Below are 111,257 nucleotides of genomic sequence, written 5' to 3'. Positions count from 1 at the left end.
AAGTCACTGATACATTTTTAAACACACCTTCATTAGAAAACACTAAATTCTAAACAAAACATCCTCACCAAAGGTTGCTACTAGACATTCACACTCAAACGCTTACATTTGGTTACAAAATTGGGGCGACTGGAAGCCTAGACTAGCTGAGTTTTGAGCATGGGGAAAAAGAAACTGCTCCAGTGGTTGTCAGCCCCTGGGCTCCAGTGGCCTCCCCCACCCCACCTGTCAAACCAACATTCACATTCTCTTCTTACTAATCCCTCCTTAAAGCTAAATTCAACTCCCCCTTATCCAGGGCAAAGGTTCAGAGTGAGAGGGAAAATAAGGACATGACTAACTCTGACTGGTGAATTGCAACATTATTCCACTGCCTACTACCTGCTCTGCCATCATCTTCAGCACCTCTTCCTCCTCCTCATTCTCTTTCTCAGTCTTCTCCCACCATTGCTATTGAACCTGAACACTTACATGAATGAACAGATCAGTGTGATTGGGGAAACATTCCACTGTGGTGGCAGCAGATAAATGGAAGCATGGCTTGCGTGGCTGCTTTGCCAAAAGTTCTAGAAGCTACCAAAACTCAATACTAATTTTCTTCCATGAAGAAAGCCAATGGCAGACTCAGGTTAGGATTACGATTAGTAGAAATTTTGTATTAGATGTTTGGTGTATCTAATATCTTCTTCTTTTAATGAAGGCGCCTTCCAAGGAAGATATCTACTATGGATAGCAAGAGATAGATTAAGAGATAAATGGCCCTATCTTTTTGGTTCCTCAAACCTCTACATTCTATCCAAACTCGCCCTTTGTCCACCCACCACAGATGGACTAGACATCCATCACAGAAGCCAGACACTTTCTCTGCGCTAGTTTGTTTCAGAAAATCTATCATTTGCAGTGAGAGCTCATTAACAAAAGAAAAAAAAAGTTTCCACTGTGCTTGCAAACAAAAACCTAGCCCTGAAATATTCATATATGGATCGTAACACATACAGGTGTAGATTTAAAAAAAGAAAGAAAAAAAGAAAAACGGAAAGGACAAAGGTTACTTCATGAAAAAAGCCAGCTTAGAAAGAGGAAAAACATGTTGGATTTGAGCAACCACACTGTTTTTCATACCAAATAGAACCCCCAAAATTGATGGCAATGTGTCCATCTACACTAGCTCCTGATCCTGGCGTATCCCATAGTAGAGAAATGGAATTGTGGTTCAGCAGCAAAGACCTGGGCCCTCGTTTCCCCAGTGGCCTAAATCAATCCCTAGTCCAGGACAAGATGCTGAGCAAGATGCGTAATTATTTCAGGCCACTAGGGTAAGCACTATTCCTGGCAACTCTGCAGGCAGTGCCATGGGTGAGGGTTTCTAATTCTCTTTGGTGATTTGGTTCTGTGTAAACGGAGATTTTTCTTTCAGTATTTCAGCCAGAGAAGCAGGAAGGGCCAGTTCCAGTCCTGAGATAGAGCCAATCAAGGTCAATTTCCGTTCCTTTTTCTGCATAGTTGAGTCTATTCTTTCCCTGCTCCCTATCCTGACATCAGATCATTTTTTTTCTGATTATCAAATACCTACTGAGAGAAATTTGGCAGCCTCCGGTGCTCCCCCAATATCCAAAAGCCTCTCAGCCTAAGAAATGTCATGAATAACCCACAAAACAGTGTCCTCCAGAGGCAACCTCAGACCCCGGGACTATGAACCACAGAAAGGTGTCCCCCGTAAGTATTTTGGTGGTTGAGACCAATGCGGAGTCTATATTGATTCAACTTGCCTATTACCAAATCTCTAATTCTTGGCTTTGAACAGTACCACGACATACTCAAGTTAATATCTCACATAGGAAGAGAAAAACAAATCCTGTCGTTCCCATTTGGCGCATGGTGAAATAGAGGTTTTCAAATTTAAAAGAGTTGCCTAAAGTGAATTCAACAAAACAGTGTTGTAGCTGGAAAGTAGATCAGCTGACACCTGTCCCTAGTTTTTTAGGTCACTGGCTTTTTGTAAGTTTAGAGCAGTGTTTTACTTACCATATTCCTCCTTGAGATCTTCTATTTACTTTGTTAAACTGTGGATACCCTGGGAGAGGATACCAGGTGTACATTCCAGACATTTACACAATATCCACGGACTGAGCAGTCTGCCTGTTGGGTACATAGCTCCTGGCTGAAGAATTTCTAAGTTGTCAGAAGAACAAATGAGGCATTAGGGGCTCTGATATGAAAGGAAATTGCACATACCCCTGCAAAGATAGATTAAAACCATCCTGTTCCTTATTACAAATGAAAAGCTGACCGATTTAATCTGTGCTTTTTCAAATTACATTGCTCTCCCCCTGTATCTTCATTAAATAAATGCAAACACATGTGCTTAGAAATGGGTAGGTGTAAAAGAACATTCTGCACAATTCTATCTAGGCTGCCAGAGATTTATATCACACGCACACATATATCTAGGAGATGTTAATTCATGATGACAGCTGAGCATGACAAATGCAAGAGTACACAAGTTGGAATGCCGGAAAAAAAAATGCAACTACAAACCCCATGCAGACAAACACGCATACAGGAGTTTTCCCTCAACACGCACGTGGTCGCACTTACAGGAGCTTAACCACTTTGATAAACCCCAAACACAAACACAGGAGGCTCCGCAGCCCGCGAGCTGCCCCCACACATGCAGCCGCGCCTTCGTCTACCGGCAGGGATTCGCGCGCGTCCCTGGGTACACTCGCCCTCCCACCGGCATCCCACTGCGCGAACACACGCGCGCCAACCGCTCCCCGCGCCCGCCCGCCGGGGAAGCGTTGGCTCCCGGGGCTGGGGGCAGGGCCGGGTGGGGCCGGAGCGCCGCGGGGCCGGGCCTCGGCGCCCGGGGAGGGGACGAGGGGCGGGCGCGGGGTGGCGCCCGGCTCACGTGGGCGGGCGGGAGCAGCTGAAGGTCTGTTCCGGAGCCTGGGCTGTCCTCTCGCGCGCGGCGCTGGCCCGGGCGGCGGCGGGGAAGGAGGCGGAGGAGGAGGAGGAGGAGGAAGGCGGCGGTGGCGGCGGCGAAAGAAGAGGGGAGGACGGGGGCGGCGTCGGACTGGAGCCGAGCGGCGGCGCGAGCTGCCCGGGGCGCTGTAGTGAGCTCGCCCGCCGGGCCCCCATCCCCGAGCTACACCCTGCCGTGCCCAGCTCTGCCCGCGTCCGTGCCCCCGCGGGGAGCGCGCCGGGGCTGCCCCCCGAATGACGGGCGGAAGGTTCGACTTCGACGATGGCGGCACCTACTGCGGCGGCTGGGAGGAGGGCAAGGCGCACGGGCATGGCATCTGCACGGGGCCCAAGGGCCAGGGCGAGTACTCGGGCTCCTGGTCGCACGGCTTCGAGGTGGCTGGAGGCTACACCTGGCCCAGCGGCAACACCTACCAGGGCTACTGGGCGCAGGGCAAGCGGCACGGGCTGGGGGTGGAGACGAAGGGCAAGTGGATGTACCGGGGGGAGTGGTCACATGGTTTCAAGGGGCGCTACGGGGTCCGGCAGAGCCTGTGCACCCCCGCTCGCTACGAGGGTACCTGGAGTAACGGGCTGCAGGACGGGTACGGCGTGGAGACCTACGGGGACGGAGGTGAGCAGCGTCGCAGGCGGCTCGGCTGCTCCGTGAGCTGGTGCGGTGGGCTTTGCCCAGGCTGCGGGGAAGCGGGGAGGACGAGAGGCGCACGTGTCCGGAAACCCGCCAAAACACCTGGGGAAGCCTCCCACCCATCTCCCGCGCCAGCGTGGAGACGCGACTAGTGCGCGGGGGGGCTGGTTCTGACCCGGTTCCTGGAACGGGCAGTGTGTCCACACCCGGGGGAGCAAGGCGTGAATATACCTGGCCGGCGCCAGGACTGCACTGCCACCAGGAGGGAGCGCCGCCCGGGTGGGTTGGGCAGGGGAGAGGACGCTGTCACTTGAGCCCGTCACATTACGTTCCTGATCCCTCCCTCTCCCGGTCGGGTTTGAAAACGCCACTCGGGTGGAGTTAGAGCGAACGCCCTGGGCTTGTGAGGCTGGCGGTCGGTGCTGACCGCTCCCCGGATTGGTTTCACGTGGAGTCGTATTTCGCTTCTGGTCCTCTAGTAGCCTAAAGATAGAAGCCAGAACCCCATAACTGGGATGCAGGGGAATTGTACCTTACTTTGAGTGCATTTGGAAACATCCTAGCTATGGAGGTGGAGAGGCCACCTGATGCAGGTGCGGCCTCAGAGGGTGTGAGTTTCCCTTCCCGGTTTTCATTCGGTTCCCAAAAGTAATAGTTTTCCATCAGAAGAATGGTCGTCATTGCTGACCTGGAGATCTTTGGGCAAGTTACTAGGAAAATGTCTTCGAAATGAACAATGAAGGCCACGTTTTAAGAAATATATTCAAAAGATACATTCCTACAGTTGCTAAGTTAGCAGCCACTTTACTCCAGGGAATGGCAGTATGGAATCACCAAATTGCGCTGAGGTTGTATGACCTTAGCACTCAATGAACAAAACTGTTATATGAACAAATATGAACAAAATTCACCTGATTTTACTATTTAACAACTTTGTGAAATAAATTGTGTATATAATAGGGCAGAGTTCCTTTTTTTTTTTTTTAATTAGGAAAAGTATCCATTACTGAAACAGGTGTCAAAACCTGATGAATTTTCTTGTGTAATAAGCTGAGAAGGATGAATAGCTTATGCTTTGGCAAAATACATTTTCTGATGATAAACATAATCATAGTTAATTGAAAAAGGTTAGGGGAGGCAATGTCAACTTTTGTCGTCACACAGCTCAGAGTTGAAGGGAATTAAAAGGATCCAATTAAAAGTTTCTCCAGCCCACGGCATAAAAGCTTATACAATTTGTACACTTCACTTACTCAGCACACTTGGGCTGTATTTCAAATGCAAAATAGTAGGATTCAATGGTAGAATTTGATAAAAAGACCTCTCTTGGACCTACAGTAAAAATAAAGGATATGGTTCTCATGGATTAAAAGGAGGGGGGGAGCTTTCTCTAATACTTTTATATGGGCTCCAGTCTTGAGTTTCACAGTAGTTAATTAGGGTCCTTAAATATTCTGAATGGGCATATAGTGCCTTGGTTGCCAGCCCTATAAATCTGTTAGCTTGTGATTGGATTTTATTGGAGACTCTAGGTCTGTAATGTAACTAAATTCCATGCCCAAAAGTAGAATGCAAAATTTATTTCTTAAATTTGCATGTTATTTTATAACCTGTTAAGAAGACCAAGGATAATTCTCTTCAGTTTGGGAAGGTTAAAAATAAATTAGTCTTAAATAAAAAAAATAAATCATCTTTTAAAGTTACTACTCATTAAACAAAATCTCTTGGTTTAGAGGATTCATTACACTTAGCAAATACATAGATATAGATATATCTTACCAGTGAAGGTCCTCTATGTATGTGTTGTAGAAGCTCAAATAAGTGACCAGGATGACATTATGGGTAATCTGCCTTCTGATTTAAAACTATTTTATTTATTTGACACACTGAGATCACAAGTAGGCAAAGAGGCAGGCCGGGGCGGGGTGGGGAGGTGGGGTAGCAGGCTCCCTGCAGAGCAGAGAACCTGATGTGGGGCTCGATCACAGGACCCCGGGATCATGACCTAAGCTAAAGGCAGAGGCTTAACCCACTGAGCCACCCAGGCGCCCCTGATTTAAAACTAACTTGAAAAATTTTTTTAAACCCGTAAAATTTGGCATCGTAGTTTTCCTCTTCTACGAAAAGAAAAAAAAAAATTCAAATATGCTCCCAGTTAGGAGAGGGAAAAAAAAAAAAAAAACTAAAAATCTCTTCGAATGTCTGCTCTATGCTAGTTGATTTTCCTGCTTTCTTTCATATGTCACTTCTTTAGAAAGTCCCTAATCATAAAGTGGGGGTCTAAGTAGAAGTGTATTGCTGTAACTTATTTTATGCAAAAGTTTTGGTCAAAATAGGAAATACCACCTTCCTTATTTTTAAGAATGAGTTTATTTTTGTCTCTGCACTACCACCTGTCCATCCCGGTGCACCCTTTGTCAAACTTAGGGAAAATCTGATTCCATGTATTTTGTGACATTTAACTAGAAGATGGAGTATTAATTCCATAAGGAATGTATCACCTGATTATTTTATTAGTGATTTGTGTGTAAAGTGTTGCCAAAACTGCCTGAATATTAATTAAGAATAAAATAGTACGGTACTAATGAAATCCAAAATCTAGATGCCCAGAATTTTTTGCATAAATTCTGATCCGCTGCACCTCATTTTTTTCACCAGTCATAAACTATTGAAAATATCTAGGAAGGCACATTGCTTTATTAATTATGTGCATAGTCACATATACCCATTCATAGCACATGAATATAAATTTGGCATAGTACAATCTACATTTGACTGGGACTCCTTCTGAACTGAGTGACTTATGCTCTAAGATTATATAGTTAAAATGGCTATATCTAGAAAACCAACGCCCAGATGAAAAAGTCATAGAACATAATTTAAAACCTGTAAAAATAATGTTTACACTTGTGAAATATGCATCTTTATTTGAGGGATGGAGACGAACTAATTAGAACTTTATTTGGACAGCAGGGAAAAGTTGGAACCCACCTGCTTCATTAAAAAAAAAAAAAAAAAAAAAAAGAAGCCCTTTTTTTCCCCAAAGTTCATTGACTAAACCCATTTTAAATTTCAGATGAACTACTTACAGTTTGACTATAAATTGGTGTTTAGCAATTCCATGGAAGAAGTCTTCCATATACTGTGATTTAACAAAATAAGATGGGAACATTTCCAATGCAGTTGCCCCCCACCCCGCACCCCTCCCTGTTTGACAGTTAAGCAGAGACCTAAACTTTCTAATTACTGCTGTTGCCTTAAACTGCTTGGATTTTCAAGCAATACTTATTTGGAAATTCTAGTATATGTGCTGCCGAAGCGAGCACCTTATTTGGAAATTCTAAATACTCCTCTTACTTTTGGAGATCCCAGTTTCAGAAACTACTTATTAATTTTCTCTCAGTGTTAAACATTTGCTAAGATGGTATGGTTGTATTTACAAAATATAAAACATATCAAATAGCACCTTTGGAAACTGTTCTTGCAAAATTAACTTGTCATTGTGTAGAAAGGTAGAGATGATTATAGCATTACTTGTTTATTTAAACAAAATATTTTAAAAACAAGGTTGTTTTGGTATGTATAAGTCAGTTTGTAGAACTTTTATCCTAGAACTTGTATTTTACCCATATAGGCAGAGGGAAAGTCAAAGTTGAAATCTCCTAATTTCATTCCCTTCCCTGTTAAGGCGGTGATATTTGGAAATGGCTAATATTCAGTAGGAACCTTTTTAACCTGGAATGTTCTATGTGACTATCTTATCCTTTGGGGTTTAATCCTTTTGAGAAAACTGTGGCCCACCTACCTCCTCAGAAGTTCATAAATGTCAGGTTAAGATACATATTTACTCAAAATAGGACATTCATAGTACCAGACCTACTTAGAATTTCATTGTTGTCCCACTGTTGTCCATTTATACGACATAAGTATATCAAACTAAACAGAAAGAGAAGGTAGTCATGAAATTTGTCAAAACTTTTGACTTTGGAACCATTACAGTTTTAAATGTATTGAAATAATCAGCCCATATTAATACAATGATATAAAACCACTAGCATATATAGCTCAAGTATTTAAAAAGTAAATGGAGGGGCACCTGAAGCCTCTGTCTTCAGCTCAGGTCATGATCTCAGGGTATTGGGATCAAGCCCCACATTGGGCTCTCCACTCAGTGGAAGCCTGCTTCCCCCTTTCTCTCTGCCTGCCTCTCTGCCTACTTCTGATTTCTCTCTGTCAAATAAATAAAGTCTTTAAAAATACTTTAAAAAAAAAAGTAAATGGAAATCTAAAATGAAAAGTGACTGCAAGTTAGATCTATATAATCAGAAACTGCAAGAAGTCAAAAAAGACTAATCATGATTTATTTTCTATTATATTGTGAGTTACTATGATAATACAGAAGTAATTACATCTTAAAATTTCCACATAGCTCCTTTTGGGGGGATACTATAATTTAAAATGTACCTTTAATTAAAGGAAATCTCCCTGATTTTGAAAAGTCTAAGTTCTCTAATTTTAATATTCAGTGTTTCGTGTGATTTAAAAAGTAGTATATTCTTTTGAGCCACCATAGCTATTTACTATAAAGTCATCAAACACCTACAGGTCACAGGGCACATAAGTTATAAGACTCGAAATTTTGTGTTTGCTTTGGAGGTAATTCCTGCCCTCAGAGTGCTTCTAGTCCACATGTTTCATTCTGCTGTGTCAGAGACTAGGGAAATTAATGAAGAGAATGGCAAGGAGAAAGCAGAACTTTGGCAAGTAGTACAGGACAAATCTTGACCGGTTCACCTGGAAGTACAAAATCTTGTAATAAATTGCCCATTTTTTAGTAATGGTTCGCTATGTTCAGAATACATATAGTATTTGTCAAATCAACCTTAGCACCAAAAATTTCTTCCAAATCTAAATAATAAGCCTAAATATTACACACTTCTCCCTACTTTAAAAAAATTAACATGAAAGAAAAAAATGTAAAATAATTTGATGGCCCATGTCCTGAGTACTCAGATCACTAATAATTTTAAGTCTTTGAGCCTGTTGGAATGTTATAGTGACAGACCTAGAGTTTTTAAAGGTTTTCAGCTAAATGAGTAAAATTAGAATAAAATTCACAAATAGAACTCATTTCATCTTCTGTGACACTGCCTTCCTTCCTCTGGGGGATTTTGATGTGTTAATTTCAGGGGAGAAAAGTTGTTTTCTAATGATCACTCTTTTTGTATTAGAAAGTAGTGGTTTCATGTGAAACACTCGGATAAATTTTTTAATGAAAAGCAAAGTTACCAGACTATTGGAAAATGCTATGCAATTACATTAAAACCATAGACACAAAATTACAGGGCAGGAATTCGCAAATGGATGAAAAGTAGCGCTTAGAGTTGACTTGGAAACGTGTGGGATTTGACCAAGGGCCTGCCTGCTCTATGCGCCAGGCTCTTCCGGAGCGCACCCAGGCGCTCCGGGTGCTTGCAGCCCAGACGGTATCCCCATGCCCCCCCCCCGACTCAAGCTGTGCTTTCTCACGGTCTCTCGAAGGTACCTACCAGGGCCAGTGGGCCGGCGGCATGCGGCATGGCTACGGCGTGCGTCAGAGCGTGCCCTACGGCATGGCCACCGTGATCCGCTCGCCGCTGCGCACCTCCATGGCCTCGCTGCGCAGCGAGCAGAGCAATGGCAGCGTGCTCCACGACGCCGCGGCCGCTGCTGACAGCCCCGCCGGCACCCGCGGCGGCTTCGTGCTCAACTTCCATGCCGACGCGGAGCTCACGGGCAAGAAGAAGGGCGGCCTCTTCCGAAGGGGCTCCCTTCTCGGAAGCATGAAACTTCGCAAGTCCGAATCCAAGTCTTCCATCTCCAGTAAGCGCAGCTCGGTCCGCAGCGACGCGGCCATGAGCCGCATCAGTTCCAGCGATGCCAACTCCACGATCAGCTTCGGCGACGTGGATTGTGATTTTTGCCCCGTGGAAGACCACGTCGACGCCACCACCACGGAAACCTACATGGGCGAGTGGAAGAACGACAAGCGCAATGGTTTCGGCATCAGCGAGCGCTCCAACGGCATGAAGTATGAAGGCGAGTGGGCAAATAACAAGAGGCACGGGTATGGCTGCACCGTGTTTCCTGACGGCTCCAAAGAAGAGGGAAAATACAAAAATAATATTCTGGTCCGTGGAATAAGGAAGCAGCTTATACCAATAAGAAATACAAAAACTAGAGAGAAGGTGGACAGAGCCATTGAAGGCGCACAAAGGGCAGCGGCCATGGCGAGAACCAAGGTGGAAATAGCAAATTCAAGGTATGTAAATGCAGGGTGGGTGGTTGTGCCTGGTCCTTCAAAACAGGGGGATATCAAATATTATGTTTGTCATTCTGCTGGTAACGTCACCAAAGAGCTGCCAGAACCAAAGTTAGAGAATGATGGAAGTGCAGGGGAGCGGGTCAGAAAGGTACCTGCCCTGTTCTGAAACGTCATCATCACAAAATGTTGAAGGCACATTGAGATCCCCGTCTTGATGCAGATTACTTCCCTAATACTTAATGGCTGGTCACTGAGACCCTGTGCCCATTTTCAGGAATTCAGAAAGTTACTTCCAGGGGTGGTTTTTTGTTTGTTTTGTTTTATTGAGAAGGCCTCAAAATCTAAATACAGCAGAAATGGAAAATTACAAGACCAAATCTTGCATGGTTCTTTAAGACAAAGCTCCCGTCCAAGTTAAGGAGGGCACTTGTGGTGAGTCCTGGGTGTTGTATGTTAGTGATGAATCACTGAATTCTACTCCAGAAACCAATATTGCACTGTATGTTAACTGCCTAAAATTTTAAAAGTAATAATAATTAATAAGTAAAATATCACTGCAAAAAAAAAATGAAAAAACCAAAAACCTCATCTCTGTGGGAGTGGCAGAGGGATTAAGGCTCATACAAAGCACTGCGTTCTATGCAGGAATGACTAGATCAGTGGCGTATTATAAGGAAAGGGGTGGGGAGGAACCCGACATGGACAGATGGGACTGTCAGTGTGCCAGAGTTGGAAGAAAGTAGAGCAGTAGAGAAGGGATAGAGTGAGTAGGAGAAAGCAGTGAATTATAGATTGAGAAGTGGGGTGGATGTGGGCACAGAAGGACTATGTGTCTGAAGTTTTACCATTAATAGCTGGGTTCAGGGATCCAGCAAGAGGGTTGGAGAAATCTATTGGGAATAGAATTGTCTTCTTGTAGACAAAAGAGATGGTTAGAAATGGGAAATATTATTTTGGAGCTTATTTACTGGCCACCGACTGGCCACAGTTTTGTGTGACTTGAGGCATATGTCTTTTCCTGCTTCAGTCGTATTTTCTCGTAGAAGTAAGCCTTCTTTCAAATCCACAAAATATTAGCATGTCTTCCGTTTTTATTCTTAGGGTTGAATAAATGGACTCTCCTTTGCTTTGGCTGAACCATATGAAATTATTGATAATTGGACCTTTTGATTTTTAAAAAATGGCAATTTCATATGGTTCAACTGAATACTTTCAGACTTCGGAAGTGTCTATTAAAAAAAAAACTCTTATGGCTGCTGTTTACTTCTTAGTATCTGAAGTACCACTTGGTCTTTTTTTTTTTTTTTAATTGAGGTATGTATTAAAAGCCTTCAGGATTTCCATCTTTATCCCAAACTCATCCTGCTTTAAAGTTAATATTGTTTGCTGATCAGCACAGACTTTCAGGAAGGGTCTCACCTCTCTTCTCTGTGGGGCATCCTTTATTTTAGATCACAGTTTTTCCAGATCACCAAGCATTGTATTACTTGCTTTTCAGTTTGCTTGTAGATGGGATTCTTGGCACATCTAATCTTACTGGCCTCTCGGGCTCTCAGCTAAATTTTAGAGCTAGTGGTATACCTTTGGTTATGTCCTGACCTCTCATTTCAAATGTACTTCTGGATTCTTCCATTTGTTTTCCTCTTAGAGCCTGGTGACCTAGTAGAGGCAGTTCGATCTTGGCAGATGGAAAGTGCACCTGCACAGAACACTAGCAAATGACTTTCTTAGACTTGCTTTAATTATTGACTTTTATGGTTTAAATTGGAAGAATCTAAATAATGAAAGTGAAATGCTTGTAATGCAAGGATCTGTGATTATACTAGTATCATAAAACTCTTAACCCAAGTCCTAGCCACATCCCCTCTGTTGAAAGTCTTTCGGGGATAGTAATGTAGTTTGAGAGTACTGTATTGCATGGTTGATAATCAACAAATGCACTTTTAGCCAGTTAACTGCCTCATTAATATTTCACTTCGCTATTTTGCAAACGCTCAATACCTTACACAAAGTGAAATAAACCAGTCACAGGACAAATATTGCATGATTCCACTTAAATGAGGTCTCTAAAATGGTCAGACTCCTAGAAACAGAGTAAAATGGTGGTTGCCAGAGGCTGGAGGGAGGGGAAATGTGGAGCTGCTGTTCAATAGCTCTAAAGTTTCAGTTAAGCAAGGTGATTGTGCCTGTAGCTAATAATACTGTATCGTGTACATAAAAATTCGTTAAGAGGGTAGATCTCATGTGAAGTGTTTTAACCACAGTAAAAAATTTATACTATTTGGATGATGCAATAGACAAAATACTCAATAGACTTTTATGTCTGTCTTTCACTCTGTTACTCCTCTTTCCAGATTCCTTGCTTTAATAAATACTTCAGATACAGAGTTTTGCTACTTCTTTTTGTAGAAAGTAACTGAAGGACCCACCGTCCCCTTTGGTAGCTCTGAGCTTAAAGTTCTGCATTCTCTTAAAAGCTTTTTTGGGTCACCTGGGTGGCTCAGTTGGTGACTCTCGATTTTGGCTCAGGTCATGATCTTGGGGTGGTGAGATTAAGCCTCCCCCACCCCACCCCTCAGCAGGGAGTCAGCTTGAGATTTTCTCTCCCGCACTCTCCCTTCCCCCAACCCTGATCTCATAAATAAATCTTTTAAAAAGTAATAAATTATTAAAACTTTTTTTTTTTTTTAAAGAGAGAAAATCTTCCGTTAAGGTTTTGGAGATTGCTGGCTGGCTGGGGAATGGACTTCTTGCTATATTATCATAAACCGTGACTCTTGATAATACCTGAGGATCTGCTTAGTCCTTCCTGGACCCTCCAGTAGTTACTATTATCATAAACTGTGACTCTTGATAATACCTGAGGATCTGCTTAGTCCTTCCTGGACCCTCCAGTAGTTACCATTAATGTTTTGTTTCTAAAAAATAGCAAAAGTTTAAGAATGTAGGTGACACGCTCCTCTTGGTCCTGCCCCAGTAATGGCAGAATAACAACTATAAAGTCAGGCTCCTGGCGGCTGCAGCTCTCAAAATCACGCATTCACCACTAGCAACAGAGGGAGATGGTAATAGTCACTGACCAGCTCAGTTTGCCACCCAGATAGTTCTAATTATTGTTCTGTTGCTGTTTTTTCTTAGTTTGTGGAGAGTTTTTGTTGCTTAAGTCTCAGGAAAATGGATCCATTTTTGTGCCATAACCCTGTGTTATCTTGAAGCCAAGCTTCAAGTTAGCCCTGAGAGAAAACAATGGTATCCTCCTCAGGGAAATCAAGAGACATGGAAACAACCGCCTTTGGCCCAGAGATTCAAGAAGGTCTGTGGACCTTTCCTTTGCTTTTTGAAGAGAAAGTGGTGTATCTCAGCAGGAAACACACAAGAGGCTTATTTCAGAAGGTGTATTATGGGCCCCGGTTTAATTCTTACCAATAAGGGAATGTGAGGATCGCATAACAGTTAGTAGATAATAGAAATAATGCAGCAGGTAGAGAATTAGTAGATACAGATCATTTACTAGCAGGTTAGCACTTAAAGAGTGAAAACTCTAAGGGAGACTAATAATTTGCTGACTTTTGTAAGTTGTCTTCAGGTTTCTGTTCTAATCAAGTATTATGTCTATTAGATGTAACAAAATGTTTTCTTCCCTTCTTGTCTTGGGCCTGTGGGTAAAAATCATCCCCTGGAATTGCGAAAATGTATCAATCTTGTTTTTAAAAGAAATGTTCAAGAGGTAAGGGAGCAACTCTATTTCAGGCCCCTCACATTCAGAGGCAAAAACCACAGCTCTGCCCGAGACGACCCTACTTTGCCTGTTCCGAGTACATTTCTCGTTTGGTCATTCTTGCTCCATGAACTCATCTCCAGTCATCGCCTAAGAGATGTTCAAAATACTGGTCCTTGAGAAACCTATTTTAAGGAGGAATTTTAAGGTGAGGCATTTGGTTGAGGTGGCCAGTAAGTTGCCCTTAGAGAAGCATACTTTGGTGGAAAAGAATAGATAATTTAGAAAAGGATGTAGACGAAAGAAGAGCTTTGTAGACTCTGAGCCCCAGAGGACATGATTATTGTGCTAAAGGATGGAAGAAGGCTGGTGACAGGGATGGGAGAGAGCTGGCCTCAAGCAGGGCCGGCTTCACTGTATCGCATAGATGAGAAGGAAGAAAGGAAACTGAGAGCGTAGAGTGGACCACCACCACCGTTCTGGCTCTGTGGAGGCCTCACTGAAGCTGGGAGGGTGTATGGCTGGACTGGCTTCAAGACTACTGTGAAGCATCAGTGACTGCTTCTCCCAGTCTTCCCCAGACTTCCGGCTCTGACAGCAGCACTGAGACAGGTAATGTTGAGAGGGAGCCCGGTAGTGTATCCAGCCCAGCCCCCACCCCGCTGGGCCCAGTACAGATGTAGTTGTGCAGGGGGATGGAAACACCAGATCGAATATGGAGGCCTGAAGCTCAAGGGATCTGGGGCACAGGTGAGCTTGCTGCACCTATTTTCAGAACTAGGGATTGGATTCCATGTTGCCAATTTTGGAGTTTAATATTTTAAAAAAAAAAAAAAAGACACTTTTTTCCAAAAACCCCACATATGTACCATAGTTTTCTTCTAAAAAGATAGAATTCCTGGGGTGCCTGGGTGACTCGGTGGGTTAAAGCCTCTGCCTTCAGCTCAGGTCATGATCCCAGGGTCCTGGGATCGAGGCCCGTATCAGGCTCTCTGCTCAGCCCGGAACCTGCTTCCTCCTCTCTCTCTGCCTGCCTGTCTGCCTACTTGTGATTTCTGTCTGTCAAATGAATAAATAAAAAATAAAAAATCTTAAAAAAAAAAAATAGACTTCCTTACCACTCAACCTCTTTCCTCCTGAATGATTCAGCCACAATGGCTTTCCTTCAGTTCTAAGGGAAGTCTTTGCTTGTTCCCTCCCTCTGCCTGGCGCCCTTGCCCCAGCTAGCCCCTCCAGCTAGCTCCATCTTAAGGTTTAGGCATCAAGTCTCTTCAAGGAAGGTTTCCCTAAGCCCACACCCTACCACACCCCACTGGCACCCCCTTCCACCTAAGTGCCCATTTGTCTAAGTTGTCATTGTATTTCAGTATATTTTTTGTTATCTCCAAGTAGATCAGAAAGCTAGACCCTGAAGGCAGCTTTACTCGCTTTTATGCACCCAGCAGCTAGTTTAGATCACGGCGCTTTCGTGAGGGCTCTAGTAAATATTTGATGAATGAGTGAATTAAATTCTTACTACTTAGGCTGTAAACATTCCCAGGGCTTCTAATTCTGTTTTCTTGGACTTTTATAAACCCAGCTTTAAAGGAAGGAAACAGCTCTTGTAAATCATCATGTTATAATCTGGTAATAATCAAGGAAGTAGAGAAAATGCAGAAGTATGTGTTACAGGTATGCTTTTCCTTAGCTACATCAACATCAGTGAAGAGTCATTACCAAGGCATGGCTGGGGAATAAGAACTTGAGGTTAAGCCGAACTCTAATCTCCATTCTTCGTAGGGATGAGCTGGTCAAGTGACACCTGTGAATCCTTCCCTTAAACAGATACAGAAACTCCAGGAAGCCAACTTATACTCACTATAAAAATATTAGCTCGGGGCACCTGAGTGACTCAGTGGGTTAAAGCCTCTGCCTTCAGCTCAGGTCATGATCTCAGGGTCCTGGGATCGAGCCCCACATCAGGCTCTCTGCTCAGCACGGAGCCTGCTTCCCCTTCTCTCTCTCTCTGCCTGCCTCTCTGCCTACTTATGATCTCTCTCAAATAAATAAATAAAATCTTTAAAAAAAATAGCTCATCCTACCTTTTTGACATCACTAAAATATGTGATCAGTCAGAACCTAAGAGCTTGCTGTTTTTTTAAGAATCTGTTTTTTAAGTCTTTAGCTATCTTTATTCCCTTTTGAAGGTTTTTTTTTGCCTTACCCCCGCCCTTTTTTTGGTCATTTTTCTTGAGCTCAAATAACAGTGTTCAATAGAAAGGTTCCTTACAAGATTACTTGACTTGATTCACACTTCACTTATTAGTAATTAAAACCCAGAGTCAACCATGAGTCAGTGCACATTACAGATCCAAATTAAACTTCTACCAATTTTAGGGAAAAATCTCAGTCTCTGCCAAGTTATTGTGAAGGGCCAGAAATTTGAAATTCTTAAATTCATTTGGACAAATGGGTTCTAGTTCTCTTTTGCAAATCAAAATTCTGGTTTATCCTGTTTCTTTAATGTTAGTGTCCTGTCCTCTCTTTAAAAACAATTGTAGATTGTCTTTTCCATTAATTCTTTATTTCTTCTACTGGGGCTCTGGTGAATGTTCAGTTTTTAGCGTAAGTGATTTTTGCAGGGAAGTTGAATTTTTATGTAATATCCTTTAAGCCATTTTAATGAAGAAGCTGTTAAATAGGTAAAGAACTCTGGAGGAAAATCACCTAAAATGCGGGAATTCAGTGTTGAGGAGAGCATTAACGATTTTCTTTAGTTATGCCTCCTGTGCTCTTCCAATATGGGCCTTTGCTGCCTGTCGCACTCTCCCACCCGCCATTGCCAGCCCTTCTGTGAAAGGCTTCCAGGGTTCCGGTTAATAAAGCTCAGGCTGAGGTGCAGAGAAGTTACTGTGAGTGGGGATTGAGAGTTGCCCCTTTCCTCACAGGAGGGTTATCCTAAGGGTTGAATGAAAAAGTGGGTATCCCAGGGTTTTGTGTGTGAACTGTGAATCACCATATCTAGTTCATGTTTTGGAAAATGTGTCCTTCATAGAAGTATCATTCCCAAGACTGACCGTTGATAGATGACCAAGAAGCCAGACTGCGATAGAGGTAAAGATGGAGGGAGGAAGGAAAAAGAAAGGGAAGGAGGCTTGGGAAGTAGAAAGAAGAATAAGCAAAAGGAAGGGAATTAAATCCATCACGTGTGACCACCTGTGTTGAGATGTGAATGTATATCAAGATTCATCCCATTTCCAACCTCAGATCTGTGTGAAGTCGATAGGCTATCAACGGGCAATTATATTTTTTAAGGCTGGAAAGGAACTGAGCAAAGAAATGGCCTATGTGTTTGTATCAAGCTATGCTGGGGTAATGTTCTGAAGACAATGTAGGATAATAATAAAGATTCTTATCTTCCTATTGTGTAGGTACACTAGCATAGGTCACTGTTGTCTTTTTTATATTACAGTTTTTGTATTGCACATAAAAATTTTGAACACGTGTTTCTCCTTTTTACCAAAGAATGCCCATTTCCCACAGGCGAGAGTGAAGCGTCTGCTCTAATTGCCTTGCATTCTTGTCCAGCTGTTTAAGAAGAGCTGTACTTCTCTGTGTTAAGGGCCCAGGATTTCGTGGGCCAAGCAATCACTGAGGCTTTTCTGTGTGGGTGTGCAGAGGGAACAGCTGAAACCAGAAAGATACTGAGGCATCTGCTCTGTCCTGCCCCCAAAGAAGGGGTAAAGCTTGGATGGGTTGGTACTCCAGAGGCATGATGGGAACATGCCCTGCTTCTGTCCTTCAGCTCTGAGGTCACGGCACCTCATGCTTAGCAGGTCATTACACATAACATGGGAACATACTGTGTTATGGAAGCCTTGTAAAATTTTTTTTAGGGTATCTTGTTTCTGAAGACCTTTCTTTAAAAACCCTTCATCCAACCCTCCCAAGTCCAAACCCATTCAGAAACTGAGGCCTTTTGGGCTGAGGGGGTTGTGTTTTAATGATGAACAAGTAGGTTCAAGCAGTACAAATTCAATGAAAATGGGTCTTATGCCATAATAGTGGGAGAGTCACAGTTATCCAGACTTCTGGGCCATTAAAAACATACTTTTTTAAGCCCTCGTTCATGTAGGCATGTCTCTCCACTTTGATTAAGCGGAGAGCATAAGGAGAAGATGCCGTCTGTATATGGTGTGAATGGGATGTGAGGTAATGTTGAATTCTGCAGAAAGCTACTTGGCGAAAACTGGCTGCAAAGACTGGAGGGAAAAAGCAATGTTCCAGGGAGATAATAAGCTAGGTTTTTGGGACACATGTTGGCCTTGTTTTAACTATAGAAATCTGAGTTTGCTTAGGCAGTACAAAGTGCGGCAGGTTCGATCTCATTTATCTCTGAAGCATGACATGTTTCCAGATTCTGTAAATCTGAAGAATTAAAGCAGCAGTTACTTTCCAGTATAACTTCCTTGGTAATGAAAGCCCCCCTACTGTGTTGCCCTGAAAGCTAAAGGTGTGAGATGGCGTTCATGTTCCATCCCGTGTACCCCATACAACTTCTCGCCTTGACCTGGAGATACTCTGTTTTCGGGCAAGTGGCAGAGTTCTGTGGCCTGCTAACATAGCTGGGGGACTTCTCCGAGCCACAGCTGCCAGGCAGCCAAAGCACCCCGCTCACAACTTTCCATTATGGATTAAGCTGACTCTGCCAATCTCACTTTACTCAAGACACCAAACTGGACGCTTGCAAGACTAGTGCCTTGCAAATCTTTGAGATGCTTTTCTTATTATAGATGAAATATGAACATTGTGTTTGGGAACAGGATCCAACAAATGCCAAAGGTATTTATGTAAGTCATTCAGCTTTAGTACAACAGCCTCTTGAGAATAAAACCAAATAAGCTTTTAATAATTTTGCCCCTTCCATTTCAGGTGGTGTTTCACATTTATTTGTATAATATGCTCAATTCAAAATAAGCTTCTTTATCAGGAATTTAATTAATATGTAAGGACTCAAGATCACCTCCATAAGAGTGCAACTCTTTGAAGTCAAATCTTCTTAGGATTTCCCTGTGTGCCAAAAGAAACTTATTCAAGCCAAGTAAAATACATTAATTCACTTTCTAGCATTTTTAAAATAGTTGATTGTGCCAGAGATTAACAGATAACTTCTCTATATTTTTGTTAGTTTTTAAAAACTTCTGAATAAGGTTAAAATTTTGCTGAGTTTTGCTGTCTCGGGTCCATCAAGCTTTGATCTCAACTGGCTTAGTCCGGAGATCCCTCTCTGTTTAATTTTTTACATTGGTGTTGGAACTTTTGGAATTAGTATTTCAGGATTTCCTACATTCACTTCCACCCATTAGGGGAAAGGTTTAATATTCATATGGGGATCCTACTAGTCAAAACGTGTTGAGGAGAAATCCCACAGAAGCTGCAGTTCCAGGTTCAGGAGTAGGATTGGAGGAGCCATGCCTGCTCTCCACCGGCCCTTATTACTCCTTCCCACCTCTCCTGCTCATCCCAGTGATTTGACAAGTGGTTGAGCTTTGACTGATAGATTACCTTACAAAGATGCAAATGCTGTGGAAGGGTCGTTAATTAATACATTGATTAACACCCTGGTCTGGACTTGCAGAAAAGACGCTAGGTTACCAGCCCAATTTATAAGCCCGTGTACTGATGACATACTATGTAAATGTAAAATAATGATCAAGATCCAGTCCTTTCTGTCACATGTTAGGAGAGAGAAGAATGCAGTTACCACTCCCAGCGATTGGCCCCTTTTTCTGAGCGTAGGTAGCACATAGGAGAAGCTTTATCACAGCCTGGGGCTGGAGGCATGATTGTACAGGTGGTATCTAGCTTCAAAACCAGGGACTCCTGGGTGGCTCAGTTGGTTAAGCAGCTGCCTTCAGCTCAGGTCATGATCCCGGCATCCTGGGATCGAGTCCCACATTGGGCTTCTTGCTCGGCAGGGACCTGCTTCTCCCTCTGCCTCTGTCTGCCATTCTGTCTGCCTGTGCTCGCTCTCGCCCTCTCTCTCTCTGACAAATAAATAAAATCTTTAAAAAACAAAAACAAAGGATATGTAAGTGTCTTCCAGAAAAAGAGAAGGGTGCAAAGGATAATGGTCTACTTATATTTGGGGTACTATAAAATGTTTGGTATGGCTGGAGAACATGGCTAGAAAAGACTACTAAATTGCGGGGGGGGGGGGGGGGTTGTGAGATGAGGGGGAGGAGTCCGTAGGGGCTCGCTGACCTTGAAGGGGGAGTTTGGACATTATCACAAAGATAGGGGAGAGCTACTGGTAGGTTTAGGCAGAAGAAGTACATGATCAAATTTAGAAAGCTCACTCTGGGTGCAGGTGGTGTAGGGACTGGGAAGAGTAAGGGGCAGTAAAATTGGAGACTGATTAAGGAGTACTCTGCTAACTAGTAATCTGGGTGAGAACCTATGGGCTGAGCTAAGCAGTGACCGTGGCGATGGAAAGAAGCCCACGTAGGGGTGACAGCCTCCCAAGCAGACTCAGTAGGACCTAATGGCTGGTTGGATAAATGTGGCAAACCTAGAGGAGACAGAGTGAGAGGGACCCCCACATTTCAGGCTCAGGCAACTAGAGGGATGCTAGTTCTATTTATTCAGAAAGGGACCAGAGAAGAAAGTACTGGTTTAGAGAGGAAGATGTTTCGATTTTGACTTCTTGAATTTTGAGATGCTGGCCCCAAAGACAAAAGGGAACGTGGGTCTGGAATTCAGACTTTTACCACACGTAGAACTCAGACCCAAACCCTGAGGAACAAAGACATCAATGAGGCACATGGCAGAAGAGGCATTCTACGTACGTGATGCTAGATGCAGCTCTTTTTAAGAAGTACAAATAAGACAATTCTCACATTCAGTAAGAGGAACCCATTGCTTTAGGACAAAGCAATTGTGTAGGTATCAGAAAGTCTATTCCTGAATTTGTGAAATTATGCTTTCTAAGATTTATGCTCAAAGGACCTACCCAGTGAGCAAGATCTGTTGGCCTGTTTCTTTCTTGGCAATGTACGGGAACAAAATATCACTCTCCCAAATTATTGTGCTAAAGAAACCTTATTTTGGCAAACATTTATTTAGTGCCAGCTCTGTCCAGACATGGCACTAGGCCCTAGGAATACAGTGATGAATAAGAAACAGAACTTGTCATGGAGGGCAAATACCTTGAGGGTTCACAGCACTCCTGTGCTGCTGGGGCTGGGGCTGTGAGCCAGGTGGGGCTGGGAGGTGGAGAGACCCAGCGGGAAGCACCTAAGCCACCTGGGTGAGCTTGTCATTTGCCTGTTCTCTTGCACAAGCAAGCCCTGTCTGCCCAGACCACCCTCACACACAGGCCCCTTTCCTTTGCCTAACCTCTGTTAGTCTTTTGTGACCATGCACAAAGTCTGTATGGCACTGAGTTAGGAAAACCTAACAGAATGTCTCTTCATATATGGACTTTTATCACTGACAGTAGCAATGCTATCAGCAGAATATACATAGATAAGAATTTTATAGTGCTAAGAAGAAGGTGACTGGTGCTTTCTTAAAAAAAAAAATAGTCCATTTTTTTCAACAGCTAAATAAGTTTAATTTAAATCACATTTTAACTTAAAACTATCTCTGCTTAGAGTCTTTGTGATCTGATTTTCGACGGTAGCAAACTCAGCATCATTTGGATACAGAAACATCAAAGTTAGCTATCCTGCTGTAAGTTGATTTTCTGGCCACGTTTCCAAATAGGGAAGCAGCGTAGACAGTGCTGCACATTTCCGCCATGTATGTGACACACTAGTGCAACCTCCCTTCCCGTTTGGGTCTGAGGATAGCAATTCGGGTGATGCCTTTGGGCCATGTACAAACGGAGCTGACATGGTTCAGTGGTTACCTGGTGCCTGAACCCATGCCATGAACTTGGCAACTGTCACCTCACCTAATCCCCATAGCCACCCCATTAGTAGAAACCGAGACATGGAAAGGTCAGAAAACAAGCAGATGACCTATGTAGGGCAGACTCCAGGCAGCATAGCATCAGAGCCCAAACCTTTAATATCCACTAGGTTTTGAGAATTGGGGTAGGGTTTTTTTTCCTTTTACCCAGGCACTTGCCTTAGGCTCATAAAGGAACCTCTCTCTGGGAGCGGTATTATTTCGTCATATGTTTCATTTTGCCATTTCATTTAACCAGTGTTATTCATTCAATAGCCACAAGTCTTGTGGCTGACACAAACATGAACAGATAATATCAGTTTAGCACGGTGAATGCTAAGAAAAACTGAAAATGCAAAGGAAGAAAGAACACTAAACACACGTGGGGCTGAAGGGCTGAGCCTGTCCTCTGGAGAGTGAATCGAGACTTAGTGGAGAGCAAATGGTGGCCAGGGTGGTCCAGACAGAAGGACTCTCCTGAGGAAGGCGAGTGGGATAAAAGTGCATAGGCTGAGTTCCTGGCAGCCGCTGGCTAGAGGGGCTTCCCCATCCATACCCCCTGCAGCAGATCACAAGGGGCACTTGAAATTTCTGGCCCCCACCCCGTGCTGAGTTCTCGTGTTTTGGGGTGAGGCTCAGAAGTCTGCATTTGACCAGCTTCCCCGGTTATTCTGAGGCACACTAAAGATCGGTACGTGTAGCTTAAGATAGGTTGGGAAATGATGTCATGAAGGTTTGGGAGCTAGATCGTCGGTTCCTGTTGGCCTTGGGAAGTCTTTGAAGGAAGTGGAGCCCAGAACCAACCATCTGCCTCTGAGACAGATTTAAGTGGGGCCAGGATTGGAGGCCTGGTCTGTAGCAAGACGGTAAAGACCCAGTCAAGGGCATGGATAGCAGAGAAGCAGGAGACGAAATGTGCAGGAATCGATGGATCGAAGTGTTGGGTGAGAGGAACAGAGGCAAATCTAAGATGTTTGTGTGATATTCTAATGCCCCTAAGTAAGATTAGTGAAAAGGTTCATCATTCCTGGAATGTGGGTCATTTATTTCAGACATACTAAGCAAAGTCATCTTTCTGGATCTCTCATCAATAGATGGGATGAGGAAGAAATTCATCAGTGCGGATGAGGAAGTGGGAGTCAGAGGACCACACTGTCACAGAGAGCCCAGGTCTGGGCCTCCGCTGCTGTTTTGAACTTGACTTCACCTAGCCATACCAACAATATTTCTTACAGAAATTATTTAACTCGTAAACACAGTGAAACATCACTAATGTTTTACTTGCCCATCTCCAGATTCATCATCTATCAGATGGTGGTGGACTGAAAGGGAAAATGTCCCTTTAACAGGACACTTAACAGTGTAAACAGTGTCAACTGTTAAGAACAAGCTTACAGTTAGGGACATATAACCAAAATTAAAGCAATTTTTGAAGTCCCCATAAGCATTCCAGGAGCTCAGCTCACATACCTTTTTTTTTTTTTTTTTTTTTTAAATCATCTCAGGGGTATTGTTAAATGTTGACACACTTAGTACCACAGGAGACCTGAAGTGGGAGAAAGGTAGATGTGCCTGACCCATCCACGAGCTTCGGGTTGGTTGGAGAGAATTGACACCCACAAGGAGTAGTTAAATAATAACACAAAGCGACTCATTCAGTCAACTGTTTCTTAGTGCCCATCGCATTCCATACAGATTTTGAAGTAGTTTATGTAAATGTCTAAATGGTCAGTCTTACGGGAATTAAAAGAAGATTGACTTGTCCATAAAGCACCTCCAAAGACCGTTTTCTTGGCCACTACTACTGTTTTGAGGTCTTTTGTGTGTGTGTGTGTGTGTGTGTGTGTGTGTGTTACCATACAAACTTCACAGTAAAAGCATTTTTCAAAATTGTTATTCTTCTTACTCCTCGCTAAGTCAGAATAACTTTCAACCCATTATTGGAATGATTAAAGCCTAATTTTAGAGCGAGCAGACAATCCCTAATGTTTAAATCTATAAATGAAAACAAGGGAAAGAAGAGCATATGTAAGTCTTCATTTTTTTTCTTCCTTTGGAATTTTCAGTACTGTGTTAATTTTGTGGTGCTAAAGTTCAGTTACTAAACTTTACTCTTGAAAAGTTTTCTTTAAATTACAGCTGCTAAATTTGTAACAGTTAACAGAGCCTCTATTTAGTGCCCGATAATAAGGGAAATTTCAAAGGAGATGGAAGGCGTAAGCCAACAAAGGGAAGAAAATTTTTTAAAAAAGTCTCCAGCATCTCCCCTCCATAAACAGTGTCTGTGTAAACACGTATGCCTATGAATCTATGTAAATCCGTCCGTCTAAGATGCTGGCTCTAAGGGAATGCCGAGTAATGAGAAAGGGGAGAGAAACAAGAGGGGCAGCATGAATAAAGGGGTTCCTGGGATAACTGGCGTGTCTGGTGCCGGGTGGAATTGGTCTAGAGTGATTTCATAAGGAATTTGAGCCTTGAGCAATATTTTGAAGGGAAGCTAAGGCATGGTTTGTCACAGAGGCAACAGAAATTTTGCCAGGCGAGGGAAGAATAGCGTGTCTGATGACTCACAGCCTGAAGAGAATGAAAAATGCTTCAAGGCAGTAAAGATCACCAGTGTTCATTATCTATGGGCGATACTGTCCTTGCGGTTCGTCGGAGTAGCTATTACTTCTGGGCTCAAAGCCTTATTAATCTTCTGATGTTCCGTGTTGGTATTCCCTGCTGACTCCCGTGGCCAACAGAACCTGAAAACAAGGGTCTTTGATAGGCAGACACTTCCCTCACCCTCATCCTATCACCCAGAAAAAAACGATCCGGAAAGCTAGTAAATTGGGGGATAGCAGTAGTGGGGCTGGTCTGAAATTGCTGGAGACTATTGCTATTGGTTTGTAGAAAAGAGTAAAAATAAGACACCGGATCTGACATTTCTGTTAGATTTTCACTCCGGAGCTTTATCCTCTTTTGAGAGGTCTCACAGGGTGCGTACAGAAACGTACTCAAAACCCGTCTGGACTGTGCGCCCCCCTACTGGTGTGGATAATGTAAGACGCACGGTGTTTTGCTTTGCAGCAGGTGGTGTAGAGTACAGCTGAGTCATGGTCAGAGAAGAGGACAATTAGATAAGGGTGCTGACTATTGAAGGATCTTAAAAGCACTAATCAGGCGTTATGCAATACACAAGTGGAAACCGTTTCAGAGTCCTGAGGAAGTTGGTAACATGAGCAAAACAACATCTGAGGAGAATGGTTTTAGCTGTCATGCACACAGTGGATTGGACACAGCAAAAGTTGGGACAGGACCATCAAGGACATGAACATATCAGTCCACACATAAAGAACTGGATTCTTGAGAGTGGCAAAGGAGAACTCATCTTGTCTACCACTGCTTGTGTAGAAAGAGCGTTAAAACCCTAAGGATCTGAGCATAGTCCGCTAAGAGCACACAAGGGCCATAAATAATGGCCGTGACACTTTGCGGAGAAGGAGAATGAATCTTTTGAGTCGTGGATTTTCAGGGAGGAACAGAGCAAAAAGATTCCTATAAGAACGGTAACCAAAAAGCCTTACACATTTAAGTATTTCCAAAGGAACTGAAAACATCAAAATCAAAGATTTATATAGTCGCTTGTAATAGAGTTGTTAGGAAAATAAGAGAAGGCTGCGGTTGAGAAATTCATAAGGAGTCATCAGAGAATTGTAAACCATGTGCAGAAACAAGGGAATTATTTTATACTAAGATAAGCTAAGCTTAGGCAAGATACTGGCCAAGGTTCGATTGTGGTTATAACTAACATCTCTATTTGCATAATTCCATTGTCTGGAATCAAGTCAAATTAGCAAATCCTTTTTATTTCTTATTTACTTTATTAATAGAGTAGCCATCACTGTATCTAGATGGTCAGCCATATAGTAATCAGAGCTTTCATTAACTCTTTAGCTGCCTGGTGTCTTTGGCTAAAGTCCACATAAAAGAGTGAAATTGACATCTGTGATTTTCTTTGCCTTGGAAAAGGCATCTTTCATTTTTGCTTAGTTAGTATATATACAAAATGGATTAAGAGAATAAGCTAAGCACATGGCTTGTATTAAGATGCCTGACTTAATAAAACCAAGTGTAAAAACTCTGCAGAGGCTAGTTTCAGGCCCCAGACCTTATCCCCTAAGACCTACCCCCAAAAGGACATTAGTAGGCGTTTTACATACATGGAGTAGGTAGGACCAAGAACAGTGAGTAGTAAGTTAGCAGTCTTGCAAAGAGCATTTGGGTTCAGCCGAAGATCAAAATCACAGGAGAACCAGAGCTCTGTTTTGTGCTGATGGTGTTCCACAGGGCCATCCATGTTTTTTTCCCCTCCCTGGTCTCTGCTCTAACTCGTTGCAAGTTTATTTTGTTTGACCCCTTTCTGGTTTGTAATAGTCTGCCTAGCCTCCCAGAGCTGGCAGACGCTGGCAGTGGCAAGTCCCAGCTTGAAAAGCAGCCCCCCTACCCCCGCTCAAGCCCCCTCTGACCAGCCCCCTGAGAAATACCCCCTCCTGCTGGAAATCAGACAGGTGCAGGAATACTTGATAAGGTACAGGGGTCTCTGTTGAGCAGTCTGATTTTTCCGTTAAGAAGAAACTGGTCACATGTGTATTCTGGTCTAGTCCGTCACCAGTTTTCCTTATTCTCATGAAATAAGAAAATATGAAAAGAAAAAATGTTTTTACTAAACAATGAACACTCACTAAATAAGTCAAAATACAGAATTTGTAGCTCTTTCGAAAGCATGGATTACATTGAGTCATGCTTTACAATTTTTGTTTAGAAAAGGACTCTGAATTAGCCAGGTACGTAAAAGTTGAAGTGTTCAAGTCATGGAGATTAAGAAGGGATTTCTTTGTAGGAAAAAAAGGTAAAACTTGTGGGCAAATAAGTATATTTACAGTCCCTGTACCAAGCAAGTGTAGTGACTTTTAGGAGCTTAAAATAGGCTGTACATAACTGGTTTTTCTCATGACATTTTCTTTTTTGTTTTTTTTTAAGATTTTTATTTATTTATTTGACAGAGATCACAAGCAGGCAGAGAGGCAGGCAGAGAGAGGGGAAGGGAAGCAGGCTCCCTGCTGAGCAGAGAGCCCAATGCGGGACTCGATCCCAGGACCCTGGGATCACGACCTGATCCGAAGGTAGAGGCTTTAACCCACTGAGCCAGCCAGGCGCTCCTCTCATGACATTTTCAAGATTTTTTTTCTCTTAACTTTTCTGTTCGTCCTTTTCCCCATCCACTGCAGCTCTAGAATTAGTATGAAATTCTGCTCACCTAAATTCTAAATAATTTTTAAAAATCTGAATTAATTGAACTAACAAGCTATAAAGCCACCCAGAGTTACTACAAGTTTTTCCTAATCATTGGGCACAAATCTAAACCTAGCTGGAATCACTTTTAGTAAGAACCACAGGAGTAAAACCCAGAATGAAATGTTTCTTATAACCAGAAAGAAAATGGTAATCATGAATAAGAGGTCATTTTTAAACTTCAGTGGCCTGCTTTATGTTTATGTATACCATATAACTAATAAAAATAATTGTCTTATACATCACATGGGACCCAGCACAGGTATCAAGACCTAATAGGCACTCTAAGTACTTGCTTTTGATTCATTTATCATTTTTGAGTTTGCAATCTTCCTCGGGGACTTAGAATCCATTACAAAACGAAGATCTCATCGGGCTTCTGACAGTTCATTTATCAGCTCAATATGACATTAATATATGCTGAGGTCATTGAATAAAAGTTTTGAAGTTTAGCGAAAATGATCATTCATTACTGAAAGTCCTTTGTAGTTAGTGACGCTGATTTCCTGGGGCTCAGTTATAATACTCACAAAACCCAAGTGATAGGAGACAGTCAGATGAATGTGTTGAAGTTTGAGAGGTCCAATTCACTCATTACCTGGAGACAGTATCCCTTTCCCAGACAGGCTCAGATCAGCGCCCAGGAGCGAGACCCTGAGAGACCTATTCACAGGGGACCTGAAGAATAGGCCGCTCTTTCCCATGGTACTGGCCCTGCCTACATTTGGGGGCCAGGATGCCAGAAAGACTCTCGCAGCTTGCCAGACTAGGCTGAGGGGGGAGATTTTACTCAAATAGTGTCCATGTGACCTTTTACTTACCTTAGATTACTTGTCCACAAAAAGGGGTGGTTTGGCGCCCAGCTCACAGGAGTTGAAAGAATTAAATTTGATTAGTTCTGCATGCCCCTTACACAGTAAGTAGCGTTTCATAGGTACTAAATAAACCAATAATAGCCAGCAGTTGTCGAATACTTCCCTACTGAGTACTGTCTAAAGGCAGCCCTTGCCCTCTGAGAGCTTCTATTTCCAGGGCAGGAGATTGAGGAGAAAAAGCAGCAGGTATTAAATGAGGTGACACAGAAAAGAACAGGATATATAAGAAGCCAGCAGAGGATCCCTAAGCACCTGGAGGGATTGAGAGAGACTTCAAGGGGGAAACTCTTGGGCATTCATGGGGAGACAAGTAGGCATTCCCAGGAACAGAACAAGGAAAAGGGCAAAAGCATGGAGGGTTAACAGCTCTTCTTTGTCCCTTCCCTGCTACGAAGCTATGGTTACTTATCCTCCCTGAGTTCCAGGGCATGGAGAGGCAGTGTGTGCAGTTTGTGGCCAAGAACACATGTACCGTGGCTGCAGTCTGGGTTCCGATCCTGGCGCCATCAGCGCTGGGACTCGGGCCTCATGTGCCTTCATCTGCACAGTGGGAAAAGAACAGTAAGAGCTATTTGCAGGATTATCCTGAGGGTTAAATGAGGTGATAGATTTGAGGCGGAAAGGGGATGCTACATGTTTCATGTTAGAGTAAATTTTGTAATTATTTCAACCAGCGATTCCCAAACACAGTCAGTGTTTGGGGGAGAAACCAAAATGAGATAGATCCCTATGCTCCAGGAAATTTGTAACCTAGTGGCAGAGATGGAAAGGTAAACAATTTGCAGCGCAGCTGGAAATTGAAGTAGAGCTACATGGAGGTTGAAGCAACGTGTGGGAGCATCACTAGGAAAGAAATCTGTTCCAAGGAAGAGGAGGAATTCTTGGGAGAAGTGAGATTGGTGTAGAATTTTCGCCCAGCGCTCATTTTGGCTTGCTTTGGCTCCGCGGTGTGTGACTCCGGGCGGGTCTCTCCAGGAGCACTGTTTGGCCTATTTTCTTCCCTGTGGCTGACTTTGTCTTGGCTCCTCTCCCATTTATTTACCTGTGGCATTCAGACGCTTCCCTTCGAACTGACACAGGAAGGTAAATACGGTAGGTTTCTACCATGGGCCTAAAGGAGATGCGGGAAGAGCAGGAGCTGAGAGCAGGCAGGAACTGGGGACTTTTTCTTTAGTGGGAAGAAGGCAGGTTACAGAGAAGTCCCCAGGCCCTAGGCTTTGGAGCCCTGTCCCAGAATTCCCCTTCCAGCCCCTGCGCTGCTCCTGTTCTGTTGCTGTTGGTTCCCAGGGCTCCACCGACTGCCCTGCCCGCATTCAAAGGAGTTCCCTCTGACTTGCAGAATGCCACCTCCTTTGCTCCCCCAGGGCATTGTGAGTCTTGCACTGTGCCTGGGAAGCCGGATCTGAGAAATTGGAGAAGTGAGAGCAGCACCCTCCCCTGCACCTGCCAGGCTCTACAGGGTCCCCATGTCTTCCAGGGGCTACCAGCTCTCAGGAAGGAGCTGGGTGTCTATTGACCCCCAGTGTCTTTTAGCAGTTGGGTCTAAGCTACCCTGTTTCTGGCAGGACTATCTCATGGAAGCTGGTTTGTGCCTGACTCTGCCCCATGGTTTGAGCTCTGATAACGTGCCAACCCGCCTTTTTAGTCATTCTGATCCTGGGAAGAGAGGCTTGTAAGTCAATGCTAACTCGGTCATCTCTGCCTTTGAAAATCAAGGAAAAGGTGAATGCGGACTGTATCTCAGATTTGTGGAAAGGACAAAAGAGGGACACGGTTCCAATAAATGTTTAACTGACAGCCTGATTTTTGCCCAGCGTAGTTTAGGGAATTCTTTCTGCAATTTGGTATAATAGTTAGGAGTGCAGATGTCCAAGCCAGAGCAACTTCAAGTCTTGTCTCTGTCACATTTTTAGCTGAGTGGCCTCAAGTGAGCAGCTTTACCTCTCTCAGCCTTAACTGCATCGTCTGTGAAATGGGCATGATAATTCACAGTGCCTCCTCACAGGGTTAAAATGAGTCCTTGAGTTGGTATGTGTTTGAGTGTTCGAAACAGTGCCTGACACCAGTCAGCATTGTGTAGGCGTGAGCTCCTACTCTTGTTATGGAGCACACAGAGAAATTTGGGGCGAACTTGCTCTCCTGATGCCTCATTGGGCATATTTGAGGATCTAATGTCTCTTGAGGCCCTATCCAAGGCTTCGATGAAGTTCACGTAATATGCATGTTCAATTACTGGGTTAGTGGAAGTTCATTGGCATTCATAGGCTTCTGAGAAAGATTGCTGTAGAGATTTTCCTCCAAATTCTAGAAGAGCATAAATGATTTTTTTCCTAATACATCACATGCAAACATGAAGACAAATCCCAGCCTGTGGTATGCAGAGCCACACCTCTGTTTGAGGTGGTGTAGGCCGCTCCAGGGTGTGTGCAAACTATGGATATAAAGACAGATTTTTGTGATGCAGGTTTCCTTTTTGAGACTCGGACCAGCCTGATTCATTCACCATTGTGTGCTGGGTGCTGTGAAAATTTAAACAGCTTTGAGCTGAACACCTGTGTCTTTGTCCTGGCTCTTGCCTTGCAAAACAGGATTTGATTGGACTTCTCTTTTCAACCCAGTTACCCACCTCCACGCCTGCATTTCTGCATCCCTACCTCATAGTGCTTCAATCAGCTTTTCAGAAGAAATAGCCAGACTTAAAAGGATGAAAAAATAACCTGAAAATTAGATAGAAAAATCCTCTTTATGCTATGTTTATGTTTGATTAAAAACGACTTGCACTGTAAAATGCCAGTGCTGTAAGACGATGACAACATCTTCATTATGTCCTTTCCGAGGCGTGTCTGTTTAGCCTTTCGGGAAATAACTGAAACCAGCCTTCCACCACCCCCCCACTTGTACTCGGGTAGGTTTGCAATCTGCAAAATACATCAGAAGAATAGAGTAAAAAGTAAGGATCCAGAAGTCCGTACTTACAGACCTGAATGCCGTAGGCCATTGTGACAGACTATGGAAGACCCAGACAACCGTCCTTTCCTACACTGAGTACTTGGTGGTGTTTCTAGGGATAAACACTGCTAGGAGTTCAAAAGTGAGTCTGAGATCATCCTGGCTCTCCAAACGGGTGTCCTCCAAGAGTGCATTGCAACAAATTGCCGTGACGCAAGGGGACGAGCAAGTGCTATGATGGAGTCAGTTGCGTTGCCTGAGTCTTTTTAGTCTTGCATGAAATTCAAAAGAATCGAGGGATTTTTTTTTTTTTTTTTCCATGTGGGAGCATCAGGAATGGCCTCAGGGGAAAGGGGCTAGAGTTGGATCTTGGACCTTGGGAAGGATTTCTGCAAATAGAGACGGGAGAGAGCACGTTCTAAGCAAAGAGCATGAGGAAAAAGCACAAAAGCAGGGGTGGGGGGAACAGAGGCACAATAGGGAACATCCTGCAAGGGACCCAGTTCCTGGTGTGCTCCCAAAGCTCTGCGATTATTTGCATTTTTCAGTTAAATGCCATTGAGGTTATCTCCTTATTTCGAAAAAAAATCAAAGCTTTAGTTACCATTCTATTAGGCCATCTTGTTCTTGCTGAGCAGATCTGTGTTACCGTCTCTCTCTGAAGAGGGCCATGTTGTAGCTGTAGCTGGTGGTATAATTGTGGTAGGTGTCCTCATTTCCATAAAGGCAGGTATATTCACCACAGTAGTCATTTATTTCCTTTTAACCCTGTAAAGAAATGAAAATCAGATATAACTGAACTCTGGCTCCACTCTCTCAGATGAGGTTTCTATAGAAAATGTTATTTTCCCCTTTCTGATGGTTGCTTGGCTTCATGGATCCGATGGCTGGAGTGCAGGTGTATTTCTCGGGACTGGTTGGTTGGTGTCTTTCAGAGTTTACACAGCAGCCTCCTTTCCAGTAGTCCAGCCGCTCCTCTCACATATGGGCGAGCCCATGTTTGCCAAGCAGCAGACTCCAGTAAAATCCTCGCTCCCTGGACAAAAGACATGCATAATTGGAAAGTCACTTTTAAGGCTAAGTAGCTCTGCGCAGCAAAAATATTTACCAGCTTTTAACAGAAATATGTGAACAAAAGATTATTCAAAGAACCTAACCCTGTCATTACAACTATGTAAGACTACGGTTTCATGGTCTCTATTGATTTAGTGTTGACTAAGGATGGTCACCACATTGATCTCTTCCGAGAAGCCGTCCGTGGGCTCTACTTTCTTTTTGTTTCATCTGCCTCCTAAAGCATTTCCGTGAACGCTCACGTGCTCCGTAACTCTCTTTCCTTCTGCCTCTCACTCATGCTTGTCTTCTACCCACATCTGCCCTCCTCCCTGCCGACTTGTCCCACTTCCTCTGGACTTAACCATCCACCCTCCTTCTGGATATCCCGCTCTGCCTGGCGCGTTTTGACCCTGAAGTCATGTGTAGACCCAGCTCATTTAATGGATGTTAATTGAGAGCCTCCTCCCTGCTGCCATGATGCGGTCCAAGAAATGGGTTTTCAAAGGCAGCACTTGCCCTTTGGGTGCTCCTAATGTCATGAGGTGAGACGGACACGTAAACAGCCCATTACGGGACAGAAGTGCTGGTGCAGGTGAAATTCTGCTGCAGAGGGCGGCGGGAGGCTTAACGACCCATAGGCAGACCAAGGAGGATTAGAAGATGAAACCTGCCCCAGCCCAGGCCGTCCTGGGGATGCCTTCTCCAGCCCCCTCCACCTTCCTGTCTGCTCCTTGGCATTCCGTAAAGACCCCTTTTTCGGTACTTCTTAGGCTATAGGTCTGTGCTTATTCTGTCCAGCCAGTTCCTATGAGTAATTATACACCTCGACGTGGATAGCGGGTAGGACACATTCTGTAAATTGTGACTTCCCCGGGCTTGGTCTTTTCATCTGTAAAGTGAGAATGGAGACTTAGAATTCTTGCCATCATTTTTCTGGTTTGAAAAAAAATAAATAGAACCTTATGATTATCAGCTAAAATAAGTACATATTTATATGGAAAACCATATAGATGTTTTTGCCTTTATTCTGTAATGAGGCAGACATGATATAAAAGTGAATTTCTATAGTAGAATTAATTTCTAAGGATAAAGAGAAGAGAAATTGTAGTTTTTTTTTTAATAGTTCTGAATATGAAAGTTTGTTACCAATGCCAAAACAGTAGTCTTGAAGGAAGTATATGGTCAGAGGGAAATTTTACTTCCTTGGATAGACTTCGACTCTAAAAGTCTCTCTTTCTGTCTTTAAAAAAGAGAAGCTGAACTGATTGTTAAATTGAATATGTATACTAATGCAGTTTAGTGAACTTTCCAAAAATCATTTTGAAGTGATTCAAAAGATTCTAAGAAATATAAGGATTTGGGTTGTTTCTAAATTCAGTAGCCCATGATTTTTAAAGATGTTGAGTCTCAGTTTGGGTCCTCAGGATTCATCACCATTAGTAGAAAACTTACTTCTTTAACAGTACAAGGCAATTCATGGTAAGCCTTACCAGACCACTTCTTATGTATGCAAGAGCACCAAAATGTAACTGAGTTTTCTCCACCATCAGTGCACATAGCAGCACTTGGAAGTTTAGAAATTCAGAATCACTTGCTGTCAGGCCAGGCTCTACTGCAAGTTGTCTTTATAGGTGGTATTTGAGTATTCAGAAGTCTGCCTTGATTATTTTTTTTATTTCATTTTCATTGTAAAGCCTTCCTGGGAGATGGTTTTTGTTTTATAAGTTTAGTTCAGCTTAGCTAGTATTTATCATTTATTATTTGGGCAGGCCCTGGAAGGCTCATTAGGAAGATCAAATACACGGTATAATTAACTGCCAATGTAAGAAAAACTGCCAAGTAAAGTGTTTAAAACCAGATTATTTTATCACCCCTTTTATGAATTTCCAGTGTAATAGAGAAGATAGGACAAATGCGGGAGCATGTAGTTAGCCAATACCATGAGTTCTATAGAGGGACAGATAGACCTGAAGTAACCACAGGTGGGTTGGGCAGACAAAAGCCTCATTTAAGAAATGAATTGTAAATGGCATTTTGAAGACAGAGGTGGCAGCCTTATAACGACCTGGGCACGCCTATAGCAAGAGCCAAGAACAGCCCAAGTTCATGGTGACTAAAGAGGACTAGACAAGGGGATCCACTGGCAGTAAACATTGCCTACTGAAGACTCGTTAACAGAATGTCTTTTTAAACAGATCATGCTACTGGCCTATGCTTATGTCAGTGGTGATTTTTTTTAATTTTAATATTCTCTGTTTTTTGGATAAATTATGCGTGTTCGTCGTCCAAAATTTTAAAGTTACAGAATGGAAGACTGAGTGATCAGTCCTCCTCCCATTCCTGACTCCAGCTAATCAGTTCCTTTTCCTAAAGACCACCAATGTTGTTAGTATCTTCATAAAATTTTCCTAACACTTATACATACAGATATACATTTTATCCCCTTTAACATAAATGAAATGGTTACATACCACAAGTCCATAATTGCTTTCAAGATGTTTTGGGTCCAGATATGTTTTAGAATTCAGAATTTATTGGATTTCAGAAAAGCAAAATGACACTTATAGCATAAATTACATAATATCTACGGGGCGTCTGAACAGCATGCCGTAATTGAACATATTAATTGACCAGGGAGCCTGAATAGTCACACCAAATGGGATAAATAAGAAGCATAAATAGCTTCATGTCCGTTGCATTCAGGTGTTACCATCAAATAGGTTTGGGCATTAAACTTGAAATTTGGGGTTTTTAAAGCTTTTTAGATGTTGGAATTGTGCAGATAAAGGATTGTAGCCTAGAATGCAGGCCGTTCTATACCCTGCTGTTGTTTTTTAATTAGTAGTGTATATTGGAAGTCATTCCATATCAGTACATAAAAAGCTTCCTCATCCTATAAGCAATTAGAATTGATTCATATACTAGACTTCTATTAGAAAGTAACTTAAGTACATATGTAGTGCTTCGTGTACTTATACATTTATGTGTATATAGATCTGAGACTCATATGTACTGGTGCAATTTAGAGCAAAAGCAGGTCTTGGTCAATTTTTTCTAAGGCTTTTTACAATAATGCCTTTAAAAAAAAAAAAAGTACAAAGTACACACACACACACACACACACAGACATGCACAGTTGAGCCAAACCAACAGAGCCACAATATACAACATTATAATTTGTTTGGTGTTGGGTTTAAGAAAAAAAAGCCTGGGGAACTAGAATTTAGTTTTCAGTATTCCTTAGGAGAATTCTTTGCCAAGTAAACGTATGCAGGTTTATCTGTAACATCATTACTATTATCCTTTGTAGCCTCCTGGCTACCAGGATAGGCACGGGGCTGTTTCAATAAGGGAGACACTCTTTTTAATTGGTGCGTCAGCACCAATGACTGAAGGAGAGAGACTGGTAATAGCATGCGCTGTTGTCACCGTGCACCGGTGTTTCGGCAGTGATGTCTGACTAAATAAGGCAATGCCCAAGTGAGCCTTATCAGTGCTTGACCGCAGTGACAGACGGGCAGCTGCTGAGCGGTGCCTGTCCGCCCGCTGGCAGTCCCTTCACCTCCTGGCAGAGGTACGCTCATCACCTCCCTCTGGAGTTCCTACCTGCAGAGCCCCGAGTGGTCGCCACCTGCCTTTTATTTTCTATAAAGCTGAATGTGAAACTTAAAAGTCTCGAGAGAGGCTGAAAGAGAGCTCAGCTTACTGTTCCAAAAATGTGTTATGCATGTAAGCATACTTATTTTTAGTGATGTGTCAGGGGAGATTTTGGTGAGGAGTTCATTCACCACTCCTGGCTCCCGACAGCTCTGTCCCCAGCCGCCACAGCGCCGCCCCAGCCCGCCTCCCCAGGCTGGGGTCCCCACCTACCCACCCACCCAGGCAGGAGACTCGCAGCCGCTGCCACCCCTTGGACTCCTTGGGTGCAGGCTGCAGGGCAGGGAAAGGAGAAAGCGAGGAAGTGGAGGAGAAGAAGCGGGGAAAGGAACTTTTAATCCATCTAGTCCATCAGCCTGCCTTTTTGCTTTTCATTGCTCCGGTCTCCGTCCTGCATTGTTTATATTTGCCATTCTGTGTATTTATAAAAAGAAAATGGGGCAGGTTTTTTTTGTGGGAGTCAATCCAAAGGTACAATTCGAATGCCAGCAATGCCAGATTTTCCGTTAATATTAGTATTCCAGCCTCCAAACTGGGCTTCTGATCCAGGCTGGGTTGTGCAGCGTGTGGGGTCTGGGGGGTGGCTGTGCCCACGTGGACGTGTGAAAGAGCTTCCCGGGACATGCGATTGTGTGCTGTCGTGCTCTACGACAGAGCTGAGAGATTACAGTCCATGTGGGGACACCGCGCTGACCTGGCTTCCTCACTGGTGTCCATCTTCTCTGTCTGCAACCCTCAATGGAAGGGCCTTCTCTCCTTTTCCCGGTTTCCCCTTTATCGGTTTCCCCCAGGCCCATTCCCTTCCCCTCCATAACCGCCCAGTGATAAATGTGGATTTTACGCCATTGATTCTGTGTAAATAGAAAAGCATAGTGTTGTTTCTAGATATTTTTAGTTTAAATGAATGGCACTGTGCTACACCGCTCATTTTCTTTTATTTGTAATCATTTAACATACTAATAACTTTTTTTTATTTTTTATATAATGCTAAAGTTTATTTTATTTTATTTTATTTTATTTTATTTTATTTTATTGCCACTCAAGACTATTTTAAGATGTACATCTGGCCTCCGTGCAGGCATAAGTACACCTGGGCTGTTGGCTCTGAGCGCTACACAGTATTCTAAAGTACACATGCATCCAAATTGATGTAGCATTCCCCCAGTGGTGGATGCCTAGTTTGCCTCGAACGCCCACTGTCACAAACACCACTATAATAAACGTTGTGTTCAACTCTCTTTCAAAAGCCAAGATGCAGTTCATTAAAGTGCCTATAGGAAAATCTTGGGGTACCTAGTACCTGTTTAAATGCAAATGTATACATTCTATAGTTCTTTAAAACTTCTTCTGTAGTACGGAATAATGTTGGTACCCACCACAGAATGAGTATTCTTGGCATCTCTGTCCTGATGGCACAGAAAAAAATAAAACTTTCTGATAGAGTATGGAATGCATTCTGTGGTTGGACAGATAGCCTCTGGGTCCTCTGTTTTAGAATTAAAATATTCACACATCTTCCCTAATAATAGTTTGAGTCTTTGATAGGCAGAGCTTGGCAGAACATTCTAGACTAGTATGGGGGACTGATCTTATTCACACTCTGTAATTTAAGGTCATGAAGTGGGGGAAGAACACAGGCTTTGCAGTCAAGGAATGTCTTGAGTCTACTTTGAGCAAGTTATTTCATCTCTCTTAGCCCTCGTTTCTTTGTCAATAAAATTAGGATTATTGAGCTCTCCCCATAGGACCATCAAAAGGATTAAATAAGCTAATAGGTGAAATGGACCTTGTTTAATGCCTGACACATGGTAAGCCTCTCCTAAGGGGTAACTGTGGAACATTAGAAAAGTCTCCTCACCTCAGATTGGATTAGAGAGCCTCTCACACATATTTCCAAGAGCAGGCATTGTCATTTTTCTGTAGCCTCTCCCCATCTTCCATCTGTTGTAATGTCAAAGATGGCTGACGGTTGGCACTCCTGGGAAGGGAGAGGCTGGCGGTGGGCGGCACCAGTGGTTATAAGAAAAGGACAGGGTGTGGGAGGGGGAAATCCAACTGTGTTTAAGATTTATCCCATGACCTAATATCATCAAAGTATGAATGTGAGGAGATAATTGTGGGCTGAGTGAGGTCAGGATTGGGTAGCTCACACTGAGCACAGTGGACAGGTGAGAACGGGTCTGGCACGTCTTGGGGAGCCAGGGCTGGGAACTTGGATTCTGGCGATCAGAACACTGAGCATCCTCTACAAACTCTCATGAAAACAGTGTATGCTCCTCGGGCTTCAGTTAGAAATCTGTCCATCGAGACTTGCTTCCAAAGAAAGTGGCGTTGTTTCAATGTGTTAGATACTAAGACTGGGTCTGTTTGCCCGAAATGATTGGATAAACACATCTGTCCACTTAGTATTTTCAGCTCTCTTAACCAGTTTGGCTCACTGAGGGATCAGTAGGGTTTTTGCTCCTACTATATTAAGGCAAGCCCTAAATGCCCAAGTGACCACTGGTAACATTCTGATCTGGGGAGGACAATGGTAAGCTGAGTGGGTTTAGCAGTGAATTTCCAGCTGATTACTAGTTTAAAGTGTAGCTCACAGGTTTGGTAAGAACCTTTTATCTGAGTGATCAACTTAGTGAAAGTTCATTTTATTGGGATTATATTTGACTTAAATACAAAAACCAGTGTAATAAGCAAACAATTATTACAAGTTGGCAGATTTCCCGCCATAACATTTTAATTATTTCCAGCTGATAGGCAGCATAATGTGGAAGAAAGAGCATGGGCTTTTTCATTAAACATACCTGGGTTCAGTCCTGATTCTGCTGTGTACTTTGGGCAAAATACTATGTATCAGAGCTTGACTCCTTCTACATAATAGAATAATAACCTTGAGGACTACTGCAAGAGTCCAATGCAATAATTTAGTTCACAAAGTGTTTATTAGCAAAGTTCCTGGAATATATATGCCGAGTAATTGCATGGGAGTATATATATATTATCAGTGTGTGTGTTTGTACACACACTTTATAGTAGTTTTATAAATAGGAAAATGTTGATTTTTACATTTCTCTAGGGACTTCAGATCATTTTTCAACGTCAAACTTAGTTCTAGGATATTTATTGCACGGGTACGCTCTGCTTTGTAGAACCTACAGTAGTCAGTAGTCAGTAGTCAGTGCCTTGCCATCTTTCCTCCCCACCTTGCTTTCCCTGCCGCCTTCCTACCTTTTGTGTGGGCTCTTCCTTCCCTGCCTCTCCTCTGTCCCCTTCATTTCAACGCTAAAAAGAAAGGTGAGGCATGCCTGGATGGTTAGGTCAGTTAAACGTCCAGTTCTTGGTTTCGACTCCGGTCATGATCTCAGGGTCCTGGGATTGAGCCCCAAGTCAGGTTCTGCACTTAGCAGCGGGCAGGGTAGGGGGGACAGGGGGCGGAGGAGAGTCTGCTTAGGGTTCTCTCTCTCCCTCTGCCCCCTCCCCTGCTCGTGCATTCACACTCTCTCTCTCTTAAATAAATAAATGTTTTTTTTTTTTAAAGGTGAATGCAATAGTAGTATAGTTAATTGAAAAAAATAAGTGGGAAACATCTGTCTGCTGAAAAGTAGCCCAGTTCTTGGCAGTCACACTTGAAACAGCCGTCTCCACCACATCCTCACATTGTCCCCTAAGGATGACAGGTCCCCTGACTTTCACCACACCGTATGGCTGGTGAAGTGATAGCTTTTCCCAAGCTAGGCAGGAATATGACCACTTTGCATCCTGTATGTCTGTTATAGAACCCCCTACCATGTCATCACCATGGGTGCTGGCCTAGGGAGGCTGGGGTCACATAATACAGACCCCTCCACCCAGTGTGTGTGTGCGTGCAAGTGCGCGCACGCGCGCGCGTGTGTGTGTGTGCGTGCGCGCGCGCACGTGTCATGTAACCATTGCCCCTCTAGGCCTGACCTTCCTGGTCCACATATAAATGAGTTGGAACAAAATGATTTGAGGTCTTTCTCCATTTCCAGATTTTGTAAAATATGTTGATGTAATGATTAATAACTTGAGCTTTAATTAGCAGATTACAGGATATTTAAAGACTGTGGCCAACATTAGAGATCGACTTGTAAAAATAATCCACCATGAATCCTTGAGGACACTTGGATTTTGCTCATAGGTATAAACACCTACTGCTAGATTTTTTTGATCTGTTTGTTATAAAATATATACAATGTGAGTTCTTACTTTCCACAGATGATCTGATTGCTGTGTACAAGCCATTATTTCTTAATCATTCCAGTTGTAGGAAAGTTTTAGTTAGAAGGTACAGCTCCCTCTCCTACTTGAATCTGACTTTATTTACCAAAGCAAAAGAATTCTTCAGATTTAGCAGGAAGACTATTATCACTTTAAAAAAAAAAAAAAGTAAAGAAAAAGAGGTCTAGTTTCTACTTGTATGTAATAAGCAGATTTCTAGAAATAAGTGTAGCTGCACAGTTTCTGAATATTCAAGTTGAAGAGAACTTTAGAATGCCTTACTTTTCCCGGGTAGTCGCATACCTCCGAGTTTCTCAGGTCTTACACAGGAGGCAGGGGAAAGCTGAGGAGGTGGAGATAGGCACCTGTAAGCTGTGACATTAGCACTTTTATCCGGTTTTGTATAGGGTAGGGGAAAGTAGGTTAAGTTTGGTTATAAGAGCAAATTAAATGGACTCAGTGAGGCGTCTACCTTCCGATCAAGTCATGAACCTCAGGTCCTGGGATCCAGCCCCAGGGTGGGCTCCCTGCTCAGCAGGGAGTCTGCTTGTCCCTCTCCCTCTACCCCTCCCTCTCACAAATAACTAAAATCTTAAAAAAAAAAGAAAAAGAAAAAGAAAAACCCGAATTAGAGTTGTTCTCATTCTGACTTCTTCATTTCCTAGATGAGGACGCCATTATGTCAGAGGGAGGTGAGAGGCCTCTGGTCATAAATAGTAAGGAATCAGCAATAGAAGCCAAATCTCTTACACCCCATGCAAAGCTTCTCCTCTACAAGTGCTCAGACCCCTGAAGAAGCAACAGACCCAGCGGCAGCCAGGATCAGGAACACAAAGTGATGAAGCCCATCGGCCATGCCTTCAGAGGACTGAATGCATGCGGCTGTGTCTAAGGAAGTGAAGACCACTAGGGCCTTCAGTATTATCTTCTACTTGCCTTCCAAATTTACCTTGTGGTTTACTTTCAAAACTTAAGCCTCCTGTCAGGTAAAAATTTTTGTTGATGCAATTTTAGATTAGCTCTTAACAAAATTGGAACCATGCTGGAGAAGTTGAAAAAGGTAGATCTAAAATCACAAGTATAGCCCATACCAGCTCTTCATTGCTCAAGGAGAATCAGACCTCTGTGACCTTCGGCAAGAAACCACTTCAGGCTGGCCACATACCCAGTCACAAATAGACACTTTCTGTCTCCATATCCACATACTGGGGCTTCCAGAGTAGAAGAGTGGCCCATGGGTTGTGGTAGCTTCTAACTGGTAACACTTCTAAGGGTGTGTCTGGGCATGTCTTCAGATTTGCAGATCTCATGATATCCCCACAACAAACACACTGACAACCAGTTTGTACCCCCAAGACTTTTAAGTAATCTGCCCATGGTTGCATAGCTTGGACATGGTGGGACCAGGACGCACATGCAGTTCCTGTGACTAGAGCCCTCATCAGCTCTCTGCTGTCCCCGCTTCACTTGCGTAGTCACACTTGCTGTCCTTCTCGTGAAGGTTAAGGATTACGTGAGTTTGGCACAGTCTGATGCCTGATGCTGTCTGATCACTATTTTCTGGTTGCATGTCACAAAGGTACAGAAATAGCATATAGATGGCTTCTTTGTAGAAAAGGAGGAAATAGGAACTCACATTCCAGTCTTGTTATACATTCAAAGAAACTCTGGAAGAGTCCTTAAAAAACAGCAATACTGGTTTAGCTATGGCTGGGTTAATACCAGGATATGAATAAGAGACCAGGATATGAATAAGGGACCCATTATTTTTTCATATTGAACTATTTTTGAATCTATTACTTACTTAGCAACTTAATATATTTTTAAGTTATTCAATTAATTAAGTGGATAAATATTATCTATAATGATGTTGAGTGTTCTATGCCCAGCTTTATCTGTAGTTTCTGTTCTTAGGGTCTAACTCTGCAAAGTAGTGCCTACCACTATTCAGTTACCTATCAAGAGTAGGTAACTTGCTCTGGGTTACAGGCTAGTGAAGGTGAGAGCTAATTTGCATCCAGGCAGTCTGACTCGAGAACTCATGTTCATAACCATTATAGGCAGGGATTAGACAGACAGCAAGAAACTCAGTTTTGACTATGTTCCAGTATGAGGTAAGAGATATTTTTAGTTTGGCACTTTTGAAATCTGTGAATCCTAAATAATGTGTCCGCATCTATAGAGCAAGTCCAGGGATACCGTGAAATCTCCATTATGCTAATCTAATCCAAGGATTACATTTATGCTGTGGTTGTAACAGCGTGCTGTAGATTGAGGTATCAGGTTTTCAATGCCAAGTATTACAAATGCTGAGACACCCAAGGACAGGCTGAGGGCAGTAGGTGGGGAGGGAATAGTGAGAGCCTCCAGATGGCAGGAGACAGCAGGGAGCAGGGTAGATGACAGGGTGGCCTCAGGGTGATCAAGCAGGCAGAAGGCTTCCGCTGCCACTACCACAGGGGTGAAATGACCACTGTAGGGGGTTTGCTGTGTGTTACCCGCTGAAACCCCAGGGAAAGACAGTAACCTCAACATCTTCTAAAGGTCTGAGGGAGGCCCTGTAACCTGGTTCCAAAAAAAACCTGTATCTTAGAGCAAAATCACTTGAGAATCTGGTGTAGCTAATAAACACTTGTTCCTTGATAGCACTGAAATACTCTTATTTAAACTAAAAATTGTCCCTAAAAGTTTATTCTATTTAAGAATCAACTCCTATGAAAAGAAGAAACATACATGCTAATTTAGAGCATAGCTGGAAAAAACTATCTTTTTTAGTCAATTCGGGCAATGAGGAAAAACAAGTATTCACAGAAAGAAAAGATTACCGTGGGGAAAATCTATGGCTTGACTAGGATTTCGGGATACGGAGGGTGCATGCACAATTCTTTTCCTTTCAGATTTGTTCCCACCACTCCCACCACTCCCTAGCTCATAACCCAGGATAGATAAAGCTCTTGGAACAGATCATGCAAGTTAAACCTGGCATATAAAACGCACTTGGGAAATGCTAATGGAAATTATCATTGTCTCCATCATCATAACACTTGCCTGATTAACTTACTACAGCAAATTCATCCCAGGCATTTCTAGTTCTCCAGAGTATATGTCACTGAGCCGACTAGAAAGACTCTGCCTCTGTCCTTCGTGTCTCGCGCCGTCAGTGCTGCCTAATGACCAGAGGCAGGGCTGACCCCCAGGCCACAGTGACCACAGACGACAGCTCGCTGCCCTGCCCACAACTTCATAGCTGAGTGTGGCCTTGTTCAGGTCGCGTGAAGCACGGCCCCGTGGCTGCTGTACACCTCCTGGTCTCGTCCTATCCATTCACCCCTCTCTCCAGTCCCCCAAACCCAGAAGTGTGGCCTGTGCCTCTTTGTTTTCAGCTCCTACCACCTGTAGCTTTATGGATTTGTTTGTCTGTCTAATATCTGTTTCTCTCCCGAGCTCTTCAAGAAATATGATAGAATTTCTCTTTTCCCTTACCCCGTCCTTCCCAGAAACAATGACACATAAGCCCTTTGTTTTAATCTTGGGACATGTGTGATCTGTTATGTGTGTGTTTTAGTTGATAATACCAGAAGCACACAATATAATAAAAGTTGAACTAGTAATTAAGATGTTATTTAAAAATGTCTTTTCAAGTGCTAATAATCATTTAAGGTTTTTTTGGGGGGGGGATGTGTGTGTGTGTGTGTGTGTGTGTGTGTGTGTGTGTGTGTGTTTTAAAGAGTCTATTTATTTATTTGACAGAGATCACAAGTAGGCATAGAGACAGGCAGAGGGAGAAGGGGGGCAGGAGGCAGGCTCCCCACTGATCAGAGAGCCGATGAGGAGCTCCATCTCAGGACCCTGAGATCATGACCTGAGCGGAAGGCAGAGGCTTAACCCACTGAGCCACTCAGATGCCCTGTGTTTTTTGTTGTTGTTGTTGTTGTTGTTTTTTAAGCCACAATTGGTCTCTTTCCTCCCTTGATTCTAACCTAAAAAGGTGACTCTCATAAAGGCCTTTCTGTCCCTGTATTCTCAGAGCAGGAAGTGCAGAAGAGCCCACTTCCTGTCCATCGGTGTTATAGGAGGAAAATCCTGGTGATGGAACTGCAGTTACATTAAGGGATTTGAAGTTCTTTTAGGGACATTATGTTTCCATTATCTGTTGTGCTGTAGCCACAATTATACTCCCATTGGCAGCATTTCCATGGCAGGTTCCTGATCCAGACTTGTAAATACATGATTATCCTAAAGAGTTACATGTGGTTGTGGCAGAAGAGACGCTCACGTTTTTTGGTCATGCTGCCTTTAAGAATGAGCTTGGACCGTATTTTAGGAAAAGAAAAGATAGATTGGGAAAGCCTTAGGTAATTTTCATTCCTAAAAGACTACCAAGGAGGCTGGCAATGCATTTGGGAAAGAAGCTTAAAGAACTAAAGGGTAATTTATTTTGGGTTGTGTTTTCATGATATTCAGAACATAATGATATTCAGTAACACTTGGGTGCCTTCTAGTAAAAACAGGCGTCTCTGTATTGATCCGTTTTCTTCATCTCTGTTTTTGCTACTGTGTAGATGCATTTAAAAGCGGGTAGACCTAACTACATGTAACCAAATAGTCTACTAATGGCCCTTCCTTTGTTAGGGACACTTAAAAGTGGTTTCATATTAATTGACAAGTCTGTGTGAGTGAATGCTTTCTTAACATAGTATTTCTGAAATGGTTTTCCTGCTCATTCCAGAGAACAAAAACCCAGTCTTATTTCCTCCCTGCTTGGATAGTAAAGTTTTTTTCAGCAAAAAAAAAAAAAAAAAAAAAAAAAAAAAAAACCACACAAAAAACAAGTAGCGTTTTAGCTGACAGCCAGACAGTAATCTGGTCATTTCTAAGAGCCCAAGCAGTCAGAGTAAATACCTCTCAAGTAAATAAGGCAGAATTTGATTTTTATCCTTCATCTCCCTAGACTGGCTGGCTAGATGGGATCATATAACCAGTCTGGATTTGAATCCCACTGTCAGCAAAACAAATATGTCAGAGCATTTGTACATTAAGGGCTCGAGGCAAAAGTTCCTGGACTTGTAAAATATTTCCTTAAAAGTTAAGTGCCTTCCGGTTCTTCATCACAGATGCTGATTTTAGGCTAGCTTTGAACTTCCAAAATTTACAAGACCTCAGCAGGCTCTTTCTCTAGAAAGGTGTCTTACATTGTATTTAATTTTTAATGATTAGTGTGAATTTCCGACCTATTTTTCTTCCCTGAAGGAACAGCATAACTCCAAGTAAAAACTTAACCTGCTCTGTGCTAGGTAAAAAGGGTACAAATTGATGACTGCGGAAGAGGGTGGGGGTCTGTTAGGAGAGGCAGGTTAGAACCAAGTGTTCCTTTGGATATCTGTTTATAAAGGCTCAGAAATGAAAAAACTGGCTTTTTAGAAGGGGCATGTAATTTCTCTTAAGTCTCTCTCAATAGATGCACAATATTTTACAAAATTCATATCTGGAAGTTCGTCTTTGAGAAATTATTCTGCAAATATGCCAGCAGCACTCAGCCAGGAGCTGGAGGTGTCTTTATTTTTCCTTTCATCATCGTTGCTGTTTCTCAGTTTGCTTTTGAGTTTTCAGTGGCTGCTCCATGGGTCCCTCCCACCCCACCTCATGGGTGGGAAGCACCTGAGATGTGGAGAGTGGGCGCCAAGCTGACCTGTATGATTCAGAGTCTCACACAGCTTGACTCCAAGCCAGAGCACAATTGGATTACGTCAAAAAGGGAAAAGGTGCCACGTGCATTTGCCGTGTTTCTTCACAGAGCAGGCCAACTTAAATATAGCCCACGACCACAACTTGTCCAGAATTAAAATAGCCCAGAACAAGTGGCAAATGGCAGGCAAGGGTGCTCTTTGCCAAGAGATGGCTGAGGGATTGGGGGGGTGCGGGGGGACATGGGCTTTTGAGATGGATCCTACAGGCTTGAATAACAACAGCAAATAGGACACCCCGGGGTCCTACTTCATAACTTAAATTTCAGGTCAATGTAAATTCCCAGAGCATAAAAGAGAAGACTGGTAAAAACACTCAGAAGCTTGTAAGGCTTCTGACTGATTAAAATGTGCCGTATTCTTCACTTGAAATTAAAATCTGGTTACTGGATTCCAGTTTCATGATTTCTCCTCTAGAGTCAAGGACAATACCATTACAATTAGGTTTTCCAGACATAGGAACATTTTTAAACCGTGAATTGAATTACATCATAACCCTGTAATAAAGCCTTATTTTGACAAAGGAGCCTGGTGTGGGACATAATGAGATTATAATTTAAAAATATAAGCAGCCCTGGCTTAACTAGTTGCCAGGGGGCAGTGTTAGTAGTCAGTATAAGAGTTTCAGCTAGTGTTTTGGTTAAATAATTTATTCCTAAAATTTTTGTTTGGTTGTTTTTAGTTTTTCTTAATTCCAACTCTGTCAGGTTCCCAGGGATCAATAAAACCAAATAAAACAAAAAATGTTTTATTAGAGGACAGTAAGCACAGTTAGATATTTGCGCCAAATGAGAATAACAACAACAAAAAAAAAAGCGGTTCACTCATGATGTTCACCTTTTGTTGGTACAGAGGTACATTTCTGTCAACTATGACATCCACATATTAAAATGTGTGTATATTATATATTTGTGTATTTTTCCCCTAAATCTCACCATCCAGTTAAACCTACCAAGCAAACCTTTACCACTACTTCAGAAATGTTTAGTGATACAAGAGATTCCTGGTATTACAGCATTTAAATCGATAGTTGATAGTTACAATTGCTAGATACTTCTAAGATTAAAAAGCAGATTAAAAAAAATAATAATCCTAGGTCTTTCCATTATGTCTAAAATGAAAAAGATTGGTTCCAAAAGTTAATTTCAGACTTCTAGAACTAAGGTGGATAAGCTGTTTTCTGGAGTTATGCCAGCACCATGGAAAAGCTATTTTAACGTAAATTGCGTGAAATTACTTATGGTATTAAAGCATGTCACTTATGCTAACTTTTTATATAGCATCTCAGAGCTCAGGATATGACAGAAGCCTCTTTCTCAGACCAGCGTCAATCTTTTTTATTTCACTGTGCCAGGCAAGACCGCTCGTTTGAGCCGCTGTTGCTGTGACGGCTCAGAAAAACATTGCAGAGAAACTTCATATTTACAGTTGACTGTTGCCAGCAGTGATCATCTGCCAGAGAGAAATTTAAGGGAAAAGAAGCTTCAGTTTCACCACCAGAATTGCCAGAATGGCAGAAGGGTCAGAGCAGGCTGGTGGGGTATACGCTACAAATATAGTAAGTAAGGAAAGAAAAGTGCGCATGATATTTAGAATTTAGTAGAACTATGCGCACCTGGAGTGGCAAATAATTTAAATGCATTTCTGGACATTTGTACAATATGTTGCGGTCGGAACATATTAGGAGTTGATCATGAAATGAGGATTTGGATTGCCGTGGAAAGATGTCAGGAGAGACAAGCCAGGGGTGATTATCTTCGGGAACCAAATCCAAAAGCGATCTGAAGCCTGGAGACATGTCAGTAGGAAGACAAGGAACAGCAGGACATTCTGAACATTGGGAAGAGCTTCTGAGGGCCTAGATTCTAGCCGCAGGCTGTTCACCAGCCTCAGACGACCATGCACTGCCCTCTCCTTGTCTTAGATGGAAAGAGCTTCTGACACTTCTTCTTACTCCGTGGAACAAATGCCATTCTCCAGGGCATCCTAGTTCCCCCCTGGAAGCAGCCCTGTCTACAGGGCCGTGGAGTCCCCACGTACTCCTAAGAGAACGGAGGTCTCTTGAGGTTGGGCGTGTTTTGTGTATCATGATTGACTCTCGTAGGCATCTCCTTCCTCTGATGTTCTTCATGTTTTCAGGGTAACTGATGGACCCAAAGCCACTGTATACGAAGCAATCAAAGGACTTTCTGTGTCCCCATTTCCGTCCAGAACAAAACAGAGAACATGAAGTATTATACTTCATTTGTGTCTGCTGCGGCATTATTTGGGTCCAAAATTATAAATACGTCGTGCCAGTTTCTCGCAGAATCCTACAGAGCCTGTCAGGGCCACAGGGTTCTCTGCCTTAGGTGCAAGGAGGTTTTACACATTTCCTACTAAAGATTAGGGCAGAGTAGTTCTCAAGCAAGAACACAGTCCTACCGTCTACTCTCACCCACTCTGTTGTCATTTCGGTAGGTACTGTGATTATACTGAAAAGGCAGGAAGGAGTATTTCCAGTACTCCTGCTGTGCCTAAACCTTAGCACAATCAGGAAGTCTCACTTGGAAAGTATAGCCCAGTGCCCTGAGGGAAGCCGGCATCCCGCTGAAGCAGCTGTCAGGAAGTAGTGAAGCAGCAGGTAAAAGTATAGGCCTTTGTGCTAAACCTGGACAGCACTCTGCTAAGGGGTGGGGGTGGGGGGTGGGTGAGCAGGCTGCAAAGTTTGGCAGGTCCCTCTCCCCGTCCCTCCAGAGTTCAGGCTGACTTTCCCCCAGGTGTAAGAGAGCAATTAGTAGATTTCGAATTGGGGGCCTGAAAGGAAATCCTTCATTTCATGCAAATCACTTCCTAAATCTTCCCCTGTTCTTGGGATGTGTGGCATTCCTTCCATGCCTGGAATTCTTCTTGAAATTCTTTGGACTTGATCTGAGTCTTGGATTGGTGAGCAGTAGTTCCATTTGGGTTAATGCATCTGTCTCCTCAGGAATGGAGTTCCGGAAGGAAGGCAGCTCGTGCATTCCCTGGTGGCTGCAGCAGGGGTCCATCCATCCTACTGACAGGCATGGCATCCCAGGCCCCCGAGTCAATTAATTCTGAGGAGAAAAATAAAGGTTAAAAGTTCATCAAAATGTGTCTAGAGTGGGCATAGGCAGACAACTGGCTGTTGGTCCAGAATATTCCAAATATTGTAAGCACCACAGGGATGTCAGGTTGAAGCAGATCACTCTATCAGGAACAGAAAGGAAAGATTCCTATTATTTGAGCTAGAATATAAGGTGATTTTTTTCCCTTTATTTGAATCCTGCCTTGTGTTTCTACCACTAACTCTAATGAAGTGTGCATTTTTATTTTGATACACATAATTCGTCTTCAAAACTCTCTCCACCCCCTCCCCAAACTGTACTGTTACTTTTATTGAAAGGTCCAACACAGAAAACCAGTTACCCTGGTTTAATATATCTGTTTCTGTCTCCATTTTTCTATGTCCTTGGGTAAGCCATTATTTTATCTATCGAATACTGGGATGAAAATTGCTGTTCTCAGTTTAACACATCAAATGCTGAATACAGGTAAAATTACAACAGAAATTTTTTTGAGATTCTCATGAGGATGAAGAAGAAAACTTTTTAAGAATTCCGGAAGAACTGGATGATCTTCTGATATCTCCTTTTAAAGTCGGAGGCGTTAATTACTAATTCCGTGATTTGGGGAAAGGCAACTATGAGTTGGATGAATCTGTAGTATTTTTAACACCACCTAAAAATGTTCCTGCTAAAGAATACCCTTGATGAAAACCAAATCTTTCCTATAGTCTGTAGTGAGATGTTTTCTGAGCTGTGTTATTTTCATTTGAAAGTCAGCCAAAACTGATTTTTAAAAAAATATATTTAAAGAAGAGAACTCAAAATTAGCATTTTTTTTCCAATGGGAGACATAAATCTATTAAGTTTAAAGAATCAGAGGAATAAGGAGGGCAGCAGACTCAAAGAGAAAGCATGAATATAAAAACTATGGATATGAATGAAAATAGCAGAAAGAAAAGTTTATAACTAGAAGACGAAACAAATAACAGAATGTTTGCTACAGCAAAATAAAAAAGGTAGTAATACAGAAACCTTTTTACAACATAGTCACCCACTTTGCCCCAAAGATTAGGAGAGTTAGTGGGTTCCGCCTGGCCACTACCCTCTGGGTACCTTCCAGTTCTCAGAGGCCCTTCGAGTGAACAGTTGTGTTTTTTCATCGGTCTGGTAAAGCAGAGCTCTCAAGAGTCACTTCCTCAAAACCAGAAGGTTAACATAAATCAGAGCAAATCCTTTGTGCTTTTTATATCATTGTCCCCAGTATCTGTTGGAGCAAGCGCTAAAGATTTAAAGTAAAAACAGTCAAGGACTCTCAGTTGAACTATTGAATGATTCCTTGACACGAACCAGGCATGAAATAAATGGACCAACTGAATTACAAATCCTACAAGGTTGGGCCGCTGCCTTCGGCTCAGGTCATGATTCCAGGGTCCTGGGATCGGGTCCCACATCGGGCTCCTTGCTCGGTGGGGAGCCTGCTTCTCTCGCTGCCTCTGCCTGCCTCTCTGCCTGCTTGTGTGTACTCTCTCTCTCTATCTCTGGCAAATAAATAAAATCTTAAAAAAAAGAAAACATGAAGTGACTAAAACCAATATCCTGAGAGTACAACTACAGTTGACCCTTGAACAACACAGCGGACCATTGAACTTATACACAGATTTTTTTTTTTTTTTTTTTTTTACAAATGCAGTGTGCAATACTGTAAATATTTAATGGTTTTCTTATTAACATTTTCTTTCCTCTAGCTTACTTTATTGTAAGAATACAATACATGTACTATTTTTTAAAAATGTGTTGACCATTTATGTAATCAGTAAGGCTTCTGGTCAACAGTGGGCAGTTAGTAGTTAAGTTTTGGGGGAGTCAGATTATACACAGATTTTTGACCATGCAGGGAGTTGGCACCCTTCACCCCTGCGTTGTTCAAGGGTCTGCTGTTTATCCCTACTGTTCCAGCATTCCTCACAAAGCAGGCCTCTCATAAACTGCAGCTTCAAGACATGCACATTTAACATGACAGAACTCAAGATGCAGAACGGTTTTGTGTGGCCAGCCCCAAGCCAGCTCTTGTTGTTCATATGGTTCTGCCTCAGATGTTCAGCAGAGGAATAGATCCCTTATTGTTCACTTTCTAAGCATATCTGAAGAGAACAAAGTGAAATGGAAACTCGGTAGAGTGGGGATATTTAGGGAACCATTTTAGGTCATAGGAAATAGAAAACGGTTATTTTATTACCTAAGGAAATGTGTTTCAACTGTGAGTTCAAGGAATAACTCTGAAGACTTTGTGATTTTTATGAGTGAATGATGTTCACTTTATTTTTTTTAAAGTACACATTTTATCTAATGGAATAGTTTGAGCACCAGGGTGTATGTGTAATGGGCAGTGACATCAGTAAGTGGAGACTAGGTCCACCGGTGAGCCAGTAACTTCGTCAGTCTGTCACTCGGCCAGACACCACAGACTTCTATCATGTGTTTTGACCATTAGATCGTCTTCAGTTGCTCTAATTCTTACTCATACTTTAATTTGTACCCATAATGGACCCCTGGTAAAGGTTAAGAACTATAACAACACTGATGGAGAGAGAAAAACAGTGCTGACATGCCAATTCTTGTCATTGCCCAGGTCTTCATTATTCCAAGGGTTGCAAAGTTCGTACCATGCGCATCCGGATGTTTCTGTTACAGCGCTAAAAAGAAAGTATAGTCGCAATTGTATCTAGTTTTGTTTTATGGAACATGCATCCATTTAAAATAAGTTACCCCACCTGGTGCACCTGGGTGGCTCAGTGAGTTAAGCCTCAGGTCATGATCCCAGAGTCATGGGATCGAGCCCCATGTCGGGCTCCCTGCTCAGGCGGGGAGCCTGCTTTCCCCTCTCTCTCTGCCTGCCTCTCTGACTACTTGTGATCTCTGTCAAATAAATAAAATCTTTTTAAAAAAAAAAAATCTACCCCACCTTTTTTTTTTTAACCAAGAGTTGATAATTTGAATTAAAGATAGACCCTTTAGTAATATGCCAGATTTAGTCAGAATAAGTCAGTTTCTACAAATTTGTCATAGGAAAGACAGATGCCTTACTTCAATCAGTTACAAAAGCACCTACAACTATAGTAAACTGCATTGATAGGACTTCACAGTTATCAAATCACCTTAACATTTTTCACTTGATCCTAACTCAACCCTTGCTGTTTCCCCTGGCCCAAAGTCCACCGCTGACTGTGTACCCTTTCTCCCTACCCGAGATTCCATCCTGGTCTTCCTCACTCACGTCTCTACCCTGCATCCGGGCTACCTTCTGTTTGTGCTTCTCACAGAAGAGAGAGCCCTGGGAGAGGAAGACGTAGCATCATGGAGACCTGAAGTCAGGTCCTCTTGGTCCTATTCAGCAATTCCAATATTCCTTGTTTCCATTCCCTAGAACTTTTGTATGGTTCTGATTCCAAATCTTTACCCCCCAGATTCTTCCCACCAGCCCTAAATGTTGGCACATGACTAATAATGACAATTTATTGACTATATACCCTCTCTAAGTTAGTACTAAGTACTTCACATCTGTCAGTTCTAGAACACTACAAGGTAATGTCCTCCCCATTTTATAGGTAAGGGAACTGAGTCTAAAGGAACATAGTATGTGATAAACTAGAACATGAACCCAGGTATGTCTGGTCTCAAAGCCCACAGCACTCAGTCTCTTCTGAACTTTCAAAGGATCTTTCAAGTAACTTTAAAATATTGGATTAGCCTACCACTGTTCTTATGTTTTGTCCTGTTTCCTTCCTTTTGCTTCATCTAGGACCGGTCTCTAACAATTGTCACCTTCTCAAGGCTTCTTCCATTTTCCCCAGTTGTCTGAACACCTTTCTACCAACCTAGTGATAAGATCAGCTCTCATTTTCTTAAGATTAGAGTAAAACATCTTTTCCCTTGGCCCAGTTAATCCTTCTGGTTACTGTCCACATTTCCTCCTTCCTTTCTGGGACAAAAGTCTCTAGCATGTGGCCCACACCTGCTTCCTCTACTTCCTCTGCCCATTTCCTCACCAGCCCCCCACCCCAGTCTGGCTTCTACAGTGGGCTACTTGCTAGAACTGCCCTCTCAAAGGTTCTTATCAAATTCAGCAGCCTCTCCCCTGCCCTCACCTTTCTCCGACACAGGACAGGAGTGACCACTCATCCATTCCTCAGATTCCAACTGCATTTATTTCAGGGACTACTACGTAAATGAGCTAGTCAGTGCCTCTGCCCCAGAGAAGAGACGCGTTCCCATCTGGCCCCACTTAACTCCTAAGAGGAGCACAGGATTTACCCAAGAACAAGAAGTTAGAATGCTTCTTTCTTTCTCCACGTCCCTAGGACAATTTTGTCTCTATCCTCAGTTCTTTGCTTTTTGTTTCTCACTTACCCGATGAGTTCATCCCTCTTTTATGAACTTGTCTTCTGAGATCCTGACGCCCACCATCCTGTTTGTAACCTTGACCTTTATTTTGCATCGCAGCCCTGTATTTCTAGCTAGAAATGCTTGTGTCATGTAAAATCCTGCTCATCTAAAACTAAATTTGTCATCACCTTCCAGCTGTCTTGCCTTACCACCTGCACTCCTTCTAGCTGTAGTAAGCCATTCATCTGGATACCAAGTTAGAGTTCTTGGGGTTATCTTGCATGTTTCCCTTCTTAGCCATTTATCCATTTTACAAGTGTTTGCTGAGACATCCCTGTTCCAAGGTTTTTGTTAAGAGCTGGCAAAACAGACATAAAGACTGCCCTCATGTTTCAAAGTCCTGATAGTCCTTCCCTTAAAACGCCGTGGGTCATTCCTTCCAGCTCTTGCCCTCTTACATACTTAACCGTGCCCTGGCATAGACTAGTGCGGCAGCTTCTCATCTGAGAATCTAACCTTTGGTCTTTTCTCCTCACTTCCTCCTGACACATAGGATGCTCCATAAATACTTGTACATCAGGTGATATCATGTACTAGATTTCATTTTTATTAATTATAAAATATACATAATATGAAATCTATCATCCTAACCATCTTTAAGTGTGCAGTTCAGTAGTGTTCAGTACATGCGCTTTGTTCTGCAACCTTTTATTTTGCACAACCCAAACCTGTACCTGTTAAATGATGACTCCTCGTTGCCCTTGCTTTAGCCCCTGGCAACCACCCTTCTACTTTCTGTCTCTATGAACTTGACTTCTCAAGAGACCTCATATGAATGGAGTCATTGGACGTTTGTCCTTTTGTGACTGGCCCTCTTCACTTAGCACAATGCCCTCAAGGCCCATCCATGTTTTACAGCATGTGTCAGAATTTCCTTCTTTTTTAAGGCTGAATAATATTCTATGTGTACACCATATTTTTGCTTATCCATTCATTCATTGAGAGGCACTTGGGTTTCTACCATTTGGCCATTGTGAATAATGCTGCTGTGAACGTGGGTGTACAGATATGTCTTTGAGACCCTGCTTTCATTTCTTCTGGCTGTATACCCATGTGTAGAATTGTTGGATCATATGGAAATTTCTATTTTTAATTTTTTGAGGAACCCCCATCATGCTGTTTTCCACAGCAGCTGTGCCATCTTACACTCCCTCCATCCGTGCACAAGGTTTCAAATTTCTTCACATTCTCACCACTTGTTGTTTACTTTTTTTTTTTTTTATGGTGGCCATCTTAGTGTGAGGTAATATCTCATTGTGATTTTCATGTGCATTTCTGTTATGATTCGTGATGTTGAACATCTTCTCACATGCTTATTGGCTGTATGTAGATCTTCCTTGAAGAAATGTCTATTCAAGTCCCTTGCCCTATTTTTAATTGGATTTATTTATTTATTTATTTATTGGTCATTGAGTTGAAGAAGTTCTTACATATTCTAGATACTGACCCATTATTAGATAAATGATCAGCCAATATTTTCTCCCATTCAGTGAGTTGCAGGTGATTATATTTCAATGAGAATTTTTAGTCTTATTTCATGGTAGTGTTTTTGAACTTTAGAATGACCCTCATTAAAAAGGACTTTTAAAAAAAATTATTTCAAGAATAAAACATGCCTTAAATGTTTTTTTGTATAGAACTCAGGATAAAGTAGTAGATAGCCAGTCATTTGGCCTCTCTTCCAACTGAGGATTACAAATGGGCTTTTGACCTGGCTATCCAGAGACTATATAGCTTTTAAGCTTATTAAATTTGATCAAATGTTATGGAATAAAATCTGTAAAGTACCTAAGAATGAGGACCTATGGTTCAAGCTTGGAAACGGATGTAGAAAAAATCCTGTGAAGGAAATTGAAAATAAATAGGATCTGCTGTCCCTAAATTATGACCTGTGTTCCTGAGCTTTAAAACACAGTAAGGGGCTAGACTTCAGAAAACTTAGTATAACAAGAGCTTATTGATCTGGTGATTTTTTTTTTTTTCCAATATCCTGCCAGTTTCCAAAAAGGATTTGCAGGGCATTATGATTCACACACATAACAGCATTCCTGACACTGGAGAATGTTAAAGCCATGTAGTTACAGAAGATAACCGTGCACATAGATTGAGGATAATTTTATTCCAAGATTCCTAGTAGCCTTAACAAAAAGAGAAGTAATAGATTATGTAGGTCTCCTTGTATAATCCAAGGAGGCACACAAATTTATCAGCAGAGGCCATTTTTTTTCTGACATTAAACTTTAAGAGGAATGTGGCACCAAAACCTTCATAAACATAACAATGTCACACCTAAGGGATGGCATTTTACAAAAGATCCGTAAACATTCTTCATATGAATCTTGGTTCTTCCTCTCTCCCTTTGATAAAAAGCCAAGGGTATGATATGATTCTACAAAGGGATTTGTATGATCGCTAATGTAATGTGGTTTGACTTTTGATCTCATAGACAAGAATCATCTGTGGCCTAGACCAGCCTCAGCCTCGTCTCTGACTGGTAATGCTTTCAAATCCAGTATATTATCACGCCTCTGTGAAAGTTTCGGCCCTTGAAAGATCAAATACCAAACTTCAATGGGGATATAATGCTCCTTAGTTTATATTTTATATCTAAATAATTTGATACCACTTTCAGAAAAGGAAGAGATGAACTCCTCCCCTGTGAAAAGGACAACTCTTTGTTAATGATGTAACTTGTTTTAACCAGGACCTAAGAATTCCATCCTGAAGTTACTATTCCAGGTCCTGTCTCTTAATAAACAAGAAACCAACTGAGGGAGAAAATTAACACTAGTAAAAACTAGTTAAAAAAAAAAAAACTGGTAAAATGGTAAGGACTGGACTTAAAACAAGTAGTCTTCCCAAACCAAATTTACTGAAAATAGAGATTTAACAGAATCTGTAACATGTTAACCATTTGCCAGACTAAAATCTTCATCAGCTACATCAGTCAGCTATAGAAGATTGGAACTCAGAAGTCGAGACTAACATCTGAGGGCCTGCCTGTACCTTGCTTTAGCGGGAGGAACACATGCTGAGCTTTGCTGGGCTAGACTTATCAGAGAACCAGATCAAGATAGAAAGAACAGTCTCTTCCGGGTACAGGAACTCAAAATCATGTTTGTTTTTTAGCCGAGATCTGTGCAGCCACTCCTCTCTTGGTCCTGTCAAGAGTACTACTCCTTGCTTCACAGACTGATTTCTTCTTTAAAAGGCCAACTGTATGCACGAGGTGATTGGCTTTCACAAATCTGGGTCTCTCATAAACGAGTTAAGGTCACAGTCCGAAAGGAAGGCTAACTGGTTTTTTTGTTATGTTTTTGTTTTTGTTTTTGTTTTTGTTTTTGTTTTTTGGCATTTTCTTATTTCAGAAGATTAAAAGATTGTGGGTTTTTTCTATTTGTTTGGTTTTTGGTTTTTTTGCATTTTCTAATCATGATGCCTTAACCCAGGAAGGAATGTTAGCTATTGTCAGGCATTTTCAGGAGACTGAAAAGGGAAACAGAATGGTCAACAGACGCTAGAAGCCGGGAGGTCAGTTCTGCCTTTGCAGGAACCCGATGAGAGGTTGTGGCAGCGTGATCAGGGCAGACACGGCAACAATAACAAGAACTGGCTGGACTGAGGATTGGTTTTTGAGGTAATGCCGACTGGATTTGCTGACCGTGGATGTGGTATGTGACAGAAAGGGGGACATCAAGGATGACTTGAAGGGTGTAGGCCTGAGGAACTGGGAAATGACGTTGCCATCATCAGAGATTTGGATTCTTATGCACAATTGAGGTCATTTTTAAATTTTCCTAATAATCTTCTTTAAGTATTTGGACATCAAAGCAAATCAGGTGTATAGCCTCCTAACCAAATAGATCACCAGCTCTGCTGTCAGATTTTAAATTGTGCCAGTAAACTGACTTTGATTTAATATAACAAATTTAAAAAGACATCAAAATCCACATTTTTTAAAAAGCAGTTAATTGTTGGAAAGAAAACATATAAAAAGGCAGAAATAGCAAAATTTGTAAATATCATATACAGTTTACCATTAACAGATATATTGTCCATTCTAAATTAAAATCTTCATCAGCTACATCAGTGGACAGATGAGCAGAAGATTGAAGTTGGGAGCACCCTGGGTGGCTGAGTGGGTTAAGTGTCCGAGTCTTGATTTTGGCTCAGGTCATGATCTGAGATTTAGCCCTGCTTCGGGCTCCTTACTCAGCAGGAAGTCTACTTGTCCCTCTCGCTCTGCTCTGCTCCCCACCCCCCTTACTTGCTCACTTGCTCTCTCTCAATTAAATCTTAAAAAAAAATTATTGAAGTTGGAAGTTGCAACAGACAGCTAAGAGCCAGCTTGTTACTTTAGCAGGAGAATATGCCAGGCATATTCAATATATTGTCCATAGATGTTTTTGTAAAAGCATTACGAAGTTTAAGAAAACTCAGGGGCACCTGGGTGGCTCAGTCAGTTGGGCGACTGCCTTCGGCTCCGGTCATGATCCCAGAGTCCTGGGATCGAGTCCCACATCGGGCTCCCAGCTCTGCAGAGAGCCTGCTTCTCCCTCTGACCTTCTCCCCTCTCATGCTCTCTCTCACTCTCTTTCAAATAAATAAATAAAATCTTTAAAAAAAAAAAAAAAAGGAAAAATCAGAAAAGGCAGACTATTTTATTTCTGAGTAAGATGACTTGAGAGTTCATGAAAAACTATTTCAGTTATTAAAGAATAATTTCAGGCATTCACCATCAAATTACGGATTGGAAAAATAGGTTGAAATTAAGTTCTTGTGTACAGGGAATGCCTTACACCCAGAAATTTCACATTTACTGCTCTGGCTGTTCTCAAGTGACCCTCGCAGGACTTATGTCCAGGGGGGACTCACCCAACTGCTTGTGTGAACTTAGCCAGCTGCTCAGGTCTCCCTGCCTCTTCACCCATACATAGTAACTCTCTACAAGCCAAAACTTGGGTTTATTTGGGGGGATAATAAATATATAAATATATATATGGCCCTAACAGAAAGTCGACAGCTGATGTTGCTGTTTACTTACTTTTTACTGCATTTTATGGGAGAAAGTATATGTGATAATGATATTTGGAGATTCGTGAGGGTCTGATCACTCGTGGATATCAGCAGTGTGTTGAACATGTGGGAGGCTTCTTGGGCGTGCATGTTCCTACTTGTGTGTGTGTGTGTGTGTGTGTGTGTGTGTTCCACATGACCAGCTACAGCAGCAGGGTATCCGGTTTGCATTGTTGCAGCTGTCCTCTCCAGACTGACCAGCCTGAAACCCCCCCACACACACACCCCAACCCATGAACAAAGGCATGTCTTACCACTTGGCTGAATAAAGGGGTCGTGGGTTGCTCTGGAGCTGAGCCAGGGATTTGAACACAGGAATTCACTAATATGAGCCAGAGTTAAGCCCAGATTTTCCCCCGGGCAAAATCCAGACCTATCAGTGGCCCGGCTGCACAGAGCTGGTGGCGACAGCCAACTCAGATGGGTTCCTGTTCTCTTCTACTTCCTGTCATTGGGTCTAGGGCTACCAGAAGCTCTCGTGCAGACCTCTTGTCTTAGGGTTTGAATGTGGTTTTGACTCATCTTGCCAGCTGCATAGGAGCATTGACACAGGGAGGGGCACAAGATGGAAAGGCTCCCCCCTCCCTGTTGGGTCTCACAGGAAAGAGCAAGTAAAAGAGTACAGAGGTTATGGCTTGACTGACACTGTGCTTCCAGAATATATTTGCAGAAAGATTAAGCTGTATTTGTTTATTCTCCAGTTATTGTAAAAAGCGGTAGAGATAAATGATAGCGTCTTATTTGAGGATGTGGTGGTGTGTTGTGATTTTAACAGAATAAACTGTTTGTACTTGGTTTTATAAATTTATCACTGAAGGACTAGCAGATTTTATTATAAGGCAGCATAACTGTACTCTCTGGCTTCATTAATTATGATGCCTAGACATAATTAGGCTCTATCTAAAAATAGCAGATAAAATGGAAGCTCATTCTGGGAAAAAAGAGTTGAGATTCTGAGAAACTGTGAAAGAACATAACAGAGGGCATCCACTGGTTCTCAGGCGCACCACAGGGGCTGAAGTGTCTCCCATCAGCAGCGATGGCTCCCACAAGGGAGCCCTTTATTCAGGAATATGGTCTTACCCTCTTGGTTTTAGTTCCATTTCATGATACCTTATAATCTGAAACGTCCTCTGTGATTCAGAAATAACAATTTTGATGATTGGAAAGTTGATCCATTAATTTTTCATTAATGGACTTCATTTCTTAGAGTAGTTTTAAATTTACAGAAAAATTGAGCAGAAAGTACCGAGTCGTTCCCTCTTCTCCCCACACCCACATCATTTCCCCTATAATGAAAATCTGGCACTAATGGGAACTTTTGTTACAATTGATGAGCCAGTATTGCTACATCAGTATTAGCTAAAGTCCGTGGTTGACTAATGGACTCACTCTGTGTGTGGTACTGTCTAGTGGGTTTTGATATATACATAATAGCATTGAGCCCCCATTACAGTGTCATACAGAGTAGTCTCGCTGTTCTAAGTTTCTCCTGGGCTCCACCTATATTCATCCTTCCTCCACTTCGACCCCAAACCCTTCGCAACCCCCGATCTTTTTACTAGCTCTATCGTTTTGTCAGTCTGTTCATTTTTAAGTAACTAACCAGCTGTTCTTAAAGACGCATCATTCATTCCTTTATTCATAAAATGAGCCCTCAATAAATCCTAGGAGCCAGGCAGTGTCCTACACATTGGCAATATAGCAGAGGACCAATCTTCCTGAAGCTTACATTCTAGTGCACCCAGCCCCCAGTGTTGGCTAGGTCCTAAGGAGGAGTGAGGTGTCCCATAAAGACACAGAAAGAGGGGTGCCTGGTTGGCTCAGTGGGTTAAAGCCTCTGCTTTCGGCTCAGGTCATGATCCCAGGGTCCTGGGAATCTCTGCTCAGCCGGGAGCCTACTTCCTCCTCTCTCTCTCTCTCTCTGCCTGCCTCTCTGCCTACTTGTGATCTCTGTCTGTCAAATAAAAAAATAAAATATTTAAAAAATTTTAAAAAAAGACACAGAAAGAGAGAAGGTAGTTGGAGAATTTGGAAACGGGACCTCCTGCCAGTTAGGCAGTTAGCCCCTGACCCCAATCTCAGGTCAGACCCCATCTTCCCTGCTTCCTTCCAGCAGCTAGTCCCAGGAACTCGGTCTGCCAGCCTCCTCCAGCTGCCACCGGCCTTTTCTCTCCCTTTAAGAACTGCTAGGGCACAACCTTATTTCCCAACTTTTCCTCTCCTGCTGTTTCTGAAATAGGTGTAAGCACCTCTTTCAAACCTTCATCGAGCTTTTACTAAGAGGTATCTGTAGCCCTGCCTGGTGCTAGTGAAAAAGCATAGAAAGTTAACAAAATCATAAGAAATAGATACCCATTATTATCATCTAAATACTAACTGGACAAGGTCTTCTTTGGAAGTGAATAACCTAGAGTTCTCTGTCTTACCCTATAAATCCTCTGTTCTTGGGCAGGTGGACATCAGTTCTCGTGTCTTGCCATAAGAAACCCCATTCTCTACCCAGCTGCCTTCTCCCTCACCCTAGTCGTCTGGAAAGAGAAGTTTCATGAGTGAGGATGGGCCAGGGCAGGTGGAAGACTGTTAACATCTGTGGACTCCTTCGAATATCCTGAGCACATTCCTAAGTGCAGACCCTGCACTTGGCTTCTGCAGGCTGGCGAGAGCCCATTGTGGGCATCTGTTCCCAACCACACAGTGATGTCATGCTGGTCCCTTGAATCAGTCATAGAGGGAGTATTTAACCATGGAGATCAAGGCTACAGATAAGAGTTTCACTACTTTTTTTTCCAGAGTTACTTTATTCAGCCTGCTACTGGGCAGACCCTTCTTAATCAAATTCTTACATAGATCCTGCCACAGAAATTAAACTCATGAACACCATATTCATTAGCTGTTAACTCTAGTCTCCCGGTTTGCAGGGGAGGCTGCTGACCAAAGTCAGCAGGAGATCTGACCCAGGAAGTTTTGAAAACCAGGCTTTGCATCAAGCTGCACAGAACTTGCTCTGCCTTTTATTTTCAACATACAGGTGGGCCTCCGCCCATGTGGGCCTCAGAGAACTCACGGCACAGGGACCCCAAAACTTGCAGGCAGAGGCACGGGGCCATGAGTGCAGTAGTGTTTCTCTGCCCCAGGCTGCAGACAGCGTGCTTGTTGGTGGGTAATTAACAAGGTGCCGCCCTTGCTGACTCGCCCTTTGTGCCCCGTGTAGGACTGCACACGCAAGAGCGAAAGCTGACGCCGCCGACCAGGCTGCCCAGGCCGCCCGCCAGGAGTGTGACATCGCAAGAGCGGTGGCCAGGGAGCTGTCACCTGACTTCTACCAACCAGGTGAGACTGTTGTCCAGAGGTGGGAGAGGCAGGGGTACTGCCTCTGGTCCTTTTTTTTTTTCCCCCTTTTCTTTTTCCTTAAAGGTCTGTGCTTCGTGGATACCAGCAATACTGCAAAACAAGTAGGTACAAAAAGTCCTAAGTATTTGAAGGCTGAGTGTTAAGTGCTGGAGATTTGGCTTAGTCCCCAGTGTCTCTCCCTTCCTGCCTCCTGACTCTTGTCAATAAACTTTGAGCTGATACCAGTAAAGGAGAAGGGAATCCAGAAGAAGTTTCTGATTCTAAGAAATGGTGTTAGCATGTTAGTGCCTGTTGCATGTGGTGTAACAAACATCCCAAATTCAGAGTCACCTGTAACCATACCATTAGTTGTAGTAACACATGAACCAATAACTACTACGAATATTTTTTTTTTGATCGATCAGAACTAAAGTTCAAAGGACTGTGGTTATTAACAGGACAATCCAAGTCATGGTAGAATAAATTAAAATGACAACCTCATTTAAAAAAATCAATCCAGATCATTTACTTCTCAAATGTTATAAAATATCAATAGGTTAAAATATTTAACTGACTGCCTAATGGTTTCTTAGTAGATTGTTTCCCTCCCTTTCTATAATAGTCTAGCCATTATTTTTTATATATGTTTCTTCATTGGGTATTTTTTTTTAAAGATTTTATTTATTTGACAGAGAGAGATCACAAGTAGGCAGAGAGACTGGCAGAGAGAGAGAGGAGGGAGCAGGCTCCCTGCTGAGCAGAGAGCCCGATGTGGGGCTCGATCCCAGGACCCTGAGATCATGACCTGAGCTGAAGGCAGAGGTTTAACCCACTGAGCCAGCCAGGCACCCTCTTCATTGTTTTAGAAGCAGCATCTTCCCAGTGATTGAGGGATGAACAGATTTCTAGATAAAAAGATCAAAATCCATGTTCTAGGGACCCCTGGGTGGCTCAGTGGATTAAAGCCTCTGCCTTAAGCTCAGGTCATGATCTCAGGGTCCTGGGATCGAGCCCCGCATCAGGCTCTCTGCTTGGCCAGGAGCCTGCTTCCCTTCATCTCTCTCTGCCTGTCTCTCTGCCCACTTGTGATCTCTGTCTGTCAAATAAATAAATAAAATTTAAAAAAAAATCCATGTTCTATAAATTTCTATAAATATCAGCATTTATCTTTTCTTAATAAGGAATTTTTCCACATTAGTTTCTATAACTCAAGCTAGAGAACTAGCATCCTGTGCAACATGTGAGCTCAGCTGTGCTTGGTTCCAGTAAGGTAAATAATCCTGGAACCCACCAAATGAACAAGGCAGGTCAAAGTGGATGGAATAGCAAGATCCGTACAAAAGCTAGAAACTGGCTGTAATAAAGGATGGAGGAATTAGAAGGAAAGGAGGACATGGTGATTTTTTTTTTTCTACAAAGAAGGAAGACAGTAAAAGATGGCGTTAAGAAGACTTTTTTTTTTTTAAGATTTTATTTATTTATTTGACAGCGAGAGATCACAAGTAGGCAGAGAGGCAGGCAGAGAGAGAGGGTGAAGCAGGCTCCCCGCTGAGCAGAGAGCCTGATGTGGGGCTCAATCCCAGGACCCTGAGATCACGACCTGAGCCGAAGGTAGAGGCTTTAACCCACTGAGCCACCCAGGTGCCCCAAGAAGACTTTTTTTTTAGGAGAAACACTAGAAAGGGACCCCGTCTGGTTGCTGAGTGATAGAGCTTTCAGAGTGACTTCTGTAATAGTTCAACTCCAGGGAGACAACTGTGATAATGGGTGTTTTCTTTCATGTGCCTCCTTTCTAAACCTCTGGATGAGATCTCAGTCATCTACCATATACATATATTATTAAGAAAGTGGAACTCTTTGCAATGACCTCTGCTAGGAAGAGACTATTTTCTGGTCTGAAATGAACACCCACTTCCTGGTGCCCAAGTGTGTTGGTCACTACCTGTTGGGTATGAGAGCTGCACACTGAGTTCAGCCACAGAGTTCCAGGACTGTCCTGTTCCCTCCCCAGTGGCAGGGGAAGCGGCTCATTAGTCAGGAGATAGTGCTGCTCCGTGAAGTAGCCCTAGGCTTGGGCTGCTTTGGAAGCAAACAAACTTGTTATTGTTGTCTGCAGAGGGTAGTTTCTAGGTTCTGTTGTTAAGTCTGCGGGGTGGAGAGGGGGATAGGACCCCTATAGATTTCTATTAGGTGTTACCAAGAGGTAAATGATACTGAAGGTCATCTCAGTTTCCCAGATTAGATGGTTTTAAAAGCCTTTTATGGCATAAAAGCATTTGAGGGAAGAAAATATTGTGGGAAAATGTAATGCCACCCTCTTAGCTAACATACCAGCTTCATACGAGCAAGTTGTCCATCAGGAATGAATACAGCACAGTAGCACAAGATGACAACGGGTCTATTTAAGACAAGGGCTGAGGGGAAGGCTGCAATCCCCTTTGACCCATAGCCAACTCTTCCTGCACCAACTGGACAGAAAGCCTTTTCTGTACCAAGTATTATTGATCTTCTCAAGGGAACATAACTCAAGCTTTCCACTCCGCATTTATAGGGTGATCAAATCAGATAGACATTTCTAAAAGGGCTTTCAAGTACTTTTTTTTTTTTAGGTCAGGCTGCTGATTTAATTTACATATCTTAGATATAAATATTTCCATTGTTTGAAAGGCATGTGTACTGCATAGACGTTGTTGTTGGCCCTGGGGTAAAGGAGGTTTGTTGTACCTTATGTGTTGAATGCTTTTCCCAGAGCTGGCAGTATTTTCAGATAGTTGCCATCTTAATTAAATCTAACGCTTTTAGTTCAAAACTGCATTATTCTACAGTTCAGTTAAAAACTAAGGAAAGGGGCGCCTGGGTGGCTCAGTGGGTTAAGCCGCTGCCTTCGGCTCAGGTCATGATCCCAGGGTCCTGGGATCGAGTCCCGCATCAGGCTCTCTGCTCAGCCGGGAGCCTGCTTCCTCCTCCCTCTCTCTCTGCCTGCCTCTCTGCCTACTTGTGATCTCTGTCTGTCAAATAAATAAATAAAATCTTTAAAAAAAAAAACTAAGGAAAAAACTATAAACATATGGGAAGGCCTTGTCACCCAAAGGGTGTTAAGTTCTAACAAATAATGGAAAGCATACAAATAGAGGGATGTGACTGTATATGTAGATAATTACACATTTACACACAGACCATCACTGTCATGTGTATGAGTGACACAGCAGGTCACCCTCCACCAAGAACTTAGAAATGACATTTCGCTCCCAGGGTTAAATTTTCAAATGAGCCTGTGGGACTGCACAAAGATATATAAAGTGATCATAACTGATGGCACAGCTATATTTACAGTAAGATTTCCTTATAACCCGATTAAGTGTATTAAAACTACCTAAACAATTGGTCACACAAAGTAGTATAGAAAAGAAAAAGGCCACAGAGGCAAATATTGGCAGCACCCATCCAAACATCATCCAGGGGAGAGAGAAGCCGTGGCCAAACCCTGGAGTACTGCAGTTGAGCTGGCAAGGACATTTCTGTTTCGGGGAAGGATGCAGGGAACCGTAGACAACCATGTATGGCTTTATTGGCAAGACCATCCCACTGAGGAAATGGATGCATCAGGCTAGCAGAGCCTGATGCCTTTAGATGTTTGATTCATCTCTTGCTTCTTGTCCTGATTCCGTGTTCACCGTAACCTTCTAATTTCGGTTGAGCTTCTCACGGAGGTCTCCCAAAAGGAGCAGCATGGGCCGGCACCCTCCGGGCCAGGCCCCTGGCCTGTGATGTTTACATTGCTCATGGGAAACTCATGAATTGACCTTCTGGTGTTTGACATCAGTCTTGTGAGCTCTGGTGATGTGAGTCTGCCCCCAAGGGATGGCTGTACTTCAAAGTGCTGATGAAATCAGGTTTCTAAGCCAGGAAAGCTGAGAGGAGATTTTGGATGATCGCTGAGGAAACAGAGGGGAGGATGATTGGGAAATGGTATGGTTCTTTGTCCCACACTTTTAGTTTCCTTCCCGTCAAGATACTTACTTTTTTTTAATGTATTTATTTTTTTTATGTTACATTAGTCACCATACTGTACATCATTAGGTTTTGATGTAGTAGTGCTCCATGATTCATTGTTGGCGTATAACACCCAGTGCTCCGTGCGATCCGGGTCCTCCTTCATACCCATCACTGGGCTCACCCATCCCCCACCGACTCCCCTCAGAAACCCTCAAGATACTTAATTTGCTTTTAACTTCAAGTGATATTAAGTAGGCTGCAAAACTTTTATATTTATCAAGAGTGGGGATGACTGGGCCAAAAAAAAAAAGACTGAAAAGCACTGCCCCAGCATATGGTAAACATGTTTACTTTGAGCCGTCCTAGGATATAGCCAGCTCACTTCTGTGGGCAATATCCTCAGCAAGTTTTGTCCTCTTGTGTTTGAGCATATGTATTAGCTCAGCTGCTATAACAAAGCAAAATGCTACAGACTGGGTGGCTTAAGCCACAGAAGTTCATTTCTCACAGTTCTGGAGGCTGCAAGGCTGAGATCAGAGTGCCAGTATGATTGGGTTCTGGTAGAGAACCATCTTCCTGGCTTAGAGGTGGCCTTCTTCTCCCTGTGTCCTCACGTGGCTTTTCCTGGGTGCATGTGTGTGGATAGAGAACAAGAACTCTGCCGTCTCTTCCTCGTCCTATAAGGGCACGAATGCTATCATGGGGACCCACCTTCATAACCCAATCTAACCGACTTACCATGTGATGAGCCCTGATACCTGAGTGAACACTGCATCTGACACTAAGTATGTACTATATGTTGGCCAATTGAATTTAAAAATTAATTAATTATTAATAAATAAATAAAACCTACTCACCTCCCAAAGGCCCCAACTCTAAATATGAGCACATAGCACAAACTCAGCATATGAGTTTGGGGAGAGACAAACATTCAGTCCATAATAGCATGTATAGGTACTCACATAACACTCTGTATCTCACTTAAAGTAAAAGTGAAGTATTTAGGGTATTATGGGCCAGTGTTAACGAAGCTCACATTCCTGGTATGAATTAGAAATCTTCAGAAATCAAAGTATATTTTCATTATATAATGGTCTCTGCGTATCATTAATATGTAGTATTTTTGGTTCAGGGAAGTATCCTGGAACAGAGGACTTCTAAACTCACTTTCCAAAACCCAAAATTCAGGATAAATTTTTTTTTTTCGTGGAAAAGGGGAAATGGAATAGTCCACTGGTTGACATGAAATTAATAATTCATGAGTTTGCTGGTTATTCCTACCACTTACTTCAGTATATTCAGTTCCACAGATGGGTGTTAAGTGCCAGCCCTGTGCAGGGCACCAGAAGGGAGGGCCCCCAGCTTGCAGGCAAGAGCCCTGTGGCTGTGTTCATAGAAGTGAGAGTATTTTTATAGATGGGACTCTAAAGTCTTATAGGAAAGGGGCATTCTTTCCACGTAGAATATAAAAGTAATCGTGCTACGGGTTATATCGCCTTTTTAGAATCTTTCAGTTTGGTCCTCTTCTACTGACTGGCAGTCTCCAAAGAAGATACCTAGTTTCTGTTTAATGACTTCTGATGTTACTACAAAGCCCCTGCCGTCAGCCCTGCCCTCGTAGACATTTGTTGTGGGGAATCTTCATGGTGCTCCTTCTGCCCATAGCCAGCCCACCAAGGCTCACGTAGGAGGAACTAGTTGCCTGCCCTGCTGTCACCATCTGCCGTGTCCGTGCAGAGCCTTCCTGCCAACCTTAGTAAGGAACATTTCAGTGTTGGTGGATGGCATGTGCTGAACGTTGTTGCGTGTTGTGTGGCATGCCAGTGAGCAGGGGACTTGTATCTGACTTCTTCCTAATAGGAACTCCCCAGTCCCTTAGGATTCACAGAGGCGGTCTGTAAAGATCAATGAAAGCACTTCCTACAACAGCTATCATCACACATGGTAATTTTGCTCGCTGGCAGTAGGCTGACTAGTCTTTGGTAATGAACTGCTACATCTCATATGTTTAATGTTGCTGGTAGGTGGGAGGAGACAAGATGGCGGAGAAGTAGCAGGTTGAGACTACTTCAGGTAGCAGGAGATCAGCTAGATAGCTTCATGTTGCTGGTATGGCTCCACTGACACACATTACTACACAGAACAAGTAGCAAGCACAACATGTGCCTTCCAAAAGGAGAGTCCAGGAAAAACTTCTGTCCTCTACGTTATATGTCTTGTTCAAAAAGCATTCATTCGTTCTCTGGGAAATCAAACTGTATATTCTCCCCTAGCTGGCCAGTCCCTACATGACTACATGACTACCCCATGTTGGAACCATTGACGGCTAGAGTCAGGGCCCCCTTTTTTTGGCATGCTTTTAAATGGCTGTGTCTGGGTACCTTAGGATCCCCTGGAGCACTTGTTAAACATCAAGACTTCAGGCTTAAAGTCTAAAGATTCATACTTGAAGTCTCTGGGAATTGTAACCCTGCTATCCTGACAGACAGCAAATATGGAGCCACGGCTGTAGAGTACACTTATTTTCTTATCTAGCTATTTATTAACGCACAGTAAAGCTGAGAAATTTTTTTAATATGCAAGTTAGTACCAGAATATATGTCCACTGTCCTAGTAAATTCCTTTTTTTTTTTTTTAAGATTTTATTTATTTACTTGAAAGAGGTAGAGAGTGAGAGAGAAAGAGCATGAGAGGTGAGAGGGTCAGAGGGAGAAGCAGACTCCCCGCTGAGCAGGAAGCCGGATGCGGGACTCGATCCTGAGACTCCGAGATCATGACCTGACCTGAAGGCAGTCGCTTAACCAACTGAGCCACCCAGGCGCCCCAAATTCCTTTTTTTTTTTAATTGAGGTATGCCTGATACACAATGTTTGTATACAATATTGTGATCTGACAACTCTGAGTGTTCTGCAATGCTTACCTTAAGTGCAGTTACCATCCATTACCATACAAAGTTATTATAAAAAGTTACTAAACATTATTGATATTATATATTATTATATATTATATAGTTAATACATATTATTATAATAGCATATTATATAATTAGTATTATATTAGTCATATTATAATATTAATATTATTGACTATATTCCCTATGCTATACTTTTCATCCTCTTCATTTATTTAGTTTTTACCTCTTAAACCCCTTCACCTGTTTTGCCAACCCGCTTTCCCTCTGGCAACCACCAGTTCTCTGTATTTATGAATCTGTTTCTGGTTTTGGTTTGATTTTTTGTTTTTTTTTTTTTTTTTTTTGGAGTGGTTCATTTGCTTTTTAGGTTCCACATAGAGGTGAAATCATATGTTGTTTGTCTTTCCAAAGCTGACTTATTTCACTTAGCATAATACGAGGTCTATCCATTATTGTCACAAGTGGCAAGAACTCGTTCTTTTTTATGGCTGAGTAATAGTCCCGTGTGTATGTGTGCATGTGCGTGCTTGCGTGTGAATAACAAATATTCTTTATTCATATATAAATGGACCCTTGGGTTACTTCCATATATTGGCTGTTATAAATGCTGCAGTAAACAGACGGCGGTGCAAATCTTCTTGAATTAGTTTTTCTGGGTTTTTTGTAGTAAATACCCAGCAGCAGAATTGCAGTACTGTTTGGTAGTTCTATTTTTAATTTTTTGAGGAAACTCTATACTGTTTCCCAGTGACTGAACCAATTTACATTTCCAGCAAAATAGTGCACAAGGGTTCCCTTTTCTCCACACCTTCAACATTCATTATTTCTTGTCTTTTTCATACCAGCTAGCTATTCTGACTGGTGCAAGGTGATATCTCATGCTGATTTTAATTTGTATTTCCTTGATGGTTAGTTATGCTGAGTATCTTTTTAGGTGTCTGTTGGCCATCTCTGTATATTCTTCACAATAATGTTTGTTCAAGTCCTCTGCCAGTTCTTTAATCAGATTATTTGGGTTTTTTGGTGTTGAGTTGTATGAGTTCTTATATATTTTGATCCTAACCCCTTATCAGACATATCAGTGGGAAATACCTTCTCCCATTTAGTAGGTTGCCTTTTCATTTTGTTGGTGTTTCCTCTCTGTGCAAAAGCTTTTTATTTTGGTGTAGTCCCAATAGTTTATTTTTGCTTTTGTCTTTCTTGCCTGAGGAGACACATCTAGGAAACTTCCGCTAAGGCCAATGTCCTAGAGGTTATTGCCCGTTTTAGTAGTTTTACGGTTTCAGGTATAATGTTTTAGGTCTTTAATCCATTTTGAGTTTACTTTCATGTATGGTATAAGACAGTGGTCCAGTTTCCCAGAGCCATTGATTGAAGGACTGTCTTTGCCCTGTTGGGTATTCTTGCTTCCTTCACCATAGACTGACCACAGAAGCATGAGTTTATTTCTGGGCACTCTATTCTGTTCCACTGATCTATGTGTCTTTTTTTGTCCCAGTCCCATTATGTTGTGCTTACTCTAACTTGAATCTGGATTGTGATACCTCCAGGTTTTTTGTTCTTTTTCAAGATTGCTTTACCCATTTGAAGTCTTTTGTGATTCTACACAAATTTTAGGACTGTTCTGGGTTCTGTGAAAAATACTGTTGGTGCTTTGATAGGGATCTAGAGATTCGTGTGGGTAGTATGGACATTTTAATGCTTCTGATTCTTCCATTCCGTGAGCATGGAATATCATTACATTTGTGTCATCCTCAGTGTCCCTCATCAGTGTCTAATAGTCTTCAGAGTATAGGTCTTTGATCTCCTAGGTGTGTTCCTAATTGTATAATTTTTGACGCTGTTGTAAATGGGATTGTTTTCTTAATTTCGCTTTCTGCCACTTCACTATTAGTGTATAGAAACACAACAGATTTCTGTATATTAATTTTTTATTCTGCAAGCTTACTGAATTCATTTTACTCACTCTGATAGTTTTTCCATGGAGTCTTAGGGTTTTCTGTATATATTATATAGCATCATGTTATCTGAAAATACTGATAGTTTACTTTTTCCTTACAAATTTGGATAAATCCTGAATTTGTAAGCTGCACTGTTATGGTCTCACATTTTCAAAATGAAGTGTATGGGCTCTGTGACAGCTTTATTTCTCATGGTTCAGTGACTCTGTCTCTTTTCCTCACAACTTTAAGAATGTATAACTAATCATGTTTGCCAGTGTTCATTCCCTTCTCCTGCTCTTTTCTGTGTAGGCACTTAAGTTAAATATTAGCTTTTAATGTGGCTTTATCTTTAGATTTGCAAAAATAACTTTTGTTCCTACCCCTTAGATTGAAGACATTAAAAGTACTTTGTCATTTCTGTGTTCCAATAATGTAAAATTGATTCACAATGAAATAAAATCAACCAACTCTGATGAAATTTGGGGTAGAAGGGTTAAGAGAAAAAATACGTAAGCAACGCACTGCATCAAACTGTATCAGATATTATCTGTTATCACTCGAGGGGAGGAAGGCTTTTTGTGCCATAGAATCCTGAGGTGGTTCTCCGTGGAAAACCAGCGTAAATGACCTTAATGGGTTTTTTAAGTAGGGTAAGTCTTTTGATGAAAGAATAGGACTTTCTGGTGCTGCTGCTATTTCTCTTGCTGGTATATGCCAGTCTCAGCACCAAAAGAGAAGTCAGAAACAGGAAGCTCATTACTTTTTGAATGATTTGCAGATGACCCTTTTCCTTTAGGGCACAGAGATACCTTTCTTTGGGCCAAAAATTCATACTTTCAGAGAAAATCGCCAAATTTCAAAGGGGTGGGGGTAGCATTTGGGGGAGCCGTCAAGTTCAGTAATTATTGCCATATGATCTTATCCTGTTTGGTTGGAAAGTGGGATAATATTGTTTATTGTGTTCTGGGCCCTGAATATGAACTCTAATTGCGGGTCTTTGGGAAATCTCATTTTTTGGCTTAAAATATTACATATATATTTTTGTATTTTATTTTAAGGATGCACAGAAGCTGTGTGATTTTGGTTTTCAGCTACTACAGCTATTTTTGGGTCAGTAAAGTAGGATAATAATGCCTGCTTCCTAAGATTTTGGTGAAGCTTTAAATTTTGGGGAATACCTTATATAAACAGCAATCTCAGAACAATAAGTTACTATTCAGACCACCAGAAGAAGAGCAATTAAAAGTATAAGTAGGCAGTATGTATTTTCATTATTGAGGATAACTGTCCTTCAGCTCCTCTGTAAATCTTCTAAGTCTGGGGTGAGGGGTGGAAGTAGGGGACAAGAAGGAAAGTGAACAGATGCCAGTTTCTGTAAACAAATTGGTGGGGTGATTTCTCCCTGTATAATCAAGAGATGATGTTGTTAGCGCCTGCCCATTTGCAGAGAATAGGGCCACCTGCGTTGTGACCTCGACTTGACCTCAGGGGATGAAAGTGACTGATAGATAGAATGGTGGCCAGAGGATATAGGTGATCTGCTTTTAGGGAAGGAACTGAGAGGTGAAGTGCCTAGAGGCAGGGCAGTGCCTTGGAGTGCTGTCTTGGACAGCCCCGGGGTTTCCCACTGCCTGGACCACTGACATTCATAAACTCAAGGCCACAACCATCCTGTGCTGCGTGGTCTGGGTCGTTACTCTTCGCTCCTTCAAAAATTCCCACATAACACTACAGTGTACCATTTTTTTTTTAAACTGAAGCATAGTTGACACACCAAATGTTACTTTATTAAGCTTATTTATTTATTTTTTTAGAGAAAAAATAAATGGGAGTGGGAGTAGGGGTGGGAGGGCCCCAGGGAGGGAGAATCCTAAGCAGACTCCTTGCCGAGCTTGGGTCCCAATGCGGGGCTTGATCTCAAGACCCTGAGAACATGACCTGAGCCCAAACCAAGAGCTGGACTCTTAGCTGCCTGAGCCACCCAGATGCCCCACCCGATGTTGCTTTAGTTTCAGGTATACAGCTTAGTGATTGCACAAGGTTATCCAGTCATGCTCTACTCACCACAGTGTAGTGACCATCGGTCACCCTACGGCACTGCTACAGTCCCATTGACTGACCTCCTGTGCTGTACCTTTCCTTCCCACGACCTATTCATTCCATAGCTGGAAGCTTGTGCTGTCCACTCGCCTTCACCCATTTGGCCCGTCCCTCCACCTTCCTCCCCTCTGGCAACCATCAATTCTCTGTATTTAAGAATCTGTTTCTGCTTTTTGTTTATTTGTTTTGCTTTTTAAATCCTACATATAAATGAAATTACATGGTATTTGTCTTTCTCTGACTTATTTCATTTGGATCATACCCTCTCGTTCCATCCATGTTATCACAAATGGCAAAAATCTTTTTCATTGCTGAGTAACACTCCATTGTTTGAATATACATCTTTTTTGTTCGTTCGTCTATCAAGGGACACTTGGGCTGTTTTCCATAATTTGATTATTGTAAGTAATGCTGCAGTAAACATAGAGGTGCATAGATCTGTTCAGATTAGTGTTGCCATTTTCTTTGGGTAAATACCCAATAGTGGAATACTGGATAATATGCTATCTCTATTGTTACATTTTTGAGGAACCTCCATGCTGTTTTCCATTGTGGCTGCACCAATTTACATTTCCACCAACAGTGCACGAAAGTTCCTTTTTCTCCACATCCTTGCCAATACTTATTTCTTATCTTTCTAATAACAGCCATTCTGACAGGTGTAAAGTGATATCTCATTATGGATTTGATTTGCATTTCCCTGATGATTAGTGATGCTTAGCATTTTTTCATGTGTCTGTGAACCATCTATATGCCTTCTTTGGGAAAATGTCTGTTCAGGCCCTCTGTCCATTTTTCAGTCATATTGTGGGTTTTATTGGTGTTGAGTTGCATTAGTTCTGGCATAATGTTTTAGACATTAAACCCTTATTGGATATATCACTTGCAAATATCTTCTCCCATTTAGTAGGTTACCTTTTTGGCAAAAAGGTTGTTTTTGTTGGTTTCTTGTTGGCAAAAGCTCTTCAGTGTAGTCTCAGTAGCTTATTTTTGCTTTTGTTTCCCTTGCCTGAGGAGACACATCTAGAAAAATGTTGGCTGGGGCTGATGTCAAACAGATTATTGCCCATGTTTTCTTCTAGGAACTTTATGGTTTTAGGTCTTACATTTAGTTCTTTAATCCATTTTTATTTTTGTGTATGGTGTAAGAAAATGGTCTACTTTCATTCTTTTGCATTTAGGTGCCCAGTTTTCCCAACAACCATTTATTGAAGGGACTGTCTTTTCCTTATTGTATATTCTTGCCTCCTTTGTCATAGAGTAATTGACCATATAAGCATGGACATATTCCTGGACTCTCTATTCTGTCCCATTGATCTATTTTTGTGCCGGTACAATACTATTTTGATTGCTATAGCTTTATAGTATATCTTGAAATCCAGGATTGTGACACTTCCAGCTTTGTTTTTCTTTCTCAAGGCTGCTTTGGCTATTTAGGGTCTTTGTGGTTCCATACAAATTTTAGGATTATTTTTGTTCTAGTTCTTTGAAAAATGCTATTGGTATTTTGATAGGGATTGCACTGAATCTGTAGATTGCCTTGGATAGAATGGGCATTTTAATATTTTAACATTAATTCTTCTAATCCATGAGCGTGGAATGTCATTCCATTTGTGTCATCTTCAATTTCGTTCATCCGTGTTTTTGGTGCAATTGTAAATGGGATTATTTTCTTAATTTCTTTCTGCCACTTTGTTATTAGTGTAGAGTATACAGCTTTCTGTGTATTAATTTTGTAAACTGCAACTTCCAAATTCATTTATCCTAATAGTTTTTTGGTGGAGTGTTTAGGGTTTTCCTTTTTTAAAAAATATTTTATTTATTTTAGAAAGCTCATGGGCAGGGGGAGAAGCAGAGGGAGAGAATCTTCAGGCAGACTCCCTGCTGAGTGCAGAGCCCAACGCAGGGCTTGATCTCATGACCCACGAGATCATGACCTGAGCCAAAAACCAAGAGCCAGATGCTTAACCAACTGAGCCGCCCAGGTTCCCCTAGGGTTTTCTATATATATTAAGTTTACTTGCTCCTTACTAGTATTTATGCCTTTATTTCTTTTTCTTGTCTGATTGCTGCAGCTAGAACTTCCAGAACCATGTTAAATAGAAGTGGCAAGAATGGACATTCTTATCTTATTTCTGATGTTAGAGGAAAAGCTCTTAGTTTTTTCACCACCAAATATGATGTTAGCTCTGGGCTTGTCATATGTGGTCTTTATTATGTTGAGGTATGTTCCCTCTAAACTCACTTTGTTGAGAATTTTTGTTATGATTAAATGATGAATTTTAATGCTTTTTATGTATCTCTTGAAATGATCATATGATTTTTTACCCTTCATTTTGTTAATGTGGTGTATCACATGGATTGTTTTGCTGGCATTGAACCATCCTTTGCATCCCCAGAAAAATCCCAGTTGATCATGGTAAATGATTCATTTCATGTATTATTTAATGAGGTTTGCTGATATTTTGTTGGATATTTGCATCTGTGTGCATCAGAGCTATTGGCCTATAGTTTTTTTGTAATGTCTCTGGTAAGCTTTACTTCCTCTTCTATTTTTTGGAATAATTTGAGGAGACTAGGTATTAACTCTTCTTTAAATGTTTAATAGAATTCACCTGTGAATCCATCTGGTCCTGGACTTTTATTGTTGGGAGTTTTTGATTACCAATTTAGTTTCATGACTAGTAATTGATATGTTCAGATTTCTGTTTCTTCCTGATTCAGTTTTGAAAGACTATGTTTTTAGGAGTTTATCCATTTCTTCTAGATTATCCAGTTTGTTGGCATATAATTTTTGTAGTAGTCTCTTTTGTATTTCTGTGGTGTTGGCTGTTTTCCTTTATTTCTAATTTTATTTTGTCCTCATTTTTCTTAATGAGTCTGGCTAAATGTCAGTTTTGTTAAATTTTTCTATTGTGTTTTTATTCTGTATTTCCTTTGTTTTTGTTCTAATCTTTATGATTTCCTTCCTTCTACCAACTTTGAGCTTTTTTCCTTTATCTCTAGTTCCTTTAGGTACACCTGTATTGCTATAAATTTCCCTTTCAGATGTTTCTTGGGGCATCCAAAAGATTTGGATCATTGTGTCTTTATTTCCTTTCTGATTTTTGGTTGTTGAGTAGCATGGTGTTCAGTCTCCACATGTTTGTGTTTTTTTCCAGTTTTCTTTCTTGTAATTGATATCTAGTTTCACATGGTTGTGGTCAGATATGACTCATGATAGGATTTCAGTCTTCTTAAATTTATTGAGACTCGTTTTGTGGCCTAACATGTAATCTAGCCTAGAGAATGTACAATGCACACTTGAATGTACATTCTGGTTTTGGATGGGATGTTATGTATATAATCTGTTAAGTCCATCTGGTCTAATGTAGCATTCAAAGACGCTTCTCCCTTTTAAAGGGAAAAAATGAATATAATAAGAGACATTAACACCCACTTACATCAATGGATAGGTCATCCAGGCAGAAAATAAATATCTGTTAATACTTGCTTTATGTATTTAGATATTCCAGTGTTGGATGCATGGATCTTTACAGTTAGATCTTTAGATCCTCCTGTTGGATTGATGATCCCTTGATCTTTATATAATGCCCTTCTTTGTGTCTTGTTACAGTCTCTGTCTTAAAGTCTATTTTGTCTGATATAAGTATTGCTACCCCAGCTTTTTATAAGTTTGTATCTGTCAATAATTAGTTTAGATGTAAATGGTCTAAATGCTCCTTGTTATGACTTTGATGCTTGCAGAAGCCCTTGAAGAACTCCAGGAAGTTTAAATGATCCTTTGATGGGGCCCTGGGTGGCTCAGTCGGTTAAGCATCCCTGGGTGAAGTAGCATTACAAATGTCATCTGCAGGTTCTATTCCTACTTACAGAGTAGATGCTCTGTTAAATGTTAATTTATTAAATACTTTAAATATTTTAATATACTGAACATACATGAGTCAGTTATTTGAATGGGCACTTTGTGTTTTGCTTATGCTGCAAAATTTGAATATGCAGGTTAATTATGGTGTTATCACTAGTGCTCCATCAATATGAATTTTACCTGTGTTCTGCAAGCAGGCAGGAATGTTGCAATTATTAGGGAATCAGAACCGTTCAACCTTTATGGCTAGCAAAATAGTATAAATAATGGTAAATATTAATTTTTTCTGCAACAGATAATCTTTTCCCCTCTGAAATGAAGTATGCTTATGCTCAATCCAAGCCTTGGTAATATTTTTAAAAGAAAAGAAAAAAGAGGAATGGCTCATCTAATGTAGCAAAAGCACATATAGATAGCCAGGACAAAGGAGCCTTTATGCCTTATCTTAATTTTATCATCTTCTGTTGTCAATTTTTCCCCAGGCCCAGATTATATCAAACAGAGATTTCAGGAAGGTGTAGATGCTAAAGAGAATCCAGAAGAAAAAGTACCAGAAAAGCCACCTACACCAAAGGAGTCTCCGCATTTTTATCGCAAAGGCACGACACCCCCCAGGTCTCCTGAAGCAAGTCCCAAGCAAAGCCACTCACCCCAGCCCTCCTCCCCAAAACCCACAAGGAAGCAGAACCCCAGCTCAGGGGCAAGACTCAACCAAGACAAACGGAGTGTGGCTGATGAGCATGTGACAGCCGTCGTCAATAAGCCTTTGATGTCAAAGGCTCCCACGAAGGAGGTAGGAGTCATGGTGCCCACGTCCAAGTACTCTGGCCGCCACCATACCCCCAACCCCAGTAACGGGGAACTGCATTCTCAGTACCACGGCTACTACGTGAAACTGAATGCTCCCCAGCACCCCCCAGAAGACATGGAGGAAGAGGAAGGATCAAGCCTGTCTTCCTCAGCGCTGGTGCACAAGCCATCACCCAACAAATGGAGTCCCCCTAAATCTGTGACAAAACCAGTTGCCAAAGAAAGCAAAGCTGAGCCAAAAGCTAAGAAGTCTGAACTTGTTATACCAAAGAATCCAACAAACAACGATTCATGCCCTTCTTTGGAAAAAGAAGCCAATTCAGTAAGTTGTGCATGATGTGATTTTGCTTCCTTTTGGTTCCTTCAGGTAGCAGTGTAAGGGTGACTTGCATCTTGATGACAGCTTGTCTAGCAAAAGTCTTGACAAGCGTCGGCCACGGAAGATACATAGGCTACATGAGATAGAGCTTAGCACATTTGTACCCTGAGACAGCAAAGAGCTCTCTGGGCAGAAACAAGTCCCTGTTCGCTCCGCCACCCACCTCAGACATCATTCAGGTAGCTGGCCTGTTCCTGCATCACACGTTAGCAAGGCTTTCCCCACACTTCTGGTAAGTTTTGGAGTAGCTTAGTTTGAGCTGCTAGGACAACAGTGCTGTCAACTGGGTGGCTTAAGCAAAAAACCTTATTTCGTATAATTTTGGAGGCTGCGAATCCCCAGGATCAAGGTGCCAGGAACTGGGTTCTCACCAGACATCAAGTCTTGTCTGGTGATGTCTGATGAGAACCCAGTTCCTGGTTCAGAGACCTTCTTGCTGTAGCCTCAAGTGGCTGAGAGAAACAGCAAGTTCTCTCCTGTCTCCTGTCAGGGCATGAATCCCATAGGAGAGCTTCCTCTTCATGACCAGGGCTCACCTCCCAAACAGCCCCCTCCAGATACCATCACACTGGAGATTAGGTTTTCAACATATGAATTTGGGAGGAACACATCATCTATGGTAGCTAACTCTCTAGCTAGAAGGGAATCATGGGCCCTGACAGAGCTTTAGCTGGGAAGAGGATTCCATCACCATTTGCTAGGTTCTTGGCCCTGCTTTTGAGCCTCACAAAAGACACTGTAAAGGAATGGATGGAAAACAAGACCCATCTACATCTGTGTGCCTGATAAGACTCACTTCAGACCTAAAGAGATAAGCTAAAAGTGAAGGAAAAGATACTCCAGTCAGCATCTTTTCTAGCTATTGTGAGTTAGTCTCCTAAATATTTTGTTTGAATTTTACTCAGTTTTGTTTGAATTTGTTTGAATTTAAGCTTTGCCCCTAGAACATTTTATTTCTTCTCCATTGTTTAAAATTACTTTGGTCTTCTAACTTCCCAAGTATAACGGCTTCTAAAATTTTAGTTTTCTGGTAAATGCTAGTTTTATTATCAATTAGCCTTGAGCATTTAAGGTTTTTAATTATTCAACCAGAAAGCTATATGTTACTGGTAAGTGTTACTTGATGAGCATGTAGAGATTTGTTAAATGTTATATGGAATTCATACTTTATCAAATTCTATAGAATTGAAAATTCTTAAAACTAAGTAATTATTAATAAGAAATCGACCAACTGATCTGTTGACCTGGTCACATGTTTTTGGATCAGAGGGTGTCACACGTTAAGTGTAGCTTAAGAAAAAAGCCACAGCTGACCCAAAATTTACTAGTAACTTCTAAGACATTTGCTTAAAGGTGTGGATTCATACAGTTGTACTATATTTAAGTTTTTTTCTTTCATCTGTTCAGCAGGGTGAACCTGTTTACAGGTAAACAGTAACAGTGTTAAACAGTTGAAATTCATCTTTTTTTGTTAACTTATATTTGACATTTCTTAGATTTATTTTGCTAACAAACACTGGTTCTCATCTTTTTTGTCATCTAAATATAAATTGATCAGATTAACTACATTGACTTCCTGAGAGTCATCCTCTGTAGAGATCAATGGTTTTTAAGACAGACAAAGTTGATTAGTATTAGTTTGCCTGATTTACACGAGTGAAATTCAAATGATGGAAGGCCATGTAGTTTCTACCTTGAGGTCCCAGTAGTAGGGTTCAGTTGACTTCTGGAACTCCGTAAGAGGAAGTGAATGACGCAGTGTCGTACACACTGTCTTTCTGTGAAATGTTACTACTGTTTGATAAATTCACAGCTTCCTTATTTAGAAAAAGTACCTTTTTTACTTATACGCAGAACCATCTGGTTCTTAGAGGTAACCTGTAAGTTGGTCTCTAGGGCTCCCTTCCATGTCCCATGAGAAAGGAGGCCTAGCACTCTACAGGCTCTGTCATTACAGGAACCAGAAGTCAAGATCGCCTTGGCACCTTCCTGTGAAGATTCTAACAGTTAACCTTCTTTTCCTGATGATAACACAAAGCTGCCTTTCACTCTCCTGATGACTGTTTTCTGGACAGTTTAGAAGTGATAAGATCATCATGAAGGTAGTTAATGAACCATCTTTCAAACGAAGGAGTTCCACATTCAATTTTGAGATAGACACTGTGTAAGTTAGAGGTTGATAAATACCTTGAAAATGCATAGGAATATTCACAACGAAGCACACACTGGAGGAAGGACCAGACTGAAGCAGTGTTCGTTGTGGGCAACCGAGAGATCTAGTATGAGTCAGAATCGTCCTTTTTAGGGTGGGATCTGGAATTTTAGTCACCAGCTCATTGACTCACACAGGATACGCTGGTGGCTAAGGGTGTGGACTCTGGTGCCAGACTTCCTAGGTTCAAATCCCAGCTGTGTTACTTCTCAGTCGTGTGACCTTGGGCAAGTTTCCTAACTGCTCTGTGAGTTGTTTTCCTCATCTCTACCTATAACATAGGGTTGTTTGAAGATTAAATGAGTAGTACTTACATAGCTCTTAGCACAGTACATAGCACATAGTAAGTGCTCAAAAAGCAAAGGCCATTATTGTTCCAAGACAGTAATAATTGAAGCATAAAATGGTTCATAAATATTCCAATAGGTTTTGACCCCTCCTCAAGATCACCCTGGATATCCATCTCCTAGAAATACAGAAAATCTTCTGAGACACAGGCTAACAGTTAGCAATTTAAGTGCTTGATATGAGTGGTAAGAGACGAGGGAGTATGCCCCTATTATTCTATGACCCTTCTCAAAAAACATGTGACTTCTATGGGCCGTGGTTGCACACAGACTGATGTGCCATGGAAACATATTCTATGTGGAACCCACATTTTTGTAGGATTTTGCAACGTAGCAACTTGGGTAGGAGCCAGTACAGACATCATTGCCCCCTTATCATCAATCAGACCAGCAAGGGGACTTCTGACTAGCAATACTGACTCCTGAGAACTGCCTGACCTTTTTCTTAGCCATTGCTCTCTTCCAAGTCTATTTTGAAATTTACCTAAACTTACTTTTTTTTTTTTTAAGATTTCTTTTTTTTTAATTTGACAGATCACAAGTAGGCAGAGAGGCAGGCGGTGGGGGCGGGGGGGGGGGGGAGCAGACTCCATCCTGAGCAGAGAGCCCAATGCGCAGCTCGATCCCAGGACCCTGAGACCATGACCTGAGCCGAAGGCAGAGGATTAACCCACTGAACCACCCAGGTGCCCCCTAAACTTTTTTTTGAATTGTTGAAAAACTTAAGGCATCCATATCGTGTCAGTTTTGAACCATGTACACACACACACACACATTAAAACCCTACAAACAGTAAATACATATAAACTTGGCTATTTATACTGCTTTTTTTTTTTCATGTTTTTAGAGTAGTTTTAGATTTAACATAGACTGCAGTAACTTCTCAGAAGATTCCTCAGTTTTAAATGAGTAGTAGTCTTTTGGAGAAAAAAAACATAACATTTCTTGAGGTAGAACTTCTTTATTTTCTAACTGCCTGAAAGTTCTCCCAGTCCAGACTTGCACTTTGTCCTGCTACAGCTTCTTCCATTACACCTGTCTCAGTCAGTCTTGAAAAGCAAGACTGATCTTTTTTTTTTTCCATTTTGCTATTTTAAGCTATAACTGGCTACCACGGCCATGTTTATAAGACTTCACCTTAAAGCTTCCCACCCTGTGCCCAGCCTAGGTATCTGAAGAACACTGAGGCACATCTTGATATCTGCCTGTTAAACATAGCATCCCAGAACGTATTATCCACCTGGTGGCTGTTTGAACTTTTTATTGCTGCCTTACCTTCATCTTCACTGAGTCGTCTTTTTTTTTTTTTTTTTTCACTGAGTCGTCTTAAAAAAGAGCTTCATAAATGGAGTTGTACTAGTTGGATAAATATATAGATATATGTTACATATTTATATATAAATATAATATATAAATATATCTAAATATATTTATATATAAAATGGACATATATCTATATGTTTTTTTGGATGGAGATAAATATAATATATATAAATGGACATATATCTATATATATTTTTGGATGGAGATAAATATAATATATAAATATATAAGTATACATATTTATATATAAAATGGACATATATCTATGTATCTCCATCCAAAAATGCTAATGAATTCAAAAAGTTAGATAAATTCGTAGAACCTTGTAAGGATTCATGACATGGGAATTAAAGGTCCAGACACACCTTAGACTTTTTGAACTTAGAGTCACTGAAGGCACTTTCTCTGTTTTTCTACTTTTCCTTGGTCCCACTATAGGACACTGAACTCTACATAGTGTTGTTCTGACCCATATACTCCTCCTTCATCTTTCATATCACTGTCTTCGGGAATTATGAATTAAATCCAATGACCCAGAACAGTAATATGAATCCAAACTTAACATATTCATGGGCAAAATCTAATCAAAGTTTGTGATAGCATTTCCTTAATTTCTGTGCTGTGTTATGATATTGAAAGATTATTTCAATTTTTTCTGAGTTCTAAGTATTTCCTACAGTAGACATTTTAAGTTGCTCATGATTGAAGAGTTACATAGGTTAGTAACTTAGAAAACTATTCTAAAAACAGTTGGTCATATCAAGATTTTAATGTTTTCTGCTACCACGAAATCAGAGCATAGAGTTGAAAATGCCATTTTCAAGAACATGATTAGAAATTATTATTTTTTTAAACTAAGGCTTGTGGCTGTTACAGGGATGTAGGGGAAAAACCTAGCAGCTCTGAAGTAGACAAAGTTTAATTTTAGTTCTATAATTTGTTTAAACTGGATGAGTAACCTTGGACAGGACACTTACCCTCTCAGAGCTCTGTAACTCGTAATCACCTGTGAAGAAGAAACCATGTACCCCAAAATGCTCATTATTGGCCCACTGCCTTGGCATATAAAGGACCGGCAATAAATGTGCTTTTTCCTCCCCTTTGTTTGGGATTTGGAAGCTATGGTTTTTCTTCTTCCTAACCGTCCCCCATCTCAAGGATACACATTTTTACTTTTCTCCCCCAAATCTGATTTTACTAATCACTTTGTTCTTCATTTAAGGCAGTGAATTAATAAAGTCAACAACCATGTCCACAACACCTGGAAAAGTACCAGATGATAACAGGTGTTCATAACAAAAACCTGGATGAACAGGGCGGCCCATATGTGTGGGTGCACGACGGTGAGCAGAGCCGGCTCCTGCCACCGTGGAACTCAGTCTAGCGCAAAGATGGAGATTAACAGGAAGTGACAACGTGCCAAGTGTCAGGCTAGACAAATACCAGGGCATTCTGACCCCTGCCAGGGAGGTTGTGGCCCATCTGGGGAGGAGACCCAAGCTCCATACCTTACATCACGAGCACTGGACCAATTGAAACTTCAGTCTTCCTTCCCTCCACCCCAGAATCACACCAGTACCGCAATCTGAGGACTCTGTTTACCCTGTTGCATTGTAGCCTCGTGACATATTCAAATCTAGTACAACCGTTGCCTCACCTGTAAAAATTACCATTGAAATTACCCACCCCACCCACCTTGTAAGGCCCAGTTTAGAACACAGTTAACGCTACATAAGAATTAGACACTATTTGAATAGTAAATACCAAGATCAGGTCTCTGGAAGAAGGATGGTCAAGCATGAGCAGCTCTGAAACGCTGGGTCAATAAGGTTGGGTTTTGTTTGAACAAGTAAACAAAGGTTGGGTACTTTTGGCTAGCTGGTATTTATTATAGCCATATTTATCAAAAGAGGATTTCTGCAGTTTGTTAATAGAATTTGATTTCTGGAATGTGGTGGTTGTGAGCAAAGACGTGAAGAATTAGACCTCTAAGATCATTTATGCAAGTGTTCGACTTCCTGCTTATAATTTTTACTTCCTGGGTGGGTTGGTGTCCAGAACTCTGACCAGGAAAAGCAAGAGTCCTAAATTTTTTCCTGAGAGGCCTCGGTACCCTATAAAGATTTTAGTCTTTCTAACTGCCTTCCTGAGGAAATAAATCATCCTCGTCTAAATTATACCCTAACAAAAAGTGCATATCCACTTTCCATTACTTCCTCACCCCATTACAGCAAACTCTCACCCAGACTATTGTCAGATGTTCTGAGGTAAATGAACTAGATTATTTGATAGTCACTTTTTTAGATATAATCAAGACTGGATTCATTTCATAGTGAAAGTGAGGAGACGGCTCCATCTAAATGCGGCATTGCTATTTTTAGTTTATACCTTTTGGAGCTGCTGTCATTCGCTCCCACTTCATTTACTCCAACGGAGTTATTTTTTTGGTAATTGATTTTATGATCTAGCTTATATGTGGATATTAACATGGAAACCATTATGCTTGGTTTGTTCTGTTCATTTCCAGGGCCCTAATTCAGTCATGATTGTCCTTGTCATGCTGTTGAATATCGGGTTGGCCATTCTGTTTGTTCACTTTCTGACTTGATTGAAATTAGGAAAGGTAAGAATAGCCTTAATTTCTATATAAAATCACTGTATATAATATTCTTTTCCCATATTTGAATTTACATTTTTTTTTAACAACTGCATGTTGTCCTTCACTTTAATTTTGGCTGTGCCTGAATGTGATTCAACATAGTTACTTAATGATATAACTGTTTTGACCCTTCAGTGAAGTCATGACAACTAGCGGTGTTAGCCCGCAGTTCTCTGTTCTCTGCCGTGGCATCGTCAGCCCTTTAAATGGCACACCCCAGTCAGACTCAGACTCAGGGAAGGAGGCTTGGAATTAGGATGGGATCGCGAAAGAGATGAAACTTGGAAAATTCAACCAGAGGACCTGTTCGGTTCCCCTGGGGATGCTTGTGGCTTTGGGGGTCCTCTGGGAGCTGAAGCAAGCAGCCATGTCGGAGAGCAAAACTTAATAATCATTCTTTTTTAAAATCTGCTGAACCAGCCCCAGCCGGCGAAGTTCTTGGCATTGGCTACTCCATCTGTCCTAGCGGAGTGTGACTAAACTGGAAATGTATGGAGCTGCATTTTTTTTTTTTTTCCTGATGGAAGTCAACAGCTGCCTTACTATTTTACCATCTGACGTTTTTAGTAGGGAGCTGGGGAAACAAACGACTGCCTGAGGAATGCGGTCGGAGGATTGTGTTGCTGTGGCCATGGTTCCAACATTCACTCCTATCTCATTCGAAGAAATAGGTAGCAGCATCACTCACCAGTCTTATGGCACGACCTGCTGCTTTAACATCTCCTGGAATGTTCTGGGAGAGAACGTTTCGTTGGCTTGTGCACGACTATGTTCATTTTTGCCGTTTATTGAAGTAGGATGTATAGTCCTCTACAGCGTGTGGTCCTGGCCAGAGGAAACACACTTGTTGCATCTCAAGGAAAAGAAACAACAATTAATTCTAGAGAAGACGTGTTTGTTGCGATAGCAGTACATCTTTTTTTTTTTTTTTTTCATGCCCTTTAGTTGTCCTAAACCTGTAATAGGCTGTTTAAAAGTTAGCAGTGTTGAAGGCATTATACCTTCCTAAGAAATAATTTTAAATATTTTTAAATCTTACTGAGATGAATCTTTTATGCACTTAGGAGGTGCTAAATTTTAAAAGCTGAAAGACAACAGAATTCTGAGAAGTGTAGTCAAAATGTTGCATGGATTGCAGTAATCAACGTCTGAAGGATTCAGTTTCATTGCTGACGTACTTTACAACCAAATAAAATCTTGTCAGTGACTATGTTAATTCCCATGAAAGTTAAGCAAGATGCTATTAATAACTGCTCTGATCTTTTTTTTTTTTTCCCCCTCCAACTTAAATTTTTGTTGAATACATTCAGGTAGAGCATCAAGCTTTGTTAAACCTCTGGCTTCTCGATTTTATGCCTTTTTGTGTTTTTCAAAGTCCTTTCGTAATTTTATTTCACATTTTAAAAGCTTAGACATTTTTATTTAAATACTTGTCTTTTGCAGTCGGTCCTTTGTTATTCTGACATAATCTGATTTTTTTTGCTGTTTTATAATTCATCCTTTATTACTCAGAAGCATGCTTATTACTTGGAGACACTATGTGGTCTTTATAATTATTTAAAAAGAAATCAGGGGAGGAAAGGTACCTTAAATCTATCTAAGACATTACATTGTGGAGAAGGAGCTAGCTATTCCTAAATATTTTCACAACCTGCATGGTTTAATTGGATTCTTTTTACCTTATTTGCTACCTTTCAATGCAGAAGAGACCACTCACGTGTTAGCACAGGTGTGGACTGAATGCTTTGTCACCGGCAGGGTAGTAACCCAGTGATGTTTTTTGCAGAAGTGCAATATGTTGAGAATCCTGGGTGTGACCAATATGGAATAAGAAGAAAGCAGAAAGAGAGCAAATGAAATTACAACCTTGTATATTTATTTATTTTTTACATTTTGCTTTGACTTTTAAATTTAGGAAGTACGTTTTTAGCCAAGAAACGTTTAAGCTCCTGTGTCAGTCTCCGTACTCTCACTGCGCCTTCCTAACCCCGTAGCTCTTGATGCTGGGAAAATGGATTTTTTTTAAAAAAAATAAAATAAAATATTTAATCTTCTTAAGTGTTTATTTAAAATGTGTAATGCTTTGGAAATAATGGGTAACAGATAATTAAAGGATATGTTTATAAAGTAAGCATGTTGGTTCCATTTATAAATATATGTATGATTTATAAGCTTTTTTAAAAACAAAGCTCAAATTGTTGGTATTTTTCTAAAATGTGCACAGCTGTATTTTACATGAAAGGCTCTTTCTAACGGGTTGTTATACTGTGCTCTACATTTTGGACAGCACATGAAGTCTGCCAATGTACTTAATAAAACATGACCTTGTTTATTTAAAGTTCCTTGCTGTGAAAAAGAACTCCCTACGTGTGAGTTCCTTTATTTATAATCCTCGAAACCAAAATGTCTAATGTACAGTTTTCACAACTGTATCCGCTCTAATAAAAAAAGTTGGTTATTAATAAAGTTGCAGGTGTATTTCCTTTGTGAGTAAATTACTGTCTTGAGTTGTATGGAATTTGGGTGTTGGTGGGTTGTATTAAAAGAAAGATCTGCTGAGAAACTGACAGCAGAAATGGGGTACAAAATGCTTCAAAGCAGCCACATGGGAGGAGGTAGTTGTACCATTATTTCTTTCTACATTGCTTTCATCCTGGGCTTTTCCACTGATTTGGTAAAATAAGATTCCTTTTTCTGTTTAGTGCCTTCATTAATGGGATTAGTTCCTTAGCCAGGTTTTAAGCCTGCTCCTGTTTTTAAGGAAAACTCAAAGTTGGAGTAAATCCACCTCCTGCAAGGGTACTTTTCAAGTAATTAAAGTTTTTGGGTCATTGTGCCCCAAGTAAGTTAATATGTTGCTATGGTCCCTGTTGAGACACACTTCAGGAAGTTTAGGCACACTGTGCATAATAAACTTGCCGCCACCAGAGTTTCCAGCCACTGGGCTTCCTCTGAAGCCTTCGGGTACCGGCCCAGGGCACCCCAACCCCTAGCAAGCTCCCTATGAAAGACAGTGAAAGGCCCACCTCCAAAACAGCTTCCCAGGGAGCCGCAATGGTGTTTGCACCTTCCCAAATGAGCCCACTCCTGTTGAAGGCTAATGTCTTGCAGACCCCTGTATAAAGAATGCATAAAGTTACCACCTCTAAGTAGTCAAAGACTGAACAACTTAAGTGATTCATCTCCCAGTAAATCCTGAAAGAATGGAACACAGACTTGTCTGGAGCAGGCAGGAGAAGCACAGGGTGCTAGAAAGATTATCGATTCCCGGTTCAGGTCCAAACCACACGTTTTGATGGTGGAAGCCAAAGCTGGGGTGAAGACTTTGTGGTTGGGAAATCTGGAAAATATTCTCCATGCCCTTTGAATGCAGTAACTATTTCAGGAACAATGGTAAGCCGGCTCCCCGGGCATACGCTCGACGGCACTCGCAGCCCTCCTCCCACACTCTGGAAACTTGAGCAGCCTCGTCTTAACCACTCAGTATGTGGCTGCACACATGGCTTGTTCACGATCAGCACAGCATAACCAGCGGCTCGTCGGGCTGAGTTTGATTAGCCTGGGTTTGTAAACTGTCTACATGCACCAATTACTTCTTACCCCGAAGGTACTGACAAGGACTTCCGTGTTCTCTACTAGCCCCTATAGGAGTCTCATGTATGGGAATAGGAGGGGAAATAACAAAATACATAGAATAAAATGAACAGTCTTGAAGGCAGTGAATATGGATAAAATTCTCGGCTACGGTCATGGCTGACTATGGATTTTTCTCTAGTCTGTGTCCTGGTTTCCTCATCTATAAAATGGGTGTAACTAGAGCCCGCACCTTCACAGCATGGTTGTGAAGGTGAAATGAGCTCATTTAAGTTAAGGGCTTAGTAACTGTTGTGTTAGGCTTTGCCAGTTGGAGGAATGAAGAAAAAAATGTTTAATTTCTGTAACTGTCTCAAACACAGCAACAAATAGAGTGGTATTCCACTACAAAGGCCTGTTTTTAAAAGTTAATTATGCCACAGGTCATATTATGTTCTTTCTTCAGTAGTGAAGATCATAAAAATCAAAGGCCACACTTCACCACAGAGTGCCTTCTCTATGCTGAAATGCAATTTTCTGTATAGTATGGTGTGAGACGTTTGTTTTACAAGGAATGTTCACATCAGTGACTCATTAGATTCCTACAAGATCCCTTGGGAAGAATTCCTGCAGTTAAATGACTTGCCCAAGGTTGTGTAGCCAAAAAGTCATAAAAATTTCTATCCAAGTCCCAGATCGGATTCTAAATGTGCTTATTCATTTCATATTCTTAGTTAATTTTCCTCCACACTGTCATACTTACCAACCATAAAAGGCTGGAAAACATGATAAAATGCAGGTAATGGTATGGGTTGAATGAACCCATTTCTGTAAGTCCCTTGATGTCACTTGGTTAATATAATAACTACAGTAGAGTTTATTAAAAGTTCTGAATAGGGCGCCTGGGTGGCTCAGTGGGTTAAGCCGCTGCCTTCGGCTCAGGTCATGATCTCAGGGTCCTGGGATCGAGGCCCGCATCGGGCTCTCTGCTCAGCGGGGAGCCTGCTTCCCTCTCTGTCTCTCTGCTTGCCTCTCCATCTACTTGTTATTTCTCTCTGTCAAATAAATAAATAAATCTTTAAAAAAAAAAAAAAAAGTTCTGAATAATGTATTAACAGTCCTGTTTAATGACTTCTAGTAAGGTATGTATGATCATTTTGAACCTTATAAAATACTAAATATTAACAAAGGCTTAGCATCTAAATGATGTTTTAGAGTGAGAAGCATGTTATACGTGAACTCTGTGTGTGTTTGAACTTGATTTCAAGGATTAACCCAGAAATTTCCCATTGCAACCAGAAGGCCTAGAAGATTTAGACAAATAGCAGGACGTTCTTTTGTGACATCACCCATGTTCCATACAGTGTACTTGGTATGCTCTTGAATCCCAGATCTGATTTAGGTAAACTATTAGAATTAACTCTAAAGCAAAGCCCTAAGGTCTGTTTGGCTGGTGATTAGGAAAGTAGCTCACATACCAACATAAAGAATATAGCAATCTTTGAAGAGAATTCTGGCGAGATGATTTGGAGGGAGAGACAGACTCAGCGGAAGATTACGGTACTCCTGGATAACCTTTCCTTCCCATCCTTGCCCCACACAAGCTCATTCATGAAATATCAAGAACATCAAGGGTCCAACGGAATTATGATAATACTTGCTTCAGGGAAAGCAAGTCTTTGGTTTTAGGAATGTATGTCACAGGTCACATTCCTGCCACATATTATGGCACATACTTGGAAGAAAAGAATCTGATGAATATCATGTCCCCCATGCAATAAAAGCAGAAGCAAAGGTGAGAAAAAGCCAAAGGTCCCATAGTCTTCTCATGTTCTGGCCACGTTCTAACAACAGCTTCCGACCACCAGAGCAGATGCCTAGAGTCCGATAGCTGCTTCTGGTAGAGGCCAAGAGGATGCTCAGACGTAGCCTTGTTGCAAAGCTAATGGGGCGGAATCCATTAAGGACTAGATCTTGCATTGTATTTTTTTTTTTTAAGATTTTATTTATTTATTTGACAAGAAAGAGAGTGATCACAAGCAGGCAGGGAGGCAGGCAGAGAGAGGAGGAAGCAGGCTCCCTGCTGAGCAGAGAGCCCGATGTGGGGCTCAATCCCAGGACTCTGGGATCATGACCTGAACCGAAGGCAGAGGCTTTAACCCACTGAGCCACCCAGGTGCCCGTAGATCTTGCATTTTAAAAGCAATTTTACATCAGATAATAGGGCCAAATCAAAGCAGAGGTTGGACATATCCAGATCCGCATAATATTTAAAAGGATAGACAGCTATTATTTCAATCTGTGGTTACTCATCAGCCCACAGAAACCAAGCAAGAATTTGGGTCGTAATCGCAACACAAGAAAGCAAGTGCCGAAGAATGCATTACATCTGTGCCCAAAATAAAGTTTGATGCTATCTACGTCTCATTTGTTTGGCATGATACATGCATGTAATGTGGAGGATCAGCATGATTTTTCACTTCTCAATGTCCACTTTATTTCCCAATATGTACATACTTTACAATTTAGATTTCTTCCATTAGGATTTTTGTGCAAAGGAATCTCTATTTTTTCCACTCTTTCCTTCATAAAAGAGTATTACTAATCTCAGAGACCCTGGACTGTATCCTGGGGTTTCTCTTGGCTCACTCCAACGATCAATAATTTACCTGAGTTTCTGTTGACATTCTAAAGACTATCTGAGTAAATTATAAAGGAAGGACTGCAAACCTATCTGTGACTCTGTTCTGAGCTCTCAGGGAAAGAGAGGGGGTGGTTATTTAATTTTTTTCAAGATTTTATTTTTTTAAGTAATCTCTACACCTAATGTGGGGTTCCAACCTACCACCCCAAGACCAAGAGTCATACACTCTGCCTACTGAACCAGCCAGGCACTGCCTCCCACTCCCCTCTTGTTTTTTAAAGGTGAAATTTTAGGAATTTTAATGTGGCCTGTGTGTTTAGTACCCTGCCTGATGCCTTAGGGCTCTGCAAAACCTGAGCTCTCCATTGTGCAGAACCATGGCTCCCTGTCAGTCCCCACAGCAGCAGCATGCTTCGAGACAAACAATTTCCCAGTGCAGTTTGACCTACATGTCAGCTTCCTTGAGAATATGAATGCAAACAGAGAAGCATAAAAAGGCTTCAAATCAGGCATGCCACTTTCTCAGGCACGAGTTTCTAGAACCAGCCACACACTTCCCTTTGGAATTATCCTCCTGTTCATGAGGAGGGTCAATGTCAAATGGACATTATAAGTCCATTTGGGTACACTCTAAGGACTGTTTCGGGGTCTATAAAATGGGAACAATAGTACCTGCCTTATAGTGTCTGGGGTTTTTTTTTAAGATTTATTTTGAGAGCACGAGAGCATGTCTGCACACGGCGGGGGGAGGGGCAGAGGTAGAGAGAGGAGCTCAAGCAGGCTCCCTGCCGAGTGCAGAGCCCGACTCAAGGCTCAGTCTCACAACCCTGAGATCATGACCTGAGCCAAAACCAAGAATCAGACGCTTAACCAACTGAGCTACCCAGGTGCCCCCATAGCGTTTTTATAAGAATCAAAGAGAGAACTTCAATCAGCTCTCCAACATGTGGTAGACTCTCAACATATAGTAGGTACTATTACACTTAATTGTCTCAACTTTATCAGCAATTTTTACTTATTCTCTCCTCAAATATTTGTTAGGTACCATTGAAATAACTTTCTCGGCCCAAGACAGAGCAGCCCTCTCCTGGCGTGCCTTAACAGCAAACTAGGACTTAGATAACTTTTGGGTCCCTGTAGATGCTCCACTTGACCAGAAACACAATATATTCCATCAGCCAATCTTCACACCCCAAGCCAACTCTGGGTCACTTGCCCCAAACAGGTGTGGCCCAAACCAATCAGATATTTCTTTTTTTTTTTTTTTTTTTTTTTTTTTTTTTTTTAAAGATTTTATTTATTTATTTGACAGAGAGAGATCACAAGTAGGCAGAGAGACAGGCAGAGAGAGAGAGAGAGAGGAAGCAGGCTCCCTGCTGAGCAGAGAGCCCGATGCGGGCCTCGATCCCAGGACCCCAAGATCATGACCTGAGCTGAAGGCAGCGGCTTAACCCACTGAGCCACCCAGGTGCCCCCAATCAGATATTTCTATTTTTTTCTTTATTCTTTTACCTTTATTCTTTTCCTGCCTTCTACCCCATTTTGCAGGTCTCCAAAAGGAGACTGTTCACTTGATGAAGTGTCAAGTAGTTCATTTATAATTGTTTTCTTGACTATTTTTAATAGTACTTAATTGGTTTTTCTTTAAATTCACTAAAATGAAATTCTTCAGTCATGAAGCAGCAGGTCCTCCTGAACTAAGGGATGCCTTCTGCCAGCTATACTTTGAAGAGTTAAATGACTACCTTCTCAAACCCGAAGGAAAGACCATAAAAATCAAAGCTCTTACTGACCATCTGGAAGATACACTAGTGGGCATGGATGCATTTCTCATTAGAAGCTTAGGAATACTTAATACAGAACACTCATACTAGCACAACTATTCATTAATGTCTATTACTCACAAAAACTGCATGATCAAAAGATAAAATTAAGGTGCTCGAGAAACGAGCCCGACAAAGACTTGCCATAATGATTAGACTCTTAGTTATAGGAACAAACTTCCTGAGGTAGGACGCAGGAGGATGTTCACTGATAACGCAGAAATGTGTTAATTTCCCAGCTCTTATATTTAATCACTATGGTTATGAACATAGGCAAATGGTCTGGCTTCAAAGAAAATTAAAATACATCTAATCAGAAATAATAGCATGGCAAAAATATCATGTCAGAGCTTCCAGAGCTGAGTAGTTAGGGTAACATCCATTAGTTTATAAATTCATCATTAATATTTATAAAGAACAGAAAGAGGCTAAGAAGGTATCTGCTCCATTCAACGTAGACATCCTGACAGCTTATCTCAAATCCTGCATTAAGCTAAACTTGAGTGCTTTTCTTCAATAGAAAACAGGAAACAATTCTCCTGCTTGAAACATACTTCATTGACTATTTTAAGGAAAACCTGACTTTAGAAGAAAGTCACCTCCTGGGACTTTAAATAGCTTTTATGTCATTAAAACACACACTTTCCCACCCCCGCCCCCTCACCAAATCTCATTCTGTATCAACCACAACAGGAAGGAGAAGATTTCAGTGGTTTTCAAACTTCAATGAGCATTAGAATCACCTGAACATAAAAACATTGCTGAGCCTCACCCTGTCAGTTTCTGATTTAGTCATTCTGGGAATTTGCATCTCTAACGTTCTCCTCAGTGATGTAGACGCTGCTGGCTCCCCGACCAAAGAGCAGAGTAGAAAAGAGTGCGTACACAACTGACTAGCATCTGTTATCACAACATTATTTGATCCTTTTAACAGAAGGAGGACTTAGATAACTTTTGAACTTAGAATTTAGGTAACTTCCCTATTGCCAGGAGAAACCTAAGACTGAGAGGGGTGAAGAGAACTGTTTAACAAAACACAGCTGATTAACAGAACCAAGACTCCTACCCAGGTGTCTGGCTGCAAGTCCTAGGTCTTTCTCTTTTGTCTCAACAGCTCAGCATCTGTCCTCTGGCCACCAAAAGGTTAGAACATAGACCATGACCAAGTTGTTCTGACCACTGTCAGGCAAAGCATGAAGGCTGAGTCCTTAGGTTCACTGGAACAAAACACTGATGTCTAAGATTGAAGGTAGTGCATTGCCTATCACTTGAAAGAAACTCATTCTCAAATCCACGCAATGGTTTCTCTGTAGCCCTTTCTCTCAAACCACATAGGACACTGGACCTCATTCTTTTATGATTCGCACACTCAAATACTTCTATTTTATCAGGCGTGTTCATGTTTGCAAGCCTACACATAACTCTTCCATCTGTGTAGAATTTCTCCTCAAGTTTTGACAGGAAAAAACAAAACAAAACCTATATCATTAAAGATGACAACAGTATCTGCACGTACAGATTCTGTCACGTCCTGCTGACCTTCCTCAGCAATCACCCATCTCCAAGAGGAAGCCTGATTATCAAAGAAGAGAGAAGGCAGAGATTGCCAGGAAGCAAGGGGGCTTTTAGGAAAACATCCTGGTCCTTATTTTCATCAAGAGACAAGTGTGGGATTGAGGAAATTAATCTGTCAAAGAGCATTAGACAAGTTCCCTATCTGCTTCAGAGAGTCTATGTTCAACTCTGAGATTTTCCACAAATGGCAAGAAAAGACAAGACACAGAAGAGAAATACACAAGGGTCGATAAACGTGAAAGACGCTCAGTCTGACTGCTAGGCAGGGAAATGCAGACTAAAATAATTAGATTTTCAAAATTCAGTGTTTTCCACATTAACCACATTCTTAGCTGAGATGGAAGAGGAGCTTGATTTGGAATCAGCACTAGATCTCGACTCCATAGCATCTACTTTCTCATCCTGGGAAATGTTCCCAGGCTCCAAGGAATGTCCCTCCTCAGTTACTGCAAACCACCTAATTTGATTTTTAGCACTTTACTGCATGAACCATTTGTTTTTTCAAATCTATCTCTACTAATAGGCTGTGCTCTCTTCACAGGTGGGGATTTTGTCCCTGGTCTCTACCCAACAGTGCCTGGCACATGCATATGTCCAGTAAGACTGATGAGTGAATTCATAAAACCAAAATAACCTTGGGATGCCTGGGTGGCTCAGGCAGTTGAGCATCTGCCTTTGACTCAGGTCATGATCCTGGGGTCCCAGGATCGAGTCTCCTGTGGAGTTCCCTGCTCAGGGGAGAGTCTGCTCCTTCCTCTGCCTCTCATCCTGCTCATATGCTCTCTCACAAATAAATAAATAAAATCTTTTTAAAAAAATGAAATAACCTTGCCCACTTGGAACAGCTCACTCACTATTGAAAGAAAGCCATCTTCTGCAACATGCTCTGAGGACATGACCCCCAATTCTTACATCTATTGTCATAGTAATATTAATATTACTATGCTAAATGTGGGGGTAGGGTGAATATTTATGGAAGAGTAAGAAGTTTTAAGCATATGTAGAAATCCTGTTCAGGTGTCACTCATTTCTATTTGGCAAAAATTATGACTGAGAGCCTTTGTAAAAGTAGTTTGCTAAGCAATTTGATAATATATCCAAAGAGGCCAACTGATCATCTTTCTTATTACGAAGATGATTTCTAATAAGAAAAGTTTCAGTTGGGCACCTGGGTGGCTCAGTGGGTTAAGCCGCTGCCTTCGGCTCAGGTCATGATCTCAGGGTCCTGGGATCGAGTCCCGCATCGGGTTCTCTGCTCCGCGGGGAGCCTGCTTCCTCCTCTCTCTCTCTCTGCCTGCCTCTCTGCCTACTTGTGATCTTTCTGTGTCAAATGAATAAATAAAATCTTTAAAAAAAAAAAAAAAGTTTCAGTTAAGCAAGATGAGTAAGTTCTACAGGTCTGCTGTACAACATCGTGCCTGTAGATAACAGTACTGTACTGTGCTCTTAAAAATCTTCCAAGAGGGGGTCCTGGGTGGATCGCTCCATTAAGGTCTGAGACCAAGTCCCACATCCACCTCCAGGCTCAGCAGAAAGTCGGCTTGAAGACTCTTCCTCTGCTCCTCCCCCCACTCACCGGCTCTTGCTCTCTCAAATAAATAAATCTTTTAAAAACATCTTTTAGGGGCGCCTGGGTGGCTCAGTGGGTTAAGCCTCTGTCTTCGGCTTGGGTCATGATGTCGGAGTCCTGAAAGCGAGCCCCACATCGGGCTCTCTGCTCGGCGGGGAACCTGCTTCCCCCTCTCTCTCTGCCTGCCTCTCTGCCTGCTTGTGATCTCTGTCAAATAAATGAATAAAATCTTAAAAAAAAAAAAAAGTCTTTTAGGAGGGTAAATCTCATGTTGTGTTCTTACCACAATAAAAATTTAAATTACTTCTTAACACCTCGACATGTTTTCAGGCATTTAGGATTACATGGATGGTGAACAGATGCCAGGGGCTCATTCAGAGTTGAGAGTTCCTGATTCTTTATTTGCCTCAGAGTGGCAACTATGGAGGAGAAGAAAAATGGGCCGATTAGAGCAGCACTGAGGAGAGAGAATTAACCCAAAGTGGTGATTTAGTATGGAGAATAAGGGGAAAGTCCGATTCCATAATGATGTCAAGTTCAGGCCTGAGCCACTGAGAGCTTGTTAGAGTCCCTAATAGGGGAGATGGGAGGACATGTGCACAGGAGCCCAAAGACACAGAAAACTGAAAACTAAAGTTTGAGACACAGTGGACCTGGGGAGTTTGTGAGATGGGATAGGAGGAGAGAACGCCATTGGGTATCTGGGCCCAAAGTCCCAGAGAACTCTGGGATCAGGTGGTGTACAGGCACATGGTGAAGGAAAAACACCCGGCAAGGATTTGTTTGACTCTTCACAAATTTTCTATCCATTCTTCAGAGCAGGTCTCCCCACAAGACTATAAGATTCTTGTAGTTGATACTTTTTAATTGCCTCTCTTTACAGAAGTAACTATTTTGTCAGTAACTTCACTAATTCAGGCTTAATTAGTGCAGAGGTATTTGAAGTTGTTCTAGTAACTTCTTTTATGCCTGAGTTGGAGGTCCCTGAGTATCACATCAAATGTACAATTTTTCTAACTCATTGTTTAAGAAAGAATTTGACAGGTAAACTACTGTGTATATCTGAATACTTAACCAATCTTTAGATGAATCATGAAGGGTCAAGAAAGTTTTCCTTCGTGAGGGGGAGGAAGAGGAGCCTGGGCCTGGCCATCAGGCCTGAGGGCAGAAGAGGGCAGCTGCTAATCACTACTGCACAAGCCCCTTCCTGCACCATGTGGGACCGGCTTCTTTGTCCTCCTTCATGTTGCTTCAGTTTCCTGTGCCACTGAGCCTACCACTGAACTCACAGATAAATTTAAGAATAAACAACAAAGTTTGATCTTGAAGTTCGCCAGTATTTTTTAGTTATTATCTGGATGGAAAGATCCACTATTTGTTTACTGAAATAAAAATGGGGGTGGAGAAGAAGCTTAAAAAAAAAGAGAGAATTAAAGCTTCAGTAGGTTTTGGGAACCAAAAAGGCAAATAAGTCTCTTCTACTAAAATGGTCTTTCAGTTCTTCTACGGAGAGATTACCTACTCATCCATGAAAATGTGCACTGATAAAGTTAAAAGATAAGTCACTAGATAAACCAGAACTCTTCAGTTTGCCAAATCTTATGCTGAGATCTCAGCTACCTAAAAATCTACCTCTAGGTCAGGGAATCGTTATCAGGCAATCCCATTCCTCTGCCAGATTTTTGCTTTCTCGGACTCTTTTAATCCTTGGTGGTGACCATGTGACCTAATTCTAGCCAATGAAACTTTGCTGAATCTTCCAGAAAGGTTTTTACTTTCCTGATAAAAGGGATAGGTAGCAGAGAACTCAGTGCTGCCCCACCTTCCTCTCTTTTTTCTGATTTGAATGTAGGTGTGATGTCTTCTGCTATGGCAACTACCTTGAAACCATGAGGTAACAAGCATAAGAACAAAAACCTAGCAAGAATGGGGAAGCAGAAAGCTGGAAAAAGTTTGGTTCCTTAATAACATTCTTGAAATTTTCTTGTTAAATTAGAAATGTCATTATGGTTTAATCCCCCTTTAAAAAATATTCTCAGCTGCTGCTAAAAAAGTAATAAAAAGAGGGAAATGATTCCAACATTGTATGAATATAAAAGAGATCATCAACAGTATTTATGCTTATTGTTTGCATCTCCCCTAAAAAGAAGAGACAGTTTTATAAATCAATTTATTTCTGTGCTTGAGAGAATTGGACTTCTAAACCACACAAGACCTGTTCCTCAAAAAGTTAAAAATAGAACTACCCTACCATCCAGCAATTCCACTACTAGGTATTTACTCAAAGGACACAAAAGTACAGATTCCAATGGGTACATGCACCCCGATGTTAATAACAGCCTTATCAACAATAGCCAAACTATGGAGAGAGCCCAAATGTCCATCAATTGATGAATGGATGTGGTATATATATTTATATATACATACAAATGTGTGTGTATAATATTATATGTTTTTTATATATATATATACACACACATAACATTATATATTATATGCAATATATAATACCTATATTATATATATATGTATATAATGGAATATTACTCAGCCATCAAAAGAATGAAATCTTGCCATTTGCAACAACATGGAAGGAGCTAGAGAGTATATTACGCCAAGTGAAATAAGTCAGTCAGAGAAAGACAAAAACCATATGATCTCATATGAGTGAGAAATTCATATGTGGAATTTAAGAAACAATACAGACAACCATATGAGAAGGGAGAGAAGAAAAAAAGTGGGGGCGGGCAGCCACAAGTGACTCTTCACGACAGAGAATAAACTGAGAGTTGATAGAGGGAGGAGGCGGGGGAGGGGCCGGATGGGTGATGGGCAATAAGGAGGGCACCTGTTGTGATAAGCACTGGGTGTGGTATGGAAGTGGTGAGTCCCTGAATTCTACTCCTGCAATCAATATTGCACTGTATGTTCACTAACAATCAATCAATCAAACATTGAAGACCTGAAGAGACATCAGCACCAACCCTTGACTCCTTCGTGGGGCTTCCCTGACAACTCAACCAGAATGGTTTGCTCTCCTCTGCAGGTCCATCCGGCCCACCCCCACCCCCAAGCTCATAAATTGCACTAATCAGTCTCTACCCAGTCGCTGCCATTTGAGTGCTGATGGTGTACTGGCCTGTTGCAAATGCTTCATGACATTTTCTCATTAAATTCATTCTTTATAATAAATAACGGTAGGAAGCAGTCATCCTGACCCCAGATCTACAAGTGAAAAACAACAAATCGGGCTCCATGAGGTAATACATATCCAATGGCACTCTCACAGCTAGTAGTAACAGAGCTAGAATTTGAAACCAGGTCTATTTTTGAAGTCTGTCTCATAGGGTTGTGAGAACTCACTTCCCAGTTTGTTTTAATGGCATTATCTGCCACTGTTCCATCGGAGCTGACTTCTCTTTGTGGAAGCCATTGTGACCTCCCACACATCCTGCCTCCAGTGTCTCTTAAATGATCCCCTCCTTCCCAGTCCCCTCACCACCATTCTGATTTGGCTCCTGGTAACTACCAGGCAGGGCATCACAGAAACATCCAAACCGGTCTCCCTGCCCCCAGTCTGCTCTTTCTATTGCTTCTGCTAGGACTTGCCAGAGAGACAAAGCCAAATATTTCTAGAACAGAGCTCCAAACCCGTGACCTCCTTATTATAGAATATACACGCACTCCTTCACTGCCCTAAAAATGAGAAGAAACAGGGGAATGCCCACCCCCTCCCCTGGCAGTCACAGGACCACGCCAGACTCTTTCCAGTACAAAGCCCTCATGTCTGAAGAAGGATGGTCAGAGGCTCTCCCCTAGTGAGATCCAAGCCAAGTCTTGACTTTCCAACTGGTCAGCACTTGGCCAGAGAACTTAGCCAGCCGAGGGGCAGAGAGCCACACAGAAAACTCACTGGAAATTTGAGTGTTAAGTTTATACAACCACAGGCCAGCCAGGTGTGCACTCTCCTGTCACTGAGGTGCAAGGAACAGTTCCTGGGGTCCCTGAGTTCGAGGAGCTGCTCAGCAGTTAAAGGGACCCTGCATCCCTAGCCAGCCAGATTGTCCAGGTTCACCCTGACACAGCTTCAGGCTGCTGTGCTTAATACTAAGACAGCGCTGCCAGTGGTGGGGGGAGGGGGGAAGGAAAGCGTGTCTGTTTTTTAAAATTACAATTTTATATGCATAAACTGGAATAAAGAATAACTTGCTTCTTCCATCACCTTAACTATAGAAAGTACATCCTGTGGAACTCTCCCTGTAGAGGTTTACAGATGTTGCATTCTCCATTCTGCAGATCAGCAATCCTTTTCAGTATGAAAGGATCTCATAAGACTGAGGCCGTTAAAGTGCCCTTCCTGGAGCCTGATTCTCCTTCCGGCTCCCTGTGCTCCCCCATTCCCAGCCAGGCCCTCCCACCTTTCCTTTCCCATGCTCTGGACCTCTCCGCATCCCACGGAGTAGTGGCAGGGGCATTTGGAAGATGAGTGCCTCCACTCAAACTGCTCCCTGCTCCTGACCCCTGCTGCCACCCACTGCCCCCCCACCTACTCCCATGTGCTCTCTCTACCTATCCCACCAGGCATCAAGGAGAATGTCATCAGGGTCATTAAGTAAAAGTCACGTTCTCCACCTTCAGCCTCGTGGGCAGCCATGAAATGTCTGTATGTGCACTGGGTGTGGTATGGAAGTGATGAGTCCCTGAATTCTACTCCTGCAACCAATATTGCACTGTCCCCACGGGGAGGGAAACTCTCTCCTCTTGAGCTGGGCCCTCAGCCATCTCCAGACACCAGAGAGAAGGAAATCCTATGTGTGCTCTCTTAAGAGAAATCTTGGGAAAGTGGCAGCCTGAACACCTGCTCCAAGCCCCATCAGCTCACCTGAGGATGGGCGGGAAAAGGGAGAGGCAATGATTCAGCCAAGCTGCTGTCTTCCCAGAACAAGGCCACTTTAGGTAAGTCAACTTGAGTTACCTTTTTTTCTGGAAAAAGATCAGGCTGCTTTGGGAAACACAGAAGTAAATTCCATCCTCTGTCCTCAAAAAGCCTGCATTCTAGCAAAGGAGTGCAGAAGTCAAAGGGCACGCATTGACTCTTGGACTCCCCTGAGTTTCCTGGGCCTAAAGATGAAGTACACAGGCCCAGCACCATGCTGCTGAGATGCTGGGTCACAGCAAAGGAAAAGCAGCAGCCAAGCGCTGGCTGAGTCACCACCCAGAGAGCCCCGCTGACCGAACAATACATTAGTTAGAGCTTCTCCGATGACATATGCAACTGGACGGTCTTCAGCCATCAGCCTTTACAGCTCAGATCAATGTGTTTCTAATTCCTAAAGAACAGATCCTGTGTGCTGGGAACCACAGCTGCACTGAGGAAAAGCTGCTGTCTATGGCAGCTTGTTTTCAGAGCAGCGTTGGCAGACGAAAGAGAGCATGCCAATTATCCACATTTCCTAGCCTAACAACAGCCTTCCCTCCTCATGAGGCATCTGCTAGTTCCATGCAGTGCTCTCACCAAGGGAACCGCCAGGAAGTGAATTCCTTTGTATCCACTGGGTTTTGGTGAGTTTTCCAACACAGAGAGGAACCACAGCACCGGGAGGCAGTGGGGTAAAATCAGTGCTGGATAGGAAGTCCTGGGTTCTTTCTTGTCCTGGCCTGCAATAGGCTGGTTCAACAAAAATATATCTTAAAAATATATATATATTGGGTGCCTGGGTGGCTCAGTGGGTTAAGCCGCTGCCTTCAGCTCGGGTCATGATCTCGGGGTCCTGGGATCGAGTCCCGCATCGGGCTCTCTGCTCAGCAGGGAGCCTGCTTCCTCCTCTCTCTCTCTCTGCCTGCCTCTCTGCCTACTTGTGATCTCTCTCTGTCAAATAAATAAATAAAATCTTTAAAAAAAAAATATATATATATATATATATCGATATATTGGAGGCAAATAAGAAATGAGAGAGGAGGGAGCAAGGAGAAAGAAGAGGAAGGGAAGAGGAATATGAGCCCGATAGAGGGATGTGTCGGGAGCAGCACAAGGAAGTCCATATTTAAGATGCCCAATGGAAAAACCGAATTGGACTTTGAAGGGAGAATAGAACACTTAAACTACCTTCCTTGGAGCCTTTTGAAAGCTCTGGACCTGGCCCAAGTTTACTTAAAATGTGATAGGTGTTTACAGACTGAACTCCTCTACTGCCCCCCACCCCAGGTTCCCGAGCTATAATCCTAGGTACTTCCTCCTTTCAACTGGCCAATTTATCACCAACTCTTGTCTATTCCATGTCACTGAATAGTCTTTCAATTTACCTCCCACTTCATTTCTACTGTCTCTGTGTTGGTTGAGCCTCTCAAAACTTCTCATCCATATTATAGCAAAGGCCTCCAGGGACAGGGTGGGCTCCCTTTTCATTTTTGCTGCCAGAACTGTACAGATCCCCAAAATGATACTTCACATGATAACAACCTCAAGGCACAAGTGTAAAGGCACCCTGCGTCCTCACGTGTCTTTGACTCTCTTCACCTGAGCTCTCACCCCTCCTGGAATGTTATCTCCCTCCCACCACACTTGTCCAATGCTCAAGTCAATCGTTATCTCTCCAGAGAAACACTCCCCTAACTTCCTCAGAATGAAGTACCCTTCCAATTGCCGTAGTGACCGGTAATTGTTAGTTGCTTTGCCTTTTCTCTTTCTCCACTGTTGGCTCACTGGAAATAGAGACTATTCCTTATCCTCATCCTCTTCTGCATTCTACACTTGAGTTGGGCACAAGGAAGTCACTCGATAAATACCACCTGAATGAGTGAACGAATAAGCAAATCTCTCCTGAAGGAAAATGAGCTAAAACTTCAGGAAGATGTATGAGGTTTGAATATAACAAAAAACTTCTTATTTTATAAAAACAGTTTTAAAGATGTTTCACCTCGACCTCACATCTATGAAATTTATTCAACATGTGACCTATATGTGCAATGGAATACTACGCAGCCATAGAAAAGAAATTTTCATATAGGCTACAAAATAAAACCATTATGCTTTGCTAAATCAGCTAGACACAAAAGAGCAAATGTTGTATGATTCCATTTATACGGGGTGCCTAGAATAGGCAGTAAGACAGAAAGTAGAATAGAGGTGACCAGGGGCTAGGGGAGGTAGGAGGGAGAGCTACTGTTTAACGGGCATAGAATCTGCATTGGGGAGGATGAAAAAGTTTTGGATATAGATAGTGGAGAGGAGTTGACAACACTATGAATATATTTAATGCTACTGAATTGTATGCTCACAAATTATTAAAATGATAAATATCATGCTGTGTATACCTTACTAAAAATAAAATGAAGAACAAAGTACTGATACCTACTACATCATGGATGAACTTTGAAAACATTGTGCCAAGTGAAAGAAGCCAGTCACAAAAGGCCACATATTGGATGATTCCATTTATATGAAATGTCCAAAATAGACAAATGGGCAAATCCACAGAAACAGAAAGTAGACTAGGTGATTGCCAAGGACTGTGGGAAGGGTGGGAACAAAAAGTGCTGTTAATGGCTAACAGGGTTTCTTTGGAGGCTGAAGAAAATGTTCTAAAATTAGAGAGTAGTGATGGTTGCACAACTCTGAATATACTAAAAACCACTGAACTGAACACTTTAAAAGGATGATTTTTATGGTTCGTGAATCATATATCAATAAAACTGTTATTTAAAAAAAAACTTTTCAATTCTTAATCTACTAGAAAGGATTGCAATTTGAGAATTTAAATCTTTCTTTCTGTATCTTGGAGAGTATTATTAATACTTATTGATCTATTGATCTAAACTTGTTTAGGGCCAGGAAACAAGTAGAATTGATGGCTTTCTATGATCACTTAAAGAGTTCATGAGGCAGTTAATGAAATTCAACTGACAGGACACCATTTTTACCTACCAAGTTGAAGGAAGTCACAAGGTTTAATGATACACAGTGTTATCTGTGTTCTCCTCACAGCACTTACTAGAAGACGATAAGCACTCTTATATACTGTCGAGTAATGTCAATTAATGTCAACACTTTGGAAAGCCATTTGACCATATATGGTAAAAGGTAAAATACAGTTATCCTTTTGACCCAACCATTCCTCATTTGTAAATTTATCTGGAGATATATATTTGAATAATGGGTAAGTACATACATACAAGGATGTTAACTGCCATGCTGTTTATAACAGCCAAGATATTGGAAATGATTTAAATATCTACCCACAAAGGACATGTTAAGGAGATTTTGATATTTCCACACACTGGAATGCAATGCAGGCATTCAAATTGTTGAAGTCTATATACATCACAATACACATTAAATTTTAAAAAGCAAGGTATTGAATTTGTGTAAAATGAAACTGCTTGTTGTCTACCCAGGATTCATGCTTTCCTTAATTCTTACTAAATGAACCCTCACTGTATTCTGGGCTGCAAAGCACCTGACAAATACCCTTATTTCCCAGCTTCCCTTGCTTCTGAAGATGGTCATGAGCCATAAGTGGAAACTGCTGGGGAAGGCCACTGACAAAACCGCTTAAATGAAGCTGACTCAGCCAGGAGAGCACACCCTTTTCCTCTTTCTTTATAATTTTGGCCTGGTCCATGGATGTGACGGCTAGAACTCTGGTAACTATTCCAGAACAAAAAGCAACTTTAAGGAAAAAGCCGTACTAGGCTGGCAGAGCAGAATGACAATCAGGAAGCTACCATTTGTCTGCCTTCCTCCTGCCTTCCTCTGACTCTTTATGATGGAGAATAATACATCTCTGTCTTTTCGAAGCCACGTATGTGAGGTTTCTACTACAAGCAGCAAAATCTTATCACAACACGATCTTACCAACATAGATGAATATTTGGTATACGTGGGATATTGTGACAAAGTACAGACAGTGACTTGAGGGTCTGCGGTAGAAGTGAACTGTATTTATTAGATACTCTTGTACTGCTTGAATGTCTCCTTTGTCTGTATCTACATTTCTTAGGGGACTCCCTGATTCGGTAGCTTCAGCTCTCTGCTAGACCTGCTGCTTACTCTGCTCGCCTGCTATCACTGTGACACACTGGTTCCGCCACCCAGGCCAAGTGGCCGGTGTCTCTAGCTCCTCCCACGACTTCAGAGAAACACCGCACGGTAGGGTCTGACCTCTGCCAAGCTGAGGGATCAGGTGAGGCAACCACGGAGAGGGGAGGGGCCATCACATCCCTTGGGTGAACTTCAACTTAGGGAAGGACAGGAGGTAGAAGAGAGCCAGCAAAGAAATTTCTTCCTCATTCTTCCCCTGCGGGACTGCTCCGGGGTATGGTGCTTCTTCGCATCTCGTCCCATTGTCCACCCCCCACCACCCACCCAGCAGGAGACTCCGAAGTTGTCTCCACTCATTTGTGAAGCAGCAGCCACCGCCTGGGTGTACGTGAAGTAACACAGCACCTTCTGTGGGCTTCCCGTCTTTCCCCACCTCCAACCTCTTTCCTCACTCCGGGCACCGTGTCATTGTGCCTCCCAACTAACCAATAGCACTTAAGCATTTCTTCAAGCTCTGTTTCCTAGGCTAAGGCAATATGCATATATTTCTTTTTCAATTAAAAAGAGAGAGAGAGAGAGAGAACTAGCTCATTTTTTTAGAAACCCAGCAAGCAAAACAAATGAGGGCACTGGACCCCGGCCAGTGGATTTGGAGCTTTTCTATTCCATAAACTCTTTTACTGCAGCCATTAAACCAAAAAATTAAACGTAAGGCCTTTTTTTCCCCCCTAACACAACCCAACCTCCTTATTTTTCTTAGTGCATCTTATTAGGCCTTTGACACAGTCTGGCAAATAGTAAAAACAGAACGTTTAAAACCACAGTACATAAAAGGATCTGAATTTTTACTGAATGATTGAAACCCAAAGGGACAGATCCCAAAACCAAGGACATATGAGAACACCTGCCGGTGCTGTCCTCGTCTGACTTCGTCTGAAACTTAGAGACCGTCAAAATCCCATCATCCTGGAATCTGATCTCACAGACTGCAGGATCAACGTGACGGACTCCTGGGCCCTGCAGCGGCTTCTGTGTTGACAGGGACTCCAACACTCACTGGCAGCCGGTTACTAAGTGTCGGCCTTGGGAGCCATGTCTTTGGAGCTAGATGACCTAAGTGAGAATCCTTACGATTGCGTTTCTCAGAACTTGGAGGAATGGCCACATTCCTCCGGCATTCTTCTTCCGTAACACAGCTTCAAAGTCATGAGCTTCGGTTTCTACAACAGGGAGCCAGCACTGAGACCACAGGAGTATCAGCCGGACACACACAGCACTTACAGTACCAGGGTATGGAAGCCTGACCTCTGGCTCCAAGACGCCAGCCTCCGTCTCCCTTCAGCAAATCGAGGTGCCCCTCCGCGCAGTTGGCTGTATCGGTTGGATGTATTACAATCCAGGAACACACAGAAATTCATTTGCACAATTATATGTTGTGCCCACACATACCAATGTCACCCTTCCCGTGTTCTCTCTGTCCCTTAGAGTTCCTCCGTGCCAAGTGAGGAGATGGCAACATAGTGCAAGTGTTCTCAGGGCTGTGCCAGGGACCAGTTGTTGTGTCTAGGCACCAAAAAAGGCATTTTCGATATTCCAAGCACGTCTCCAGCAGAAACACTGCAGGCAGGTCCCAGGACTGAGTCTTCCCCTCCAGAGGAGAAGTTAAAACTGCTACCTGTAGAACAAACCATGAACTTGTCTTCCCATGATGACCGCAGCTTTGCTCACAACAGCCACAAGGTAGGAGAAACCCAGGCATCCGTCAACATATGAATGGATAAACAAAATGTACTCTATACATAGGCAGAATATTATTCAGATTTAAAAAGGAAGGAAATTCTGACATGTGCTACAACATGGACGAACCTTGGAAACCATATGCCATATGAAACAAGCCAGACACAGAAGGACAAACGCTATATGATTCCCCTTATATGTACCCAGAAGAGACAAATTCATCGAGACGGAAAGCAGAACAGAGTTCACCAAGGGCTGGAAGGAGGGGGGAGATGGGGAGTTATTGTTTAACGGGTTGGGATTTCTGTTTGGGATGATGAAACCCTTCTGGAAATAGATGATGGTGACGGCCACACAACAGCGTGAATGGATGGGATGAATGAACGGACGGAATGCCACCGAACTGTACACTGACACTGGTTAAAATGGTCAGTTTTCCGCTACAGAATAACACAATTAAAGGTTTTTTTTAAAGATTTTATTTATTTGTTTGTTTATTTTATTTATTTATTTATTTATTATTTTATTTATTTATTTGACAGAGAGAAATCACAAGTAGGCAGAGAGGCAGGCAGAGAGAGAGAGAGGGAAGCAGGCTCCCTGCTGAGCAAAGAGCCCGATGCGGGACTCAATCCCAGGACCCTGAGATCATGACCTGAGCCGAAGGCAGCGGCTTAACCCACTGAGCCACCCAGGTGCCCCAACACAATTAAATTTTTAAAAATCAAGATAAAAATGTCATTCCGTAAATGGAAGTATTAAAAATAATCTATGCCTTTAACACACATTCCTTAAGTAGCTATTACATGCTCAATTTTGAACTAGGTCTTCTGGGGGATGCCAAGCCTCATAACTGGCCAATGTCCAGAAGCAGTTGCATTAACAAGAAATGAGCATGGGGGGAAAAAATAACACTTATATATGTATAATAAAGTTTAAAATAATTAATACTATGTTTACTTAATCTCTTATTTCGTTTAACGCAAACTACATGGCACCTGAACCAACCTAGGTGCTCAAAAAAATATTGGAAGTTGATACTGTTAGGTCTGTTATTATTATTATTATTTACAGATGAGGAAACTGAGACACAGAGGTTAATAACTTGCCCAACAGTTATTAACATGTGGCAATGCTAATATAGTCTAGCAATTATCAATGTCCAAGCTTATTTCACAAAATTACAACTACCTTATCATAGTGTATGGCGGCGCCAGTCACTACCAGGACACAAAAATACCCTTCGGACTGGAGTAGTTAGAATAAACAAATGTCAAAACAACCGAGACCCAATCAAAAAAAGGATATATTTCTCCCTTATGTAGCAGGTAATGTGGAACCAGTCCATTACTAATAATGACATCCCTTGGGGATTACTTTAAAATAAAATCTTTTAAAGGAATAACAGTAGGGATGCCTGGGTGGCCCAGTCGGTTAAGCATTTGCCTTCAGCTCAGGTCATGACCCTGGGGTCCTGGGATCGAGTCCCACATCAGGCTCTCTACTCAGCAGGGAGCCTGCTTCTCTCCCTGTCTGTGGCTCTCCCTGCTTGTGCTCTCACTCTCTGACAAATAAATAAATAAAATCTTTAAAGTAATAATGATGATGATGATAACTCCGTGGTGTGGGGAACACGGGCACTTTTGATCTTATTCTGTCATTCTTTTATTTTATTTTTTTTATTTTTTATAAACATATAATGTATTTTTATCCCCAAGGGTACAGGTGTGTGAATCGCCAGGTTTACACACTTCACAGCACTCACCATAGCACATACCCTCCCCAGTGTCCATAACCCCACCCCCCTCTCCCAAACCCCCTCCCCCCAGCAGCCCTCATTTTGTTTTGTGAGATTAAGAATCACTTATGGTTTGTCTCCCTCCCAATCCCATCTTGTTTCATTTATTCTTCTCCTACCCCCTTAACCCCCCATGTTGCATCTCCACTTCCTCATATCAGGGAGATCTTATGATAGTTGTCTTTCTCCGCTAGACTTATTTCACTAAGCATGATACCCTCTAGTTCCATCCACGTCGTCGCAAATGGCAAGATTTCATTTCTTTTGATGGCTGCATAGTATTCCATTGTGTATATATACCACACCTTCTTTATCCATTCATCTGTTGATGGACATCTAGGTTCTTTCCATAGTTTGGCTATTGTAGACATTGCTGCTATAAACATTCGGGTGTACGTGCCCCTTCGGATCACTATGTTTGTAGCTTTAGGGTAAATACCCAGTAGTGTGATTGCTGGGTCATAGGGTAGCTCTATTTTCAACATTTTGAGGAACCTCCAAGCTGTTTTCCAGAGTGGTTGCACCAGCTTGCATTCCCACCAATAGAGTTGGAGGGTTCCCCTTTATCCACATCCTCACCAGCATCTGTCATTTCCTGACATGTTAATTTTAGCCATTCTGACTGGTGTGAGGTGATATCTCATTGTGGTTTTGATATCTCATTGTGGTATTTCCCTGATTCTGCCATTCTTAATATACAGCTCCCATCGTGTAGTCTAAGATGGCTGCCATGGATCCAGCCATCATGTTAACATTCTAGCCTACAGAAAGGTAAGAATACCAAGTCAAGACTTCATCCCTTTATGTCCACTACTCAGAAGTTGTACATGTTATTTCTGTGCCCATTATAGAACTCAGTTGTGTAGGCACACCTAGTTATAATGGAGCTTAGCAGTCATAATGGGACTCTCTGGCTAACAGAAGAAGGGAGGTCGTTATGAATGGACAATGCACAGTCTTGGTCCATTCACCCTTTCTATCTGGACAAAGTCAAGGACCTTCTGCTGGGTCAGGCCTCTCTGGGGAGATTCTCTGTCCCACCAGTAATTCATGCCAGCAATCCACTCTGCACTGTGCTTCTGTACTGTGCCATCAGCCATGGACAAAAAAATGCTGCTGTTAGGAAAATCTATACTAGGAGACTGAAGGTTTGCAAGGGAGGAAAGGAGATAGTCCCTTGAATCAACTCAATCTACTCTATACGTAACATTAACTGTGGAAGGTGAGGGAAATAGGAAACTATGTGGCCTGCAGCAACTAAAACATTCAACTCAAGTGTAGCCTGGCCACAAGGGCTTCTAGACAGCAGCGTTCTTAAGTCCAGGACTTAAGGCCAGTGCCTTCTTCATTTTCACATTCCCAGCAACCAGGATAGTATAGAGCCTACCAGAAAATAACTGAAAACAACCAATGTTTGCTTGGCAATTTGCTGTTTGCAAGTCTTTATCAAAATTTACCAAAACAAGAGCAAATAGTTACCCTTATTGTACCCATTTCATAGATAGTGAAACTGCAGGTCAGGGAGCCAAGTGAAACACTGCCCAAGAATACACAATCAGGAAAGGCAGGGCTGGGGCTTGAATAGGTTGAGGGGAATATTGAATGTCAAGATTTTTCTACATTGGCCAAGTCTTCTTTGCTTCTGAAACTATCAGTGTTTAGCCTAACTTCTAAAATCTAACACTGATCATACTTATGGAACTATTTACTATTTATTCTTCAATACTACAGAACATAATAACTACGGTGCTTATTACTAGGTGTATGTCAGATTTGCTGACATCACTAAATCGTGTTCCTGCATGCTCAGTGTTTCGATCAAGGGCTGTCCTTTTCTCCTTGATACTGCTGACCCACAGGTACCAGCATGGAATAAGGTGTAGTGTCAGAGATTTTTCAACGGGATGGCAGTAGCAAACCACATGGTATTTTACATCCATTTCTAATTCCTGGCTCCCCACCAAAGCCAGATTACACCCCCTGCTGATGGCAAGCACGAGAGTGAGGAGACAAAGAGATGTAATGATGGGACAAGGACTAAAGAATGGCCTGGGGGGCTGTGGTGACTGCAAATGCACTGGACTTGACTCAGGTCTAATAGGTCGGACCCTCCTCTGATGCTAGCTGCTAAGCAGCCTTGGGCAAGTAACTCCAATGGCTCTACCACTGGAAAGCAGCACGATATAGGGCACAGAGCCCTAGTCCAGGAGTGAAAAGAGCTGGTATCCATTCTTAGCTCTGTACTGTCCGGCTGGGTCACCTTGGGAACGCCACTTCACCTTTCTGACCCGCAGCTTCTTCATTTATGAAACAGAAGTGTTGGGGCAAATGGTCTCCAGTGGTAGAGTTCTCTGGGTACATTTACTGGGGGTCTACTATGTGCTGGTCACCTTTGTGATAGCTCATTCAATTTCCCTTTTTCACTTAATTCTTTGTGGACTGCTGTTATCCTTAGATTTATAGATGAAGAAACTGACCAGAGCCATCTGTAAAATACTAATACTAATGATATCTACCCTATTGGGTTTTATTGACAAAAAATGGAATAATAAACAAAAGTCACTTAGTGTGGTGCATGAACACTGCAAATATTCATTAAGATTGACTACTAGGGGTTCCTGGGTGGCTTAGTGGGTTAAGCCCCTGCTTTCAGCTCAGGTCATGATCCCAGGGTCCTGGGATCGAGCCTCGCATCAGGCTCTCTGCTCAGCGGGGAGCCTGCTTCCCTCTCTTTCTCTGCCTGCCTCTGCCTACTTGTGATCTCTGTCTGTCAAATAAATAAATAAAATCTTTATTAAAAAAAAAGATTGACTACTAGAATTTACATTAAGGAACTAATTAATAAAGCTCGATGCTGCTATTTCTGGAATAGAATAGTGATTAATAGTATGAATTTGGAGCCAGTCTGCCTGGACTCGAATCTTGCCTCCACCACTTTCGAGTTGTGTGACCTGCTTTGGACAAGTTGCTTAATTGCTCTGTGCTTCTATTTCCTCATGTGGAAAATGGGGATAATAAAAAATACTGACCTCATTAGGTTGGTATGAGAATTAAATGAGCTAATAGTCATAAAACCTTTACACCAGAGTTTCCTGGAGGAAATGTCAGTAGGTGTTCGCTATTATTTGCAGAACTATTCACATTCCAAATGATTGCTCATTGAGAATCTGAAGGAATGAATTTGTAATAGTAGAAGTTCAGGCGGTACAAATCTCTCTTCTAAGTGGGAGGGGCTTTGGTGCCTACCAAACAGAACCGTATATGTGAACAAGAATCCTCTCAGGGCGCGCAAAGCTCAGACCCGACCGGTAGTTCTGCCGCTGGGAGAACGTCTGGGAGCCGGGCAGGCCACCATGGAATCGAGATGGAAGAGCAGCTATCCTGTCACTCACACCGTGATTGGGAAGGGGCTGCAGAGAGAGGGTCCCGAGCCAGAAATCCTCAGACATAGCCCGGAGCGGCCTCGCTCCCTTTCCGCAGTGCTTAATGGTGTTCAGCCACTGAGGGAAGTGCGACATCTCCTTGTGGATGTCCTTTCCTATAGACCCTAGTGATGGCCAAGCTCCTTCTCCAACCTCTTCCACGGTAAGCACAAGGAATTTCTG

General features: G+C 42.0%; 1 protein-coding gene and 1 long non-coding RNA gene across 4 annotated transcripts; one reads left to right on the top strand and one right to left on the bottom strand.

Moving 5' to 3' along the window:
- The first annotated feature begins 2,993 nt into the window (after positions 1–2,993).
- On the top strand, positions 2,994–86,354 carry JPH1 (junctophilin 1). 3 transcript variants are annotated; one of them, XM_032315626.1, is made up of 6 exons: positions 2,994–3,598; positions 9,155–9,914; positions 61,223–61,341; positions 76,645–77,294; positions 83,761–83,856; positions 85,679–86,354. In XM_032315626.1, the coding sequence occupies exons 1-5, from the start codon at positions 3,220–3,222 to the stop codon at positions 83,839–83,841; spliced, it is 1,989 nt and encodes a 662-aa protein (XP_032171517.1). In that variant the 5' UTR covers positions 2,994–3,219; the 3' UTR covers positions 83,842–83,856; positions 85,679–86,354. The 3 variants fall into 3 exon arrangements, with proteins under 3 accessions (XP_032171517.1, XP_032171516.1, XP_032171514.1); XM_032315625.1 differs by having other exon boundaries at positions 84,313–86,354; XM_032315623.1 differs by having other exon boundaries at positions 2,995–3,598; positions 84,028–86,354.
- Positions 31,046–60,667, bottom strand: LOC116574805. The gene is made up of 4 exons (XR_004279493.1): positions 60,531–60,667; positions 32,501–32,673; positions 31,333–31,760; positions 31,046–31,117 (listed from the first exon to the last, which is right to left on the bottom strand). It is a non-coding gene; the product is annotated as an uncharacterized LOC116574805 (long non-coding RNA).
- Positions 86,355–111,257: the final 24,903 nt, after the last annotated feature.

Source organism: Mustela erminea, chromosome 16 (assembly GCF_009829155.1).
Source record: "Mustela erminea isolate mMusErm1 chromosome 16, mMusErm1.Pri, whole genome shotgun sequence".
Lineage (NCBI taxonomy): Eukaryota > Metazoa > Chordata > Mammalia > Carnivora > Mustelidae > Mustela > Mustela erminea.
This window is presented reverse-complemented; position numbering and strand designations above follow the sequence as displayed.

Coding starts and splice junctions, on each gene's coding strand:
- JPH1 (XM_032315626.1), top strand. CDS start 3,220: ATGACGGGCGGAAGGTTCGACTTCGACGATGGCGGCACCTACTGCGGC. Junction 3,599..9,154: donor GGAGACCTACGGGGACGGAG/GTGAGCAGCGTC, acceptor GGTCTCTCGAAG/GTACCTACCAGGGCCAGTGG. Junction 61,342..76,644: donor ACCTGACTTCTACCAACCAG/GTGAGACTGTTG, acceptor ATTTTTCCCCAG/GCCCAGATTATATCAAACAG.